General features: G+C 39.7%; 2 protein-coding genes and 1 long non-coding RNA gene across 19 annotated transcripts in view; 1 reads left to right on the forward strand and 2 right to left on the reverse strand.

The window, feature by feature from the left end:
• Positions 1 to 14,141: 14,141 nt before the first annotated feature.
• Positions 14,142 to 17,810, forward strand: LOC138855402 (uncharacterized). Its single transcript, XR_011394635.1, has 2 exons — positions 14,142 to 15,180; positions 16,873 to 17,810. It is a non-coding gene; the product is annotated as an uncharacterized lncRNA (long non-coding RNA).
• A 12,182-nt stretch (positions 17,811 to 29,992) lies between these two features.
• Positions 29,993 to 107,156, reverse strand: LOC128703500 (ankyrin repeat domain-containing protein 11). 11 transcript variants are annotated; one of them, XM_070104545.1, is made up of 16 exons: positions 107,010 to 107,156; positions 106,053 to 106,139; positions 104,478 to 104,747; positions 103,015 to 103,200; positions 95,680 to 95,822; positions 94,073 to 94,250; positions 91,386 to 91,536; positions 88,162 to 88,406; positions 77,826 to 78,223; positions 74,842 to 74,965; positions 73,596 to 73,795; positions 68,674 to 68,886; positions 57,152 to 57,283; positions 43,241 to 43,357; positions 33,564 to 33,704; positions 29,993 to 31,016 (listed from the first exon to the last, which is right to left on the reverse strand). In XM_070104545.1, the coding sequence occupies exons 2-16, from the start codon at positions 106,120 to 106,122 to the stop codon at positions 30,987 to 30,989; spliced, it is 2,598 nt and encodes an 865-aa protein (XP_069960646.1). In that variant the 5' UTR covers positions 106,123 to 106,139; positions 107,010 to 107,156; the 3' UTR covers positions 29,993 to 30,986. The 11 variants fall into 11 exon arrangements, with proteins under 11 accessions (XP_069960646.1, XP_069960643.1, XP_069960650.1 ...); XM_070104542.1 differs by having other exon boundaries at positions 29,993 to 33,704; positions 104,478 to 104,744; XM_070104549.1 differs by having other exon boundaries at positions 29,993 to 33,704; positions 74,842 to 74,953; positions 77,838 to 78,223.
• Positions 107,157 to 113,325: 6,169 nt separating this feature from the next.
• Positions 113,326 to 144,179, reverse strand: part of Septin1 (Septin 1) — an 88,095-nt gene continuing 57,241 nt past the window's right edge. For all 7 annotated transcript variants that reach the window (XM_053798055.2, XM_053798054.2, XM_053798056.2 and 4 more), the window contains 6 exons: positions 141,180 to 141,314; positions 135,550 to 135,667; positions 129,891 to 129,977; positions 127,410 to 127,570; positions 121,280 to 121,444; positions 113,326 to 119,667 (listed from right to left, as the gene is read on the reverse strand). In XM_053798055.2, coding sequence (XP_053654030.1) covers positions 119,538 to 119,667; positions 121,280 to 121,444; positions 127,410 to 127,570; positions 129,891 to 129,977; positions 135,550 to 135,667; positions 141,180 to 141,314 — 796 coding nt within the window. In that variant the 3' untranslated portion in view covers positions 113,326 to 119,537. The remainder of the gene's footprint in view (positions 119,668 to 121,279; positions 121,445 to 127,409; positions 127,571 to 129,890; positions 129,978 to 135,549; positions 135,668 to 141,179; positions 141,315 to 144,179) is intronic.

The following is a 144,179-nucleotide window of genomic DNA, read 5'->3' on the forward strand; positions in this document are numbered from 1 at the left end:
CACCTCAGGTACCATTTGCTTTTCTGGGGTTGCTTCTCTTCTCTGTTTCTTAATGCCACTAGGACCACCTTGAGAGTCACTGGAGTCCTGTCTCACAAAATAACTGTGGAGAGAGCTCTGTTTCTGGCATCTCTTTAACACTTCCCTAAAATGGCCCAAGACTTTGTCACTGTACATGTTACCAACCTGGCTTGCAACAACCTTGTTAGGGTGATGTTTCTCCATAAAGCTTTCCATCTTACCCCACATAGTAAAAATCTCTTTAATTTCTGAAGAAGGCACCTTCTTCCATCTCTCTTCCTCCTCCTCTGCAGCGAGATTCTGAGCTGCGATGTGTTGCTCTTCCTGCTGAAGCTCTTGCAGCTCCTCAGTGGTGAGCTCTTCATTGTGGTCTTCCACCAATTCTTCCACATCCTCCAAACTCACATCCAACCCCATGGAACTCCCCAGTGCCACAATTGATTTTACAACAGACATAGGCTCATTAGGGTCAGTCCCAAATCCTTCAAAATCCCTCTTGTCAACACAATCTGGCCACAATTTTCTCCAGGCAGAGTTCAAAGTCCTGGTAGTCACTCCCTCCCAAGCCATACCTGTAAGGGTTATGCAGTGGAGGATGCTGAAGTATTCTCTCCAAAATTCCCTTAGGGTCAAGTGAGTGTCTGTGGTCACAGTCAAGCACCTGTGAAACATTGCTTTTGTGTAGAGTTTTTTTAAAGTTTGCAATAACCTGCTGGTCCATGGGTTGGAGGAGAGGAGTGGTATTCAGGGGCAAGAACTTTACTGTGATGAACCCAAACTCCTCGAAAATTAGGTCATCCAAGTTTGGAGGATGAGCAGGTGCATTGTCCATTACTAGCAGGCACTTGAGATCCAATTTCTTTTCCAAGAGATACTCCTTCACACAAGGGCCAAACACTTCATTGAACCACTCGACGAAAATTTCCCTTGTGACCCATGCCTTACTATTAGATTTCCAAAACACACACAATTTACTCTTCATAACATCGTTTTTCCTGAACACTCTGGGATTTTCAGAATGGTACACTAGTAATGGCTTCACTTTGAAATCCCCACTAGCATTAGCACAGAACATTAGCGTCAGCCTGTCTTTCATAGGCTTGTGTCCTGGCATTGCCTTTTCCTCTTGTGTAATGAAGGTCCTCTTTGGCATTTTCTTCCAAAAGAGGCCTGTTTCGTCACAATTGAACACTTGTTCAGGTTTCAGTCCTTCAGCCTCTATGTACTCCTGGAATTCATGCACATATTTTTCAGCCGCCTTGTGGTCCGAACTGGCAGCCTCACCATTCCTTACCACACTGTATGCCAGTACGGTTCTTAAATCTCTCAAACCAGCCTTTGCTGGCCTTAAATTCACTCACTTCACCACTGTTTGCAGGCAATTTCTTTACCAAATCTTCATGCAACTGCCTAGCCTTTTCACAATTAATCAGTCATAACAGTATCTCCTGCTAATTGTTTCTCATTTATCCACACCAATAACAACTTCTCAACCTCTTCCAGTACTGGTGATCTCATTTTTGTCAGCATAGTTACTCCCTTTGCAACAACAGCATCCTTTATTTCCTTTTTCTTGGCCGCTATGGAACATAAGGTTGTGTAGGGTTTCTTATACATCCTGGACAGTTCGGCCACACTTGTACAACTTTCATATTGTTCAATGGTGGTTTTCTTAAATTCAATCGTATTTCTCACCTTCTTTACCACAGGCTTGGCACTAGGAGCTTTCTTTGGAGCCATGGTAGCTTATTTAGTACTTATTATTTATTTTTATTATCACACTGGCCGATTCCCACCAAGGCAGGGTGGCCCGAAAAAGAAAAACTTTCACCATCATTCACTCCATCACTGTCTTGCCAGAAGGGTACTTTACACTACAGTTTTTAAACTGCAACATTAACACCCCTCCTTCAGAGTGCAGGCACTGTACTTCCCATCTCCAGGACTCAAGTCCGGCCTGCCGGTTTCCCTGAACCCCTTCATAAATGTTACTTTGCTCACACTCCAACAGCACGTCAAGTATTAAAAACCATTTGTCTCCATTCACTCCTATCAAACACACTCACGCATGCCTGCTGGAAGTCCAAGCCCCTCGCACACAAAACCTCCTTTACCCCCTCCCTCCAACCTTTCCTAGGCCGACCCCTACCCTGCCTTCCTTCCACTACAGACTGATACACTCTTGAAGTCACTCTGTTTCGCTCCATTCTCTCTACATGTCCGAACCACCTCAACAACCCTTCCTCAGCCCTCTGGACAACAGTTTTGGTAATCCCGCACCTCCTCCTAACTTCCAAACTACGAATTTTCTGCATTATATTCACACCACACATTGCCCTCAGACATGACATCTCCACTGCCTCCAGCCTTCTCCTCGCTGCAACATTCATCACCCATGCTTCACACCCATATAAGAGTGTTGGTAAAACTATACTCTCATGCATTCCCCTCTTTGCCTCCAAGGACAAAGTTCTTTGTCTCCACAGGCTCCTAAGTGTACCACTCACCCTTTTCCCCTCATCAACTCTATGATTAACCTCATCTTTCATAGACCCATCCGCTGACACGTCCACTCCCAGATATCTGAATACATTCACCTCCTCCATACTCTCTCCAATCTAATATCCAATCTTTCATCATCTAATATTTTTGTTATCCTCATAACCTTACTCTTTCCTGTATTCACTTTTAATTTTCTTCTTTTGCACACCCTACCAAATTCATCCACCAATCTCTGCAACTTCTCTTCAGAATCTCCCAAGAGCACAGTGTCATCAGCAAAGAGCAACTGTGACAACTCCCACTTTATGTATGATTCTTTATCTTTTAACTCCACGCCTTTTGCCAAGACCCTCGCATTTACTTCTCTTACAACCCCATCTATAAATATATTAAACAACCACGGTGACATCACACATCCTTGTCTAAGGCCTACTTTTACTGGGAAATAATTTCCCTCTTTCCTACATACTCTAACTTGAGCCTCACTATCCTCATAAAAACTCTTCACTGCTTTCAGTAACCTACCTCCTACACCATACACTTGCAACATCTGCCACATTGCCCCCCTATCCACCCTGTCATATGCCTTTTACAAATCCATAAATGCCACAATGACCTCTTTAGCCTTATCTAAATACTGTTCACTTATGTTTCACTGTAAACACCTGGTCCACACACCCCCTACCTTTCCTAAAGCCTCCTTGTTCATCTGCTATATCTTAATTCTTTCAATAATAACTCTACCATACACTTTACCAGGTATACTCAACAGACTTATCCCCCTATAATTTTTGCACTCTCTTTTGTCCCCTTTGCCTTTATACAAAGGAACTATGCATGCTTTCTGCCAATCCCTAGGTACCTTACCCTCTTCCATACATTTATTAAATAATTGCACCAACCACTCCAAAACTATATCCCCACCTGCTTTTAACATTTCTATCTTTATCCCATCAATCCCGGCTGCCTTACCCCCTTTCATTTTACCTACTGCCTCACGAACTTCCCCCACACTCACAACTGGCTCTTCCTCACTCCTACAAGATGTTATTCCTCCTTGCCCTATACACGAAATCACAGCTTCCCTATCTTCATCAACATTTAACAATTCCTCAAAATATTCCCTCCATCTTCCCAATACCTCTAACTCTCCATTTAATAACTCTCCTCTTCTATTTTTAACTGACAAATCCATTTGTTCTCTAGGCTTCCTTAACTTGTTAATCTCACTCCAAAACTTTTTCTTATTTTCAACAAAATTTGTTGATAACATCTCACCCACTCTCTCATTTGCTCTCTTTTTACATTGCTTCACCACTCTCTTAACCTCTCTTTTTCTCCATATACTCTTCCCTCCTTGCATCACTTCTACTTTGTAAAAACTTCTCATATGCTAACGTTTTCTCCCTTACTGCTCTCTTTACATCATCATTCCACCAATCGCTCCTCTTCCCTCCCGCACCCACTTTCCTGTAACCACAAACTTCTGCTGAACACTCTAACACTACATTTTTAAACCTACCCCATACCTCTTCGACCCCATTGCCTATGCTCTCATTCGCCCATCTATCCTCCAATAGCTGTTTATATCTTACCCTAACTGCCTCCTCTTTTAGTTTATAAACCTTCACCTCTCTCTTCCCTGATGCTTCTATTCTCCTTGTATCCCATCTACCTTTTACTCTCAGTGTAGCTACAACTAGAAAGTGATCTGATATATCTGTGGCCCCTCTATAAACATGTACATCCTGAAGTCTACTCAACAGTCTTTTATCTACCAATACATAATCCAACAAACTACTGTCATTTTGCCCTACATCATATCTTGTATACTTATTTATCCTCTTTTTCTTAAAATATGTATTACCTATAACTAAACCCCTTTCTATACAAAGTTCAATCAAAGGGCTCCCATTATCATTTACACCTGGCACCCCAAACTTACCTACCACACCCTCTCTAAAAGTTTCTCCTACTTTAGCATTCAGATCCCCTACCACAATTACTCTCTCACTTGGTTCAAAGGCTCCTATACATTCACTTAACATCTCCCAAAATCTCTCTCTCCTCTACATTCCTCTCTTCTCCAGGTGCATACACGCTTATTATGACCCACTTTTCGCATCCAACCTTTACTTTAATCCACATAATTCTTGAATTTACACATTCATATTCTCTTTTCTCCTTCCATAACTGATCCTTCAACATTACTGCTACCCCTTCCTTTGCTCTAACTTTCTCAGATACTCCAGATTTAATCCCATTTATTTCCCCCCACTGAAACTTCTCTACCCCCTTCAGCTTTGTTTCGCTTAGGGCCAGGACATCCAACTTCTTTTCATTCATAACATCAGCAATCATCTGTTTCTTGTCATCCGCACTACATCCACGCACATTTAAGCATCCCAGTTTTATAAAGTTTTTCTTCTTCTCTTTTTTAGTAAATGTCTACAGGAGAAGGGGTTATTAGCCCATTTCTCCCGGCATTTTAGTCGCCTCATACAACACGCATGGCTTACGGAGGAAAGATTCTTTTCCACTTCCCCATGGACAATAGAAGAAATAAGGAAGAACAAGAGCTATTTAGAAAAAGGAGAAAAACCTAGATGTATGTATATACATAAGCATGTGCGTGTCTGTGAAGTGTGACCAAAGTGTAAGTAGGAGTAGCAAGATATCCCTGTTATCTAGCATGTTTATGAGACAGAAAAAGAAACCAGCAATCCTACCATCATGCAAAACAGTTACAGGTTTCTGTTTCACAGTCATCTGGCAGGACGGTAGTACTTCCCTGGGTGGTTGCTGTCTACCAACCTACTACTTGCAAGCACTAAAATAAATGGAATATTATGAAATATTTCGCTGGAGCATGTGAGGGGACTTTCGCTCACTGGTGAACAATGCCAGACTGGCTGCCGCCCCGGCTCACGCCGTGGGTACGCGTCCCAGACGAACTACGACTCGCGAGTCAACCTATGAAAAGCAAGTCCATGTTTATACGAAAATACCCCTACGATTGGCGAATTTTACGATTGCCGGGAACTACGAAAAGCGGGGGACCACTGTATATATAAAATATGAAATAACTTTAAAACACTTGAAATATTGGAAAGTTTCGAAACATAATGGAGAGACGCAGTGCTCACGGAGAATGTAAACAAACTGGGCAGTGCACACCGTATTAGAAAGACAGGGAGCCGTATAGAGAGTTTTGGTCATCATTTGAAATTGCTTTATTAGCGGAATGCGATAAAGCGGGGCCCTACTGTAATTGTTTTACACGATGGTAGGATTGCTGGTGTCTTGTTTCTGTCTCATAAACATGCAAGTTTTCAGGTATGTCTTCCTACTTTTACTTACACTTAGGTCACACATGCATGTACAAGCATATACAGTGGAACCTTGTTTTTGAGCCGTAATCCATTCCAGAAGGTCGGCCTAAATTCAAAGCATTATTTCCCATAAGAATTAATGTAAATACAATTAATCCATTCCAGGCACCCAAAAATCTTCACAAAAAACAGATTTTTTAAAGATTAATTATAGTTTTACCTACACAAAACAACGAGTACTAAATAAAATAAATTAGGAGCATTTAAATCACTATTACATACCTTTACTGAAGACTCTTGTTGGCTTATGGAAGACAGGGAGGGTGGATTATTGTTTGGAAGGGAATCCCTCTCCATAAGGACTTTAGGTAACAAGTCCCTCTCGGGGGTTACTTCCCTTCTTTGTCTTTTAATGCCACTAGGATCAGCTTGAGAGTCACTGGACCCCTGTCGCACAAAATAACTGTCCAGACTGCTCTGTTTTTGGCGTCCCTTTAAGATTTCCCTAAAATGGGACAAGGTTTTGTCACTGAACATGTTGCAGATATGGCTTGTTTCAACTTGGTCAGGGTGATATTTCTCCACAAAAGTTTGCACCTCATTCCACTTTGCACAAATGTCCTTAATCACTGAAAAAGGCACATTCTTCCCTCTCTCTTCCTCCTCCTCCTCCTCCTCCTCCTCCTCCTCTGAAGCAAGTTCCTCAGCTGTGGTCTGTTGCTGTTCCAGTTGAAGGTGTTGCAGCTCTTCCCTGTGGTCCTCCATCAACTCTTCCACATCCTCGCCAGTCACATCCAACCCCATGGACTTTCCCAATGCCACAATAGATTCCACAGCAGGGTCAGGGTCAGCCTTAAACTCTTCAAAATCCTTCTCGAGGACACAGTCTGGCCATAATTGTCTCCAAGAAGAGTTCAAAGTCTTGGAAGTCACTCCCTGCCAAGCTTTACACAATAGAGGATATTGAAGTGATTTCTCCAGAACTCTCTTAGGGTCAATTCAGTGTCCGAGGTCACTTCAAAGCACTTTTGAAACACTGCTTTTGTGTAGAGTTTTTTGAAGTTAAAAATGACCTGCTGGTCCATGGGCTGGATGAGAGGAGTGGTGTTTGGAGGCAAGAACATCACTGATATAAAACGGAAATCCATAGACAATAGGTCTACCAAGTTTGGAGAATGAACAGGAGCATTATCCATTACCATTAAGCAATTGAATGGCAGTTTATTTTCCAGGAGGTTTTTTTTTCACACTCGGGCCAAACACTTCATGGACCCAGTTAATGAAAGTCACCTCGTGACCCATGCATTATGATTATCTTTTCACATCACACACAATTTATTCTTGACGACATTGTTTTTCTTGAACACTCTGGGATTTTCAGAGTGATACACAAGTAAAGGGTTTACTTTGAAATCCCCACTAGCATTAGCACAGAACAAAAGAGTTGGTCTGTCTTTCATAGGCTTGTGTCCTGGCAGTGCCTTTTCCTCTGTGATATAGGTCCTCTTTGGCATTTTCTTCCAAAAGAGGCTTGTTTTGTCACAAGTGAACACTTGTTGGGGTTGGCATTCTTGAGCATTTACATTCCCCTTGAATTCCTGCACAAATTTTTCAAAAGCATGTTTGTCAGAATTTGCAGCCTCCCCATACCTTACAACACTGTGTATGCCACAATGCTTCTTAAATTTCTCAAACCAGCCTCTGCTGGTCTTAAGTTCACTATCATCATCACTAGTACCAGGCATTTTCGTTACGAGATCCACATGCAACTGCCTTGCCTTTTCACAAATGATAATCTCTGAAACACTATCTCCTGCTAACTGTTTTTCTCTGATCCACAGCAACTTCTCCACATCTTGGTTTGTTTGTGATCTCTTTTTTGTTAACAGGTTTACCCCTTTTGCCACATCAGCTTCCTTGATTTGTTCTTTCTTTGCCAGGATAGAAGTGTTTGTTGATTTGTTTGTGCCATACATCCTGGCAAGTTCCAGCACCCGTACACCACTCTCATATTTTTCTATTACTTCCTTCTTAAATTCCATTGTGTTTCTGACTTTTTTTGCCAAAGGAACTGTCTTGGGCCCCATGGTGACTTATTTCACAATGTGCAGAATATATGCTCACTTGCCAACAGACAAAGGAAGACTGACTCACCAAAGCCCAGCGTCCCAGCAGGAGAGGTGGGCTAATGCATCTAATATGGCCAGTATACGAGGCAACAGCCAAACTATGGAGCAAAATTTCCGCCAAAAATATGGCCTAAATACGAATCGGCCAAAAAACGAGGTTCCACTGTATAGGTCTCACTCAACATTCGCGAGGGTTAGGGGATCAAGAGCCTCGCAAATGTTGAAAAATCGCAAATGTTTGGTGCCCCAATATATTGTAGGGAAATATAATACAATACTGCTTCCTTAACTTGTTGAACCATGAACAATCATAAAATACATGAAAACGTTGTAAATTGTACTAAATACATACATGTTATGGTTTAATAACAAGTATGTTATTAAATACCACTGCCTCCACCCGGCCTACACCAATGCCTCCACCACTTCCTCAACCACTGCGAGTCCCTACTACCCTCCCTCCGACCCACACAACTGGCAGCCAGCCCTCCCACCAGTGTGGTTAGTGTTTTGTTTGTTCATTATTTGCTATTAAACTACAGTATAAATAATGTAAACCTGACTGTATAAATAATGTAAACATGACTGCATATTGGAATGGCTATTCAGACAGGTATCGGACGGTGACATCATGTGTTTACTCTTGAGCACAGCAAAGAATCAAACATTTCTGCTACTGCTAATAATAACAATAGTAATAATAATAATATTAATAAAAATAATAATAAATACGATAGAAATGAAGAAGGAAATTGCACAAAAATACGAGGGAGTGGTTGAGGCATCATCAGTGTGGCTTTGTTTATGCTGGAGTGAGCATTAGTCTCCGTGCTCTTCCAAACATTTCACAATAATTCATTGTGTTTGGTGCTTGTAGATTGAGTGCGACTGGAGTGGTAGAGGCAGTGGTAGAGGCAGTGGGTGAGGCAGCAGTTGAGGCAATGGTAGAGGGAGCAGTTGAGGCAGTGGTATTTAATAACATATATATTATAAATAATAATAGTACATATTATTAATAACATGTATTATTATTATTATTATTATTATTAATAACATATATGTTATTAAATACCACTGCCTCAACCGCTGCCTCACCCACTGCCTCACCCACTGCCTCACCCACTGCCTCACCCACTGCCTCACCCACTGCCTCTACCACTGCCTCTACCACTGCCTCTACCACTCCAGTTGCACTCAATCTACAAGCACCAAACACAGTTAATTATTGTGAAATGTTTGGAAGAGCACAGCGACTAATGCTCACTTCAGCTTAAAGAAAGCCACACTGACTGACGATGCCTCAACCACTCCCTCATATTTTTGTACAATTTCCTTCTTCAAATCTATCATATTTATTATTATTATTATTATTATTATTATTATTATTATTATTATTATTATTATTATTATTATTATTATTACTATTGTTATTATTAGTAGCAGAAATGTTTGATTCTTTGCTGTGCTCAAGAGTAAACACATGATGTCACCATCCAATACCTGTCTGAATAGCCATTCCAATATGCAGTCATGAATGGGTTTACATTATTTATGCTGTAGTTTAATAGCAAATAATGAACAAATAAAACACTCGCCACAATGGTGGGAGGGCTGGCTGCCAGTTGTGGGGTTGGAGGGAGGGTAGTAGGGACTCGCAGGTGGCGGGAAACTTAAATATGATTTGGCGGCTGGGAATTTGGAGGCTGGGAATTTGGCGGTTGGGAATTTGCGAAAGTGTGAAGCCCGCGAAAGTTAAAAACGCAAATGTTGAGGGAGACCTGTAGTATATACACACCCCTCTGGGTTTCTTCTATTTTCTTACTAGTTCTTCTTGTTTATTTCCTATTATCTCGATAGGGCATCAGTGTTTACTCCAAAATCATTTTCAGATCACTGCTTCCACATATCTCAAGATCTTTTTTAAGTGACAATTCAAGCATTTTACCAATATCCAGGATTTCCCGAAGTAGCTCCTACAGTGTTAAGTTGTTTAACTTCAAGTTCTTTTTAATCATACTATTTTTTTATTGGCTTCTTTCCTATGAATTTGGTTCCTTACATTGTTCCTTCTTTGTCAACCTCTTGCAGCATTTCATTTGCATCTTCAAACCCCTCATATCTTGGTTCTTGCCAGATCCACAGTTTCATCACCCTAACTAGCTCCTTCCTTACTTAGAGGAAAAAGAGATAAATTATTCACCACTGAAGGTCATAATTAACCCTACCCTTCATTTACACAAGAACATCTGCAATTATGCAATTACTTTGGCACGGCAGTCTCGAAACCACTATCCATTACTCTGATGAGTTTTTACATAACCAGGCACATGTATTTGTGCTGAAATGTCTTTCTCACTTCTCCATTATCAAGAGTGAGTGAGAACCTTGAATACAAGATTATCTTTCTGGCCAGGTATATCTTGACTGCAGGAATAAAATAATGCCTTAATCAACAAACAGGGTTTGTCTTGATGTTTTACAGCACTGTAAATTACCATTATCTTGTGATTGTACTGTTGCATTTGTTCAGAGAAGCAAAGTAATGTTTACTTCCTTTGCAACAAGCTGCACTTTTTACTTGCTTGTTAATGTAGGTTCTTGATGGCATGCACCTTCAAGGTTGTCCTATCTTGTCACCATTAAACACTCAGTTTAGACTGTAACTGTTCTCAGAAATAATTTCCTTTGAATATGCAAGGAAATTTTGCATGGCAGTGTGATCAGCTGCTGTACTCTTGACTCCACACCTTGTGTTATGATATTGATTGTCCTTCCTAATGTTTTCAAATAGTCACACAAACATACCATTGTAAACACACTCCTTAAGCAATGTTCTGCAGTATTGTACATGAGGGTTTTGTGTCTTACTTTCTGAACATTAAGTAGGGACACTTTCCTTGTTTTCTCTCTAATTGTATGTATGGTGAATTATCTCAGACAAAACATACAAGCATTATGCATCACATATACATATTTAAACCTAGGTAGTAGGTTGGTAGACAGCAACCACCCAGGGAGGTACTACCGTCCTGCCAAGTGAGTGTAAAACAGAAGCCTGTAATTGTTTTACATGATGGTAGGATTGCTAGTGTCCTTTTTTCTGTCTCATAAAATTGCACGATTTCAGGTACGTCTTGCTACTTCTACTTACTTAGGTCACACTATACATACATGTACAAGCATATATATATACACACCCCTCTGGGTTTTCTGCTATTTTCTTTCTAGTTCTTGTTCTTGTTTATTTCCTCTTATCTCCATGGGAAAGTGGAACAGAATTCTTCCTCCGTAAGCCATGTGTGCCGTAAGTGGCGACTGAAATGCCGGGAGCAAGGGGCTAGTAACCCCTTCTCCTGTATATATTACTAAATTTTAAAGGAGAAACTTTGGTTTTTCCTTTTGGGCCACCCCACCTCGGTGGGATACGGCTGGTACGTTGAATGAAAAAAAATTGCATATTTAGAATTTCCATCTTGGAGCTGATTATTATATTCTGCTTGATACCTCTAGCATCACTAATATTCCTTTTGGGTGCCATGTTGAATATCCAGAATAGAGATGATGTGAGAAAAAAGTTCCAAAATATTTTGATAACACTGAGAAGGGAAGGAAATCAACTATGCAAACTTAAGTGATTTTTACTTATAACTTGAGTATTCCATGCCTGCAAAGTTTCTTCAAATGGTAATCAAGAAAAGAATTCAGTTAATCAGTTGAATTTACACAGAAGTCATACTACAAGTTTGAGTCCATATTATCTCATTTTTTAATCTATTTCAGTGTTAACTCTGTAGCTGACATCTTCATCAAGCTCTAAAAATCTTACCTTAAATTTGGAAACTACATGAACCTCCTGTACTACACCTCTTGTTTGTGCTCTAATAATCTTTCCTGTAAATTCTAACCCATGTTACATTCAGTTTTAAGCCTAGAGGTCTCCCTCACTAGTATAGAATTTAATTCAGAATAGGCTCATTGGATTTGCCACACTCAAATTGCTTTCTTTTATATGAATATAAACCCACAGACCAAATCGCTCCTCTTCCCTCCTGCACCCACAGGAAAGTGGGTGCAGGAGGGAAGAGGAGCGATTGGTGGAATGATGATGTAAAGAGAGTAGTAAGGGAGAAAAAGTTAGCATATGAGAAGTTTTTACAAAGTAGAAGTGATGCAAGGAGGGAAGAGTATATGGAGAAAAAGAGAGAGGTTAAGAGAGTGGTGAAGCAATGTAAAAAGAGAGCAAATGAGAGAGTGGGTGAGCTGTTATCAACAAATTTTGTTGAAAATAAGAAAAAGTTTTGGAGTGAGATTAACAAGTTAAGGAAGCCTAGACAACAAATGGATTTGTCAGTTAAAAATAGGAGAGGAGAGTTATTAAATGGAGAGTTAGAGGTATTGGGAAGATGGAGGGAATATTTTGAGGAATTGTTAAATGTTGATGAAGATAGGGAAGCTGTGATTTCGTGTATAGGGCAAGGAGGAATAACATCTTGTAGGAGTGAGGAAGAGCCAGTTGTGAGTGTGGGGGAAGTTCGTGAGGCAGTAGGTAAAATGAAAGGGGGTAAGGCAGCCGGGATTGATGGGATAAAGATAGAAATGTTAAAAGCAGGTGGGGATATAGTTTTGGAGTGGTTGGTGCAATTATTTAATAAATGTATGGAAGAGGGTAAGGTACCTAGGGATTGGCAGAGAGCATGCATAGTTCCTTTGTATAAAGGCAAAGGGGATAAAAGAGAGTGCAAAAATTATAGGGGGATAAGTCTGTTGAGTGTACCTGGTAAAGTGTATGGTAGAGTTATAATTGAAAGAATTAAGAGTAAGACGGAGAATAGGATAGCAGATGAACAAGGAGGCTTTAGGAAAGGTAGGGGGTGTGTGGACCAGGTGTTTACAGTGAAACATATAAGTGAACAGTATTTAGATAAGGCTAAAGAGGTCTTTGTGGCATTTATGGATTTGGAAAAGGCGTATGACAGGGTGGATAGGGGGGCAGTGTGGCAGATGTTGCAAGTGTATGGTGTAGGAGGTAGGTTACTGAAAGCAGTGAAGAGTTTTTACGAGGATAGTGAGGCTCAAGTTAGAGTATGTAGGAAAGAGGGAAATTTTTTCCCAGTAAAAGTAGGCCTTAGACAAGGATGTGTGATGTCACCGTGGTTGTTTAATATATTTATAGATGGGGTTGTAAGAGAAGTAAATGCGAGGGTCTTGGCAAGAGGCGTGGAGTTAAAAGATAAAGAATCACACACAGGGTGGGAGTTGTCACAGCTGCTCTTTGCTGATGACACTGTGCTCTTGGGAGATTCTGAAGAGAAGCTGCAGAGATTGGTGGATGAATTTGGTAGGGTGTGCAAAAGAAGAAAATTAAAGGTGAATACAGGAAAGAGTAAGGTTATGAGGATAACAAAAAGATTAGGTGATGAAAGATTGAATATCAGATTGGAGGGAGAGAGTATGGAGGAGGTGAACGTATTCAGATATTTGGGAGTGGACGTGTCAGCGGATGGGTCTATGAAAGATGAGGTGAATCATAGAATTGATGAGGGAAAAAGAGTGAGTGGTGCACTTAGGAGTCTGTGGAGACAGAGAACTTTGTCCTTGGAGGCAAAGAGGGGAATGTATGAGAGTATAGTTTTACCAACGCTCTTATATGGGTGTGAAGCATGGGTAATGAATGTTGCAGCGAGGAGAAGGCTGGAGGCAGTGGAGATGTCATGTCTGAGGGCAATGTGTGGTGTGAATATAATGCAGAGAATTCGTAGTTTGGAAGTTAGGAGAAGGTGCGGGATTACCAAAACTGTTGTCCAGAGGGCTGAGGAAGGGTTGTTGAGGTGGTTCGGACATGTAGAGAGAATGGAGCGAAACAGAATAACTTCAAGAGTGTATCAGTCTGTAGTGGAAGGAAGGCGGGGTAGGGGTCGGCCTAGGAAGGGTTGGAGGGAGGGGGTAAAGGAGGTTTTGTGTGCGAGGGGCTTGGACTTCCAGCAGGCATGCGTGAGCGTGTTTGATAGGAGTGAATGGAGACAAATGGTTTTTAATACTTGACGTGCTGTTGGAGTGTGAGCAAAGTAACATTTATGAAGGGATTCAGGGAAACCGGCAGGCCGGACTTGAGTCCTGGAGATGGGAAGTACAGTGCCTGCACTCTGAAGGAGGGGTGTTAATGTTGCAGTTTAAAAACTGTAGTGTAAAGCACCCTTCTGGCAAGACAGTGATGGAGTGAATGATGGTGAAAGTTTTTCTTTTTCGGGCCACCCTGCCTTGGTGGGAATCGGCCAGTGTGATAATAAAAAAAAAAAAAAACCCACAGACTGCTTTTTGAAGAGGTATCCCTCAGATGATACCTCACCACCACAATGATGCACACTGAACACCAACCATCCGATGGTACCTCACCACCACAATGATGCACACTGAACACCAACCATCCGATGGTACCTCACCACCACAATGATACACACTGAACACCAGCCTTCCGATGGTACCTCACCACCACAATGATGCACACTGAACACCAACCTTCCAATGGTACCTCACCACCACAATGATGCACACTGAACACCAACCTTCCGATGGTACCTCACCACCACAATGATGCACACTGAACACCAACCATCCGATGGTACCTCACCACCACAATGATGCACACTGAACACCAACCGTCCGATGGTACCTCACCACCACAATGATGCACAGTGAGGAACAACTAGTTTGGGGGGAACCAAGTCCCAAAGTTTGGGAGGAGAAGGCTAGGGAAACCCTGCCAGACCTTTTCCCGGATGGTTCCACCATGAGAAGTATGGCTCATGATCATGCTGCCAATAGTATTCATGATATTTCTCATGAGGACGGTGAGGGGTTAAGTCTGGAAACTCTGTTCTCTGATGCTAAACTGCAGTCAACTGAAGAAAAGGATGTTCCAGCCAGAGCTGAGCATGATTGGAGCATGGATCAGTTAAGTAGATTGAGAGAGGCTGCACCTACTAGGGTGCAATTAATTTCTGCACAGGAAAATGATGTCACTTTTAAGGTGATCAGAGCCTCAGCTGTGGCTGAGGAAGAGATTTTTCAATTAAATGTTTTCATTTCAGAGAGGAAACTCTTACAAAGAAGTCGCTTCTGTTTGCAGTACCAATGGAAGGAGAACAAGGGTTTTGTCACCAGATGGTGATGTCCAGGCATTTCTTCTGGCCTCTGCTGTGAGAGACTGACGGAGAGTATATTAAGATCTATCATGTCTGTCAAATTATAGGGAAACCTAGTCAAAGTATTAACCTTTTGACTGTCGCAGGCCCCTTTCTAAAACTGTCATTCTATGTCGATAAATTTTTGGAAAAAAATTATTTTCTCTTATGAAATGATAGAGAATCTTTTCCCGATGGTAATGACACCAAAAGTACGAAATTTGGTCGAAACTCACGGAATGACAGTCCCGCAAAGCTAGCGGTCTTGGCAACATATACGCATCGGCGGTTTCGCCGACTTTGAGCCCTGTTTTTGGCCAATTCCACTGTTCCAGTTGACCAAACTCATAGCTATTTCTTTAGAACTCCAGTTTTTCTATCAGCTGAGTACAAGAAACTGCCCATTTACTGATTTGAACTACCCAATAAAGTAGTCAGAAATTGGCAATTTGGCCAATTTCATGCAAATTAAAAAAGATGCCAATTTCAAAATAGGGTCCAGAATAAACAATGTAGACATTCTTGGCACTAAAATAACATATCCTCTGTTCATTAGTCATGTCTCTAGGCCCCTCTTATATTACTATTGCTTTCTGTTTTGATTTTTTATTCATACAAAAAAATACAAAATTTACTGTTATGCAGACTACTGCATTATTGTAAAAATGGTATAAATAATATCAGTGCACTAGTGAAAGAATATTAGACTCCCCAGTTGAAGTGTATTGGACGTGTGGTGTGATTTGCTTACTCCTGAACATTGGTAAAAATTGAACATTTCCGCTAATTTGAGCTCAATTTCAAGGTCACTTTCATCATGAAAGTAATTAAAATCATCTCTATTTCTGTAATATGGTTTCCATTTTATCACAGGAGACCATGAAAACGAGAATACAACGATAAATACTATACGAAAATACACCTCAAAGTCGGCGTTTTAATCCAAAAAAATGGTCATTTTTTTTTTCTCATTACGCACTGCGTGCTGCAAGATTTTTTTTATGTGGCACACACTGACCACACAGACCCATTCTCTTACATGTGGGCCTACCAGCTTTCTCCTGCTTGATTTGAAGCCGCTGGAATTTACGCGTATAAATACGTCAGAAACAGTGGCGCATAAGACGTATATATACAACTGAAACAGTCAAAGGGTTAAACCTGTTCCCCTTCAGCTTATTTCAGCACCAAGTGAACCCTTCAGCAAGCTGGTAGTGGATGTAGTTGGTCCAGTTCCAAGGACCAGAATGGGAAATGATTATTTACTCACAATTACATATTTGCTCCACTACCAAGTACCTGGAAGCAGTCCCTCTACATAAGATAACAGTTCATGTAGTCTTAAGAGCTTTGATGAAGTTCTTTTTTTCATGTTGGTTTTCCTCAAGAGATATAAACAGACCCCGGGCCTAATTTTACCTCAGAGTTGTTTAGAAATGTCTCCTATGGGTTTAGCGCTTCCCCCTTAATTATAATAATAACAATGTTTAGAAATGTTTTAAAGGGATTAAAAGTAGAGCTTAACTTTTCAACTGCCTGTCACCCTCAATCTTAGGGGAAAATAGAGAAATTCCATCAAACCCTGAAGAAAATGCCACAATGAGAGGATCCCTCTTTTTGTATTTGCTGAGTGGGGAAGCACTCTAGAATCTTTGAGCTGTTGGCTTGGGGGGATGATGATGCTCCCTTCTAGGAGCTTTTTCTCAGTTTCAGACACTGGCTCATATGAAGTGGATGGTACCAGTGAACGTGCCCATCAGCCAGACCAGGATGATGATGTGGGACCGTAATGTGGACCATAGTACTCTGGAAGCTGGGGAGAAGGTGCTGGCATTGGAGCCAATTCATGTGAAAATCTGTATGGCAAGTTGCTGTGACCTGAACATGGTGTGGGGAAAGTTCTCAGGTGTAAGCTATAAAACCCACACATGCGAACAGGAAAAGAATGAGTGTAGAGAGACGAATATTTTAGTGGAATGTAAAGGGGTGCAAAACAGTAATCTTATGTAATAGCAAAGGTGTATTTAACTCTTTGACCGTCCCAAGCCCATTTCTGAAACTGTCATTCTGTCAAAAAATATTTAAAAAATAAAAAAAAAAATTCTTAACAAAATGTTAGGATTATTTTGCTGCATAGCCCTTGTGGCTTAGCGCTTCTTTTTTATTATAATAATAATGATAGGATTATTTTGCCGAGTGTTTTAAGCCTAAAAAAAATTTTTGCGATCAGTACTTGCCGAGATATAGAGGCATAAAGTTGGCAGAAAATGAGCCACATATGGCAACAGCGGTAAATGCTGCTCACCTGGTATACAATATTGTATACTGTAACTGACAGTAGTGTCACCCTCTATTTTCTTTAATTCTTTGATTATATAATGTACAAGTACAAAGAAAGATTTAAAGAAAAAAAGAATCATTATATTGAATGTTATCGATAATATCTAGTGAAAATAGGGGGTGCTGCAGTTCAGCAGGAACCCCGCACAAGCTGCCACTGAATTTAAGCTCGACATCTCTGGGTGGACATCTTTTCAGCATAAATGTTACAAACCTCGACTTTTATTCACTATTCCTGTATAGCCCTTGTGGCTTAGTGCTTCTTTTTGATTATAATAATAATAATAATTATTCACTATGCACAACACACGCACATCTTTACTTTCCTTGGCCCAGGTTAGTGCTTAGTTTAACAATGTTATTATTACAGGAGGTCCCTGTTTTCATAGCTGTTATGCTCCTGAACCCTGCTGATAAGTGATAGTTGTTGGCGAGTGGAAAAGTTTTTTTTTCAATATCGAAAGTTTCTAAAATGCCCGATAACATGCTTACACTATAATAAGTGCTCAGTACAGCTAGGCATAAAAAAATCACATACAAAAGTAAAATAAATATAATACTTAAAACATGACGCCAGTACTCTTCCCTGACACGTCTGTTGTGCAAAGAAGCGGAAAAAGCACCAAAGAATAACTAAATTGAAAACTGCTGAAAAAGTGAGAACAGTAAAAAGGGATCAGAAAAGACAGGGCTTTCCTATATTACTTTCCTTTGTGTTTTGTAATACAGTGGACCCCCGAGTTTCGTGATTAATCCGTTCCAGAGAGCCTGCCGAAAGTTGAAATTCACGAAACTCAAAACCATTTTCCCCATAAGAAATAATGGAAATAAAATTAATCTTTCCAGACACCCAAAAATATTAAAATAAAATATTTTTTTTTCAAATTAAATAAAGATTTATATACTGAAATCAATGAGAAATCAAGTACATGCATATAAAAAATAACATTACACTTACCTTTACTGAAGACTTCTGGGTGGATGGAAGATGGGAGGAGGGGATAGGAGGAAGGTGTATACTATTGTTTGGAAGGAGAATCTCCTTCCATTAGGACTTTAGGTAGCAAGTCCTTATCTGGGGTTACTTCCCTTCTTTTAATGCCACTGGGAACAACTTGAGAGTCACTGGACCCCTGTCGCACAAAATATCTGTCCAGAGAGGTCTTTTTCTGGCTTTTCTTTAAGATTTCCCTGAAGTGGGACACAATACTGTCATTGTACATGTTGCAGATATGGCTTGTTTCAGCTTGGTCAGGGTGATACTTTTCAACAAAACTTTGCAACTCATTCCACATTCCACACATGTCCTTAACCCTTTGAGGGTTTTCGTCGTACTAGTACGTTTTACGCGTAGGGGTTTTTGATGTACTAGTACGCATAAATTCTAGCGGCCTCAAATCTCGCGCGAAAAGGCTGGTAGGCCTAGGTGTGAGAGAATGGGTCTGCGTGGTCGGTGTGCGCGGTAGAAAAAAAATCTGGGACCCAGTGGTGCATTGTGGGAATGCCCTCTTAGTAAACAATGTCCACCATGCCTCGCGGTAAGAAGCTCCTCACTCCTCGGCGAATTGGGACACTTTTGTTCCCCAGTGACAGTTCTAATAGTGATGGAAGTGCCAGTGAAGATGAGTTTCGTGGTTTTAGTGAGGTTTTGACCGAAACTAATGACCATAATATCGGTAATAGTGAAGAAAACCCAGACGACCCTCAGCCTTCCACCTCTGGTGCTGGGCCCTCGTGTTCACGTTCAGTTGTTCCAGAACCCAAGAGGAAACTTCTATTTTCCCAAATCCCAGACTCAGATGAGAGCATGGGTGATGATAGTGATAGTGAATATGAACTACAAGCTCTTCAAACTAGTTCCAGTAGTGATAGTGAAGTGCAATATTCCCCAGTGAAGCGTCAGTATATACGACGATATATGCGCTCTGGAAGTGTGCCATATGCTATTCCAAGGGGAAGGAGTGTATCTCGGAGTACATCCCGTGGCTGTACAACAGGAACAGACAGTGAAAATGACGAAGATACTGTTGCAATTGGGATGGAAAATGTGCGTGGTGGTAGTGGTGCCGGCGGTGAGGCACCAGCAGTGGGCCATGCTGCCACCCACGCTGCCACCCACACCGCTGCCTCAGCTGATCTAGAACAAAGGCCACCATCCCCCACTCCCCCACCACACCAGCCTCCACAACCACAACCTCCACAACCACAACCACCTGTCATTGTCCAGTACCCACCAGCAGACCGCACCTGGGATTGGCAGGAAGCTGTCAATTTTGTTCCAAATCCCCACCAGTTTGATGGCAGCCAAAGTGGAATACGGCCATCTTGTGCACTTGGGAACAATGCCACTGAACTGGAATGTTTCGAGTTATTCTTTGACGAACCACTGATGAAAAGTATTGTCATGGAAAGCAACACATACTACGAGTACACCATGGCAAACACATTACTTTCACCAAAATCACGTCTACACCAGTGGAAGGAGGCAACTGTGGCTGAGATGTATCTTTTCTTTGCCACAATAATGCTTATGCCACATGTGTATAAGCACAAAGTGAAATCATACTGGTCAACAGACCCCCTGATTGCAACACCAGGTTTCAGTGATATAATGCCAGTGAATCGATTTGTGCTAATGTTACGTATGCTTCACTTCTCAGATAAAACCAGGCCTGACAGAACTGACAGGTTATATAAGATTAGGAATGTGTTTGTGTATCTGAAACAGAAATTCAGTACGCATTTTTATCCCTTCAGGAAGCTTGTAATTGACGAGTCTTTGATTCTGTTCAAAGGAAGACTCTCTTTCAAGCAGTACATACCAAGCAAGAGGAAACGCTTTGGTATAAAGTTGTTTGTGCTTTGTGATTGTTACAGTGGTCTGGTATTGGATATTATTGTGTACACTGGAAGTTATACATTGCAAAATACCAGGAAGTTATTGGGCATCTCAGGTGATGTGGTTCGAACAATGATAGAACCATACCTTGGTAAGGGGCATATATTATATACAGATAACTGGTACACAAGCCCCTCACTCAGTGATTTTTTGCGAGTGAACATGACAGATGTGTGTGGCACAGTGCGTGCAAATCGAAAACATATGCCTAGGTTTGACGCTGGCACTCGTAGAGGTGAGGTGCAGGCGTTTGCTGCCAATGACATCATGGCATTTCGGTGGCATGACAAACGAGATGTCACACTGTTGTCATCAATTCACCCTAATGAAATGGCAAACAGTGGCAGGCAGCATAGAGAGAGAAATGAACCCATTCTAAAACCTGCAGCTGTGATTGATTACACCTTCAACATGCGTTCAGTGGACAAATGTGACATGCAGATTGGGTTTGCTGATTGTGTTCGCAAGAGTTATAAGTGGTACATCAAACTGTTTTTCCATCTTCTGGACATTTCCATGCTCAATGCTTATAATATGTATAAGATGAGCACCAGAAACAAACCACAGTACGGCGAATTCTGTTTGTCTGTCATCAGACAAATAGTATTCAAGTACCAAGGAACAGCATCTGCAATTGACCGCCCACCAAATTATCAACAACTACCTGCTCGTCTGAAGCATGGTGATCACTTCCTGGTAAAACTGCCTGCTACTGCTTTGAAGAAAAAGGCTCAGAAGAGGTGTTACGTCTGTGCACATACAAGTAAACGCCCACGACAACGCAGAGACACTCGTTTTATGTGTGAGGAGTGCAAAACTCCACTGTGCATGACACCATGTTTCAAAGAGTTCCACAGGCTGCAGAACTTCTAGAAACATTCCCTGTGACTGTATATGTGTATATAAAATATAGAAAAATAGTAATAAACAACATTTCATATCGTTTGTTTGTGTAAATATTTTCTGTAAACAAAATAATGACAACAGTGTTTACGCCCTTATTGTGTAGTATTGAAAAAGAAATAACTTACAAAATACTGATCATGTTGGCCTCAGAGGCCATAAAAGTTACTCAGAAAAAGAAAAATTGAAAAATAATTGAAAATAGTACATAAAAAAGTAAATAGAAAAATACCGGGTGACGGCAGTCGGCAATGTTACCATATGTTGTTCAATTTTGGCAAACTTCACACCTCCATATCTCGGTAAGTATTGACGTTAAAATTTTTTTGTTTAGCCTATAATGTTTAGAAAAAAATACTCTATTTTTTCATAAAAAATAATTTTTTTTTTTTTTTTGAAATTTGGCCGACCCTGAGAACGAGTTTCGGAGAGGGCCTGTCGACCCTCAAAGGGTTAATCACTGAAAAAGGAACCTCCTTCACTCTCTTTTCCTCCTCCTCTGAAGCAAGTTCCTCGGCTGTGGCCTGATGCTGTTCCAGTTGAAGCTCTTGCAGTTTGTCAGTGGTTATCTCTTCCCTGTGGTCCTCCACCAACTCTTCCACATCCCTGTCACTCACCTCCAACCCCACGGACTTGCCCAATGCCACAACACCTTCCACAACAGGCAGAGGGTCGGCAGGGACAGGGTCTGCCTCAAACCCTTCAAAATCCCTCTGGATCGTGTTCCTCACTTTATTTACCAAAGGGCTTACACTAGCTTTCCTTGGTCCATGATGACTTATTTAGCAGTTGCAAGCACAAAAAAACAATGGATTATTATGAAATGTATTGTATGAACCCACGGGGTGATGGTCACGTGTTGGTAAACAATGGTACACTGAGCGTGAATGGCGTGGGAGACTGGCTTGGTGTGCGTGGTGACGGGCGGACGGGTACCGGACGGTCGTCGAAACACAAGTCTAATCACGAAACTCGAGGCCAAATTTTGCCAAAAAAAACTCACCGAAGGTCGAATTTCACGAAAGTCGAAGCTGCCGAAACTCGAGGGTCCACTGTAGTTCTTAATCCTGTAATATTTCCTTTCCTACCTAGGAAGCCTGGTCTGTGACTGAGCCCAGGGGGAGATAATCCCCACAACCACCATATAATTTCCAACTTTATTTTATTCAGCTTTAGTGAATGATTAATGAGGCTTCCCGGCATTTTTGACATTGAAAGTCATCACAGGGCACAACTTTAGATGTTATATTGATGGTAGAATTACCGACAGTATACAGTGGACCCCCGCATACCGTTGGCATCACATAACGTTTAATCCGCATACCGATACATTTTATCGCTAAAATTTTGCCTCGCATACCGCTTAAAAACCCGCTCACCGCTGTTCGTCCGAGACGCGTCCAATGTGCGCCCTCAGCCAGCCTCACATGTGCCGCCCATGCCATTGTTTACCAGCCAGCCTCCGCGGTAACATCCAAGCATACAATCGGAACATTTCGTATTATTACATTGTTTTTGGTGATTTTCTCTGGAAAATAAGTGACCATGGGCCCCAAGAAAGCTTCTAGTGCCAACCCTACAGCAATAAGGGTGAGAATTCCAATAGAGATGAAGAAAGAGATCATTGATAAGTATGAAAGTGGAGTGCGTATCGCCGACCTGGCCAGGTTGTACAAGAAACCCCAATCAACCATCGCTACTATTGTGGGCACCAGAAAGGCAATCAAGGAAGCTGTTCTTGCCAAAGGTTTAACTGTGTTTTCGAAACAAAGATCGCAAGTGATGGAAGATGTTGAGAGACTCTTATTGGTGTGGATAAATGAAAAACAGCTAGCAGGAGACTGCGTCTCTCAAGCGATCATAAGCGAAAAGGCTAGGAAGTTGCATGAGGATTTAATTAAAAAAATGCCTGCAACTAGTGCTGATGTGAGTGAATTTAAGGCCAGCAAAGGTTGGTTTGAGAGATTTAAGAAGCGTAGTGGCATACATAGTGTGATAAGGCATGGTGAGGCTGCCAGTTCGGACCACAAAGCGGCTGAAAAATATGTGCATAAATTCAAGGAGTACATAGAGGCTGAAGGACTGAAACCTGAACAAGTGTTTAATAGTGATGAAACAGGCCTGTTTTGGAAGAAAATGCCAAGCAGGACCTACATTACTCAGGAGGAAAAGGCACTCCCAGGACATAAGCCTATGAAAGACAGGCTTACTTTGTTGATGTGTTCCAATGCTACTGGTGATTGCAAAGTTAAGCCTTTATTAGTGTATCACTCTGAAACTCCCAGAGCGTTCAGGCAAAAGAATGTCCTCAAGGAGAATTTGTGTGTGCTGTGGAGGGCAAACAGTAAGGCATGGGTCACTAGGGACTTTTTCTATGACTGGTTACACCATGCATTTGCCCCCAATGTGAAAGATTACCTAACTGAAAAGAAATTAGAACTTAAGTGCTTCCTGGTGTTAGACAATGCCCCTGGTCATCCTACAGACGTGGCAGAGCGACTTTATGGGGACATGAAATTCATTAAGGTAAAGTTTTTGCCTCCTAATACCACTCCTCTCCTGCAGCCCATGGACCAGCAGGTTATTGCAAACTTCAAAAAACTGTACACAAAAGCTCTGTTTGAAAGGTGCTTTGTAGTGACCTCAGAAACTCAACTGACTCTAAGAGAGTTTTGGAGAGAGCACTTTAATATCCTCAATTGTGTAAACCTTATAGGTAAGGCTTGGGAGGGAGTGACTAAGAAGACCTTGAACTCTGCTTGGAAGAAACTGTGGCCAGAATGTGTAGACAAAAGGGATTTTGAAGGGTTTGAGGCTAACCCTGAGAGGATTATGCCAGTTGAGGAATCCATTGTGGCATTGGGAAAGTCCTTGGGGTTGGAGGTTAGTGGGGAGGATGTGGAAGAGTTGGTGGAGGAGGACAATGAAGAACTAACCACTGATGAGCTGATAGATCAACTTCAACAGCAAGAGGCCAGACCTGAGGAAACTGGTTCAGAGGAGGGGAGAGAGAAATTGAAGAAGTTGCCTACTACAAAGATTAAGGAAATCTGTGCAAAGTGGCTTGAAGTGCAAACCTTCATGGATGAAAATCACCCTCACACAGCTATTGCAAGCCGTGCTGGTGATTATTACACTGACAATGTTGTGAAACACTTTAGGGAAGTCATAAAGGAACGAGAGGTACAGGCCACTATGGACAGATATGTTGTGCGAAAGAAGTCCAGTGACTCTGAAGCTGGTCCTAGTGGCATTAAAAGAAGAAGGGAAGTAACCCCAGAAAAGGACTCGACACCTCAAGTCTTAATGGAAGGGGATTCCCCTTCTAAACACTAACACTTTCTCTCTCCTCCTCCCATCCCATCAATCATCACCAGATCTTCAATAAAAGTAAGTGTCATGTAATTGTGCATGCCTTTTTCAGTTTGTGTGTATTAAAATTAACATTTCATGTGGTAAAAAAAATTTTTTTTCATACTTTTGGGTGTCTTGCACGGATTAATTTGATTTCCATTATTTCTTATGGGGAAAATTCATTCACATACCGATCATTTCGCATAACAATGAGCCCTCTTGCACGGATTAAAATCGCTATGCGGGGGTCCACTGTATTAAATAAATGGACACAAGTGCAACTAATGTGACATTTTACTGTAGCAACATTTTGCTCTCCAGGAGCTTTGTCAAACCCATTACAAACAATACATGGACACAGTATATATAAGTAGAGTGTAAGGTGCAAAGCATAATATAATCATTGTAGGTGGTGGTAGTAGTTGTAGTACTATTACTACCACTACTGCTATTACCTACAATGATTGTATTATGCTTTGCATCTCACACTATACCTATACTTTCTGTGTCCTTGTTTGTAATGTCTTAAAGCTCCTGCAGAGTGAAATGTTGCTACAATAAAAATGTTGCATTAGTTGCACTTGTGTCCTTATATCAAACACAACCTTAGATTCTGAAAATGCCTGGAACCTTGATTAATTGCAGTCGCTGCAACTGGACAAAAGCACTGGAAAACACTGACACATCTGATACTCAACCAAGACCTGTCTACTGCATGATGTAATTGTCAGTCAACTTCAAAGGTTACCTGATGCTGTCTCCTACATCACTGGTCAGGTCATCACCTTACACTCTTGCCAGTATGTGTTGTTCTCAAACCTGTGTTTATTAGAGAGGATCATAGTCCCAGAACAAATATTTTCTAGATATTCACATTTGCTCGTGTCTCTCCCCTCAAGGAAAGTTCCTTGATGCTGGTGAGGGGCTCTTGATCTAGGGAATTGGATCTGTTCTCCAGTTCCCTGAATTAAACCTGAATACCTTCCACATCCCCCCAGGAGCTGTATAATCCTACGGGTTTAGCGCTTCCCCCTTGATTATAATATTGCTCATGTCTCTTTCTCAACCACTTTCCTGCATCTACTTAAGTTGATGCAAGGAATTACTTTTTTCTCTCTCGGACCCCTTAGGGAAGGTTCCTTGATGTTGGTGAGGGGCTCTTGATTTAGGGAATTGGATCTGTGCTCCAGTTCCCCAAATTAAGCCTGAATGCCCTCCACATCCCCCCCCAGGCACTGTATAATCCTACGGGTTTAGCACTTCCTCTTTATAATAAATTTTCTCTTGGATCCTCGCAAGGTTCCTTGATTATTATTATAATCAAGGGGGAGGCGCTAAACCCAGAGGATTATACAGCGCAACCCCTCAAGGAAGGTCCCTTGATGTTGGTGAGGGGCTCTTGATTTAGGGAATTGGATCTTTGCTCCAGTTCCCCGAATTAAGCCTGAATGCCTTCCACATCCCCCCCCAGGCGCTGTATAATCCTCCGGGTTTAGCGCTTCCCCCTTCATTATAATAATGATAATATACAGCGCCTGAGGGGGGATGTGGAAGGCATTCAGGCTTAATTCGGGGAACTGGAGCACAAATCCAATTCCCTAAATCAAGAGCCCCTCACCAACATCAAGGAACCTTCCTTGAGGGGAAGGTTCCTTGATACTGGTGAGGAGCTCTTGATTTAGGGAATTGGATCTGTGCTCCAGTTCCCTGAATTGAGCCTGAATACCTTCAATCCTCCACCCCTGTGTGTGCTGTATAATTCTACAGGTTTAGTCCCCTCAAGGAAGGTTCCTTGATGTTGGTGAGGGGCTCTTGATTTAGGGAATTGGATCTGTGCTCGTTCCCCGAATTAAGCCTGAATGCCTTCTACAGCCCCCCCCAGGCGCTGTATAATCCTCCGGGTTTAGCGCTTCCCCCTTGATTATAATAATAATAATACAGGTTTAGTGCTCCCCCTTGATTGTAATAATCCTCTCTTCGATTGAATTGGCCTGCCTCTCATTGACCCTTATGGGTTTAGCTCTTAGTTATGATTGCTGTATAGCCCTTGTGGCTTAGCACTTCTTTTTGATAATAATTATTGCCTCCCATTTCCCAGGAACACTATGACTTCTGTAGGTTCTGTGCTTCACCCTCGGTAACAGAACGAGTTAGCATCACTTGCTGCAATAGGTATCAAAGTAAAAGTTAATGAAAATGGCACCAGGCTGCCATCTACTGTAGGGAGAATTAGTTAATTTTTTGCACAATAGATGGCACTAAGAATTGAAAATGGCACTTGTAATTATTTACTAAATTTAGTTCAGTTTTTGCATAATAGATGGCACTTTAAGTTAATGAAAATGGGAAGATAAAGGGTAGACTAAACTAAATATTTTTTTAGTTCATTTTTTGCTCAGATGGCAAAAAAAAAAAATTGAAAATGGGAAGATTAATTAGGGGAGACTGAATAAAATATTTTTAGTTCATAATTCTCACACTAGATGGCATCCAAGTGCCATTTTCATTAGTAATTTTCAGTACCATCTATTGTGCAAAAAATGAACTAAAAGTTTAGTTCATAATTCTCTCAATAGGTGGCAGCCAAGTGCCATCTCCATTAGTAATTTTCAGCGCCATCTATTGTGCAAAAAATAAACTAAAAATATTTTGTTTAGTCTCCGCTAGTTTATCTTCCCATTTTTTAATTTTTTTTTCGCCATCTATTGAGCAAAAAGTGAACTAAAAAAAAAATTAGTTTAGTCTACCATTTATCTTCCCATTTTCATTAACTTAGTGCCATCTATTATACAAAAACTGAACTAGATTTAGTAAATAATTACAACAATAGATGGCAGCCAAGTGCCATTTTCATTAGTAATTTTCAGTACCATCTATTGTGCAAAAAATGAACTAAAAGTTTAGTTCATAATTCTCTCAATAGATGGCAGCCAAGTGCCATCTCCATTAGTAATTTTCAGCGCCATCTATTGTGCAAAAAATAAACTAAAAATATTTTGTTTAGTCTCCGCTAGTTTATCTTCCCATTTTTTTATTTTTTTTTCGCCATCTATTGAGCAAAAAGTGAACTAAAAAAAAATTTAGTTTAGTCTACCATTTATCTTCCCATTTTCATTAACTTACAGTGCCATCTATTATACAAAAACTGAACTAGATTTAGTAAATAATTACAACAATAGATGGCATCCAAGTGCCATTTTCATTACTAATTTTCAGTACCATCTATTGTGCAAAAAATGAACTAAAAGTTTAGTTCATAATTCTCTCAATAGATGGCAGCCAAGTGCCATCTCCATTAGTAATTTTCAGCGCCATCTATTGTGCAAAAAATAAACTAAAAATATTTTGTTTAGTCTCCGCTAGTTTATCTTCCCATTTTTTTTATTTTTTTTCGCCATCTATTGAGCAAAAAGTGAACTAAAAAAAAAATTTAGTTTAGTCTACCATTTATCTTCCCATTTTCATTAACCTACAGTGCCATCTATTATACAAAAACTGAACTAGATTTAGTAAATAATTACAACAATAGATGGCAGCCAAGTACCATTTTCATTAGTAATATTTAGGGCCATCTATTGTGCAAAAAATTAACTAATTCAGTTTATTCTTCCTCCAATAGATGGCAACCTAGTGCCATTTTCATTAACTTTGTGCCATCAAAGCTGGGTCATACAGCGCTGTCTCCCTGTATAGGTGGCACCCCAAATGCAGTGTAGTGACTAACTCCAAGCACTATCATTTTCCTTATAGAAGATGGCACCAAAGTGCAATGTTTTAGGTGCCATCTGTAGTTGTAGACACACAGACTAACTTTAAGACAACAATAATCTTGTATCAAAATTTATTGTGATGGATCATATCTGGTATACCTGGAGTGTTCAGGGGGTCAATGCCCCTGCAGCCCGGTTTATGACCAGGCCTCATGGTGGATCAGGGCCTGATCATCCAGGCTGTTACTGCTAGCTGCACATAATACAACAAACCACAGTCCGGCTGGTCAGGTACCGACTTTAGGTGCTTGTTTAGTGCCTGCTTGAAGACAGCCAGGGATCTATTGCTAATCTCCCTGACGTACACTGGGAAGCAGTTGAACAGTCTTGGGCCTCTGACACTTATTGTGTTCTCTCTTATCATGCTAGAGGCACCCCTGCTTTTCATTGGGGGTATGTTGCATCGTCTGCCGAGTCTTTTGCTTTCACAGGAAGTGATTTTCACATGCAAGTTTGGTGCTAGGCCTGGTCACAGACCAGGCCGTGGGGGCGTTGATCCCCGGAATTCTCTCCAGGTATCTCCAAGTAAACTAGCCCCTCTAGGATTTTCCAGGTGTATATAATCATGTATCTCTCCCTCCTTGTTATTTTTCAGTTAGTCATTTATCAGTTATTAGTTATTTATCAGTTATTTTTAATGTTATTTTTTAGTTAGGTTAAGTTATGATGAGGTTATGTTGCTTAGCCCAGGAAACCTCTCCAGGCCCATGGTAACTTCCCCAGGCCCCAGGTAACCTCCCCAGGCCTCGGATAACTTTCCCAGGCCCTCTGAAACCTCCCAAGGCCACTGGTAACCTCCCCAGGCTCTGGGTAACATCCCCAGGGCCCTGGTAACCTCCACAGGCCCCGTATAACCTCCAAAGGCCCCGTATAACTTCCCCGGGCCCCATATAACCTTCCCAGGTCTCGTATAAACTCCCCCGGACCGAAACATCATAAGCTCCTCTCTTCTATGTGTGGGTTATTTGTGTACAGTTATATAGTTTATCATACATAGCAGCATGTGTGGAGAACCTAGGATAACCCAAAAAAGTCAGAGTGACTTACCTCCATTGGGGTTCCTGTACCATATGGTATAGTATCATAAGGTACATTGCCCCATGGTACATTGTATGATATGGCACCATTGTAAAATATGGTACACTGTACCATATGGTTCAAAACCACAAAATTCCTCTTCAGATCCACTTCCTTCAGTGTTATTTATGGTACCATTGTACCATATGGTACAGTGTTAGAACTATTTCATGGGAAGAGAGTCCCAGTTCACCGGGGAGCGAGAGCTTCCTTGCCGCCAGGCATGATGAACAAAGCATACTGAGATGGCGTTCCCACAATGCAATACAGGTGCCCCAATTTTTTGTTTACTGTGCACACTGGACAGTAAACTGTGCACTTGGACCCTGGCTTCAAAGACGTAGATCTACAGGACGGACCTTGAAAGGGTTAAGGTCACCCACCAGTAGAAAAATTTTACTAAGAAAGATTAAAATTGGTATCCAGTGAGTTTCTTTACATTTGGTGTTCTAGTAATTACTGCCACAGCAAAAGAAAAAACATGATAAATTATATTTTTAATTGGGTGACTTAGAATGAATTTACCGTGTTAAAAATGTTCAACACATGGTCTGTGGTGTGTATATGCAAGTATGCACACGAGTATGCACGTGCACGCATGCTCATGCACACACACATGCATGCACATGCACACACACGTGCAAAAAAAACCGTATGGGAATAGAAATCTTTAGAACTTTCACACACTCGTGCATTGTCAGCTTACCTTCTACCTTGCCCCAGAGAATTTCCCCTCCTATCTGTTGCTGTCTTGCAACACTACATAGCTCCTGACAATGCACAAGAATGGGAAAGTTAATCTAGAACTAAAGATTTCCAGTCTCACGCGGCTTGTTCTACATTAAGATCGCCTGTTTGTAATTATACTGCATACACACACATATACATATATCAGGTTTCCTTTACTTTGTTATGATGCTTTAGCATAGACTAATATAAATTGAGCAAGTAACAGTCTTATAAGATACTTATTGTTACTGACAAGTTTCTTTACTGAACTAATCAGGATTAACTTCACAATAAACATTACCACAACATTCATCAAGCTTTCACTTCATATATCACACAATATACAGTCTATTCCAATTAAAACACAATTAAAAATTCAAATATAACGTATTACAACATAATTTTCCAGATAATTTATATCATATACATTTAGCAAGTAGATTACATGCCTACTGTACCAGGTCTACTGGCAGTGCCAATGCATTAAGCTTCAACTACACACCTAGTGCACAGTCGCATTCAAACACAAGATGATCTAGAAATTTTGGCTCACTTTAAACATACTGTACATTTGAAACAATTTTCAAGTAAAGAACTGCACTGAAACACGTTTTTTATTTGCAGAGGTAATACAAACCCCAACTTGGGCTGTACCAATAACCTTGAGTATGTCCTAGATACAATGAAAGTCAATTTTATATCACAGAAATTACAGACCTTTTTCAGTCCTAAATATTTAACAAACATCTTTAACCTACGATGTCAAGGAAGAGCGAAGACTGAAAAGAAAAACACAGATTGTTATCAGTCTACAGTAAAATAAAATAAAACGGACCCCATTAAGCGGATGTCAGATAAAAATGTGACCCTACAAAGGCTCAACATGTATGTTTAATGAGATGTCCAATTAAAGTAAGGATGCAATGAACCACATCTGCAATTTTAAACCACTATCAAGTTCAGTCCTATGCTCAAAATGGACCAACTCCTCTTAATCACGAGTTTGTATGGTCTAGGCTTTGTCCAGGACCTGTCTATTATCATTGGGGTGGTAGAGACAAGCATTTTGTGTCCAACTGGAAATTATGTTGAGACAAATAATTGTTTACAAGAAGTGCAGACAGGGCAGGTAGGGCAAGGAAGAGCAAGCATGTAAGCAAGCAGGCAGGTTCACAGACAGCTAGCCTGATAGCTAGCTAACTGGCTTGACTTGATAAAGAGTAGTAGACTTCACATTTACATTCTCTGTCATATGTCTACCAGGTCTGGAAGATGTATAGTGAGTGACTATCACCTGCATCTAGTACATGTATGCTATGCTGCCTCCCTCCCCCTCACTTAGCTGGCAGACTCAATATTTCCAGTGAAAGTGAGAGAGGGGACCAAAGGCTGCTTGCATTAGTTTTGTCTTCGTATGTCTGGTTTGAGTCAGCAATACTGCAGAATAAATCTGTTTTACTTTATGCTTGTCCATATACGGGAGACATAGTGGACAATGTCCGCTTAACTTAGTAATTAAAACGAAACTTTGGGTAAATCGGATATCACCCTCCCCTATCATTCCGTTTTATCGGACTTTTACTGTATAACTTCACAACACAAAGTTCATATAATAACAAGGCAACTTAAGTAAAATTTGAACTAGAACTGGGCTTCTTAAATTCTGTTTTTTTTTTTTTACCACCACTGAACAAGGATTTTAATATACTCTATATGTACGCATGTATTTTTTTTTTTTTTTAACCACCAAGGCAGAGTGACCCAAAAATAAAGAATACCCCCAAAAAGAAAATACTTTCATCATCATTCAATACTTACACCTCACTCATACATGATCAGTGTCTTTGCAGAGGCACTCGGATACGGCAGTTTAGAAGTCCCTCCAAACTGTCAATATCCCAGACCACTCCTTTAAAGTGCAGGCATTGTACTTCCCATTTCCAGGACTCAAGTCCGGCTAAATCTATAATAGCTGGTTTCCTTGAATCCCTTCACTAATATTACGCTGCTCACACTCCAACAGCTTGTCAAGTCCCAAAAACCATTTGTCTCCATTTATTCCTATCTAACATGCTCACAACCGCTTGCTGGAAGTCCAAGCTCCTCGCCCACAAAACCTCCTTTACCGCCTCCCACCAACCTTCTCAAGGACGACCCCTACCCCTCCTTCCTTCCAATACAGATTTATATGCTCTCCAAGTCATTCTACTTTGATCCATTCTCTCTAAATGATCAAATCACCTAAACAACTCCTCTTCAGCTCTCTAACTAATACTTTTAGTAATCTACGCCTCCTCCTAATTTCCACACTATGAATTCTCTGCATAATATTTACACCACACATTGCCTAGAGACAGAACATCTCCACTGCCTCCAGCCACCTCCTCGCTGCAGCATTTACAACCTAAGCTTCACACCCATATAAGAGTGTTGGTACCACTATACTTTCATACATTCCCTTCTTCGTCTCCATAGATAACGTTTTTTGTCTCCACAGATACCTCAACGCATCACTCACTTTTTTTCCTCAATTCTATGATTAACCTCATCTTCCATAAACCCATCCACTGACAAATCAACTCCAAAATATCTGAAAACATTCACTTCTTCCATACTCCCTCTCTCCAATGTGATATCCAATTTATCTTTATCTAAATCATTTGATATCCTCATCACCTTACTCTTATCTATGTTCACTTTCAACTTTCTACCTTTACACACCCTCCCAAACTCGTCCACTATCCTTTGCAACTTTAGAATCTCCCATAAGCACAGTATCATCAGCAAAAAGTAACTGTGTCAACTCCTATTTTGTACTTGATTCCCCAGGGTAATATTTCGTGAAGGGACTCAGGGAAACCAGTTTGCTGGACTTAGAGTCCTGGATGTGGAAAGTATAATGCCTGCACTTTGGAGGAGGGGTTTGGGATATTGGCTGTTTGGAGTGACATCTAAACTGATATATCTGGGCACCTCTGCAAAGACAGTGATTATTTGTGAATGATGGTGCAAGTGTTGAATGATGATGAAAGTGTTTCTTTTTTGGGTCACCCTGGCTTGGTGAGACGGTCGACGTGTTGAAAAAAAAAAAATACATACATGCATATACAAAACCTTCTTACAAATATCACAGCCAGAGATTATCTTGACTCTTACAAACCTCTCCTTGAAGGTTGCATCTTGCCTATGCTTGAGCATGACTACTAGGTTATCATTAATCATAAATGCATAAGAATGCATCATAAAGACATACAATGCTGACCAAATAACTTTGACAAGTCAATTTTTCATTCTGGAAGAAGATCAAAATCATCAGAAACATGTACCATGGGCACATGCAGATCGTCTATGTGTGGTCGGGAATTTGCATCACAGTCTCCCAGTTCCTTTAGTTTCCATTCCCAATCCATTCGCTGGACTGCATGAAGCGACTCAGCTTCATTGTGGTGACGTAGAACCATAAATTCCTGAAAAAGACATCAAATATGTTTAAGTACAAATGACAACTATCTGAGAACGCTATAATATAAGCACTGACTCCAAAATGTATGCCACTTTGTTCCCATATCTCTTGTTACTTGAGAACATAAAATTTTGCATGGAAACTCAATTTTCTCTATCCACATGGGCACAAAGTGCTCAAAAGTTATAAATCCAGGAGACAAAACAAATCTGCAATCCTGCAAGAGAGCATAACGTTTAACAGGTTTCCATTTCACAATATCATGACAAGGTAATAGGCCTATGAATGGTTGTCTAAATATGTGAGAGAGTTTGTGTTCTGAGATGACGTCTCTGTTTTATTTACTGTACACATGATGGAGGACACAGGTACTAGCAAACCTACTTGTCTGATTAATTGTATACAGTGAACCCTCAGGTAATGACTTTAATCCATTCCAGAGAGCTAGCACTTAGCCAAATTAATTTTCCCCATAAGAAATAATGGAAATCCAATTAATCCGTTCCAGACACCCAAAAGTATTAAACAAAATCATTTTTTTTTACATGAAATATACATTTCCCTACACAGAAAAAATGATACATGCACAATAAACAATACTGAAATAACACTTACCTTTATTGTGGACTTGTTGACGAGTGATGAGACGGGAGGAGGGAGAGGATGAAGGTGTTCTAGTGTTTGGAAGGGGAATCCCCTTCCATAAAGACTTTAGGTAATAAGGCCTTTTCTGAGATTACCTCCCTTCTTGTTTTTTTAATGCCACTGAGAACAACTTCAGAGTCACTGGATCCCTGTCGCACAAAATGTTTGTCCAGAGAGCTGTTTCTCGCGTCCCTTTAAGATTTCCCTAAAACTCAACACAAGAGTCTCATTGTACATGTTGCCAATATGGCTTGCAATAGCTGTGTCAGGATAATATTCATCCATAAATGCTTGCAACTTTGTCCACATTGTACACATTTCCTTAATCTTTGATGAAGGCAACTTCCTCCGTCTCTCTTCCTCCTCCTCTGAAGCACATTCCTGAGCTGTGATCTGTTGCTGTCGCACCTGAAGCTCTTGCAACTCTGCAGTGGTTAGCTCTTCATTGTCGTCCTCCACCAACGCTTCCAAAGCCTCGCCACTAACCTCCAACCCCATGGGCTTCCCCAATGCCACAATAGATTCTACAACTGGCATAGTCTCCTGAGGGTTAGCCCCAAATCCTTCAAAATCCCTCTCTTGTACACACTGTGGCCACAATTTTCTCTAAGCAGAGTTCAAAGTCCTACAAGTCACTACCTCCCAAGCCTTACCTATAAGGTTCATGCAACTGAGGATACTGAAGTGATCTTTCCAGAACTCTCTTAGTGTCAAGTCAGTGTCTGAGGTCACTTCAAAGCACTTTTGAAGCACTGCTTTGGTGTACAGTTTTTTGAAGTTTGAAATGACCTGCTGGTCCATGGGCTGGAGGAGAGGAGTGGTATTAAGAGACAAAAATTTCACTTTGATAAAGCTCAACTCCCTCGCAATTTGCTGTTGTAAGTGGTGAGGATGAGCAGGAGCATTGTCCATTACCAGGAGGCACTTGAGTGACAATTTATTTTCCAGGAGGTACTTTTTCACAGTGGGGCCAAACATGTCATAGAACCAGTCCAGGAAAATGTCCCTAGTGACCCATGCCTTACTGTTTGCTCTCCACATCACACACAATTTAGTCTTGACGACATTGTTTTTCTTGAACACTCTGGGAGTTTCAGAGTGATACACGAGTAAAGGCTTCACTTTGCAATCCCCACTAGCATTACTGCAAAACATTAGAGTTAGCCTGTCTGTCATAGGCTTGTGTCTTGGGAGTGCCTTTTCCTCCTGAGTAATGTAGGTCCTGTTTGGCATTTTCTTCCAAGACAGGCCTGTTTCGTCACAAATGAACACTTGTTGGGGTTTTAATTTTTCAGTGTCTATGTATTCCTTAAAGTCCTGTATATATTTTTCAGTCGCTTTTTTGTTATAACTGGCAGCCTCACCATGCCTTATCACACTGTGTATGCCACTACGATTCTTAAATCTCTCAAACCAGCCTTTGCTGGCCTTAAATTCATCAATACCAGCACTGTTTGGAGGCATTTTCTTAATGAGATCCACATGCAACTGCCTTGCCTTTTCACATATTGACTGAGAAACACCATCTCCTGATAATTGTTTCTCGTTTATCCACACCAACAACAGTCTCTCCACATCTTCGAGTATTTGTGATCTCTGTTTTGTAAGCATACTTGCACCTTTTGCAACAACAGCTTCCTTGATTGCCTTTTTGTTGGCCAAGATAGTAGTGATGGTTGAATGGGGTTTGTTATATAACCTTTCCAACTCCAAGATACGCACCACACTCTCGTACTTTGCAATTATCTCTTTCTTTAATTCGATACTACACCTCGCCCTTTTTACCACAGGGTTGGCACTAGAAGCTTTCTTGGGGCCCTTGGTGGCTTATTTAGCAGTTACAAGCACTAAAACAATGGAATAATACAAAATATATCGCATGTACTCGTGGAATCGTCCTCACTGACTTTGTAAACAATGGCACACTGGCTGCACACGGAGTGATGGAGTGGCCGGGCCCGCTCAGGCCACGCAGATACGTTCAGGACAAAAGCCCTTAGCCGAGTTATTTGGAGCTAGCCGAGCCAATATTTTTACACCAAAGCGAGCCGTTAGCCGATTTTGGCACTAACTGTTGAAGCCTTTACCTGAGGGTCCACTGTACTTACTTAGATGTGTTTAAAGGGGTTAAGTCATAGTTTGTGTATTATAGCTAATAGTACTGTTCAAATGCTTTTATCACTATGCATATCTATTGTGATATTTATATTTTTTTATTAATTATTTATTAACACATTGGCCATTTCCCACCCAAGGCAGGATGGCCCAAAAAAGAAAAACTTTCATCATCATTCACTCATCTCTGTCTTGCCAGATGCACACTCACACTAGTTATAAAACTGCAACATTAACACCCCTCCATCAGAGTGCAGGCACCAGGACTCTAGTCCAGCCTGCCGGCTATCCTGAATCCCTTCATAAATGTTACCCTGCTCACACTCCAACAGCACGTCAAGTCCTAAAAACAATTTGTCTCCATTCGCTCCTAACATGCTCAAACATGCTCGCTGGAAGTTCAAGCCCCTCACACACAAAATCTCCTTTACCCCCTCCCTGCCTTCCCTCCACTACAGATTTATACAATCTTGAAGTCATTCTATTTCGTTCCATTCTCTCTACATGTCCAAACCACCTTAATAACCCCCCCCTCCTCAGCCCTCTAGATAATGGTTTTGGTAATTCTGCATCACCACCTAACCTCCAAACTATGAATTTCTGCATTATATTCACACCACACATTGCCCTCAGACATGACATCTGCATTGCCTCCAGCCTTCTTGTTGCAACATTCACTACCCATGCTTCACACCCATATGACGGTGTTGGTATAACTATACTCTCGTACATTTTCCTCTTTGCTTCCGTGGATAAAGTTCTTTGTCTCCACAGTGCCACTCATTGTTTTCCCAGCGTCAATTCTATGATTCACCTCATCTTTCATAGACCCATCTGCTGACACGTCCACTCCCAAATATCTGAACACATTCACTTCCTCCATACTCTCTCGCCCCAATCTGATATCCAATCTTTTGTTACCTAATTTTTTTGTTATCACCACCTTACTCTTTCCTATATTCACTTTTAATTTCCTTCTTTTACACACCCTACCAAACTCATCCACCAACCTCTGCAACTTCTCTTCAAAATCTCCCAAAAGCACAGTGTCATCAGCAAAGAGCAACTTGACAACTCCCACTTTGTGTTAGTCTCTATCTTTTGACCCCACACCTCTTGCCAACACCTGTGCATTCACCTCTCTTACAACTCCATCTACAAATATATTGAACAACCATGGTGGCATCACACATCCCTGTCTAAGCCCTACTTTACTGGGAAATAATCTCCCTCTCTCCTACATACTCGAACCTGAGCCTCACTATCCTCGTAAAAATTCTTCATTGCTTTCAATAACCTACCTCCTATTCCATATACTTGCAACATCTGCCACATTGCCCCCCCTATCCACCCTATTATAAGCCTTTGCCAAATCCATAAATGCCACAAAAACCTCTTTACCCTTATGAAAATACTGTTCACCCATATGTTTCACTGTAAACACTTGGTCTACACCCCCCTACCCTTCCCAAAGCCTTCTTGTTCATCTGCTATCCTACTCTCCATCTTACTCTTAATTCTTTCAATAATAACTCTACCATACACTTTACCCGGTATACTCAACAGACTTATTCCTCTATAATTTTTACACTCTCTTTATTGGAGCTGCCTCGCATAGGCCAGTAGGCCTGTTGCAGTGTTCCTTTTTTCTTATGTTTCTTATGTTTAGTCTCCTTTGCCTTTATACAAAGGAACTATGTATGCTCTCTGCCAATCTCTAGGTACCTTACCCTTTTCCATACATTTATTAAACAAAATCACTAACCACTCCAAAACTATATCCCCACCCCCTTTAACATTTCTATCTTTATCCCAGCTGCTTTACCCCCTTTCATTGTACCCACTGCTTCACACACTTCCCCCCACATTCACAACTGGTTCTTCCTTGTTCCTACAAGATGTTATTCCTTCTTGCCCTATACACGAAATCATAGCTTCCCTATCTTCATCATCATTTAACCCTTTCAGGGTTTCGGATGTACTAGTACGGCTTACGCACCAGGGTTTTTGACGTACTAGTATGCCTAAATTCTAGCGCCCTCAAATCTAGTGAGAGAAAGCTGGTAGGTCTACATATGAAAGAATGTGTCTATGTGGTCAGTGTGCGCAGTATAAAAAAAATCCTGCAGCACACAGTGCGTAATGAGAAAAAAAACTTTGTTTTTGGATTAAAACAGCGACTTTGCACTGTATTTTCGTATGGTATTTATTGTTGTATTCCAGTTTTCCTGGTCTCATTTTATAGAATGGAAGACATATTACAGAAATTGAGATGATTTTGACTGGTTTTACAATGAAAAGTACCTTGAAATTGAGCTCAAAGTAGCAGAAATGTTCGATTTTTACCAAAGTTCAAAAGTAAACAAATCATGCTATGCGTCCAATACACGTCAACTGGTGAGTCTAATATTCTTTTACAAGTGCGCTGATATTATTTATACCATTTCTACACTAATGCAGTAGTCTGTATAACAGAAAATCTTCTATTTTGTGTGAGAATAAAAATTCAAAGTGGAAAACAAAAGAATGTAAGAGGGGCGTGGGGACGTGACTAATGAACACAGGAAATGCTATTTTAGTACCAGGAATGTCTTTCTTGTTTATTCTGGACCCTATTCGGAAATTGGCATCTTTTGAAATTTGTGTGAAATTGGCAAAATTGCTAAATTCTGACCACTTTATTGGATAGTTGAAATCGGTAAATGGGTGGTTTCTTGTACTCATTCGATAGAAAAAATGGAGTTTAGCGAAATAGTTATGATTTCTGTCGACTAGTACACTGGAATTGGCCGAAAATAGGGCTCGAAGTGGGCAAAATTGCTGATGCATAAACATCGTCAAAACTGCTAACTTCGCAAGAGCATAATTCCGTAATTTTTCCATCAAATTTCATACTTTTGGTGTCTTTATGATCGGGAAAAGATTCTCCATCTTTTCATAAGAAAAAATAATTTTATTTTTTTAAATTTGGCGACCCTGAGAACAAGTCTCGGAGAGGGCCTGGCAACCCTGAAAGGGTTAACAGATCCTCAAAATATTCCCTCCATCTTCCCAATACCTCTAATGACCTTTAATAACTCTCCTCTCCTATTTTTAACTATCAAATCCATTCATTCCCTAGGTTTTCTCAACTTATTAATCTCTCTAAAATGTTTGTTGAACAAAATTTGTAGATAACATCTCACCCACTCTCTTATTTGTTCTCTTTTTACATTGCTTCACCTCTCTTTTTCTCTCCATATACTCCTCCATATAATCCTTGAATTTATATATTTATATTCCCTGTTTTCTTTCCATAAGTGATCCTTCAATATTATTGCTACCCCTTCCTTAGCTCTAACTCTCTCAGATACTTTTGACTTAATCCCATTTATCTCTTCCCACTGAAACTCCCCTACCCCCTACAGTTTTGTTTTACTTAGACCTAGGCCATCCAACATCTTTTCATTCATAACATTAGCAATCATTTCTTTCTTATCATCTGCACTACATCCACGCACATTCAAACATCCCAGTTTTATAAAATTTTCTTTTTCTCGTTTTTAGTAGTTTATACAGAAGGCATTACTAGCCCATTGCTATTATATGCATAATTTCCTTCCATGGGGAACTGGAGAAGAATGCTTCCTCTATAAGCCATGTGTGTCGTAAGAGGTGACTAAAATGTCAGGAGCATAAGGCTTGTAACCCTTTATCCTGCATAAATTACCAAATTAAAAAAAAAAACTATTTTTCAGGTCACCCTGCCTTGGTGGGATACAGCCGGTTTGTTGAGGGATGGAGGGGGGAATAGTGTGTTAAAAAATAGTTCCTTTGTATAAAGGGAAGGGGGACAAATGAGTATAAAAATTATAGGGAAATAAGCCTGTTAAGTATACCAGGTAAGGTGTATGGTAGTAATCACTGAAAGGCTTAAGGGTAAGACAGAGAGCAGGAAAACTCACAGAACATAAGGAAGCTTTAGGAAGGGTAGGGGATGTGTAGACCAAGTGTTTACACTGATGCATATTCTTTCTTTCTTTCAACACACCGGCCGTATCCCACCGAGGCAGGGTGGCCCAAAAGAAAAAACCAAAGTTTCTCCTTTCAAATTTAGTAATATATACAGGAGAAGGGGTTACTAGCCCCTTGCTCCCGGCATTTTAGTCGCCTCTTACAACACGCATGGCTTACGGAGGAAGAATTCTGTTCCACTTCCCCATGGAGATAAGAGGAAATAAACAAGAACAAGAACTAGAAAGAAAATCGAAGAAAACCCAGAGGGGTATGTATATATACGCTTGTACATGTATGTGTAGTGTGACCTGAGTGTAAGTAGAAGTAGCAAGACGTACCTGAAATTTTGCATGTTCATGAGACAGAAAAAAGGACACCAGCAATCCTACCATCATGTAAAACAATTACAGGCTTTCGTGTTACACTCACTTGGCAGGACGGTAGTACCTCCCTGGGGGGTTGCTGTCTACCAACCTACTACCTAGACTGATGCATATACGTGAACAATATTTAAAAGTAAGAAAGTTTTTGTTGCATTCATGGATTTAGAAAATGCATAAGACAGGGTGGATATGGAAGCAATGCAGCAGATGCTGCAAGTGTATAGAATAGATGGCAGATTATTGAAGCAATAGTGTGTGAGCAGGGTAATATTTTGTGAACTGATTCAGAGAAACCGGTTAGCCAGACTTAAGAGTCCTGGAGGTGGGAAGTACAGTGCCTGCACTCTAAAGGAGGGATTTGGGATATCTACTGTTTAGAATGACGTCTCATTGCCTCTGGCATTACAGCGAGTGTGAATGACGGTGAAAAAAATTTTTCAGTCACCCTGCCTCAGTGGAAGACTACCAGTATATTAACCCCAATCTGAAAATTCCCCACAGGGTCAAAGAATTTTAAAAAAAGAAAAAAAAATATGAAATGCTAGAGAATCACATTTCCGCACTGGCGATTTTGACCACTTTGAGTCCTATTTTCAGCCAATTACATTATTCCATTAGACCACATTTTTAGCTATTTTGTAGTCTGTGTTCCATGTTATCTATTGATCACAAGAAACTGCCCAATCAACTATTTCAACTACCCAATAAAGTGATCAGAAATTGGTAATCTGGCCAGTTTCACACAAAGTTCAAAATATTCCATTTCAAAATAGGATCCAGAATAAACAATGCAGGCATTGTTTATTCTGTTTATCAGTTACGTTTCCAGGCTTTACAGATGAATTCCATCTTGATTTTTTATTCACACAATTTTTATTTACAACAAAAAACAAGATTTATTGTTATGCAATATTGTAATAATTGTATAAATAATATCAGCACATTCATGAATGCACAACAGACCCACAAGTTGACGTGTATTGGATGCGTGATGTGATTTGTTTACACGAACACTGGCAAAAAATTAACATTTCCACTACTTTCAGCTCAATTTCAAGTAATTTTCAGTACTAAAACCAATCAAAATCATCTCTATTTCTGTATAATATCTTTCATTTGATGAAATGGGACCAAGCAACCATGAATACAACCTAAAAACCACATAAACATACACCGCAAATTCGCTGTTTTAATCCAGAAACATGGTTGCTTTTTTTTCTCATTTTGCACTGCATGCTACAGGATTTGTTTTACATGGTGCACACTTACCACACAGATGCATTCTCTCACATCTAGGCTCAAATTTACCGCTCACAGCTTATCTGAATGAGCTGAGCTCATGAAGTAATACTATGGCACAGACCCTGGTTTCAAAGCCATAGAACTACTGCACAGACCCTCAAAGGGTTAATAAAAAAAAGTGAGCCTCAAGTTAGGGTATGTAGGAAAGAGACTGTTTTCCAGTAAAGGTAGGCCTTAGACACAGATGTGTTGTTAAACATATTTATAGATGGGGTTTTTAAAAGAAGTCTGCTGAGATGTTGGGACGAGGTGTGAGATTAAAATATGTTGAATCTAATACAAAGTGGGAGTTGTCACTGTTGTTTTTTTGCCAGTGACACTGTGCTTTGGGAGGTTTGAAGAGAAGTTGCAAAGGTTGGTGCACGAAACTGGGAGGGAACGTCAGAGGAAATTAAAAGTGAACACAGGAAAGACCAAAGTGATAAGGGTAATAAACAATTTAGGTAATAGAAGACTGGATATCAGATTGGAAGGAGGGAGTATGGAGGAAGTGCATAAATGTATTCCGATATTTCGGAGTGAACCTGTCGGCAAATGGGTCCATATAAAAACAAGGTGAACCATTGGACTGATGATTGAAAAATGGTGGGTGGTACACTGAAACATCTGAATATAGAGACAAGGAAAGTTATCCATGGAAACAAAAAGATAAATGTATGAGAATATAGTGGTACCAACACTCATATGTGAGCAAGGTAACATTTATGAAGGGATATAGGGAAACCAGTTAGCCAGACAGAAGTCCTGGAGGTGGAAAGTACAATGCCTGCACTCTGAAAGAAGGGTGGGGATACTGGCAATTTGAAGGGACATCTGAACTATAGTATCAGCGCATCTCTGGCAAGACAGTGATAGAGTGATGGTGAAATTATGTCTTCCCTTTCAGGTCACCCTACCTCAGTGGGCGTTAAAAAATATCTTATAGAATTGTATAAAATACAGTACAGGTACATGTACTTAAAACAATTAAAAACAGAAGACTGCTGCCAGAATCTGAATGTTGTATTTTCCACTGCTGAATGACTTTTGGGGTACTTTATATGGCTTATTTATTCTCATTCTTTCTGCAGTTGCACCTTATTAAAATGAAAATTCATACCTTGATTTTATCCCACTTATCATCCACATCTTGCAGCCAAGAAAGGAACAGCCTGCCATTGTATCGGGAACGTGCATTTCCATCTTTCTCTTGTTCAGGCGAGATTATATTATAAACCTGCAGAAAATAGGTGAAAACAGGTGACTTATTTGTAAAGATGGGCTATAAAACAACAGAGCAAATAATAGTAATATAAATATAATAGTAAATATAATAGTAATATAAATAGTAACATATAGTAGTAGGTTAGTAGACAGCAATCATGCAGGGAGGTACTACCATACTGCCAAGTGAGTGTACAACGGAAGCCTGTATTTGTTTTACATGATGCTAGGATTGCTGGTGTCTTTTTTCTGTTTCATGAAAATGCAAGATTTCAGGTACGTCTTGCTACTTCTACTTACACTTAGGTCACACTACACATGCATATACATGTATAAGCATATATATATATATACCCCTCTGGGTTTTCTTCTATTTTCTTTCTAGTTCTTATTCTTGTTTATTTCCTCTTATCTCCATGGGGAAGTGGAACAGAATTCTTCCTCCGTAAGCCATGCATGTTGTAAGAGGCGACTAAAATGCCGAGAGCAAGGGGGTTAGTAACCCTTTCTCCTGAATAAATTACTAAATTTAAAAAGAAAAACTTTCATTTTTCTTTTTGGGCCACCCTGCCTTGGTGGGATACGGCCGGTTTGTTGAAAGCAGAAGAAAGAAAAGTTCTTGTTCTTATTACGTTTCCTTTTATATCCATGGGGAAGTGGAGTAAGAATCTTTCCTCTGTAAACCATGCATGTTATAAAAGTCAACTAAAATCCTGGAAGCAATGGGCTAGTAACCCCTTTTCCGTATAGCTTACTAAAAAGAAAAAGAAGAAAACCATCAAAGTGGAATGTTTGAATATATGTGGATGAAGTGCAAATGATAAGAATAAGATGAGTATGGATGTTATGAATGAAAAGAAGCTGGATGTCCTGGCTCTAAAGGAAACAAAGCTGAAGGGGGTAGGAGAGTTTCAGTGGGAACAAATAAATGGGATTAAGTCAGGGGTTTCTAACAGAATTAGAGTTATGGAAGGAGTAACAATAATGTTGAAGAATAACTTATGGCAGGAAAAGGAGGAATATAAACACATAAATTCAAGGATTATGTGGAATAAAATAAGGGTTGGATGTGAAAAGTGGATTATAATAAGTGTTTATGCACCTGGAGAAGATAGAAGTGTATAGAAGAGATATTTTGGAAAATATTGAGTGAGTGCGTGGGGAGTTTTGAACCAAGTGAGAGAGTACTTGTGGTTGGGGATCTCAATGCTAAAGTGAGTAAAAATGTTGTAGAGGGAGTAGCAGGAAAATTTGGGGTGCCAGAGGTAAATGAAAATGGGAATCCTTTAATTGAACTGTGTGTAGAAAGAGGTCTGGTAATAAGTAATACATATTTTATGAAAAAGAGGATAAATAAGTATACAAGATATGATATAGCACGTAATGAAAGTAGTTTGTTAGATTATGTCTTGGTAGATAAAAAGATGATGGGTAGGTATTGGGTAGATGGCCAGAATATTTTGAGGAACTTTTAAATGTCAATATGATGAAAAGGAGCCAGTAATTTCATGCACTGGCCAGAGAAGTATAAAATCTTTTAGGAGTGAAGGAGAGCAGGACGTGAGTGTGGGGGAGATGCACGAGGCATTACAAAGACTGAAAGGGGGTAAAGCAGCTCGAACTGACGGGATTGTGACAGAAATGTTAAAAGCAAGGGGAGATATAGTATTGGAGTGGTTGATATTTTTCTTTAACCCCTTGACTGTCGCAACTCCCAATCCTGAGGTGTCTCCTGGTGTCGCAAAATTTAAAAAAAAAAAATATTTATTTTTATGAAATCATAGAGAATCTTTTCCCGATTGTAATGACACCAAAAAAACGAAATTTGATGGAAAACTGACGGAATTATGCTCTCGTGAAGTTAGCAACCTCGGCGATATTTACAAATTGGCGATTTCGCCCACTTTGAGCCCTATTTTCGGCTAATTCCATTGTTTCAGTCGACCAAACTCATAGCTATTTCTTTAGAACTCCATTTCTATCGATTGAGTACAAGAAACTGCCCATTTACTGATTTCAACTACCCAATAATGTGGTCAGAAATTTGCAATTTGGCCAATTTCATAAAAATTAAAAAATATGACAATTTCAAAATAAGGTCCAGAATGAACAATGCAGACATTCCTGGCTCTAAAATAACATTTTCTTTGTTCATCAGTCATGTCTCCAGGCCCCTCTGATATTACTCTTGCTTTCTATTTTGAATTTTTATTCAAACAAAAAATATAAGACTTACTATTATGCAGACTACTGCAATACTGTAATAATTGTATAAATAACATCAACCCATTCATGATTGCATATTAGAATGGCTAGTTGGACATTTATTGGACAATGACATCATTTGTTTACTTTTGAACATTGGCAAAAATCAAACATTTCCCCTACTTTGAGCTCCATTTTCAGGTTCTTTTTATAGTAAAATCAATCAAAGTCACCTCTATTTCTATAAGGTGTTTTCCATTCTATCAAATGAGACCAAGAAAACGAGAATACAACCATAAATACTATACGAAAATAGACCACAAAATCGGCATTTTAATTAAAAAAAAAAACGGTCGGAGTTTTTTTTTCTCATTATGCACTGCGTGCTCCAGGATTTTTTTTTATGTGGTGCACACTGACCACACAGACCCATTCTCTCACATGTGGGCCTACCAGGTTTCTCCTGCTTGATTTGAAGCCGCTAGAATTTATGAGTATATATATGTCAAACACGGTACCTCGTAAGATGTATATATACGGCCGCGACAGTCAAAGGGTTAATAAAAGGGCTCTGGTGGCCTGGTGGTTAACGCTCTCGCTTCACACGGTGAGGGCCTGGGTTCGATTCCCAGCCAGAGTAGAAACATTGGACGTGTTTCTTTCCACCTGTTGTCTATGTTCCCCATCAGTAAAATGGGTACCTGGGTGTTAGTCGACTGGTGTGGGTCGCATCCTGGGACACTGACCTAAGGAGGCCTGGTCACAGACCGGGCCGCGGGGGCGTTGACCCCCGGAACTCTCTCCAGATAAACTCCAGAAACTCCAGATAAAAGTATAAAAGAGGGGAAGGTACCTAGGTATTGGCAGTGTATGTGTATAATTCCTTTATATAAAGGAATTTATATTTTTCAGCCGCTTTGTGGTCCGAACTGACAGCCTCACCATGCCTTGCCACACTGTGTATGCCACTACGGTTCTTAACCCTTTGACTGTTTCAGGCCGCTCTCTGAAACTCATTCTATGTCGCTCAATTTTTGAAAAAAAAAAAAAATATTTTTTCTTATGAAATGATAGAGAATCTTTTCCCGATGGTAATGACACCAAAAGTTTGAAATTTGGTCAAAAACTCATGGAATTAAGCTCCCGCGAAGTTAGCGGTCTCGGCGACATAAGCGTATCGGCGATTTCGCCGACTTTGAGCCCTATTTTCAGCCAATTCCATTGTTCCAGTTGACCAAACTCATAGCTATTTCTTTAGAACTCCATTTTATCTATCAGCTGAGTACAAGAAACCTCCCATTTACTAATTTGGACTACCCAATATGGTGGTCAGAAATTGGCAATTTGGCCAATTTCACGCAAACTAAAAAAGATGCCAATTTCAAAATAGGGTCCAGAATAAACAAGGTAGACATTTGTGGCACTAAAATAACATATGCTCTGTTCATTAGTCACATCTCTAGGCCCCTCTTATATTATTATTGCTTTCTATTTTTATTTTTTATTCATACAAAAAAATACAAAACTTACTGTTATGCAGACTACTGCATTATTGTAAAAATGGTATAAATAATATCAGTGCACTAGTGAAAGAATACAAGACTCCCCAGTTGACGTGTATTGGACGTGTGGTGTGATTTATTTACTCCTGAACATTGGTAAAAATCGAACATTTCCGCTACTTTGAGCTCAGTTTCAAGGTCGTTTTCATCGTCAAAGTAATGAAAATCATCTCTATTTCTGTAATATGTTTTCCATTTTATCACATAAGACCATGAAAACGCGAATACAACGATAAATACTATACGAAAATAAACCTCAAAGTCGGCGTTTTATTCCAAAAAAACGATCAGTTTTTTTTTTCTCATTACGCAATGTGTGCTGCAGGATTTTTTTTATGTGGTGCACACTGACCACACAGACCCAGTCTCTCACATGTGGGCCTACCAGCTTTCTCCCGCTTGATTTGAAGCCGCTAGAATTATTGAGTATATATACGTCAGAAACATTGGCTCGTAAGACGTATTTATATGTCGAAAACAGTCAAAGGGTTAAATCTCTCAAACCAACCTTTGCTGGCCTTAAATTCACTCACATCACCACTATTTGCAGGCAATTTCTTTACCAGATCGTCGTGCAACTGCCTAGCCTTTTCACAAATAATCGACGTCATAATACTATCTCCTGCTAATTGTTTCTTGTTTATCCACACCAATAATAACTTCTCAACCTCTTCGAGTACTGGTGATCTCATTTTTGTCAGCATATTTACCCCGTTTCCAACAACAGCATCCTTGATTTCCTTTTTCTTGGCCATGATGGAACATATGGTTTTGTAGGGTTTGTTGTACATCCTGGCCAGTTCGGCCGCACTTGTGACACTTTCATATTGTTCAATGATGTTTTTCTTAAATTCAATCGTATTTCTCACCTTCTTTACCAAAGGCTTGGCACTAGAAGCTTTCTTTGGAGCCATGGTAGCTTATTTAGTACTTGCAACCACTAAAATGAGTGGAATATTATGAAATATTTCGTAGGAGCACGTGAGGGGACCTTCGCTCACTGGTAAACAATGCCACACTGGCTTGGTAGGGAGGCCGCCCCAGCTCACACCGTGCGTACGCATCCCGGACGACCTACTATTCGCCAGTCAATCTATGATTAGCGAGCCCATGTTTATACAAAAATATCGCTATGATTTCCGAAATCTACAACTCTCGAGAACTACGATTATCGAGGGACCACTGTATATACATATTGTAGGTAGTAGGTTGGTAGTACCACCGAGGTAGGTACTACCGTCCTGCCATTGTAATTGTTTTACATGATGGTAGGACTGCTGGTGTCCATTTTTCTGTCTCATAAACATGCAAGGTTTCAGGTACGTCTTGCTACTTCTACTTACACTTAGGTCACACTACACATACATGTACAAGCATATATATACACACCCCTCTGGGTTTTCTTCTATTTTCTTACTAGTTCTTGTTCTTGTTTATTTCCTCTTATCTCCATGGGGAAGTGGAACAGAATTCTTCCTCTGTAAGCTATGCATGTTGTAAGAGGAAACTAAAATGCCAGGAGCAAGGGGCTAGTAACCCCGTCTCCTGTATATATTACTGAATGTGAGAGGAGAAGCTTTTGTTTTTCCTTCTGGGCCACCCCGCCTCGGTGGGATACGGCCGGTGTGTTGAAAGAAAGAAGATATACACCTACCATCCGACTTAGGACAGAGTTCGGTTCCGAGAAACCGGTCGTAAGTCGAAATTGTCGTAAGTCGAACTTTACTACTGAATATCAACATAACATTTTTGTAATGACTTTATTTTATTGTTTTATTTTGGTATTTCATGTTTTACTTTACTTTTTATGCTATTAGTACTGTATTTTATACTGTAAGGTTTAGGATAAACACTGTGTACAACACAAACACTTGTTTATTTCCCAGAAATTTGACATAAAAAACATGGTCGTAAGTCGAGTCGTCGTAAGTCGGATGGTAGGTGTATATATTATACAGGTCTCCCTCAACATTCACTAGGGTTAGGGGATCAAGAGCCTCGTGAATGTTGAAAAATCGCGAATGTTTGGTGCCCCAATATATTGTAGGGAAACATAATACAATACTGCTTCCTTAACTTGTCGAACCTTGAACAATCATAAAATACATGAAAACGTCGTAAATTGTACTAAATACATACGTTATACCTTAATAACATGTATGTTATTAAATACCACTGCCTCCACCACTGCGAGTCCCTACTACCTTCCCTCTGACCCCCCACAACTGGCAGCCAGCCCTCCCACCACTGTGTGGTGAGTGTTTTGTTTGTTCATTATTTGCTATTAAACTACAGTATAAATAATGTCAACCTATTTATGACTACATATTGGAATGGCTATTCGGACAGGTATTGGAAGGTGACATCATGTGTTTACTCTTGAACACAGCAAAGAATCAAACATTTGTGCTACTGCTACTAATAATAATAATAATAATAATAATAATAATAATAATAATAATAATAATAATAATAATAATAATAATAATAATAATAATATAATAATAATAATAATAATAATAATAATAATAATAATAATAATAATAATAATAATAATAATAATAAATACGATAGAATTGAAGAAGGAAATTGTACAAAAACACAAGGGTTGAAGCAGTGGTGGAGGAAGTGGTTGATGCATCGTCAGTGTGGCTTTGTTTATGCTGGAGTGAGTATTAGTCTCCGTGCTCTTCCAAACATTTCACAATAATTCATTGTATTTGGTGCTTGTAGATTGAGTGTGACTGGAGTGGTTGAGGCAGTGGTAGAGGCAGTGATAGAGGCAGTGATAGAGGCAGTGATAGATGCAGTGATAGAGGCAGTGGGTGAGGCAGTGGGTGAGGCAGTGGGTGAGGCAGTGGGTGAGGCAGTGGTAGAGGCAGTGATAGAGGCAGTGATAGAGGCAGTGGGTGAGGCAGTGATAGAGGCAGTGGGTGAGGCAGTGGTATTTACTAACATATATGTTATAAATAATAATAGTACATGTTAATATTAATAACATTTATAATAATAATAATAATAATAATAAATGTTATTCATAATGTGCTATTATTATTTATAACATATACATGTATGTTAGTAAATATCACTGCCTCTTTCACTGCCTCACCCACTGCCTCTATCACTGCATCTATCACTGCCTCTATCACTGCCTCTATCACTGCCTCTACCACTGCCTATACCACTGCCTCAACCACTCCAGTCACACTCAATCTACAAGCACCAAATACAATGAATTATTGTGAAATGTTTGGGAGAGCACGGAGACTAATACTCACTCCAGCATAAACAAAGCCACACTGACGATGCATCAACCACTTCCTCCACCACTGCTTCAACCCTTGTGTTTTTGTACAATTTCCTTCTTCAATTCTATCGTATTATTATTATTATTATTATTATTATTATTATTATATTATTATTATTATATTATTATTATATTATTATTATTATTATTATTATTATTATTATATTAATATTATTATTATTATTATTAGCAGTAGCAGAAATGTTTGATTCTTTACTGTGTTCAAGAGTAAACACATGATGTTACCTTCCAATACCTGTCTGGATAGCCATTCTAATATGCAGTCATGGATGGGTTTACATTATTTATACTGTAGTTTAATAGCAAATAATAAACAAATAAAACACTCACCACACAGTGGTGGGAGGGCTGGCTGCCAGTTGCAGGGGTCAGAGGGAGGGTAGCAAGGACTCGTGGCGGTAAACTTAAATATGATTTGGCGGCTGGGAATTTGGCGGTTGGGAATTCGCGAATGTGTGAAGCCCGCGAAAGTTGAAAACGGGAATGTTGAGGGAGACCTGTATTATGTATATCTTTTTTTTCCAACAAGTCGGCTGTCTCCCACGGAGGCAGGGTGACCCAAAAAAGAAAATCCCCAAAAAATACTTTCATCATCATTCAACACTTTCATCTCACTCACACAATCACTGTTTTTGCAGAGGTGCTCAGAATACAACAGTTTACAAGCATATATGTATAAAGATACACTACATATCTCTCCAAACTGCCAATATCCCAAACCCCTCCTTTAAAGTGCAGGCATTGTACTTCCAGTTTCCAGGACTCAAGTCCGGCTTAATAAAAATAACTGGTTTCCCTGAATCCCTTCACTAAATATTACCCTGCTCACACTCCAACAGCTCATCAGATCCCAAACACCATTCGTTTCCATTCACTCCTATCTAACACGCTCATGCATGCTTGCTGGAAGTCCAAGCCCCTCACCCACAAAACTTCCTTTACCTTCTCCCCCAACCTTTTTGAGGACGACCCCTACCCCACCTTTCTTTCCCTACAGATTTATACGCTTTCCATGTCATTCTACTTTGATCCATTCTCTCTAAATGACCAAACCACCTCAACAACCCCTCTTCAGCCCTCTGACTAATACTTTTAACTCCACACCTTCTCCTAATTTCGACACTCCCAATTTTCTGCATAATATTCGCACCACACATTGCCCTTAGATAGGACATCTCCACTGCCTCCAACCACCTCCTCGCTGCAGCATTCACAACCCAAGCTTCACACCCATATAAGTGTTGGTACTACTATACTTTCATACATTCCCTTCTTTGCCTCCATAGATAAAGTATTTTGTCTCCACATATACCTCAACGCACCACTCACCTTTTTTCCTTCATCAATTCTATGAATAACCTCATCCTTCATAAATCCATCCGCTGACACGTCAACTCCCAAATACGTATCTGAAAACATTCGCTTCTTCCATACTCCTCCTCCTCAATTTGATATCCAATTTTTCTTTATCTAAGTCATTTGATACCCTCATCACCTTACTCTTTTCTATGTTCACTTTCAACTTTCTACCTTGACACACACTCCCAAACTCATCCACTAACCTTCGTAATTTTTCTTTAGAATCTCCCATAAGTACAGTATCAGCAGCAAAAAGTAACTGTGTCAATTCCCATTTTGTATTTGATTCCCCATAATTTAATACCACCCCTCTCCTGAACACCCTAGCATTTATTTCTTTTACAATTCCATCTATATATCTATATATATATTTATATGGGAGCAAGGGCCTAGTAACACCTTCTCCTGTATAAATTACTAAATTTGAAAAGAGAAACTTTCATTTTTCTTTTTGGGCCACCCTGCCTCGGTGGGATACGGCCGGTTTGTTGAAAAAAAAAAATATATTTGCATGGGAGCAAGGGCCTAGTAACCCCTTCTCCCGTATAAATTACTAAATTTAAAAAGAGAAACTTTCATTTTTCTTTTTGGGCCACCCTGGAGTTTACCTGGAGAGAGTTCAGGGGGTCAACGCCCCCGCAGCCCGGTCTGTGACCAGGCCTCCTGGTGGATCAGAGCCTGATCAACCAGGCTGTTACTGCTGGCTGCACACAAACCAACGTACGAGCCACAGCCCGGCTGGTCAGGAACCGACTTTAGGTGCTTGTCCAGTGCCAGCTTGAAGACTGCCAGGGGTCTGTTGGTAATCCCCCTTATGTATGCTGGGAGGCAGTTGAACAGTCTCGGGCCCCTGACACTTATAGTATGGTCTCTTAACATGCTAGTGACACCTCTGCTTTTCATTGGGGGGATGTTGCATCGTCTGCCAAGTCTTTTGCTTTTGTAGTGAGTGATTTTCGTGTGAAAGTTCGGTACTAGTCCCTCTAGGATTTTCCAGGTGTATATAATCATGTATCTCTCCCGCCTGCGTTCCAGGGAATACAGGTTCAGGAACCTCAAGCGCTCCCAGTAATTGAGGTGTTTTATCTCCGTTATGCGTGCTGTGAAGGTTCTCTGTACATTTTCTAGGTCAGCAATTTCACCTGCCTTGAAAGGTGCTGTTAGTGTGCAGCAATATTCCAGCCTAGATAGAACAAGTGACCTGAAGAGTGGGATACGGCCAATTTGTTGAAAAAAAAAATATATATATATATATACACATATATACACACACAGTGTTTTTGGCTCTGCTTTTAAATGGGAATTTGTTGAAAAGTGTGAAATTAGAAAAACTGCCAATATAATGGATAATTGGGAAAGCATACTAAGAAAATAGCAAGGAATTGGGTCAGTTTGAGTACTGCAATTGACCAAAAACATGCCTCAAAATATGCAAAATTGCAGTTGTGTAAAGTGATCCCAACCTCCAACTTCATACCTGCATAAATCAACAAGTTTTACATCAAATTTTGCATTTTTGGTGTCACTATAAAAGGATTCTCTACGATTTTAGAACGTATTTTTTTCATTTTAAATGGTGACTGTTACGGAGTACTATAGAAAAATATTTATATAAAATAATGCTCCATATATAATGTCATTTTCCTTGTAGTATACTGAAAGCGGGCGTGTGTTATTCCCTGAAAGCAAACACGTTTTATTCCTGTCAGTCAGGCAGTGGCCAGGACAGGAGCAGATGAGAGGTGTGTTTAGTTCAGTACAAGTTGGGTGGTGACGGGAGAAAAGTTGTCATGTTTGGGCAGTAGTTTAAGTAGGTAATTTTGAAAAGTTTTTTTAGCATATACCATAGGTGCTTGTATTTTAGTGCTCTCATGTTTATTTGTAAAGTCCTAGTATACAGGGGCCTGTGTTTTGGAGAGTATTTAACATTTTCACTGTAGGCTATGTAGCCTGCAGCAAGGGGGGGGGAAGGGTATCATGGAGCCTCCTTGCTCATAAATGTTCATTTATTTTAATTCATAAGTAGCAGTGTGCTAGCGAGTTAATGTGAAATGGAGTGTGGTGGTTTTTTGTAGTAGTTATAAGTTGTATTTAAGTTACTACTATTAATATAGACATATTTTTATATAGGTGAGTTTTTGTCCTTCCTTCCATATACTATATTAATTATTTGCACTCATGCTTCATTATTTAAACCCTTAAACTGTACAAACGTAAACCTACGTCCACATGCGTAGCGCTCAGTATGTAAATCTACTATCAATTTTACATTATGTAAAAAAAAAGAACGTACACGATCTGAGCGATCTACGTAGACGTAGATCTTCGTATACAGTGGACCCTCGACTAACGAGGGCATCGTGTAACGTTAAATCTGACTAGCGATACATTTTAACACAAAAATTTTGCCTCGACTAGCGCTAAAAAACTTGACCAACGTGCTTCGTTCCATTCCGTTTGAGACGCGTCCACTTGTGGCCTGAGCGCGCCTCACTTGTCCCTTGGGTGCCAGTATTTACAAGCAGCCAGCTACCGCGGTCCCATCCAAACATACAATCGGAACATTTCATATTATCACAGGGTTTTTAGTGATTTCACCTGCAAAATAAGTCACCATGGGCCCCAAGAAAGCTTCTAGTGCCAACCCTGTGGTAAAAAGGGCGAGAAATACTATCGTACCACAGTCAGCTGCTGCTGCACCACGGTCACCTGTTGCTGGACCAGTCAGCTGTTGCTGGGTCAGTCAGCTGCTGCCGCACCACGGTCAGCTGTTGCTGGACCAGTCAGCTGTTGCTGGATCAGTCAGCTGTTGTTGCACCATAGTAAGCTGTTGCTGGACCAGTCAGCTGTTGCTGGATCAGTCAGCTGTTGCTGGACCAGTCAGCTGTTGCTGCACCACAGTCAGCTGTTGTTGGACCAGTCACCTGTTGCTGTACCATGGTCAGCTGTTGCTGCACCACGGTCAGCTGTTGCTGGACCAGTCAGCTGTTGCTGCACCACGGTCAGCTGTTGCTGGACCAGTCAGCTGTTGCTGGATCAATCAGCTGTTGCTGCACCACAGTCAGCTGTTGCTGTTGCTGCACCACCATCAGCTGTATTACTCGAAGATGTGGAGTGTGTGTTGTTGGTGTGGCTTACCGAGAAACGATTAACCCCAAAGGGGTAGCCACCCAGGATAACCCAAGAAAGTCAGTGCATCATCGAGGATTGTCTAACTTATTTCCATTGGGGTCCTTAATCTTGTCCCCCAGGATGCAACCAACAACAGTTGACTAACACCCAGGTGAACAGGAAAAAATGCCTGGAACTAGTGCTCATATTGGTGAATTTAAGGCCAGCAAAGGTTGGTTTGAGAGATTTAAGAATTGTAGTGGCATACACAGTGTGATAATGCATGGTGAAGCGGAAAAATTCCAATCCCAACAAGTGTTCACTTGTGACGAAACAGGCCTGTTCTGGAAGGAAATGCTAAACAGGACCTACATTACTCAGGAGGAAAAGGCACTCCCAGGACATAAGCCATTAGGACTTGACACCTCAAGTCCTAATGGAAGGGGATTCCCCTTCTAAACACTAACACCATCCACACTCTCCCCTCCTCCCATCCCATCAATCATCACCAGATCTTCAATAAAGGTAAGTATCATGTAATTGTACATGTCTTCTTCAGTTTGTGTGTATTAAAATTAATATTTCATGTGGTAAAAATTTTTTTTTTCATGCTTTGGGGTGTCTTGCACGGATTAATTTGATTTCCATTATTTCTTATGGGGAAAATTAACTTGACTAATGATAATTTTGACTAACGATGAGCTCTCAGGAACGGATTAATAGCATTAGTCAAGGGTCCACTGTATATACGTTCTCTCCCCCAGTGCCCCGAATATTTTGAAAAATAAAAAAATCTTTTTTTTTTTTCATTGAAAGAGAAAAATTTTCTAAGAGTTATAGGATTAAAATAAAAAATTAGGGTCAGTACTTACTGAGATATGAGGCTGCAAAGTTGGCACTTAATGCTTACCTGACTGTAACATCAAGTCCTGCCGCTTGAGGAAGTGTTGCTGATAAACCACTTTTTCTCATTTCTATATTATAGTATTTTATATAATTTTTATGTTATGATAATTACAATTTATTATAGTTCTTGGCATTTCATAACCAATCTTTGTTCCGACACTAATATTAGGTACTGAAATTGTACTCAAATTGTCACAGACACATGCCTTGGTCATTTACTATTGTCTAGGAATATATACAAAGTATTTATAGGTCCCAGCAATGTTTTGGATACACGGGAGTATAGAAGAAGGAAGGAGGAGGAAGAAGGAAGGAAGGAGGAAGGAGGAGGAGGAAGGAGGAAGGAGGAGAAGGAAGAAGGAAGAAGTTCCCTTGAAGCAATGTGACAAGCATCCAGGAGGGCAATGATGAGATATGGAATGACATTTGATGGGTGCCAGCAAGGGTACAGAGATAAGATGAGATAAGCTATGACATTTGATGGGCGCCAGCGAGAGTGCAGAGATAAGGGATGACATTAGATTAGCTCATATCTCTGTCTCTGATTATCTGTCTCTCTGTCTTGTCTCTTTCCATCTCTGCTTGTCTCTCTCTGTCTCAGAGAGAGCCACTGTGAACCAACAGGTATTCTTTTGCATTATATCTACAAGCACTGTATAGCACTTCGGATTTTTTTTAGGTTATTCTAGGTAATTTACATTATGTATAATTGTATGTGTGAACCTGTGAGACAGATAAAAAGAGACAGAGACAGTTAGACAGAGATAGAGATAGACAGACCCTAAACTTGGGGTTAACATCACTTTCCTCTTAAAAGGGAAGTGTTAATATGACATTACATCAGTGAATCCTTGGTGTTTGCTGCACTGTTTGCTCAAGCTGGCTCTCAATTTAACTGGCGCTCCCACAAAATACAAAGTGGTCCCAGATTTTTTTAATATGGTGCACACTGAGTGCTAAGACCCATTCTATGCTGACCAGGGATCTCAGGCCAATCGTGCCAAATTTGGAGGCAGAAAAATTAAAACATAAATATACGTTTGGGGCGCTGGCGGTAAGAACGTATATATACGTTTGGACTGTTTAGGGGTTAAGGGTTAATATGAGTGCATGCTGGTCCAAGGTTTGCTGTCTTTTTTTCAAAGTAATTTTATAACCCCTAGACAGCAGTGTGAACAGCCTTCAGGAGCCAGGAACATTTTATTTAAGTTACGACATCAAAGTCGTAACAGTGACACAGATGGGGCTTTGACTTGGAGGGACGTCAACAGTGAGAGTGTTAAGAGTTTACAAAATACATAAGAAAATTTCTTGATTAAAGTATAGTGTCACTGACCTCTTCATCCTTCAAAAATGTACAAACAGAAAAAGGCAGCGCTTGATTTGCAAGTGCCCTGGCAGCCCTGCCATGTACACGTAGAATTTCCTGTTCAACACTCAACACCAGTTTCTCTTTCTCTATAAGATGCTGCAAGTAAATGTTATCAATGAACAAATATTACTTAAATAAGAACATGGTTCTCTAACACACTTTTTATACTAATAAAGAAAATTTGACCTTAGGGCAATTTCCTGAAAAATAATACAGGAGTGTTAGAAATACTGGGGATCAAAAGTACTTAAGGGCATCTATAACATTCATCTACCAGTAAGAACAAGTATATACATCAATATAAATTTGTTAAAAATCCTTAAACCTATGATTAGCTCTGAAATACTGTTCTACACTAAATCTGTTATTTGGAAATTTTGCAAAATCAATTTAAATTTTTTATTTCAGAATAATCTCTGAAATTTTTTTTCTCAACAAGAGAAAATTGAGCTTTATTAAAAAAAAGATTATTGAAAGAATGAATTTGATCCCCTCAGTGATGTATGGTTACTGTGGGACATACCTTCAGTTTGTTCAGTTATAAGCAGTAGTGCTTAATGTGTTGTTCCTTGTAAGGTGGAAAGTCACCACATTACGGAAAAAAAAAGGTAGAGGGGAAAGAAAGGAGTGCAATAAGGTGTAAGATGGAATGCAGTGGAGGCAAGAAAAGTGGATGAGGAAGAAGAGGTAGTATCCTTGAAAGATAAGCAAGATTCTATTGATGTATACTGCTCAATTTTTTTTTACTTTTACCATTTCCCTGAGCATCCAATCATCCATGGTATTTTGTATTCAGTCTTCCTTTCCTATATAGATTCACAACTTCACTTTTATTACAGCTTAACTCAAGTAACTATTAATTCATTGCAGAAATCTGTTTTCGTATTCATACAACCGTATATACTGCGTGTGCTCATTATTTTTATACATATTATTTAGAAACAATTGCATCAGACATTTTCCCCCAAAGCTTAGGTGACCCAAAGAAAACACATTTACAATCACTCTTTCTCTAGCTCTCAGTAAACTTATTCCCTTATAAATTTTACAATCTCTTTTGTCCCCCTTCCATAAAGGAACTACACACATACTCTGCCAATCCCTAGATACCTCCCCCTCTTTCACACATTTAGTGAACAAAAATACCAACCACTCCAACACTATCTTCCCCTGTGTTTAACATTTCTGTCGTGATCCCATCAGTTCCAGCTGCTTTACCCCTTTCATTCTACGTAATGCCACATGCACCTCCCCCCACTCTCACAAGTGGCTGTTCTTCACTCCTAAAAGATATTATACCTCCCTGGCCGGTGCATGAAATTTCTGCCTCCCCCTCATCATCAACATTTAAAAGTTCCTCAAAATATTCCTGCCATCTTCCCAATACCTCCAACTCCCCTAACTTCCCTAGGCTTTCTTAACCTGTTTAGCTCACTTAAATTTTTTTTCTTATTCTGAGCAAAATTTGTTGACAGTGCCTCACCTACTCTATCATTTGCTCTCCCTTTGCACTCTCTTCACCTTTCTTTTACTCTCCATATACTCTGCCCTTCTTATATTACTTCTGCTTTGTAAAAACCTCTCATATAAGACCTTTTTCTCTTGTATCGCACCCTTTACTTCATCATTCCACCAATCACTTCTCTTTCCTCCTACACCCACAAACTGCTGCCCCACATTCTAACATTGCATTTTTAAAACTATCCCACCCCTCTTCAACCCCCACACTACCTACACTCGCACTAGCCCACTTTTCTGGCAATAACTGCTTACATCTCATCCTAATTTCCTCCTCCCTTAGTTTATAAACTTTCACCTATCTCTTACCTGCAGTTGCCATTTGCCTTTTGCCCTATCTATCTCTTACTCTAATTGTAGCTACAACTAAATAATGATCTAATACATCTGTTGTCCCTCTATAAACATGCACATTCTGGAGCCTACCCATCAACCTTTTATCCACCAATACATAATCTAACAAACCACTTTCATTATGTGCTATATCAAGTATACTTATTTATCATCTTTTTCATAAAATAGGTATTACCTATTACCAAACCTCTTTCTACACACATTTCAATTAAAGCCACCACCCCCCCATTTTAATTTACCCCTGCCACCTGAAATTTACCTACTACTCCCTCCACAACATTTTTACCCACTTTAGCATTTTGGTCCCCATCCACAAGTACTCTCTCACCTGGTTCAAAACTCCCCATGCACTCATTCAACATTTCCCAAAATCTCTCTCTCTCTCTCCTCTACATTTCTCTCTTCTCCAGGTGCATAAACACTTACTATAACCCACTTTTCACATACAACCTTTATTTTACTCCACATAATCCTTGAATTCATATATTTATATTCCCTCTTCTCCTCCCACAACTTACCCTTCAACCTTATTGCTACTTCTTCCTTAGCTCCAACTCTATTAGAAACCCGTGACCTAATCCCATTTACTTCTCCCCACTAAAACTCTCCTACCCTGTTCAGCTTTGTTTCACTTAAAGCCAGGACATCCAGCTTCTTTTCATTCATAACATCCGCAATCATCTCTTTCTTATCATTCGCACCACATCCACACACACACTCAAACATCTCACTTTGACAGTTGTCTTATTTTTAGTAAGCTTTACGGGAAAAGGGGTTACTAGCTCATTGCTCCCAGCATTATTACAACACAACTGGCTTAGTAGGTAGTAGGTTGGTAGACAGCAACCACCCAGGCAGGTACTACCGTCCTGCCAAGTGAGTGTAAAACGAAAGCCTGTAATTGTTTTACATGATGGTAGGATTGCTGGTGTCTTTTGTCTGTCTCATAAATATGCAAGATTACAGGTATGTCTTGCTACTTCTACTTTCACTTAAGTCACACTACACATACATGTACACGTTTATTTATACACACTCATCTGAGTTTTCTTTGATTTTATCTTAATAGTTCTTGGTCTTATTACTTTTTCTTTTATATCCATGGGGAAGTGGAATAAGAATTTTTCCTCCATAAGCCATGCGTGTTGTAAAAGTCAACTAAAATGAGGGGAACAATGGGCTAGTAACCCCTTTTCCTGTAAAGATTACTAAAAAGAATAAGAAGAAGAAAATTGTCAAAGTGGGAAGTCTGAATGTGCGTGGATGTTGTGCAAATGATAAGAGATGATTGTGGATGCTATGAATGAGAAGCTGGATGTCCTGGCTTTAAGTGAAACAAAGCTGAAGGGGGTGGGAGAGTTTCAGTGGAGAGGAATAAATGGGATTAGGTCAGGGGTTTCAAATAGAGTTAGAGCTAAAGAAGGAGTAGCAATAATGTTGAAGGATAAGCTATGGCAGGAAAAGAGGGACTATAAATGTATTAATTCAAGGATTATGTGGAGTAAAATAAAGGTTGGATGTGAAAAGTGGGTTATAGTAAGCGAACATGCACCTGGAGAAGAGAGAGGTGTAGAAGAGAGAGAGAGATTTTGGGAAATGTTCAGTGAATGCGTGGGGAGTTTTGAACCAACGTGAGAGTACTTGTGGTTGGGGATTTCAATGCTAAAGTGGGTAAAAATGTTATGGCGGGAGTAGTAGGTAAATTTGGGGTGCCAGGGGTAAATGTAAATGGGGAGCCTTTAATTCAGCTATGTGTAGAAAGAAATTTGGTAATAAGTAATACATATTTTATGAAAAAGAGGATAAATAAATATACAAGGTATGATGTAGCACGTAATGAAAGTAGTTTGTTAGATTATATATTGGTGGATAAAAGGTTGATGGGTAGGCTCCAGGATGTACATGTTTATAGAGGGGCAACTGATATTGGCAGTTTGGAGGGATATGTTGTGTATCTTTATACGTATATGCTTCTAAACTGTTGTATTCTGAGCACCTCTGCAAAAACAGTGATAATGTGTGTGTGTGGTGAAAGTGTTGAATGATGATGAAAGCATTTTCTTTTTGGGGATTTTCTTTCTTTTTTGGGTCACCCTGCCTCGGTGGGAGACAGCCGACTTGTTGAAAAAAAAAAAACTGATATATCAAATCATTATTTAGTTGTAGCTACAGTTAGAGTATGAGGTAGATGGGACAAGCGGAAGGTGGCAACAACAAGTAAGAGGGAGGTGAAAGTGTATAAAATAAGGGAGAAGGCAGTTCGGGTGAGATATTAGCGACTATTGGCAGAAAGGTGGGCTAGTGCAAAGATGAGTAGTGGGGGGGTTGAAGAGGGTTGGAATAGTTTTAAAAATGCAGTATTAGAATGTGAGGCAGAAGTCTGTGGTTATAGGAGGGTGGGGGCAGGAGGAAAGAGGAGTGATTGGTGGAATGAAGTAAACAGTGTGATAAAAGAGAAAAAGTTAGCTCATAAGAGGTTTTTACAAAGCAGAAGTGTTATAAGAAGAGCAGAGTATATGGAGAGTAAAAGAAAGGTGAAGAGAGTGTTGAGAGAGTGCAAAAGGAGAGCAGATGATAGAGTGGGAGAGGCACTGTCAAGAAATTTTAATGAAAATTAGAAAAAATTTTTGAGTTAAACAAGTTAAGAAAGCCTAGGGAACGTATGGATTTGTCAGTTAAAAACAGAGTAGGAGAGTTAGTAGATGGGGAGATGGAGGTACAGGTAGATGGCGAGAATATTTTGAGGAACTTTTAAATGTTGAGGAAGGGAGGTGGTAATGTCATGCACTGGCCAGGGAGGTATACCAACTTTTAGGAGTGAAGAAGAGCAGAATGTAAGTGTGGGGGAGGTACGCGAGGCATTAAGTAGAATGAAAGGAGGTAAAGCAGCCGGACCTGATGGGATCATGACAGAAATGTTAAAAGCAGGGGGGGATATAGTGTTGGAGTGGTTGGTACTTTTGTTTAATAAATGTATGAAAGAGGGGAAGGTACCTAGGGATTGGCAGAGAGCATGTAAAAATTATAGAGGAATAAGTTTACTGAGTATACCAGGAAAAGTGTATGGTAGGGTTATAATTGAAAGAATTAGAGGTAAGACAGAATGTAGGACTGCAGATGAGCAAGGAGGTTTTAGAGTGGGTAGGGGATGTGTAGATCAAGTGTTTACATTGAAGCATATATGTGAACAGTATTTAGATAAAGGTAGGGAAGTTTTTATTGCATTTATGGATTTAGAACAGGCATATGATAGAGTGGATAGGGGAGCAATGTGGCAGATGTTGCAAGTATATGGAATAGGTGGTAAGTTATTAAATGATGTAAAGAGTTTTTATAAGGATAGTGAGGCTCAGGTTAGGGTGTGTAGAAGAGAGGGAGACTACTTCCCAGTAAAAGTAGGTCTTAGACAGGGATGTGTAATGTCACCATGATTGTTTAATATATTTATAAATGGGGTTGTAAAAGAAGTAAATGCTAGGGTGTTCGGGAGAGGGGTGGGATTAAATTATGGGGAATCAAATACAAAATGGGAATTGACACAGTTACTTTTTTGCTAATGATACTGTGCTTATGGGAGATTCTAAAGAAAAATTGCAAAGGTTAGTGGATGAGTTTGGGAGTGTGTAAAGGTAGAAAGTTGAAAGTGAACATAGAAAAGAGTAAGGTGATGAGGGTTTCAAATGATTTAGATAAAGAAAAATTGGATATCAAATTGGGCAGGAGGAGTATGGAAGAAGTGAATGTTTTCAGATACTTGGGAGTTGACGTGTCGGCAGGTGGATTTATGAAGGATGAGGTTTATCATAGAATTTATGAGGGAAAAAAGGTGAGTGGTGCGTTGAGGTGCGTGGAGTCAAAAATCGTTATCTATGGAAGCAAAGAAGGGAATGTAGGAAAGTATAGTAGTACCAACACTATTATATGGGTGTGAAGCTTGGCTTGTGAATGCAGCAGCGAGGAGACAGTTGGAGGCAGTGGAGATGTCCTGCCTAAGGGCAATGTGTGGTGTAAATATTATGCAGAAAATTGGGTGTGTGGAAATTAGGAGAAGGTGTTTAGTTAATAAAAGTATTAGTCAGAGGGCTGAAGAGGGGTTGTTGAGGTGGTTTGGTCATTTAGAGAGAATGGATCAAAGTAGAATGACATGGAGAGCATTTAAATCTGTAGGAGAAGGAAGACGGGGTAGGGGCCATCCTCGAAAAGGTTGGAAGGAAGGGGTAAGGGAGGTTTTATGGGCGAGGGGTTTGGACTTCCAGCAGGCGTGCATGAGCGTGTTCGATAGGAGTGAATGGAGACGAATGGTACTTGGGACCTGACGATCTGTTGGAGTGTGAGCAGGGTAATATTTAGTGAAGGGATTCAGGGAAACCGGTTATTTTTATATAGCCGGACTCGAGTCCTGGAAATGGGGAGTACAATGCCTGCACTCTAAAGGAGGGGTTTTGGGATATTAGCAGTTTGGAGGGATATGTTGTGTATCTTTATACATATATGCTTCTAAACTGTTGTGTTCTGAGCACCTCTGCAAAAACAGTGATTATGTGTGAGTGAGGTTAAAGTGTTGAATGATGATGAAAGTATTTTCTTTTTGGGGATTTTCTTTCTTTTTGAGTCACCCTGCCTCAGTGGGAGACGGCCGACTTGTTAAAAAAAAAAAAAAACTGGCTTACAGAGGAAAGATTCTTATTCCACTTCCCCATGGATATGAAAGGAAAAGTAATAAGAACAAGAACAAGACCTATTAAGATAAAATCAAAGAAAACTCAGATGAGTGTGTATACATAAACATGTACATGCATGTGTGACCTGAGTGTATCAAAATATACCTGTTATCTTGTGTGTTTATCAGACAGAAAAAAAGAAACCAGCCCTCCTACCATCATGTAAAAGAATTACAGGTTTCTGTCTCACACACATTTGATAGGACAGTAGTACCTCCCTGGGTGGCTGCTGTCTACCAACCTAGAAGGATGTGAAAAGGAAGAAAGTTGAAAGTGAACACAGATCAGAGTAATGTGATGAGGGGTATCAAACGATTTAGATAAAAAAAAAATGGATATCACATTGGAGCAAGAGAGTATGGAAGAAGTGAATGTGTTCAGATATTTGGGAGTTGACTTGTCAGCAGATGGGTTTATGAAGATGAGGTTGACCACAGAATTGACGAAGTAAAAAAGGTGAGTGGTGCATTGAGGTTTCTGGAGACAAAAAACATTATCAATGGAGGCACCAGCACTCTTATATAGGTGTGAAGCATTAGTTGTAAATGCTGCAACAAGGAGGAGGCTGGAGGTAGTGGAGATGTCATGTCAATGTGTGGTGTAAATATTTTTTTTTTTATTATCACACTGGCCGATTCCCACCAAGGCAGGGTGGCCCAAAAAAGAAAAACTTTCACCATCATTCACTCCATCACTGTCTTGCCAGAAGGGTGCTTTACACTACAGTTTTTAAACTGCAACATTAACACCCCTCCTTCAGAGTGCAGGCACTGTACTTCCCATCTCCAGGACTCAAGTCCGGCCTGCCGGTTTCCCTGAACCCCTTCATAAATGTTACTTTGCTCACACTCCAACAGCACGTCAAGTATTAAAAACCATTTGTCTCCATTCACTCCTATCAAACACGCTCACGCATGCCTGCTGGAAGTCCAAGCCCCTCGCACACAAAACCTCCTTTACCCCCTCCCTCCAACCTTTCCTAGGCCGACCCCTACCCCGCCTTCCTTCCACTACAGACTGATACACTCTTGAAGTCACTCTGTTTCGCTCCATTCTCTCTACATGTCTGAACCACCTCAACAACCCTTCCTCAGCCCTCTGGACAACAGTTTTGGTAATCCCGCACTTCCTCCTAACTTCCAAACTACGAATTCTCTGCATTATATTCACACCACACATTGCCCTCAGACATGACATCTCCACTGCCTCCAGCCTTCTCCTCGCTGCAACATTCATCACCCATGCTTCACACCCATATAAGAGCGTTGGTAAAACTATACTCTCATACATTCCCCTCTTTGCCTCCAAGGACAAAGTTCTTTGTCTCCACAGACTTCTAAGTGCACCACTTACCCTTTTCCCCTCATCAATTCTATGATTCACCTCATCTTTCATAGACCCATCCGCTGACACATCTGAATACATTCACCTCCTCCATACTCTCTCCCTCCAATCTGATATCCAATCTTTCATCACCTAATCTTTTTGTTATCCTCATAACCTTACTCTTTCCTGTATTCACTTTTAATTTTCTTCTTTTGCACACCCTACCAAATTCATCCACCAATCTCTGCAACTTCTCTTCAGAATCTCCCAAGAGCACAGTGTCATCAGCAAAGAGCAACTGTGACAACTCCCACTTTAAGTGTGATTCTTTATCTTTTAACTCCACACCTCTTGCCAAGACCCTCGCATTTGCTTCTCTTACAACCCCATCTATAAATATATTAAACGACCACGGTGACATCACACATCCTTGTCTAAGGCCTACTTTTACTGGGAAATAATTTCCCTCTCTCCTACATACTCTAACTTGAGCCTCACTATCCTCGTAAAAACTCTTCACTGCTTTCAGTAACCTACCTCCTACACCATACACCTGCAACATCTGCCACATTGCCCCCCTATCCACCCTGTCATACGCCTTTTCCAAATCCATAAATGCCACAAAGACCTCTTTAGCCTTATCTAAATACTGTTTACTTATATGTTTCACTGTAAACACCTGGTCCACACACCCCTTACCTTTCCTAAAGCCTCCTTGTTCATCTGCTATCCTATTCTCCGTCTTACTCTTAATTCTTTCAATAATAACTCTACCATACACTTTACCAGGTATACTCAACAGACTTATCCCCCTATAATTTTTGCACTCTCTTTTGTCCCCTTTGCCTTTATACAAAGGAACTATGCATGCTCTCTGCCAATCCCTAGGTACCTTACCCTCTTCTATACATTTATTAAATAATTGCACCAACCACTCCAAAACTATATCCCCACCTGCTTTTAACATTTCTATCTTTATCCCATCAATCCCGGCTGCCTTACCCCCTTTCATTTTACCTACTGCCTCACGAACTTCCCCCACACTCATAACTGGCTCCTCACTCCTACAAGATGTTATTCCTCCTTGCCCTATACACGAAATCACAGCTTCCCTATCTTCATCAACATTTAACAATTCCTCAAAATATTCCCTCCATCTTCCCAATACCTCTAACTCTCCATTTAATAACTCTCCTCTCCTATTTTTAACTGACAAATCCATTTCTCTAGGCTTCCTTAACTTGTTAATCTCACTCCAAAACTTGTTGATAACAAAATTTGTTGATAACATCTCACCCACTCTCTCATTTGCTCTCTTTTTACATTGCTTCACCACTCTCTTAACCTCTCTTTTTCTCCATATACTCTTCCCTCCTTGCATCACTTCTACTTTGTAAAAACTTCTCATATGCTAACTTTTTCTCCTTTACTACTCTCTTTACATTATCATTCCACCAATTGCTCCTCTTCCCTCCTGCACCCACTTTCCTGTAACCACAAACTTCTGCTGAACACTCTAACACTACATTTTAAAACCTACCCCATACCTCTTCGACCCCATTGCCTATGCTCTCATTAGCCCATCTATCCTCCAATAGCTGTTTATATCTTACCCTAACTGCCTCCTCTTTTAGTTTATAAACCTTCACCTCTCTCTTCCCTGATGCTTCTATTCTCCTTGTATCCCATCTACCTTTTACTCTCAGTGTAGCTACAACTAGAAAGTGATCTGATATATCTGTGGCCCCTCTATAAACATGTACATCCTGAAGTCTACTCAACAGTCTTTTATCTACCAATACATAATCCAACAAACTACTGTCATTTCGCCCTACATCATATTTTGTATACTTATTTATCCTCTTTTTCTTAAAATATGTATTACCTATAACTAAACCCCTTTCTATACAAAGTTCAATCAAAGGGCTCCCATTATCATTTACACCTGGCACCCCAAACTTACCTACCACACCCTCTCTAAAAGTTTCTCCTACTTTAGCATTCAGATCCCCTACCACAATGACTCTCTCCCTTGGTTCAAAGGCTCCTATACATTCACTTAACATCTCCCAAAATCTCTCTCTCTCCTCTACATTCCTCTCTTCTCCAGGTGCATACACGCTTATTATGACCCACTTTTCGCATCCAACCTTTACTTTAATCCACATAATTCTTGAATTTACACATTCATTTTCTCTTTTCTCCTTCCATAACTGATCCTTCAACATTACTGCTACCCCTTCCTTTGCTCTAACTTCCTCAGATACTCCAGATTTAATCCCATTTATTTCCCCCACCGAAACTCCCCAACCCCCTTCAGCTTTGTTTCGCTTAGAGCCAGGACATCCAACTTCTTTTCATTCATAACATCAGCAATCATCTGTTTCTTGTCATCCGCACTACATCCACGCACATTCAAGCATCCCAGTTTTATAAAGTTTTTCTTCTTCTCTTTTTTAGTAAATATCTACAGGAGAAGGGGTTACTAGCCCATTGCTCCCGGCATTTTAGTCGCCTCATACGACACGCATGACTTACGGAGGAAAGATTCTTTTCCACTTCCCCATGGACAATAGAAGAAATAAGGAAGAACAAGAGCTATTTAGAAAATGGAGAAAAACCTAGATGTATGTATATACATATGCATGTGCGTGTCTGTGAAGTGTGACCAAAGTGTAAGTAGGAGTAGCAAGATATCCCTGTTATCTAGTGTGTTTATGAGACAGAAAAAGAAACCAGCAATCCTACCATCATGCAAAACAGTTACAGGTTTCTGTTTCACAGTCATCTGGCAGGACGGTAGTACTTTCCTGGGTGGTTGCTGTCTACCAACCTACTATTATGCAGATAATTTGTAGTGTGGAAATTATGAGGTGTGTAGTTACTAAAAGTATTAGTCAGAGGGATGAAGAGGGGTTGTTGGTCATTTAGAGAGAATGGAACAAAGTAGAATGACTTGGAAAGCATACAAATCTGTAGGGGAAGTAAGGAAGGGTAGGAGTCATCTTAGGAAAAGTTGGAGGGAGGGGGTAAAGGAGGTTTTGTGGGCGAGGGGCTTGGACTTCCAGCAAGCGTGCGTGAGCGTGTTAGAGAGGAGTGAATGAATGAAGACAAATGGTTTTTGGGATCTGACAAGCTGTTGGAGTGTGAGCAGGGTAATATTTAGTGAAGGGATTCAGAGAAACCGGTGATTTTTATATAGCCGGACTTGAGTACTGGAAATGGGAAGTACAATGTCTGCACTTTAAAGGAGGAGTTTGGGATATTGGCAGTTTGGAGGAATATGTTATATATCTCTATATATGCCTCTAGACTGTTGTATCTGGACACCTCTGCAAAGACAGTGATTATGTATGAGTGAGGTAAAAGAGTTGAATGTTGATGAAAGTATTTTCTTTTTTGGAATTTTCTTTCTTTTTGGGTCACCCTGCCTCAGTGGGAGACGGCCAACTTGTTGAAAAAAAAAAATACGATTTAATTGTACAGGTCTTTTTCTATCATATGCTAAGTACACTAATATCTGCTAAGTATATTAACAAGGGAACAATTAAAAAACTGTGAATGTACCTGCAGTCTTAGGCGATAACGTTCTTTTTCTTGATCATTAAAAAGATCCTTTAGCAATGCCGAAAGTGATGCCGGAGGAGACATTACTGGCACAGATAGCCTTGAGGTGGCATTCCCAGCCAACACATATGAGCAGCGGTTCATTAAGTAGTCTTTAAACCCTTGTGGAGGTTTGGGCTGAACAGGCCGCAAATTCTCACGCCGTCTCTCAATCTGCTCAGAAATAAGAGCATAATTAAAGTTCATAAGTTAGTTATGTTTCATTTTAAATTTCACTGACTGTTTTATGAAATAGTATACATACAATGAGTCCTGTGAAGTGCTTATCAATGTACACATTACTGTATTTTATTTTCTTACTAATATATGCAACCACACAAATTACATACCCTTGTTATAGACAATTACTGAACTATTATTTGTATTATACTTTATTATATTCATGGGATAGCACTAAACCCATAAGGGTCATATAGCACCTGGAAAATGAAAGGCAATCAGGTAGGATCCAAGGATGGGAAGGGTATCTCCAATTAATTGGATCAAGAACTCATCCCCTGTATTAACCCTTTCAGGGTCCGTCCCGTAGATCTACGGCTTTTCGGTGAGTGTCCAAACCGTAGATCTACGCCAAAATTCTAGTGCCGTCAAATTTAGCGCGAAAGCGCTCATAGGCCTACATGTGAGAGAATGGGTCTGCGCCGTGGGTGTGCGCCGTAAACAAAAAATCTAGGAGCCTGCATAGCATTGTGGGAACGCCGGCTCAGTCACCCTTGTTCACCATGCCTCGTCGCAAGTCAGCTCTCACTCCCCGGAAAATTGGGACTCTCCTCTTCCTGTCTGATAGTTCTGACACTGATGGAAGTGGAAATGAAGACGAATTCTACGGCTTTGATAAGTTAGTGACCGAAAATAATGACCAGGATATCGATAATAGTGCAGAAAACCCCGACGATCCTCGACCTTCTACCTCTGGTGTGGGCACTCGTGACTCACGGTCGGGTGTTCCTAAACGTAAGAGAAAACTAATATTTTCCCGTGGCCTGGCCTCTGACTTCAGTAATGACGATGATTCTGACGTGGATTGTGATTTTATTGCGCTCGACGATCATTCGAGTAGTGATAGTGAGGAAACATATTCACCAGTGAAGCGTCGGTATGTTCGCCGCCGCATGCGCTCGGGTAGTGTACCCTATGCTGTGCCCAGGGGACGGAGTACATCCCGGAGTACATCCCGTGGCCCTACACCCGTTTTAGGTAGTGATAGTGAGGATGATGTGGCTACACTTGGCATGGATGGGCCACAGGCATCAGTGGATGGTGTTAGTGGTGCTGGTGGTGGTAGTGGCACCGCCATGCGTGACTCACTGTGCCACACGGGGACCCACGCTGCTGACTCGTCAGTTCAAGGACAAAGCGGAGCGTCACCCACCAGCCCGCCACAACCACCCGTACAACCAGCCTATGATGTCCAGTATCCACCAGCAAACCGTATCTGGGATTGGCAGCAAAATCCCAATTTTGTTCCCAGCCCTCACCACTTTGATGACTCTCAAAGTGGAATTCTACCTATCTGTCCCCTTGGAACCACGGCCAATGAACTGGAATTCTTTGAATTATTCTTTGACCAGCCATTGATGGAAATTATTGTCAGGGAAAGTAATAAGTATTTTCAGTACACCATGGCAAATACGATCTTATCACCACAGTCAAGACTACACAGGTGGAAAGAGACGACTGTTGCAGAAATGTATTTGCTTTTTGCAACAATAATGCTTATGCCTCACGTCTATAAGCATAATATAAAAGCATACTGGTCCACAGATCGGCTAATTTGTACCCCATCCTTCAGTGAAATAATACCAGTGAACAGGTTTATCTTACTGTTACGTATGTTGCACTTCTCTGACAAAACCAGGCCTGACAGAAGTGACAGGTTATACAAGATTAGAAATGTTTTCATGTATCTCAAACAAAAGTTCAGGATATACTTTTATCCATTCAAGAATCTTGTAATTGACGAGTCTTTGATTTTGTTCAAAGGTAGACTGTCATTCAAGCAGTATATACCGAGCAAGAGGAACCGCTTTGGTATAAAATTGTTTGTACTCTGTGACTGTGACAGTGGCCTGGTGTTGGATATTGTTGTATACACGGGTAGTAAAACATTGAAAGATACCAAGATGTTATTGGGTATCTCAGGTGACGTAGTGAGAAACATGATGGCACCTTATCTTGGTAAGGGCCATACATTATATACCGATAACTGGTACACAAGCCCATTACTCAGTGATTTCATGCAAGTGAACAAGACAGATGTGTGTGGCACAGTGCGTTCTAATCGTAAACATATGCCCAGGCTCAACGCAGGTGTTCGTGGTAATGACGTGCAGGTGTTTACTGCCAATGACATCATGGCATTACGGTGGCATGACAAACGAGATGTCACATTGTTGACAACCATTCACCGTAATGAAATGCAAGACAGTGGCAAAGTTGATCGAGTGACTAATGAACGTATTCGAAAACCAGTGTCAGTGATTGATTATACACAAAACATGCGCTTGGTTGACAAGTGTGACATGCAGATTGGTTTTGTTGACTGTGTTCGTAAGAGTTACAAGTGGTACATGAAACTTTTCTTCCATCTCATGGACATTTCAATGCTGAATGCATATAATATGTACCAAATAAAGACTGGTAACAGACCACCGTATGGTGAATTTTGTTTGTCTGTTGTCCGACAACTCATAATGAAGTACCAGGTAACAACACCTGCAATACAACATGGTCCTCGAATTCATCACAATATACCCAAGCGTTTGAGGAGAGAAGGTGATCATTTCATAATACAGCTTCCTTCAACTCAAAAGAAATTTGCTCAGAAGAGATGCATTGTCTGTGCACAAACAAAACGAAGGCAACAAAGACGCAAAGACACTCGGTTTATGTGTGAGGAATGTAAGGTGCCTCTGTGCATGGTGCCTTGTTTCAAGGAGTTCCACAAGCTCCAGCAGTTCTAAAACCATGTCCAGTGATTGTAAATATGTAAATATATGATAGAACATTAGTCTTATACAATATTTGTGCATGTTTATTGTAATAAACAACAGTGGTAAACAATAATATGATAATAACTTCAGTGCGGTTATTGTGTTCAATACAGTGAGTATATATATATATATCAATTATATACAGTATTGGTCTCTCAGGCCCCAAATGTTAGTAGGAATAGAAAAAAATTGGAAAAGAAAAGAAAACACAACTAAAACAACAAAATAATATAATACGCATATGTGGAATTCGTCGATGTTGCCGCCACCACATCATTTTCTATAAACTTCTTGGCACTGTATCTCGGTAAGTAATGATCAGATTCTAATTTTTTTTTTGTTTTATTACCTTCACAAAAATATGCTCTTTAATTCTGTAAGAAAAAATAATTTTTTTTTTTTTTTTTTCAAAATTTCTTGGACACTGGTGCGTGACTTCAGATTTTGGCCTTGGACCCTGAAAGGGTTAAGCAATTACTAAAACAGAAGAAAAAGACAAAAATTTTGAAAGAACTAAAACCCTCCAAGAAAACCAATAAGGATTCAGGAATGGAAGAATGTCTTATAAACCTTAACTCTTTCACTGTCCGTCATGTAGAACTATGTTATTGAAGCCAAGAACCATCACACGGATCTATGTCATGAGCTCGGCTCACTCACATAAGCTGTGAGCAGTAAGTTCTGGACTAGATATGAGAGAATGTATCTGTGTGGAGTGTGTGCACAGAACATACCAAAAAAACATGCCCCATGCAAAGACTGACGTGAAAAACAATTCTGATTGTGAATTTGGTTTAACCCTTTCACTGTCCACACTTCCAAAATTAATACTGATTTCAGTGTCCATTTTCATTTTTAAATCATTTTTTCATCTGAAATGGAAGAGAATCTTTCTCTTAAGGTAATGACATCAAAATTATGAAATTTGATGGAAAACTTGTGGAATTACACTGGCACAAAATTAGCCATCTTGGCAAAATTTACGAACCAGTGATTTTGCTCACTCTGAGTCATATTTTAGGACAATTCCATTGTTCCAGCTGATCAAATTCTTAGCTATTTTGCTAGTATGCCTTCCATTCTATGGCTTGAGCAAAAGAAACACCTATTCAACTATTTCAACTACCCAGTAAGTGATCAAAATTGTGCAATTTGACCAATTTCACACAACAAAAAAAAAAAATTAAAGTCCATAATAAACAATGCAGACACTCTTGGCATTAAAACATTTGCTCTGTTCATTAGTCATGTCCCCAGCCCTCTCCTACATTACACTTGCTTTCCATATTGAATTCTTATTCATACAAAAAAAATAGACAATTTACTCTATTTCTCAGATAATATATAACCAGGAAAGAATATTCATGGTTTACAGTCTCAATAATTGAATCAGACCAAATAAAAACCCATAAAACAGACTGGGGGTTATAGGAGAACTTAACCCATCTTCTGGAATATTGAGAAAAAATTTAATATTTCTGCGACTTCAAATTCAGCGTCAAGCTACTTCCAGGCCTGAATCCAATCAATTCTATATGTTACCATATCTTTCCTGGTTCTTCTATCCTCTGATGTCATTAAATTCAATTCCTATACAAGTTTTATAGCATCCTATAATAATTTATGCCATAATTTCATACCTGTCTCATCACAAAAACTTTGTTGTAAAAATCATTCTTACAACATATCTACTATATAATAAAAGTTCTCCAGTTTAGAAAAAAAAAATATTCATGTATTGCATATATACATGTCAACAACTGCTAGCAGATCTATAAGGTAGGTGTGTGCTTTTGTGTTGATATATATAAATGAAAAGAGCATGAATGTCTTACGGTAAATAAAATGATGGATTATGGTTACACCTACCTGTTTCCTAATACTGAGAAATGTTTCATAGCAATTACTCATTGGCTGATCAACAAGTGAAACAACAGGAGACTCCACTTCTGGCTCCTTCATCTTAATTTTTCTTTTTCGTGGATGAACTGCATCATCCATGTTAGTTGTAGGACGAGCTGATTCCTCTACTTTCACTGATGGTTCAGGTTTAACTGTAGACGTTGATGCTGAAAGAAGTTTGATTTTTATTATTTTTTATACTGTTGTGGAATTGGTTAGTACACACTTACTTTCAGGCAGATTTTGATAGATTTTGTTCAATACATCTGCACATTTTTTTTTTTTAACACACTGGCTATTTCCCACCGAGGCAGGGTGACTCAAAAAGACAGAAAAATCCAAAAAGAAAAAAACTTTCATCATTCAACGCTTTCACCATCACTCATACATAATCACTCTCTTTGCAGAGGCGCTCAGATACGACAGTTTAAACGTCCCTCCAAACGGCCAATATCCTAAACCCTCCATTAAAGTGCAGGCATTGTACTTCCCATTTCCAGGACTTAAGCCCGGCTAATCGGTTTCCCTGAATCCCTCCACAAAATATTACCCTGCTCACATTCCAACAGCTCATCAGGTCCCAGAAACTACTTGTCTCCATCCACTCCTAACATGTTCATGCACGGTTGCTGGAAGTCTAAGACCCTTGTCCACAAAACCTCCTTTACCCCATCCCTCCAACCTTTTCAAGGATGACCCCTACCCCGCCTTCCTTACCCTACAGATTTATATGCAAATTTAAGGAATGATTAAGGAAATGGCATTGGACACCTTGTATGAAAATTAACTTCATAACATGAGAATAAGTTAGTAATAAGCAAAATATCAGAAACCTACACTGAATATAAATCATGCATGTACTAAAACTTAACTCTTTCTTCTAAGTTACCAACACATAAATATATATTAGACTGGACATATAACAAAGACTGCCAACAAAGATGGCAAGACAACTGCCACACAATTAAACCTTCACTGTAAATAAAATTTTGTCCCAAATCAAATAATGATTATGGTGTATCTCATCATTAACAGTACTAAATAATCATGCAACTTATCTCACTAATTATGCAAACTAAAATTACTTCTCATTACCCAAGTATACCTTGAGAGGGTTTTGAGGATCAACATCCCTGCAGCCCAGTCTATAACCAGGCCAATATAAACAACTGTCTAGCATTTTAATAAGGACAATAAAACACCCTTATATTACCTGTTGTTGATTCTTCCGTAGAGCTGGAATTTCCTCCCCGCTGAGATCTAGTAATTCTAGTCCCACTGCCCTTCTCACTGCCAGAGCTGCTGCCACAGTTGTTTGAGCTCCCCTGATCATCCATCTAATAAAATGAGCAAAACAGTACATAACAGCAATTATGAGGTTATAATCTTTATCTACAGTTGACCCTCAGATAACACAGTACGTGTAGTTACATTTCTCAAAATAGTATGCAATAAAAAATGCATGTAAACTGAACAGCAGAACATATGGGAAAAGACCCCCAAAAAAGCCAACCAAATTTTTTATAGGTCTCAAAATTGTAAAAAACAATGATATTGGAGGGAGGGAGTATGGAAGAAGTGAATGTTTTCAGATATTTGGGAGATGACTTGTCGGTGAATGGGTTTATGAAGGATGAGGTTAACCATTGAATTGATGAAGGAAAAAAGGCGAGTGGTGCCTTGAGGTATCTGTGGAGATAAAAAAAAAAAAAGTATCCATGGAGGCAAAGAAAGGAATGTATGAGAGTATAGTGGTACCAACACTCTTACACGAGTGTGAAGCATGGGTTGTAAATGCTGCAGCGAAAAGGCGGCTGGAAGAAATGGAGATGCCCTGTCTAAGGGCAATGTGTGGTGTAAATATTATGCAGAGAATTAGTAGTGTGGAAATTATGAGGTGTAGAGTTACTAAAAGTATTAATTAGAGGGCTGAAGAGAGGTTGTTGAGGTGGTTTCATCATTTAGAGAGGATGGAACAAAGTAGAATGACATAGAGAGCATATAAATTTGTAGAAGGAAGGCAGGGTAGGGGTTGTCCCCCAAAAAAAATTGGAGGGAGGAGTTAAAGGAGGTTTTGTGGGCGAGAGGCTTGGACTTCCAGCAAGCGTGTGAGCATGTTAGATAATAGTGAATGGAGACAAATGGTTTTTGGGACCTGACAAGCTGCTAAGAGTGTGAGCAAGGTAATATTTTGCAAAGGGATTCAGGGAAATGGTAAGCAGAATGCCTGCACTTCTAAGGAGGGGTCTGGGATACTGGCAGTTCAAAGGGACATTAAACTGTCGTATCTGAGGACCTCTGCAAAGACAGTGATTATGTGTGAGTGATGGTCAAAGTGTTGAATAATGATGAAAATTTTTTTCTTTTTTGGGTTTTTCTTTCTTTTTGGGTCACCCTGCTGGTGGGAAACGGCCAACATGTTAAAAAATATATATATAATTGTAGGTCAATGTGGTGATGCACTTCAGTCAAAGATCCTGCAACCACATCTTTGCTAGCAGACATAAGTGCCTTATGGTTTGGTTGTTCTACTCATTGCAACTGCATGGGGTTATAAAGGAGGGATTAGAGTGGTTGGGGTATAAACAGGAGGAGTTAAAGCAGTTGGGGTGAGCAGGTTCAGTGTACAGGTGGGGAGACTGGGGGACTGATGTCATGTGGAGACCAAATGGTGGAAGGGTGGGGGAAGGAGCTGGAGATTGGTGCTGGGAGGTAGAGAATGCTGGGTAATGAAGGGGTGAGGGGCTGAAGGCAAGAAGCAACAGGGCAATGTGATGATGACTGTGTAGGTGGAAGTGTCGATGACCCAGTATGAGTGGTGGTGTGTACGAAGAGTGGCTGGGGTGGGTGAGAGCAAGGTTGGTGTGGGCAATAATCAAGGTGGTTGGTGGCTACATGGCTAGGTGTGAATGAAGTGTTAGTGTGTGGGTCATGAAAACATGAGTAAGGTGTGGGTAAAGTGCTGTGGGAGTGGGACTTTGTGGGTTAGAAGCTGAGGGTGTGGTGTGATTGAAAGCATGAGTAAGGTGTAGAAGTGGGGTTGTGTGGGCTTGAAGCTATAGGGAAATACTGTGGGTGAAAGGTGTAGTTGTCGGTAGTCTGGTGTGGGTGGTCAGGTAAGGTGTGGGCATGAGGTTGTGAGGAATGTGGCTGTAAAAAAATAGTGTAGGTGAAGACGAGTGGTTGTAGAGGTAACTGAATGAGCAGATTGTGTCTGTGTGGGAAGGGAGGGGGGAAATGGATGGTATGGGTGAAGGCATGTGGCTGTGGGGAAATTATAGAGGGTAGGTTGTATGGGTGAAGGCATGTGCCTGTGGGGAAATTATAGAGGGTAGGTTGTATGGGTAGGGGTTGTAGGAGGTATGGGTGAAGTTGCTTAGTATGCAGTGAGGGCATGTGGCCACAAGGGTAAAGGGGTAAGGTTGAATTGAGCAGTTGGTGTGGGCAAGTACGTGACTGAGGTATGGTACTAGATATGTATGAACGTAGCATGAGGTATGGTATTACACACACATAAAAGAAGCCCTGAGCCTTGCTGTGTAGCCTCACTGCCAGGCCCCCACCTTCACCCATTTCCCACAGTTCCCCTTCACCCATATTCCCTCTCCACACTCCCCTTCCCACGTTTGTACCCACCTCATCCCCATTCTCCCTCACCTGCATGGGACGTACGAGTGAAAGGAATGTTGGACAACAGTGACAGCATTCACCCACAGGCCACTTTCATCCCTTCGCTCAGGCCTTCACTCACCCTTCTTCACCCAGTATCCTGTCCTCACTCAATAGCTCTCACACTCCCACCCACTAGACATAAGACAGTGGACTTGCAATGAGGCTCACTGTGAGATGGAGAAGAAAGAATGTGGTGCATGCCACAACTTCCCTTACATGCACGCCACCATGTAAACTGATTTTTTACAGCATTCATCAAAAATATGCCGCAAATTTGCAACTGGTCTTTTGGTGGAAACATGTTAACAGAGCACGTGTTATCCAACTGTCAACTGTAAATACAATACAAATATTTAACTGAGAGTTCCTTGAATGAACTTTAAACAAAATATTTTTTTTCAATAATCAGGCAGACCAAGTAGAACAAAATCTGAGTCATCATTCTCATTATATATTTCACTTAAAATTAATAACATAAATATATATAACTTAAGTCTAGAAGACACAAACAATTTTGCCACATACATCACAATTCACCTTAGTAGTTGAAACGACCTCTTTTCCCTCTGCTGCAGCCTCCTTCTCTTCTCCGGAACTAGTATTGACTACATAAGGCAATTGTCTATTGCTAGAGCATTTGCCATTTCTAGTATTAGGTTCTTGCTCTGTACCGCCTCCAAGAACAATCTTCAGGGGAGGAACCTTAGGGCCAGATTCACTCTTAACATCATCTTCAGTATCACTGCTTTCTTCACCATTTTTAGTGCTTGATGGTTTGGGGCTATTTGCCGCAGATCCTGTAGGACTTTTTCGTTCCCCAGTTACTATTGAGCTTGTTGTAGAAGTCTGCTTGGTTCCTCCTGTACCAGTACTAGTCCCTGTACTTCCACGACCACCAGATTTAACAATCTTATCTGTAGTTCCTGGTTACAATATACAAGTGTGAACATCTATTGCCTATCAAATTACAAGTTTTTTAAATTCAAATGCCATCTACTTCCAAAGCAGGGTAACCCAGAGAAGACATGTTCACCAACATTCACTCAATTGCTGTCAAATTATGCACTCTAAAGGAGGGATTTGGGATATTTGCTGTTTAGAGAGACAACTACACTGTCATATCTGCGTGCCTCTATCAATGACGTGTAAGTTTCTCTTTTTTTTTTTGGGTCACCCTGCCTCAGTGGGAGACAGCCATTGATCTGTATAATAAACACAGATCAATGATACATATGAACCCACATGGATGGGTCTTTTGAACTGTGATGTCTGCAAATTTCTGACAAGACAACTATTAAAATCAATAGTAAATATGTTACCTTTTTGGCAGGCCCCACTTATACAGCAGATTAAGTTCCAAAAGGCCCCACTTATACAGCAGATTAGGTTCCAAAAGGCCCCACTTATACAACGGTTCCAAAAGGCCCTACTTATACAGCAGATTAGGTTCCAAAAGGCCCCACTTATACAGCAGATTAGGTTCCAAAAGGCCCCACTTATACAGCAGATTAGGTTACAAAAGGCCCCACTTATACAGCAGATTAGGTTACAAAAGGCCCCACTTATACAGCAGATTAGGTTCCAAAAGGCTCCACTTATACAGCAGATTAGATTACAAAAGGCCCCACTTATACAGCAGATTAGGTTACAAAAGGCCCCACTTATACAGCAGATTAGGTTACAAAAGGCCCCACTTATACAGCAGATTAGGTTACAAAAGGCCCCACTTATACAGCAGATTAGGTTACAAACGGCCCCACTTATACAGCAGATTAAGTTACAAACTAATGCTGTAGAGCAAAACAACCTTTTTTTTTTACTTTCAAATGAATATAAAAGCCTGATAACATGTTAACACTATCATATGTTAAGTGAGAAATAGACCTAGGCCTAAAACATGCATATACAATATGTTAAGTGAGCAATAGAGCTAGGCCTAAAACATGCATATACAATACACACATCACTTACCTTAAAATATTTTCATCTTAGCTTATTGTCAATGGTGAATATATTTATTGTAGGAAGTCTGAATAAATGAGGCACTGAGAAGTGGAGCCTGCCTGTACTCTACATTTTGGTTTACCACTCCTAAGCGACTCATCCACAGTGATAGGTCAAAACATATAATACTCTTACTTTTTGCTTTAATATAAACTTCCACATGGGTTAATTTGTGTACTAACTCTTATGTATATTAACCCTTTGATTGTTTAGCCGTATAAATACGTCTTACACGCCACTGTTTCTGACGTATATATACTCATAAATTCTAACGGCTTCACATCAAGCAGGAGAAACCTGGTAGGCCCACATGTGAGAGAATGGGTCTGTGTGGTCAGTGTGCACCACATAAAAAAAATCCTGCAGCACACAGTGCATAATGAGAAAAAAAACTGACCGTTTTCTTGAATTAAAACGCCGACTTTGAGGTGTATTACAGAAATAGAGATGATTTTCATTACTTTCACGATGAAAACGACCTTGAAACTTAGCTCAAAGTAGCAGAAATGTTCGATTTTTACCAATGTTCAGGAGTAAGCAAATCACACCACACGTCTAATACACGTCAACTGGGGAGTCTAATATTCTTTCACTAGTGCACTGATATTATTTATACCATTTCTAAAATAATCCAGTAGTCTGCATACCAGTAAATTTTATATTTTTTTGTATGAATAAAAAATCAAAATAGAAAGCAATAGTATTATAAGAGGGGCCTAGAGATGTGACTAATGAACAGACAATATGTTATTTTAGTGCCAAGAATGTCTACCTTGTTTATTCTGGACCCTATTTTGAAATAGGCATCTTTTTTGATTTGCATGAAATTGGCCAAATTGCCAATTTCTGACCACTTTATTGGGTAGTTCAAATCGGTAAATGGGCGGTTTCTTGTACTCAACTGATAAATAAAATGGAGTTCTAAAGAAATAGCTATGAGTTTGGTCACCTGGAACAACGGAATTGGCTAAAAACAGGGCTCAAAGTCGGCGAAATCGCCAATACGTATATGTCACCGAGACCGCTAACTTCGCGGGAGCGTAATTCCCTGAGTTTTCGACCAAGTTTCAAACTTTTGGTGTCATTACCATCGGGAAAAGATTCTCTATCATTTCATAAGAATTTTTTTTTTTTTTTTTTCAAAAATTTTGCGACATAGAATGACAGTTTCAGAAAGGGGCCTGCGACAGTCAAAGGGTTAACGCCTCAATTCAACCCCAAACTATACTTAACAAAACCTATTAGTAATGTCTACACAACCATCTACTACATACTAGAAATCAATAATATATCAAATTTTGTCATATTTTTAATATTGGCTGCTACTAGTTTGAGCCTTAGAATATTTGAAGGTATTTGCTCTTTTATGAACACTTGAGACTAATTAGAAAATGCAAAAATTAAAAATACCTCACAGAGGAATAGTGAACAAAAACATCACCCTCAGTGTCTTCAGTCTATCTTAAAGAATATGCTCCATAAACAGGATTCCAAATCCAATTAGTAACAGTAAACTTAACTAATTCTATACCTGTTTACTGTAAACCCTTGATATAATGAACTATTAGGGGGATTCTTAGAGTGCTATATTGCAATGTTAAAAATAGTAAATAGTGCACTATATACCTAATTTAGCCCTGTACACACAATTTACAATAAACATTGAAAATAAAGGAGTTAAAAGTAAAATTTAACTAGTGGGTTTTGCCCATAATTTCAGAAGTCAATTATATCAAAGTTCGTTGAACCAAGGGTTTACTGTATGTAGCAAGCCTAATTCCATGTACAGTCCATGGTTAAACCTGATGCAATGCCTTAACTAACAGCTATCAAATGAGACATCAAAAATGATTACAAGCTCAATATAATTTTTGAGACTAAATATATACATAATATATAGTCAACACCATTCAAGGTATCTCTGCAATTTGGTTACTTTCACCTTAAATAATTCTACCAAGTCTTATTAATCATGTGGTGAAGTCTACCTATCCAGTCTAGCTAGGACTGAGGGTCTACAACACTGTCTGTGACAAGTATCTACCTATCTCTGCTTCTGGAATCTACCAACCTTGTTCAGTTTGCCATTCTGAACTGCCCACACAGTACCAGCTTGTTCTTGTAAATAATAAAGCTGTGTTAAACACTACTGTGTACCCTCGTGTATCAACAGCTGAAATGGACTCCAAAAGATGTGCACACAGACCAGGGATGTGAAGATATATATAATTTGGGAAGGAAAGAGAGGAAATAGTAAGGAAATTGCAGTGGTGAGAGAAGAGATGGGAGAGCAAGGAATGGGCAATGGCAAGAAGGCGGAAAAGGAAAAGGAATGGGCAGCAGTGAGAGGTTTAATAAATGAAAAAGGAATAGGTAGTGGTGAGATGGTAAAAAGAGAAAAGAATGGATAGTGGTGAGAGAGAGCAAGAGGTAATGGGCAGTGATAACAGAGGGAAAGTATCTTCTCCCAATAAGTCATATAATTTCCCATGATGCTTGATAAGGTACATAATTAAAGTACATACTAGCAAGTGATAAAAATAAGTGTTTATGTGGTTAAACCTAACATCACACAGTCATGCTAAATTCTATTTTTTTAAAAGGAATTTCAGTATTTAATGCCAACAGGAGAGAGGGAGATTACTTCCAGTAAAAGTAGGCCTTAAACAAGGATGTGTAATGTCACCATGGCTAACATATTTATAGACTGGGTTGTAAAAGAAGTAGGTGCTAGGATGTTGGGGAGAAGGGTAGGATTACATTATGGGGAATCAAATACAAAATGGGAGTTGACACAGTTACGTTTTGTTGATGATACTGTGCTTCTGGGAGATTCTAAAGAAAAGTTGCAAAGGTTAGTGGACAAGTTTGGGAGGGTGTGTAAAGAAAGAAAACTAAAAGTAAACATAGTTAAGTGCAAGGTGATGAGGGTCTCAAATGATTTAGGTAAAGAAAAATTGGATATCACATGGGAGGGAGGCAGTATGGAAAGTTTTTTTTTTTTTCAACAAACTAGCCATATCCCACCAAGGCAGGGTGACCAAAAAAGAAAAACTAAAGTTTCTCTTTTTAAAATTAGTAATGTATACAGAAGGGGTTACTAGCCCCTTCCTCCCGGCATTTTAGTTGCCTCTTATGACATGCATGGCTTACAAAGGAAGAATTCTGTTCCACTTCCCCATGGAGATAAAAGGAAATAAACAAGAACAAGAAATAGTAAGAAAATAAAAGAAAACCCAGATGGGTGTGTATATATATGCTTGTACATGCATGTGTAGTGTGATCTAAGTAGAAGTAGAAGTAGCAAGACGTACCTAAATACATATCTTGCATGTTTGAGACAGAAAAAAAGACACCAGCAATCCTACCATCATGTAAAACAATTACAGGTTTCTATTTTACACTCACTGGGCAGGACAGTAGTACCTCCCTGGGCGGTTACTGTCTACCAACCTACTACCTAGGTGAAAAAGTGAATCTTTTTTTTTTTAACACATCGGCCAATTTCTACCAAGGCAGGGTGGCCCGAAAAAGAAAAACTCTCATCATTCACTCCATCACTGTCTTGCCAGAGGGGTGCTTTACCCTACAGTCATAAAACTGCAACATTAACACCCCTCCTTCAGAGTGCAGACACTGTACTTCCCATCTCCAGGACTCAAGTCCGGCCTGCCGGAGTGAAAAGTGAATGTGTTCACATATTTGGGAGCAGACTTGTCAGCAGATGGGCTTATGAAGGACAAGGTTAATAACTGATGAAGGAAAAAAGATGAGTGGTGCATTGAGGTATTTATGGAGATAAAAAAAAAGTTATCCAAGGAGGCAAAGAAGGGAATGTATAGTGGTACCAACATTATATGGGTGTGAAGCATGGGTTGTAAAAGCTGTAGCAAGGAGGAGGCTGGAGGCAGTGGAGATGTCATGTCTAAGGGCAATGTGTGATGTAACTATTATGCAGAGAATCCATAGTGTGAAAATTAGGTGGTGTGGAGGGCTGAAAGAGGGGTTGTTGAGGTTATTTAGAGAGGATGGAGCAAAATAGGATGACTAGAAGTGGAGGGAAGGAAGGGTAGGGGTAATAGAGAGAGGGGGTAACAGAGGTCAGGTGTGCAAGGGGCTTGGACATACAGCTGGCATTTGTGTGTGTGTCAGATAAGAGTGAAAGGAGATGAATGGTTTTTTGGACCTGATGAGCAGGACTTGAGTCCTGGAGGTGGGAAGTACAGTGCCTGCACTTTAAGGGAGGGGTTTGGGATATTGGCTGTTTGGAGTGACATCTAAACTATCGTTCAAACCCCATAGAACAGGTGGGGTTTGAACCTGTGGCAAGCGAGTCTTAAAACTCCAAGCCATTGCATAAGCCACTCAACCAGTTGGCTCTAATAAGATTCATCCAACTAAGTACATTTGTATGAACTATAGGGAGGTATAGAAATATACAGTGGGAACTCGGTAGTCAAACAGCTCCTTACTCAAACAATTTGGTACGTATCTGAACCCTCTGTTTGGTAAAAATATTGCTCAGTAGTCGGCCATTTGCTCGCCGCTCAACCAAACAAATACGACCTGCCAAAACCTCGCTGTAAACTATTTCGTATTTCTTCACATTTTTTGGTGTTTTTTATATTATTTGTATAAATAAATCACTATGGGGCCAAGAAAATTGGCCGGGAAAAATTCATTCGGTACTCAAACAGATCGGTACTCCAACAGCTTTCTTGAATGAATTAATTTCGGGTACTGAGGATCCACTGTACCTAGTTAGACGAATCTTATTTTCAGCCAGCAGGCCGAGTAGCTTACAAAATGGCTTGCAGTTTTAGGACTCGCCAGCAGGCCGAGTAGCTTACAAAATGGCCTGCAGTTTTAGGACTCGCCAGCAGGCCGAGTAGCTTACAAAATGGCCTGCAGTTTTAGGACTCGCCAGCAGGCCGAGTAGCTTACAAAATGGCCTGCAGTTTTAGGACTCGCTTGCCATTTATTAGATCCCCACCAGTTGCATGGTTTTTTTTAATCGTGTTATTACAATTTCGAGCCATTATTTCGCCTTGTATCTTTATCTAAAACATGATTTTTTTTTTTCATCAAACCAGCCATATCCCACCGAGGCGGGGTGGCCCAAAAAGAAAAACAAAAGTTTCTCTTTTTAAATTTAGTAATTTACACAGGAGAAGGGGTTACTAGCCCCTTGCTCCCGGCATTTTAGTTGCCTCTTACAACACGCATGGCTTACAGAGGAAGAATTCTGTTCCACTTCCCCATGGAGATAGCAGGAAATAAACAAGAACAAGAACTAGAAAGAAAATAGCAGGAAACCCAGAGAGGTGTGTATATATATATATGCTTGTACATGTATGTGTAGTGTGACCTAAGTGTAAGTAGAAGTAGCAAGACGTACCTGAAATCTTGCATGTTTATGAGACAGAAAAAAGACACAAGCAATCCTACAGACTTTCGTTTTACACTCACTTGGCAGGACGATAGTATCTCCCTGGGCGGTTGCTGTTTACCAACCTACTACCTATAACATGATTTATATGTTGTATAAAAGGATAAGAACAGCAGATATAGGTGAGCACCAATTTTTTTTTCATTGATTTGTGATGTAACATTTAGTCCTGGAAATTTTCCAATAGATTTTTAGTCGCTTAGATCAGATGAACCATTAGCTAAGAACACAGACGTATTTGATTCAATTTATCAATATTTAACTGCACAATTTCTTTCATTCCCCTAAGCATACCTGATACTTCAACTGCAGTCCTTCACTTTCATTTACAGTACAGCACGTGCTTCAATTATGACAATAATGTACAGTGGACCCCCGGTTATCGGCTGTAATCCGTTCCTGAAGGTCGGCCGATAACCAAAATGGCCGATAACCGAATTAATATTTCCCATAAGAATTAATGGAAATAAAATTAATTCGTTCCCAACAAAAACATTCACAAAATTTTTTTTTTTTTTTTTACAATTATGTAAGTATTACATACCTTTATTGAAGGCTAATGCTGGCTTCTGGAAGATAGGGAGGAGGAAAGTGGGAGGAGTTAGTGTTTGGAAGGGGAATCCCCCTCCATGAAGACTTTAGGTAGTAATGCCTTCTCTGGGGTTACTTCCCTTCTCTGTCTTATAATGCCACTAGAACCAGCTTGAGAGTCACTGGACCCGTCTCACAAAATAACTGTCCAGAATGCTCTATTTCTGGCGTCTCTAAGATTTCCCTGAAGTGGGACAGGGTTTTGTCACTAAACATGTTACAGATATGGCTTGTTTCAGCTTTGTCTGGGTGGTGTTTCTCTACAAAAGCTTGCACCATGGTCCACATTGCACACGCCTCTTTAATCTCTGAAAAAGGCACCTCCTTCACTCCCACTTCCTCCTCCTCTGAAGCAAGTTCCTCAGCTGCAATCTGTTGCTGTTCAAGTTGAAGCTCTTGCAGCTCTTCAGTGGTAAGCTCTACCCTGTGGTCCTCCTCCAACTCTTCCACATCCTCACCACTCACCTCCAACCCCAGGGACTTCCCCAAAGACACAATAGAGTCCACAGGGTCGGCAGGGTCAGGGCGAGTCTCACACCCTTCAAAATCCCTCTCTTGGACACAATCTGGCCACAGTTTTCTCCAAGCAGAGTTCAAAGTCCTGGAAGTCACTCCCTCCCAAGGCTTATGCAATGGAGGATATTGAAGTGATTCCTCCACAACTCTCTTAGGGTCAACTGAGTGTCCGAGGTCACTTCAAAGCACTTTTGAAACACTGCTTTTGTGTAAGAGTTTTTTGAAGTTAGAAATGACCTGCTGGTCCATGGGCTGGAGAAGGAGTGGTGTTAGGAGGCAAGAAATTCACTTTTATATAACTGAAGTCCCTAAACACTTGGTCTTCCAAGTCTGGAGGATGTGCATGAGCACTGTCCAGTAACAGGAGGTACTTGAATGGCAGTTTCTTTTCCAGGAGGTATTTTTTTCACACTTGGGCCAAACACATCATTAACCCACTCTTTGAAAATTTGCCTTGTGACCCATGCCTTATGATTAGCTTTCCACATCACACACAATCTATTCTTCATGACAGTGTTTTCTTAAACACTCTGAGATTTTCTGAGTGATACACAAGTAAAGGATTCACTTTGAAATCCCCACTAACATTACCACACAACAAAAGAGCAAGCCTGTCTTTCATAGGCTTGTGCCCTGGCAGTGCCTTTTCCTCCTGGGTAATGTAGGTCCTCTTTGGCATTTTCTTCCAAAACAGGCCTGTTTCACCACAACTGAAAACTTGTTGGGGTTTGAATTCTTCAGCCTTTACATAGTTCTGGAATTTGTGAACATGCTGTACATTTGTCAGAACTTGCAGCCTCACCATGCCTTACAACACTGTGTATGCCACTACGCTTCTTAAATCTATTAAACCATCCTTTGCTGACCCTAAATTCACAAACTGCAGCACTTGTTCCAGGCATTTTCTTTGCAAGATCCTCATGCAACTGCTTTGCCTTCTCACAAATAGTAGACTCCACTACACTGTCTCCCACTAATTCTTTTTCCTTAATCCACAATAATAATAACTTTTCCATCTCTTCCATTATTGGTGTCCTTTGTTTAGTTAGAAAAGTTACTCCTTTTGCAGCATTAGCATCTTTGATTTGTTCTTCTTTGCCAGGATGGATGTAATTGTTGATTTATTCTTGCTGTACATCCTGGCAAGTTCCATCACCTTCATACCACTCTCAAACTTTTCAATCACTTCATGCTTAAATTCCATGGTGTTTCTCACTTTCTTTACCACAGGAACTTTACGAGGAACTTTCTTTGGAGCCATGGTTACTTATTTCACAGTTGCACTGCAAGAAAATCCACTAAAAACAATGGTAAACAAGTAAAATGTTTGGATGTATGAGCAGAAGCCTCTTCAGCCACCGAGAGACAAAGCCAAACTGATGCGCAAGCTGCCCCAGCCGGCTGATGGACGCATCCAAAACCGCCGATAACCGAGCAAACGGCCGATAACTGGGTGCCGAAAAACCCGCCGATAACCGAGTTGGCCGATAACCAAATCAGCCGATAACCGGGGATCCACTGTATTACTTAAAATTTTTCCCAAGTTGATTATTAGGAACTCAGAACTTTGTGTTCCAGAGCCATAAAACTATTCTATATGTAATTTCATTTAACTATTTGCAAAGAATATTTAACAAATATTTTACTGTTTCTTTTCCTTACTAGTGTACAATATGGTGTGAAACAATTGAGAAAATTAAACTTAAAAAGTCAAGCCATAATTCACCTGGCCAGGTGTTTTTCTTTTCACCCAGTGAAAGATACTTAAGCTGAAGACCAATCATAAAGTTTTATTCAAAATATACTCATTGGATTTCCCATGCCTAATTCTATTTTCTTTCTAGTCATTCTTTCTTATAAATGTCAATGTATATAAGTTCACAGTGATGCTTAAAAAAAAAAATGCTTGAAGGCACATGAACTCTGTGGTGCAGCAATGTTTACTAACAGTTGCACCACCATTATCTGTTCCTGTGTCCTCTGTCCGTCGTGGTTATAAGTGTTCCCGTGTATTGGAAAAGCAAGTGCATGTTTGCAAGTCATTAGCTAATTCCAAAGTGCATATGTTAAAAGTGGAACATCACAAGTCGAAACATCATAAGTCATTGACATTCTGTATTACATTCATTTATACATCATATTTACCACATTATTCATGGATTTCCACGCATGCACGCACGCACGCATGCACACACACGCATGCACACACACGCATGCACACACACGCATGCACACACACACGAAGCAAAGTGATATCCTCTAGCAGGGTGTAACCAATTAAGATTTTCCCACAAAACATACCAGTAGGTCGGCCACCTCCTCTTCCTACTCCCTTGGTAGCTTCTTTGACATCTTCTTTTCTCCTCTTCTTTCTTGCCTCCTCATCATCTTCAGGTTCTGCTTCTCTGCCCCTTTTATCTCCCTTGTCTTCTATAGTAGCTACTTCTGCTCTTGTCCCTGCTCCTTTATCATCATCTTCCTCAACTCTGCCATCGTCTTTGCTACACTTAAATTCATAAACATCTTCACTGCTTTCCATTATGTTTCTGAAAATCATTTACATCATATAGGCTCTACGTATAATAAGGCATTTTATAATGTAGAAAATACTTACAAGGTACTGTATTATACTCAGAAAATTTTTTAATCCTGAATCATTTATGGGAAAGCAACACCATGAGAAGAGTATTAAGTAATTATTCAAAGATTAAACCAATTATTTGCTTTATTCTTTTAAACTCTGACCCAAATATGTTAAACATAGCAGATGATTCACCTAGCAAATATGTAATACAGTAATTTGGACAACATCAAACAAATTTTTAACACAAATTATCTACAATGTACATACCACAGTACTACAAATTCAACAATTCAAAAACTTATTGGCTCTAAATTTCTGTTTGAATAAATTCAAATAATCAAAATTGCTGATAGCTCTGAAGTTTTGAAATGTTGTTGCTATTTGCTTTTTGATCGGCTGCACCCAGAGTCTGAACAGGTGACTGTCATTTAAAGCTGGCTGGACCGTATTTTACTTTCAAAATTACTTCCAAGGGCAGTGCAGTGCCTGGCAAGAAAAGCCCAAGGGACTGTACCAGAGGCCATCTTGCTCTCTCCATTCTAGGGCATAAGTTACCATAGATTGTTTGATCTCACATCAGTCATCTGCACCAAAGTAGGGTAACCAGAAAATGTTAAGTAAAAGGACACAAATGCAATTAATGCGACATTTTATTGTGGCAACATTTCGCTCTCCAGGAGCTTTGTCAAGCCATTACAAAAAATACATGGACACAGAGGGTATATATAGGCTTGGAGTGAGGTGTAGTACAAGTAGAGGTAGTAGTGTGGTGGAAAAGTCAGCTGTCTCATGTAACAGCTGACTTCCAGCAGGCGTGCATGAGTGTGTTCGATAGGAGTGAATGGAGACGAATGGTATTTGGGACCTGACGATCTGTTGGAGTGTGAGCATGGTAATATTTAGTGAAGGGATTCAGTAAAAGTAGGCCTTAGACAGGGATGTGTGATGTCACCGTGGTTGTTTAATATATTTATAGATGGGGTTGTAAGAGAAGTAAATGCGAGGGTCTTGGCAAGAGGCGTGGAGTTAAAAGATAAAGAATCACACACAAAGTGGGAGTTGTCACAGCTGCTCTTTGCTGATGACACTGTGCTCTTGGGAGATTCTGAAGAGAAGTTGCAGAGATTGGTGGATGAATTTGGTAGGGTGTGCAAAAGAAGAAAATTAAAGGTGAATACAGGAAAGAGTAAGGTTATGAGGATAACAAAAAGATTAGGTGATGAAAGATTGAATATCAGATTGGAGGGAGAGAGTATGGAGGAGGTGAACGTATTCAGATATTTGGGAGTGGACGTGTCAGTGGATGGGTCTATGAAAGATGAGGTGAATCATAGAATTGATGAGGGAAAAAGAGTGAGTGGTGCACTTAGGAGTCTGTGGAGACAAAGAACTTTGTCCTTGGAGGCAAAGAGGGGAATGTATGAGAGTATAGTTTTACCAACGCTCTTATATGGGTGTGAAGCGTGGGTGATGAATGTTGCAGCGAGGAGAAGGCTGGAGGCAGTGGAGATGTCATGTCTGAGGGCAATGTGTGGTGTGAATATAATGCAGAGAATTCGTAGTGTGGAAGTTAGGAGAAGGTGTGGGATTACCAAAACTGTTGTCCAGAGGGCTGAGGAAGGGTTGTTGAGGTGGTTCGGACATGTAGAGAGAATGGAGCGAAACAGAATGACTTCAAGAGTGTATCAGTCTGTAGTGGAAGGAAGGCGGGGTAGGGGTCGGCCTAGGAAAGGTTGGAGGGAGGGGGTAAAGGAGGTTTTGTGTGCGAGGGGCTTGGACTTCCAGCAGGCATGCGTGAGCGTGTTTGATAGGAATGAATGGAGACAAATGGTTTTTAATACTTGACGTGCTGTTGGAGTGTGAGCAAAGTAACATTTATGAAGGGATTCAGGGAAACCGACAGGCCGGACTTGAGTCCTGGAGATGGGAAGTACAGTGCCTGCACTCTGAAGGAGGGGTGTTAATGTTGCAGTTTAAAAACTGTAGTGTAAAGCACCCTTCTGGCAAGACAGTGATGGAGTGAATGATGGTGAAAGTTTTTCTTTTTCGGGCCACCCTGCCTTGGTGGGAATCGGCCAGTGTGATAAAAAAAAAAAAAATTCAGGGAAACCAGTTATTTTTATTTAGCCGGACTCGAGTCCTGGAAATGGGAAGTACAATGCCTGCACTCTAAAGGAGGGGTTTGGGATATTAGCAGTTTGGAGGGATATGTTGTGTATCTTTATATGTATATGCTTCTAAACTGTTGTGTTCTGAGCACCTCTGCAAAAACAGTGATTATGTGTGAGTGAGGTGAGTGTGTTGAATGATGATGAAAGTATTTTCTTTTTGGGGATTTTCTTTCTTTTTGGGTCACCCTGCATCGATGGGAGACAGCCGACTTGTTAAAAAAAAGCCTTTAAAGAACCTTTACCTAGATTTTTGAAGGTCATCCTTATGTTAGCCAGCTTAGCACATGTCAATGATGACATGCTTATATGTAATTCAGGAAAGATCTTTAGTCTTTAACTCTTACAACCCAGTCTGAGGCCAGGTTTGCTTGTTAACTGCCTGTTCAACTACACTGTTGCTTTTAGTGGCCTGCTTACCCACATGGCCATCAGAGCTTGGCTGATCTGGTGCTTGAAGGCAGTGGTCTAGTTTTTCTTGAAAACATCAAGCTTTGTTTCAGGCACATTTCTGATATTTTAAAATAGATTACAGTGTTGAGACACCAATGTTGACATTGTTCTCCAATGTGCCTATGGTGTTTCTGTTTCACTGGTAAACACCAGTCATTCAACACCTTAAGTGAATGATGGTGAATGATTTTCCTTCTTTGGGTCACCCTACCTTGATGAGAAAAGGCCAATATTGTTAAATATATAAGAAAAACACCAGAATAGCTCTGTTCTTGTGAATACAAATAAGTAATAGGTAATTACATGTACATTCCACTTACTTGTCGTGTGGTTTGGGCTTCTCTGGTGAGCGTGCAACACTATTAGGTAAACGGAGAGTAACTCTTGGTGACCCGGGTCCGCCTCCAGGCTTTTCCTCTGAAGATTTGTTGGCAGGAGGAGTCCGCCTAGACATACTTGTGCAACTGCCACCTGATTGGGAAACAATAAACATTAACTTCAACAAAAGAGGAGGGTGGGGGGGGGAAAAAGAAAAAGGGGAAGAGATGGAGGAAAACAGGGAGACAGAGCAGGAGGAGTGAGAAATAAGCACTTTTTGATATATTGTTGAAAAATAGTAAAGATGCAACAAGCAATTATACACAAGAGTTCCTCTTTCAACAAACCGGCCGCATCCCACCGAGGCAGGGTGGCCCAAAAAGAAAAACAAAAGCCTCTCTTTTTAAATTTAGTAATTTATACATGAGAAGGGGTTACTAGCCCCTTGCTCCCAGCATTTTAGTAGCCTCTTACAACACGCATGGCTTATGGAGGAAGAATTCTGTTCCCCTTCCCCATCGAGATAAGAGGAAATAAACAAGAACTAGAAAGAAAATAGCAGAAAACCCAGAAGGGTGTGTGTATATATATATATGCTTCTATATGTATGTGTAGTGTGACCTAAGTGTAAGTAGAAGTGGCAAGACGTACCTGAAATCTTGCATGTTTATGAGACAGAAAAAAAGGACACCAGCAATCCAACCATCATGTAAAACAATTACAGGCTTTCATTTTACACTCACTTGGCAGGATGGTAGTACCTCCCTGGGCAGTTGCTGTCTACCAACCTACTACCTAGGACATTAGAGTTCTTTCTTTCTTTCAACACACCGGCCGTATCCCACCGAGGCGGGGTGGCCCAAAAGGAAAAACGAAAGTTTCTCCTTTTACATTTAGTAATATATACAGGAGAAGAGGTTACTAGCCCCTTGCTCCCGGCATTTTAGTCGCCTCTTACAACACGCATGGCTTACGGAGGAAGAATTCTGTTCCACTTCCCCATGGAGGTAAGAGGAAATAAACAAGAACAAGAACTAGTTAGAAAAATGGAAGAAAACCCAGAGGGGTGTGTATATACATATATGCTTGTACATGTATGTGTAGTGTGACCTGAGTGTAAGTAGAAGTAGCAAGACGTACCTGAAATCTTGCATGTTTATGAGACAGAAAAAAAGGACACCAGCAATCCAACCATCATGTAAAACAATTACAGGCTTTCATTTTACACTCACTTGGCAGGATGGTAGTACCTCCCTGGGCAGTTGCTGTCTACCAACCTACTACCTAGGACATTAGAGTTCTTTCTTTCTTTCAACACACCGGCCGTATCCCACCGAGGCGGGGTGGCCCAAAAGGAAAAACGAAAGTTTCTCCTTTTACATTTAGTAATATATACAGGAAAAGAGGTTACTAGCCCCTTGCTCCCGGCATTTTAGTCGCCTCTTACAACACGCATGGCTTACGGAGGAAGAATTCTGTTCCACTTCCCCATGGAGGTAAGAGGAAATAAACAAGAACAAGAACTAGTTAGAAAAATGGAAGAAAACCCAGAGGGGTGTGTATATACAGAGTAAGTAGGCAAGATGTACCTGTGTGTATATACATATATGCTTGTACATGTATGTGTAGTGTGACCTGAGTGTAAGTAGAAGTAGCAAGATGTACCTGAAATCTTGCATGTTTATGAGACAGAAAAAAAGGACACCAGCAATCCAACCATCATGTAAAACAATTACAGGCTTTCATTTTACACTCACTTGGCAGGATGGTAGTACCTCCCTGGGCAGTTGCTGTCTACCAACCTACTACCTAGGACATTAGAGTTATACTTCAATATTATGTGTTAATGTTTTGGGTTTCACTTCTATCCTTTTTCCCTTCCAGACTCAGACCAGGCATCCTAAACTGTTCCCATAGGCATTAATGTTTCAGGTGATCAACATTCCTGCAGTTTGGTCTCAGACTAAGAATCCTAAATTGGAAAGGAAAAAGTAATGAAAAATATTAACAACAACACAGTCAATTAAATAAGAGAAGTGTATAGTGAATGTAAGGAGAAATTTTAAGGTTTACTTGCTATCTTACATCTTCATAAGACAAAAAGAGAAGACCAGCAATCCTGACCAAGTACAAAACATTTAACAGGCTTTCATTTCACTCAAATGACAGGACAGTGGTACCTGTCATAATAGTGAAACATAAGTCTAGTAAAATGCCTTTTAAATAAAGGCTTACTGTTTATATCTTTGATTTACTGTGTTGGCTTACTGCCTACCTTTCATTAAAGAAAAAGTAGTCTGGTAAGTGTTTTGCACTCTGCCAGAATTTTTAGTCTCGACATACAAGGAATATTAGAGTAACATAACATACGGTCATAATTCTCGTGACATCTGTGACACTAGTACACCAGGAAATACTGTATGAGAAATGATAAACAATTTTTGCATCTACAGTAGCATGTGAGAATGTAAATAAAAGAAAACCTTTTCTCAAAAATGCTTATGATAGGGAACAACGATGAAATTTGGATAAAAGTACTACTTATCATAACTTAAAAATTTTTAAAAGTTATACTATAGAGATGGTGACAAATTACAAATTGCCAAATAAGAGAGGCAAGGCCATCCCTTAACAGATAATTTCTGAAACACCACTTCTACTAAGTCATTAAATGAAATTCTGATCTTACTCTTGAAATGTTGAGGGAGTTCGTCACCGGAAGATGCACACAATTCCTGGATATGTCCACGAGCTGCAGCTTCTATCAATGATGCAATGCCTGGTGAGCGACAAACGTCTCGAGGGCTTTTACCTCGTCTGTTCACAACGTCAACTCCAGCACCACACCTTAACAGCAGCCGCACCAGCTAAGTTAAAAACGATTGTTTGCATAACAGCAAAATAACACTAATTATTCACCTGTACATTATATTATTTTTTAAACACACCGATGGTCTCCCACCAAGGCAGGGTCCTAAAAAGAAAAACAGAAGTCTTTCTTTTAAAAATTAGTACATAATTTATACAGGAGAAGGGGTTACTAACCCCTTGATCCTGGCATTTTTGTCATCTCTTTACGGCACATATGGCTTGCGGAGGAAGAATTATTTTCCACTTCCCCATGAAGATAAGAGAAAATAAAGAACAAGAGCTATTAAGAAAATAGAGGAAAACCCAGATGGGTGTGTGTATACAGCCCCTCCTCACTTACGGACGGAGTTCCATTCCTAAGACCACACTGGTCAACAAATTCATCATTAAGTGAGGAGCATACTAGAATGGTAGCAGGTTTGTATCAACCATCTTTGATAGTTTTAATGTCACCTTTGCACCATTTATAACATTTCTGATATATTTTTTAAATGTTTATACAGTAGTGTACATTATATATATGTACATTACTTAGGTATGCATACTGGTCAGAGAACTCGTCCTAAGTCCAAATCGTCGTTAACGAGTACATCTCTAAGTGAGGAGAGGCTGTATATATGCATGTGCATGCATGTGTAATGTTGCCTAAGCGTAAGTAGAAGTAGCATACACTCACTTGGCAAGACAGTAGTACCTCCCTGGGTGGTTGTTGTCTACCAACCTACTACCACAGGATGGTAGTACCTCCCTGGATAGTTGCTGTCTACCAACCTACTACCACAGGATAGTCGTACCTCACTGGGTGGTTGCTGTCTACCAACCTACTACCACAGGACAGTAGTACCTCCCTGGATGGTTGCTGTCTACCAACCTACTACCACAGGATGGTCGTACCTCACTGGGTGGTTGCTGTCTACCAACCTACTACCACAGGACAGTAGTACCTCCCTAGATGGTTGCTGTCTACCAACCTACTACCACAGGATGGTAGTATCTCCCTGGGTAGTTGCTGTCTACCAACCTACTACCACAGGACGGTAGTACCTCCCTGGGTAGTTGCTGTCTACCAACCTACTACCTAGGACTATATTATTACTTGCAATAAAAATAATTTTCAAAACTAAATATCAGCAGCAGCACAGAGAATCAGCAAACTTGCTTTTGACTTTATATTTTTTCATACAAAATACCCAATTATTATTTAGCAAGGAATTTGGCCAACAAATAAAGTCACAGTAAAATCAGTGCTACTGGGTAAATTATGGTGAATGTTTCCTTCTTTAGGTTACTCTTATCCTATTAAGAAATGGCCCAAGTTGTAAAAAAAATTACAAAAAATAATGCCCTTAAATACTCAAGAAGAGCAATAAAGTGCATGTTAAAAAAAAAGTGAACTCTGGGATATAGCCTTTCCTAGTGCAATACCTTGAAATGATTGTTGATACAGGCATCGTGTAGTGGAGTATCGTTGTCCAAACCTTTGGCATTAACGTCTGCTCCTGCTTCAATTAACAATTTGGACACGTCATAGTATCCTCGATTACATGCTTCATGAAGTGCACTCCAGCCTGATGGAAAATTCATTACTACATTAAACTAAATGAAAAACTAAAATTAAATACTATTTATATAAACCTTTTGCTCCATCACTGTGGGGCAGTGAAAGGCAAACTAAGAACTGTAACAAAATACACAGGAAAGTAAAAAAAAAAAAAAAAACATAATTGGCCCCCAAAATTTTTTAGGGTTTTGAATTCACAGTTTGATTTTTACTGATGAGCAACCTGCAAATGAATATGATTTGTAGTGCCCATTTTTGGAGGCATGGCATACAACCTAAATTTAAAAGTAATCATTAAACAAATGAAAAAACATTCCCATAAGCTACAATACAGAGTTTTACAAGACTGGATGACATTAGTTAGTATACATAGAAAGTTCCTGGTTATGCACAGCACTTCAGACAAGCTAAAATTTAAAACAAATATAACTTTTTTTTTAACATGCTGCCATCTCCCATTGAGGCAGGGTGACCCAAAACAAGAAACACTTTCACCATCATTCACACTATCACTGTCTTGCCAGAGGCTAGCAGATACAACAGTTTAGATGTCGCTCTAAACAGCAAATATCTAGACTCCTCCTCCTGAGTGCAGGCACTGTACTTTCTACCTCCAGGACTTAAGTCCAGCTAACCAGTCCCTGAATTACTTCACAAAATATTACTCCGCTCACACTCCAACAGCTCATCAAGCCCCAAAAACTATTCATCGACACTCACTCCTATCTAATATGCTCACACATGCCTGCTGTATGTCCAAGCCCCTTGCACACAAAACCTTCTTTACCCCTCCCTCCATATTAGATCAAATATACACTGCACATACAGTATATGTATACAAAGACCTCAAAGAGCCCTAATTCCAATGAAGGTAACAATCATACACACACATGAAAGTAGATTAAAAAAGTAGCAACATGGTACTTGATAATAAAAAATCAAACAAGTCCAGCCAAATAATATATACCTTTGATATACCTTTGAAGAATTTCGAGAGTATATCTCCTCTCTGAGCCCGGCCATGGGCCAGGCTCGTCTGGTCAACCAGGCTGTTGCTGCTAGAGGCCCGCTGCCCCACATATCCATCACAGCCTGGTTGATCTGGCACCTGGTGAAGATCCTTGTCTAGTTTCTTCTTGAAGGCTTCAACACTTGTTCCAGCAGTGTTTCTGATATCTTCTGGTAAGAGGTTGAAAAGTCTGGGACTTCGGATGTTGATACAGCGTTCCCTTATTGTCCCCACCGCACCCGTGCTCCTCACTGGGTTTATTTTACACTTCCTCCTATATCTCTCACTCCAGTATGTTGTTATGGCAGTGTGTAGATTTGGGACCAAGCCCTCGAGTACCTTCCAGGTATATATTATCATGTACCTCTCTCTCCTCCGCTCCAATGAGTACATGTTCAAGACTTGCAGGCGTTCCCAGTAGTTTAGGTGCTTTACTGGCTCAGTGTGGGATATGTTCTCAAGTACAGGAGGGGTGTTAATGTTGCAGTTTAAAAACTGTAGTGTAAAGCACCCTTCTGGCAAGACAGTAATGGAGTGAATGATGGTGAAAGTTTTTCTTTTTCGGGCCACCCTGCCTTGGTGGGAATCGGCAAGTGTGATAATAAAAAAAATAGAAAATAAATAAAAAAATAATTTAATAGAGATAATGAATAATTTCAGTAACGAATATTGAAACGGTGGTGGTCACATAGGGAAGCCAATACAAACTGTTGTGGGTATTTACTAAAAAAAGATATGGGGTAAGTGATTCAACTCTAGCATCTATACACACAGTGCCAGCTTTAGCTTAGTTTTAAATCAATTCACGCATGCATGCACGCGTGTGCATGCATGCGTGTGCACACACATGAACGTAAACACATAATTATATACATGTAAATGGTTATTATTGGTAAAATATTTTAAGAATAATGTATTTGATATATTATAGATAACGAGTAGTACAACAGTACAGTGGTCCCTTTGTTTATAATATAGCTGAAGGAGTGCAGTGTAAGCAGTTATTATGTATACCTGCAGACAAGGAAACCAGAGGCTGGATGGACAGCATGACTGTGAACACAATCAGGTAAGACAAATATTATTACTTCAGCACGTCACGTACAACTACATCACTGAGGTCAGCGTTCCTCATGTAGTTCTATGTCATGAGCTCAGATCACTCGGATAAGCAGTAAATTTTAGCCTAGATACGAGAGAATGGATCTGTCTGGAGTGTGTGGACAGTATAAATCCCGCCCCATACACTGCACGATGGATGAAACTACTCTTATGTTTATGGTTTAAATAGCAAATTTGTGATATTTTTTTAGATGATTTTTATAGCTTTATTGGCTGTTTCTTGGTATATTTGATAAGACTGAAAGACTTACTAATGAAATTATGGGCTCTGGTGGCCTGGTGGCTAACACTCTCGCTTCACACGGCGAGGGCCTGGGTTCGATTCCCAGCCAGAGTAGAAACATTGGGCGTGTTTCTTTCCACCTGTTGTCTATGTTACCCATCAGTAAAATGGGTACCTGGGTGTTAGTCGACTGGTGTGGGTCGCATCCTGGGACACTGACCTAATTTGCCCGAGATGTGGAGCATAACAAGGGGCTTTCCATATAGTAGTATGTCATTGTTGTCAGCTAGGACTGTATACCTTGTACATGTACTTGTAGTAAATAAATAAATATAGATAGCCCAAAAAAGTAAAGACAAATCTGATTAAATACCAAAATACTGTAGCACAAAATTTTTATATCAAAATATAATTCTTTATAAAAATATAGCAATTTATTATCAATTTATCTGGACTATTCTTTTAATAAATGTATTTGTGGTAAACAAAAGTAAAGAACAAACTTCAATAGGTTAAAGGTTATCATACACAAAATAACATTTAACTTACCAACTGCTGTTAGACATTGTACTGAAGTTACAACAACCTCAAAACTTATACATCTAAGTAAATAACTTGTAAAAATGGCCACGAGTAGGAAGGTGGAGGTTCATATGGCGAGGTGGACGACATTGTTGGTTATTAAGGTAGGTAGTGAAGCCTAAGTGTGTGGTGCAGTTGTGTGTTATATATAGCGTAAGAAAGAATGTGACAAAGAGGAGGAGGAGATAATAATGAGTAGTAACTTGTTGTAACCTCAAGAGACGCCCAAACCTCACTCAGGTCAACCAACCCACACAAAGAAAACCTCATTCCTTCACACTACCTCATCTTCCCACTCCACTTTACATTAATATTGGTGATTCATGAATGTAGGCGCCATAATACAGTCCCTATATGCACCACTAGTCAATATAAACCACTTACTTGAGTTAAAACAACAAAGAAAACAACGAACTGCGGCTACTCAGAACACACCACATTCAAACACGAACTAAAACATTTATTTTACCACAAACTTAAAAATCAATTATATCTACATTTACCAATCAAAACCAATCAAAAATATTAACATTTTAATATTTATTTGTAATATATAGTAAGGAATAATAATTTTAACGTAACAAAGAATGATGTCTTCCCATTTCTAGCGACTTTATTAACTCTGTTTTCTTTGACGTTTACCAGGATACACTTATCTATTTTACTTACTTCTTATTCATATGCACAATTCATTGAAAATTATATATTATTACGCCCAGAGAAGGCGCCCAGCCCAGTCCAGCTAACCCAGCCCAGTCCAGCCAAACAAGCCCAGTGCAGTCAACCCAGCCCAGTCCAGCGAAACCCAACCCAGCCCAATGGAAATAAGTCACTCTGACTTTTTTGGGTTATCCTAGGTTCTCTACACATATGTTGCTATGTATGATCATCTATGTAACTGTATTTGTGTATACCTGAATAAACTTACCAGCCCAGTCCAGCCAACTCAGCCCAGTCCAGCCAACCCAGTCCAGCCAACCCAGCCCAGTCCAGCCAACCCAGCCCAGTCCAGCCAACCCAGCCCAGTCCAGCCAACAAAGCCCAGTGCAGTCAACCCAGCCCAGTGCAGCCAACCCAGCCCAGTGCAGCCAACCCAGCCCAGTGCAGCCAACCCAGCCCAGTTCAGCCAACCCAGCCCAGTCCAGTCATCCCAACCCAGTCCAGCCAACCCAACCCAGTCCAGTCAACCCAGCCCAATGGAAATAAGTCACTCTGACTTTTTTGGGTTATCCTAGGTTCTCTACACATATGTTGCTATGTATGATCATCTATGTAACTGTATTTGTGTATACCTGAATAAACTTACCAGCCCAGTCCAGCCAACCCAGCCAGTTCAGCCTAGTTCAGTCCAGTCCAGTCCAGCAAGACCAGGCAGTCCACCCCAGTTCAATCCAGTCCAGCCCAGTCCAGCCCAGTCCAGTCCAGTCCAGTCCAGTCCAGCCAGTCCAGTCCAGCCCAGTCCAGCCAGTCCAGTCCAGCCAGTCCAGTCCAGCCAGTCCAGTCCAGCCAGTCCAGTCCAGTAAAGCCCAGCCCAGTCCTGCCAGCCCAAGTCAGTCCAGTCCAGCCAGCCCAGTCCAATCAGTCCAGTCCAACCAGTCCAGTCCAGCCCAACCAAGTCAGTCCAGCCAAGCCCAGCCCTTCTGTATAAATTACTAATTGTATAAAGAAGCATTTCTTCTTCATCAGGTCACCAGCCTCAGTAGGTGACAGCCTATGTGTTGAAAAAACAATTATGTAGTTATCATTTTTGTGCATCAATTAAAAAGAAGACACTGTACTGTACAAATAAAAATATTGTTTTACAGATCCCTAATAAAATTTTTTATTTCAATGGATAATGCCCTTTATTAAGGAGAGTCCTGGAGGTGGGAAGTACAGTGCCTGCACTTTAAAGGACAGGTTTGGGATATTGGCTGCTTGGAGTGACATCTAAACTGTTGTATCTGAGTGCCTCTGAAAAGAGTGATCATGTGTGAATGCTGGTTAAAGTGTTTCCTTCTAGTGTCACCCTGCCTCGGTGGGAGATGGCCGACGCGTCAGAAAAAAATAATGATGATCACATATGCATAGCTGGCAAAATAAAGCTAGGGAGCTCCCCTCTGCTGGATGTGCAACTTTTTGCAAGGGAGGACCTTTCGTGTAGCAGTGGGTGGCGCTTTGTCCTCACCCTGCCCTGTATACCGGGGAGTGCCCCAGGGATCTGTTCTTAGCCCACTCCTTTTCTCTGTCTTATTGTCGGATCTCCCTTCCATCCAGGGAGTGCATATCCTGGTATATGCGGATGATGTGGCCCTTATGTGCAGTGCCCCAGCTTTACTGACAGCACAGGAAACACTTCAGGGTGCCCTGCAATGCATAACATCATGGGCCACCACCTGGGGTTTGGAGGTTAGTGACACTAAGTCCAAACTCTTATGCTTTACTAGACGTCGACTCCCCACTCTTCCATCAGTCTCATTGAACCAAACGCCAATCCCTTTGGTCTCTTCTCATCATTGGTTGGGAGTCACCTTAGATGCACCATTCTTGACATGGAAGAAACACATAGCGGCCCTTCACCTCTCGTGTGCACGTCGCACTGCACTTACGCGCCGGATCTCTGGCACCAAGTAGGGGACAGATCGAGACCTTCTCTATAAGTTCTATATAGCTATGGTTCGCAGCAAGCACACTTATGCGAGTGAAGTGTATGGCTCGGCTTCTTCCTCCTCTCTTCATTGCTTAGACATTCTCCAGAATTCAGCCATCCGTAATATGCTGGGGGCATTTCCCTCCACCCCTATCGCAGCCTTGGAGGCAGAGTCGGTGATAGTCCCTCTCTCGTCGGTGAGGACAGCGAGGAACTGTTTACGACTCTATCATATGGCCTCTCTGCCTTATACTCACCCTTGTCGCCTCTCTTCACAGATGTGGGAGACAGCCTCTGTCCCCCCACGTTTGGCTCAGCCTTCATTTGTAGCCAGAGCCCAGCGTTCCCTGTCCTGCCTTACTCTTCCTGCACTTGTGATGACTCCCTCCCCTCTCCAATCTCCAGCTTCCTCCTGGCTGGACCTGACACGATACATTCACCTGGATTGGCACTACAGGAACAGGGAACCCCCCTCAGTTAGCTGCATTTCTATCTGAAGAGTTTTGCTCTGTTACATACGGCTCTTCATTCTCCGTCTACACGGATGGCTCGGCACGGTCCTCCCCCCCTTCCACATCATCTGCAGCCTTCTTCATTAATCTCTCCCTGTGTCAAACATGGCAGTTGGACCCTGCTCATTCTGTTCTGGCATGGGAGCTCTTCGCCATTCACCAGGCTCTGGCTTTTGTCCTAGATCACATTCCCCCACAACCATTGGTTCTCTTCTCAGATTCCCAATCTTCCCTGGCACTTTTGTGCTCTGCCCATCCACGATCACTGTGCGCCCTCGTTCGTCGGACACAATCTCTCCTCCTGCGCTTCTTGCGGAGCCCAGGTTGGAGCATCTCCCTTCAGTGGGTTCCCGCCCATGTTGGAATCTGGGGTAATGAAGTGGCAGATCGGGCAGCCTCCCTCGCGCACACACTTCCTACTGTTACCCCTCTTGCCCTGGGCCACAGTGATTTCACAAGGGCTGTTTGGAAGGGAATCTGTCATCAGTGGCAAGAGGGCCTTGCACATTCCCTCTCTTCTTCGGCGTTGGGCTCTGTCCAAACTTTTAATGGTCCCTGCCCTTGGGCTCGCCATCCCAACCGCTTGGTGGACGTTGCACTGACTCGCCTTCGAGTCGGGCACTTGCGACTGGCGGCTCATCTATATCGCCTTCGGATGACGGACTCTCTGTACTGCCCATGGTGTCCCTCACAGCCTGAGACGGTGGAACACTTCCTGCTGTGGTGCCCACGTTATCACTCTGCATGGACTACTCTCCGTGCGGCCTTGCACACACTTGGGGTGCATACTTTCACTCTACCTGTCCTCCTCAACAGGAAGGGGTTTCACCCACTGGACCATCAGGAGATATTGGCCTGTACCTGCTCCTTCCTGCTGGCTTCAGGGCATATCAGAGACATATAATACATAGTTATTAGTCAAGACATTCTTCCACTTTGGTTGATTTTCCCTCTCCTAGCACTGGACGGCCGGGCTCGATACGGTGTAGGCTGTCAGTGGCCCTGAAACCCAACAGAAGAAGAAGAAGCTAGGGTTTGAAAAATGAAATTCCACCACAAATATGTGGTAAAAATGAGAAATTTTTGAAAATAGAAAAACATTAGGGAAGAGACTTCACTAACCAGCATAGTCAGTGGCATTGACATCTGCCCCCTGAGATATTAGCTGAGATATACGGTCAGTATCACCCTTGATAGCAGCAACATGTAGAGGAGTTTCCCCACGCTCGTTCCGTTTGTTTACTCCTCGACCGAAGTTTGGAGTGTTTGGGGTACGAGGACTGCTGGAATGGCTCAGCTCTGCCTTGTCTGCAAAACAATAAAGCCTTTACACAAATCTACTTCTATGTTGCTTTATTTTCTGAAAACTAATGCTAGTATTTTTACAACATGTTAGATTTTGTACTGAATGACAATGATAAAAAATTAAGAGATCAGATGGAATGAAAAAAAATCCAGCACATATTTAATAAGTGCAATATTCAATAGAATTTTTATTGCAGTAACTACTGTAATAATTCTTTTTCATTTTGTTTGGGCGAAGCTCAGGTATGTACAAAAGAGCAAAAATTATTTTCCAATAAAAGTAGGCCTTAGACAGGGATATGATGTCACCTTGGTTGTTTAACATATTTATAGATGGGGTTGTAAAAGAAGTTAACTCTAGGGTGCAAAAACAACATCCAGCATTGGACCCCTGCTTAGACGAGATGGGACCTACACGGATGACAGCAAAGAAATGAGCAAGATACTAAGTCCCAATACAACTCGGAGTTCAGTGAGCCATTAACCAGACTCAGGGTCAACAATCTAAATGAATTTTTTACAACAGACTCAAAGTTTGATTAATTAAAAAAATCTCTGATAATATCCTAACACCACAAGACTTCAAAAAGGCAATTAACGACATGCCCATGCACTCTGCCCCAGGCCTGGACAGTGTTGGAAAAGCAATGATCATAGACAAACTGAGTGGATTTAGAAGGATAACTAGATAATGCTCAGTCAAACAAAAATGTCATCTGGGTTTATCATGAATTTGTTTAAACTGTGAATGAAGTTTCAAGATATAATTTTTTAAACCACATTGCCATTTCCCACCAAGGCAGGACGACTCAAAGAAGCTAAGACATTCATCATCACTCATTCAATACCTATTACCAAAAACACACAAGTATCATAATTCAACTACAGGAGGGCCCTGCTTATACAGCAGGCAAGGCTCCAAGCTACTGCTGTAAAGTAAAAATTGCTGTAAAGTGAAACATAGCCTTTTTTCACTTTCAAATGCATATAAAAGCCTGATAACATGTTACACTATCATATATAAAGTGAGCAATAGAGCTTGGCATAAAAAATGCACATACAGTACACACATTACTCATCTTCAAATATTTTTGTCCTTAGCTTATAGTGAGTGGTGAATACGTGTGCATATTTATTGTAGGAAATCTGAATAAATGAAGAATGGGTATAATTGAAAACCGCTGCATTAGAGAAATGCTGTGAAGCAATATGCTATAAAGCAGGGCCCTCCCATAACCATCAAAACCTTAACAAGATATAAATATGTAAATTTAACCAACCTGGAGGAGATGGTGAGGACATTTGCATAAGAAGTGCAATCTGTTGCCTCTCAGACATGGGCATGACTGGCCGGCTGGGAGTACGATGAGTAGTGGATACATCTTCAGCCCAGCCCACCATTGTTTTACCAACTCCCACACTGTTGCACCCTCCAACACTACTGCTACTCTTGGTTATTTTTTTATGGAGACCAATATTGATGCTGTTGGAGGGGTCAGTTAAGCCTTGGGTTTCAGTGAAGCTTTTACCTCTTAATTCACCTTCAGCTGCTGATACAAAAAATGTAATGTTCAATAATTAATTATTATTTAGGAGCTACCTAATTTACTTAGTTAATTATTTTTACATCTTTCAAGTACTACAGTAATCCCTGAATATGACAGCCTTAAAAAAAACAAAATAGACATTTTAGTAGCATGTAACTACATACTATATAGAAAATCCCTTGTTATGCAAAGCATTTCAGGCAGCCTTAAAGCTGAATTATAATTACTGATAGTACATGCGAATAAAAAGACAAAGTGTTTAAAATATTGGAGGTATTTAGTAATTCAATAAAAAAAAGTAAAACTAGTGATTTATTAAGAAGCTAGGTAGAAATATAACAATCTAGTTGAACACTGTCCACCATGACTCAAGTTCATTAAGCTGAGAGTTTATTGTACTACTGTATAATGACACATGTAATTCCCTAAACTGTAAAACACCTTGTATTACTTTTGAAAATAAAATTTGTATTTGCATTTTTATATGCATAAATCAGACACAAAATTAGGAATAACAAATTACATTAGTCTTAAGAGTTAATGCATTCTGAAAATGATACAGTACATAGTTCATTAAATGTTATTAAAAACCGAAAAATTACTAAATTTACTAAAAAACTTATTGAGTGAGGTATATTTAGAAACGACTATCAACACACAACACTAATATATCTGTAGTGAAGAGTTGTATGCTGTCTGAAGTGAACTGCATCAACACACTATGACAATTTATATTATTTATGAACAGTCAGAGTGTAAAGTTTACATATGATATAAAGCTCTGACATTATGATAATAGTTATTTATGATAAGAGTTGGCATATAAAAAGCAGGGGTAAAACTGCTTATTTTTCATCAGAGCAGTGAAGTAAAAATATATAATAGTAAATAATTAAGTTTATTTAGGGACAGGTACACATAAACACAATCATCATACATAGTGTAAATTATGTAGAATAACCCAGTACAAAATTTAAAAGTAACTTATGTCCACTGGGGTCCTTGTAATACATGTATAAAGCTCCTGTTACATGCCAAAGAGAGAGATTTAGAGAGAACAGCATTCAAAATATTTTACTTATGTCAATCTTTTGGAAAGTACCACTGTTCATTTTGAGGGATAGATGATGGCCTATCAAAGTTTTCAAATATTAAGTTTTGAAGTTCTAAACATTTGAAAACTAAAGGTCATGTTAATTCTCTTTATTTGAATGTTGATATATCAAGGTAGTGTCCAGAAATTAGGGTAGTATACTGTTAAAGAAAATAAAACAAACATTTACTACATGATAAAAGACAGGTTATTACCTGGTTCATTCTCCTTCTGTTCTTTGCTAGCACAGAAGAGCTTGCGCCTGGAGCTGACCGGCCTCACCATTGTGGTCACCCATCAGGCTGCAAGAATAAAGCTCCAAGCTTACTTGTATGATGAGTCTTAGTCTATCTCAGCTCTTGTTTGTAATGTTTGATGATCAAGTTTAATGATGAGTGATTATCTCAGTTCTTGTTTGTAATGTTTGATGATCATCCTAAATGATGAGTAATTATCTCAGTTCTTGTTTGTAATGTTTGATGATCATGTTTAATGATGAGTAATTATCTCAGTTCTTGTTTATAATGTATGATGATCATCCTAAATGATGAGTAATTATCTCAGTTCTAGTTTGTAATGTTTGATGATCATCCTAAATGATGAGTAATTATCTCAGTTCTTGTTTGTAATGTTTGATCTCAGTTCAGTATATAACTATGGGCTTTACAATTTACTTTTAATCTACCATTATAAGTTTATTATATCTTAGGAAATAATAATATCTTAGGTAAATTAATAGAGTTCAGAACGACCTTTGATATTTTAAGATCAGTACTTTAATGTCAAGACTTAAACACCAGTAAAGCTTATATTAACAAACCATGAATTAGTTGTGTGTGTGAGTATAAACACAAGCTAAATATACTTGAGTTAGTTAAGAAATATGATGATAAATTTAAGAGTTAACATTGAGAATAATAAAGGTGAGAGTTAGTACTAACTTAACTATCTTATACTCACATATCTACACCTTATACTGCTTATTTATTAGCTTTCAAGGTTATTTTAAGCATAGATCAAGGCGAGGTGAGTGTATAAAGGTGATCACTTGCCTTGAACATGACAAATGAGGTGATAGTGATGATGTAAACATAAGATCACCTTCACCTCAACAAACAAACAAACACACACACACCTACACTACTCTTCTCACTTCTTTCACACTCACTTACATTGTTTCTATCTCACTAACAAAAGTTTTCACAACCGTCACTAATTCACACGTCCACTGGCTCGCTTTTACTCATTTTTCAACTTGACAAAACACTTGAAATTATTGATTCTTGGGACGTTCGTTTTCCCGCGCAATCTGTGTGTTTTGGCAGCTGATGACGTCATGAGTGACGCTCACCCTGCGTCCGTATTGTATTATACAGTAGTCTATCATACACTACTGTATGATGACGTCATGAGTGACGCTCACCCTGCGTCCTTATTGTATATACAGTAGTCTATCATACACTACTGTATGATGACGTCATGAGTGACGCTCAACCTGCGTCCTTACTGTATTATACAGTAGTCTATCATACACTACTGTATGATGACGTCATGAGTGACGCTCAACCTGCGTCCTTACTGTATTATACAGTAGTCTATCATACACTACTGTATGATGACGTCATGAGTGACGCTCAACCTGCGTCCTTATTGTATTATACAGTAGTCTATCATACACTACTGTATGATGACGTCATGAGTGACGCTCACCCTGCGTCCTTATTGTATTATACAGTAGTCTATCATACACTACTGCATGATGACGTCATGAGTGACGCTCACCCTGCGTCCTTACTGTATTATACAGTAGTCTATCATACACTACTGTATGATGACGTCATGAGTGACGCTCAACCTGCGTCCGTATTGTATTATACAGTAGTCTATCATACACTACTGTATGATGACGTCATGAGTGACGCTCACCCTGCGTCCTTATTGTATATACAGTAGTCTATCATACACTACTGTATGATGACGTCATGAGTGACGCTCAACCTGCGTCCTTACTGTATTATACAGTAGTCTATCATACACTACTGTATGATGACGTCATGAGTGACGCTCAACCTGCGTCCTTACTGTATTATACAGTAGTCTATCATACACTACTGTATGATGACGTCATGAGTGACGCTCAACCTGCGTCCTTATTGTATTATACAGTAGTCTATCATACACTACTGTATGATGACGTCATGAGTGACGCTCACCCTGCGTCCTTATTGTATTATACAGTAGTCTATCATACACTACTGCATGATGACGTCATGAGTGACGCTCACCCTGCGTCCTTACTGTATTATACAGTAGTCTATCATACACTACTGTATGATGACGTCATGAGTGACGCTCAACCTGCGTCCTTACTGTATTATACAGTAGTCTTTCATACACTACTGTATGATGACGTCATGAGTGACGCTCAACCTGCGTCCTTATTGTATTATACAGTAGTCTATCATACACTACTGTATGATGACGTCATGAGTGACGCTCAACCTGCGTCCTTATTGTATTATACAGTAGTCTATCATACACTACTGTATGATGACGTCATGAGTGACGCTCACCCTGCGTCCTTATTGTATTATACAGTAGTCTATCATACACTACTGCATGATGACGTCATGAGTGACGCTCAACCTGCGTCCTTATTGTATTATACAGTAGTCTATCATACACTACTGTATGATGACGTCATGAGTGACGGTCAACCTGCGTCCTTATTGTATTATACAGTAGTCTATCATACACTACTGTATGATGACGTCATGAGTGACGCTCAACCTGCGTCCGTATTGTATTATACAGTAGTCTATCATACACTACTGTATGATGACGTCATGAGTGACGCTCAACCTGCGTCCGTATTGTATTATACAGTAGTCTATCATACACTACTGTATGATGACGTCATGAGTGACGCTCAACCTGCGTCCTTATTGTATTATACAGTAGTCTATCATACACTACTGTATGATGACGTCATGAGTGACGCTCAACCTGCGTCCGTATTGTATTATACAGTAGTCTATCATACACTACTGTATGATGACGTCATGAGTGACGCTCAACCTGCGTCCTTATTGTATTATACAGTAGTCTATCATACACTACTGTATGATGACGTCATGAGTGACGCTCAACCTGCGTCCTTATTGTATTATACAGTAGTCTATCATACACTACTGTATGATGACGTCATGAGTGACGCTCGACCTGCATCTTTATTGTATTATACAGTAGTCTATCATACACTACTGTATGATGACGTCATGAGTGACGCTCAACCTGCGTCCTTATTGTATTATACAGTAGTCTATCATACACTACTGTATGATGACATCATGAGTGACGCTCAACCTGCATCCTTATTGTATTATACAGTAGTCTATCATACACTACTGTATGATGACGTCATGAGTGACGCTCAACCTGCGTCCTTATTGCATTATACAGTAGTCTATCATACACTACTGTATGATGACGTCATGAGTGACGCTCACCCTGCGTCCTTATTGTATTGTACAGTAGTCTATCATACACTACTGTATGATGACGTCATGAGTGACGCTCAACCTGCGTCCTTATTGTATTATACAGTAGTCTATCATACACTACTGTATGATAACGTCATGAGTGACGCTCAACCTGCGTCCTTATTGTATTATACAGTAGTCTATCATACACTACTGTATGATGACGTCATGAGTGACGCTCAACCTGCGTCCTTATTGTATTATACAGTAGTCTATCATACACTACTGTATGATGATGTCGTGAGTGACGCTCAACCTGCGTCCTTATTGTATTATACAGTAGTCTATCATACACTACTGTATGATGACGTCATGAGTGACGCTCAACCTGCGTCCTTATTGTATTATACAGTAGTCTATCATACACTACTGTATGATGACGTCATGAGTGACGCTCAACCTGCATCCTTATTGTATTATACAGTAGTCTATCATACACTACTGTATGACGACGTCATGAGTGACGCTCAACCTGCATCCTTATTGTATTATACAGTAGTCTATCATACACTACTGTATGATGACGTCATGAGTGACGCTCAACCTGCGTCCTTATAGTATTATACAGTAGTCTATCATACACTACTGTATGATGACGTCATGAGTGACGCTCAACCTGCGTTCTTATTGTATTATACAGTAGTCTATCATACACTACTGTATGATGACGTCATAAGTGACGCTCAACCTGCGTCCATATTGCATTATACAGTAGTCTATCATACACTACTGTATGATGACGTCATGAGTGACGCTCAACCAGCGTCCTTATTGCATTATACAGTAGTCTATCATACACTACTGTATGATGACGTCATGAGTGACGCTCACCCTGCATCCTTATTGTATTATACAGTAGTCTATCATATTACTGTGTGATGACGTCATGAGTGACGCTCAACCTGCATCCTTATTGTATTTTACAGTAGTCTATTATACACTACTGTATGATACGCTACTGTATTATACTTTATACCATGAGTGACACTCAATCTGCATCATTATTGTATTATACAGTAGTTTATTATACAGTACTGCATTATACACTACTGTATATCATGAGTGCATCTTTATTGTATTATACACTATATGTCATGAGTGATGCTCACCCTGCATCCTTGTATTATACAGTACTGTATTATGCAGTAGTCTATTATACACTGCTGTATTGTACAGTACTGTATGTCATGAGTGACGCTCAGCTTTCATCCTTATTGTATTATACAGTACTGTATTATAGTCTTGTATAACATGAGTGATGTTCAACCTGAGTCCTTATTGTATTATACACTACTTTATGATACAGTAGTGTATGTTGACATCCCCATTGATGCTCAACCTGTGTCTTTATTATGCAGTAGTGTATGTATTGTACACTATCGTATGTGTCGCTCAGCCTCCATTCTTATTGTATTGTACAGTAGTATATTATACACTATAATTCAGTACTGTATGTCATGAGTGATGCTCATTATAATAAAAAAAGAAGCGCTAAATCACAAGGGCTATACAGCGCTGCGGGGCAGGAAGGAAGCGAGGGTATCAGGTGGCAAAAAGGAGATGGATGAGTAATAGGTTACGGAGAACAGCGGGGCAGTGGATGGTGAAAGGGTAGAAGGCAGCAAGAGATTGATGTAGAAAGGGCTGGGGGGAGTGCGAAAGGTATCATCATCAGAGTTTGTGGAGTAAATCAGTCGTTGTCAAGAAGTCAATGAGAGAGTCAGGATTAAAGAAGGGTCCATCAGCAAGAAGGGAAGGTAAAGAGAGAGTAGGAGAGCGGAGACGACGTTGGAGGTAAATTCCGCGTGCTCGTTGATAGAGACGCAGTCTAACAGAATGTGGCTAATCGATACTGGAACTTGACACTGCTCACAGAGAGGAACAGGGTGCCTCTCCATGAGATACCCATGAGTAAGACGAGTGTGGCCAATGCGAAGGCGGGAGAGAGTAGTCTCCCAACCTCGGCACTGATGACAAGGAGACGCCCAGTAACCTACCCACCTTCACACCCATTGTTGCCAACGGGTATGAAGGTGGGTAGCTATTACAGCAAAATAATCTGGAAATGGAACACTTCTATATGTAATTGGTAGGTCATGTACTGCTGACCCTGCAGCAGTGTCTGCCTGTTCATTGCCCTGTACGTCAACATGACCAGGGACCCAACAAAAAACAATGTCTTTATGCTTGGTAGAGATACGGTGTAGCCAAAGTTGGATACGGAGAACTAGGGGGTGAGGTGTATCAAATTTCCGTATAGCCTGTAGAGCACTAAGGGAGTCTGAGACAACCACAAATGATGACACAGGCATAGATGCGATACGAATAAGTGCTGCAAGAATGGCATACAATTCAGCAGTAAAAATGCTAGCTCAACCTGTGCCCTTATTGTATTATACAGTATTATACAGTATTGTATGAGTATGTCATTTGATACTTAGCCTGCATCTTTATTGTATTATACAATACTGTATTATACAGTAGTGTATGAGTACACCATGTTACACTCAGCAAATGGAAATAAGTCACTTTATCTGACTTTTTGGGTTATCCTAAGTTCTCTACACATATGCTGCTATGTATGATAATCTATGTAACTGCATTTGTGTATACCTCAATCAACTTACTTACGTATTATCATTATTGTATTATACAGTACTGTGTTAAACGGTAGTTTATAATGACATCATCAGTGATGTTCAACTTGTGTCCTTTCTGTATTAGCATATTATACACTACTATATTAAACATTGCTGTATTATAACTATTGTATTATACACTAAGTGCTAAACAAAGGTCATTGAGCACTACTGTATTACAGTACTGTATTATACAGTATTATATTATACAATACTGAATTAAACTCTATGATGTCATCAGTGACACTCAATCTGCTTCCTTTCAGTATTATACACTACTGTATGATTAAGTCAACAGTGCAACTCAGCTTGCATCCTTATTATACACTGCTGTATAATACACTAGTGTATAATACAGCAGTGTATAATAAGGATGCAAGCTGAGTTGCACTGTTGACTGCATTTTCACAGCTGAACTGTATGCATTTCTCATCGCAATTTTATGTACTGTGTCCATACCTACCTCAAGATGCGTTAAGTCTCAAGACTCCTTCAGCACTTTGCAATCTATCAAAAAATTAAATTCACCTCATCCCCTATTTCTTCGTATAAAAACGTTGGCTGTGCTGCAGTTCTAGCAAAAACAAAGAAATCGTCATGTTGATGTTCAGGGCATCAAGCAGGCAGACTCTGCTGCACAGTCGGCCATACATGGCCTCCATGTTTCATATAGGGGTATTCCATTCTCAGACTATTTTGCTATAATCTCTAGCCACCTTCACAACTGTTGGCCAGAGTTGATTCATAACAAATTATAGTCAAGATGCATTTAGGTTTCTGGTCTTCTTATCAATGTCATGGTTGGGAGACTATGATCTCCTGTCTTTGCATCAGGCATACTCATCTCATTCAGGGATATTCTATTAGACTGTCCCCTCTACCAGTAGGCACACAGAAATTTACCTCTTGATGTCGTAACAGCTCTAACACCCCTACTTTATCCTCACTCCCAGCTAACAACCCCCACTTTTGACACAGACTCCCTCTGACTTTTTGTCAGCAACAGACTTACTACACCAGCTTTGATTATACTTCCTTTAGCATTCCTCACTGCCCTTACTAACTCTACCTCTTGTTATCCTCTCCACTCTCACTGATCTCTGATCAGTCATATTACACCTTTTAGCACACCCTACCCTGCAGTGCTGTATGACCCTTACAGGTTTAGCACTTGGTTATGATTATAATAATCTACTTACTGCTTCAGCATGAAAGTAAGAAATTATAATATTAACATGAACAGTGTGTCATTACCATCACAGGTCTATGGTATAAATATTCACTGGTACTGCAAAAGAAAAGACGGATCAAGTAGTAGCTTTATTGAATACATTTTAGTTGCTCATTAAAAAGAAAAAAAAATGGCACTAGTTGAAAAAATATTGTAACAAAGTATAGAATACTGAAAAAGTCGTGAAATATATATAAAACTGTAACAAGAATATAGAAATAAAAAAAATTCATAGTTTTAACACAAGCTCAAAATAAGCCCTGGAATGTGGTGCGTTAACATACTCCAATGGACCATATGCAAGTTTACTTAAGATAAACTTTTCTTATACATGCTGCAATAAAATAAATTAACAGCTGCTTATGTCAGCTTAATAATCTTTAGTTGGTCATGACAACCAATTAGCTATGCCTTATGGGGTCTGGATAGCAGACGTGCAATTTTTATTACAATAATCTTCAACAAACAAGAATGGATGTGGTCTTATGTCTGCAGCTAGCTACTTAATTACAGTATGTTGTGCCCGAGGAAAAAATCTAAATTGCACAAAATGAGACTTCCACTGGATGTACATATGCACCTTGCTGGAAAACACTTGATGGCATCGTCAACGACAACAACTAATGTTCATAACAAGCCAATAACAATGAGAATTGTGTGTTTACTCGAGATGCAATACTACCATACTTTGTAACAACTGTCTGCAATGTTATAGGAATATGATTATAATTTATAAATTTAATTAAACAAAAATGCTGGACATGAAAAAGAGTTATTATTACTGTTGCACATTCATGGAAGAAGTGCTAAACCCATAGGGGTAATATAGTGTCTGGGGAAATGGTGGACACTCAGGTTTGACCTGAGGAAAGGAAGGTCAGGTTAGTAATAATAATAATATCAAGTTAAGTGCTAAACTCGAAAGTTATACAGCACTGAAGGGAGAGAAGTGTGAGAAGAGGAATATGTGAGGGGTAAGAGAGAATTAAACCCGTGGAAGGATCATGGAGGTTGTAAGAGTGGACAAAATAATTGACAATGGGCATTGTGCCGATCTTGCAAAGATGGGGCATTTACCTCTGCATATAGGCTCTCAAATAACAAAGATAAAGAGAAGCCCTGAGACAGAGACAATCTGCAATGATGAATAGAATCAAGTTTGCAAAGAGTACTGAGGAGGCAGAATAGAGCTGGTCATTATAGTCCAGTTAAGAAAAGATTTGGCAGAATGAAAACAGAGAAAAATGGGCTAAAGTTTTGAGGTTTAAGTGGCTATGATAAGCAGCTATTAGGGAAGTTATACAAGGCTTCCAGGACATTCAATGATCACACAGAAGAACAAGAAATCTGATTATATCCTATTCAGGGACCAAGAACCTTATCCATGGAGGCAAAAATGGAGAATGACCCAGACTATAATGGTACCAACACTCATTTATATGGTTATGAAGCATAAGTTTTAAATGTTTCAGAGAGGAGCCTGGAAATATTGGAGATGTCGTGTCTGAGGGCAATGTATGGTGTGAATATTATGCAGAGAATTCATAGTTTGGAGACAGGAGGTGCAAGGTTGCTAAAAGTATTATCCAGAGGGCTGAGGTGGTTTGGACATTCAGAGGATGCAACTTAACAAGATGACCTGGAGGATGTATAAATCTGCAGTGTGGAGGGAAGGAGGGGTAAGGGTCATCGTAGGAAAGGCTGAAGGGAGGGGGGTAAAGGAGGTTTGTGTGTAAAGGGGATTAGACATCCAGCAGGCATGTGCAAGTGTGTTAGGAGTGAGTGGAGGCAAGTGGTTTTTATGATGTGCTGCTGGAGTGAGAAAAGCGAGATTTACAAAGGGATTCAGAGAAAATGATTAGCCAGACTCGAGTCCTGGAGGTGCAAAGTACAATGCCTGCACTCTGATGGAAGGGTGGGGATGATGCAGTTGGAGGAGGGTTCATCTGAGCCATAATGTAAGCACGCCACTGGCAAGAGTATGATAGAGCGAGTGATGAGGAAAGAGTTTCTTCTTTTTGGGGGTCACCCCTACCTTGTTGCATAACAGCCAGTGTAAAAAAAGAAAAAAAAATGCTGAGGACATAGCCTTAACCCTTTCAGGGTTTCCGATGTACTAGTAAGGGTTACGCACCAGGGTTATTGATGTACTAGAACACCTAAATTCTAGCGCCTTCAAATCTAGCGAGAGAAAGCTGGTAGGCCTACATATGAAAGAATGGGTCTATGTGGTCAGTGTGCGCAGAATAAAAAAAAAAACCTGCAGCCCACAGTGAGTAATGAGAAAAAAAAAAAAACGTGTTTTTGGATTAAAACAGCGACTTTGCACTGTATTTTCGTACGGTATTTATGGTTGTATTTTAGTTTTCCTGATCTCATTTTATAGAATGGAAGACATATTACATAAATTACGATGATTTTGATTGGTTTCACAATGAAGAGTACCTTAAAATTGAGCTCAAATTAGCAGAAATGTTCGATTTTTACCAAAGTTCAAAAGTAAACAAATCATGCCAAGCGTCCAATACACGTCAACTGGTGAGTCTAATATTCTTTCACAAGTGCTCTGATATTATTTATACCATTTCTACACTAATGCAGTAGTCTGCATAACAGTAAATCTTTTATTATTAGTGAGAATAAAAATTCAAAGTGGAAAGCAAAAGAAATGTAAGAGGGGCCTGGGGACGTGACTAATGAACAGAGAACTTGTTATTTTAGTGCCAAGAATGTCTGTCTTGTTTATTCTGAACCCTATTTGGAAATTGGCATCTTCTGAAACTTGTGTGAAATTGGCAAAATTGCTAATTTCTAATCACTTTATTGGACAGTTGAAATTGGTAAATGGGTGGTTTCTTGTACTCATTCAATAGAAAAAATGGAGTTCTAGTGAAATAAATATGATTTTTGTTGACTAGTCCATAGGAATTGGCCGAAAATAGGGCTCAAAGTTGGCGAAATCGCCGATGAGTAAACATCGTCGAGACTGCTAACTTCGCGAGAGCATAATTCCGTAAGTTTTCAATCAAATCTCATACTTTTGGTGTCATTATGATTGGGAAAAGATTCTCTATCATTTCATAAGAAAAAATAATTTTTTTTTTCCGAAAAATTTTCGACCCTGAGAACGAGTTATGGAGAGGACCTCTCGACCCTGAAAGGGTTAAGGGAGCCCTCAGCCTGGACAAAGCCAGGGGAAAAAAAAAATAATTATTTACCTGGACACAAGTACCCCATGAAAACCAAATTGATGATGAGAGAGAATTATGGGTTTCCAAGTACCAAGTTAACCAAGTGCTCTAACTCACAATTTGCACTAGTAAGAGCAATGGGTCTGTAATGAGAGGCGTTGGACCGAGGTCAGGTTCCATTCCTTCGAACACGAGCCCCTCACCAGCATTAAGGAACTCCCTTAATAAGGGAAATAAATGCTTACAAGACTGATAATGGTAATGTTTGGGTTAACTTGTCTTTTAGAGGTAACAAGTAAAATGTACTAATATTTAAAAACAAATACTATTTTGAAAGGGGTCTACATTGATTGAGAGATTGATGTATTATGAGGGTATCAAATGTGGAAGCATGTAAATATGCCCTCAAAAACTGTAATTCATTTACCAAAGAAATATTAACCACCTCTACTCTATTCTGGGAATATTAAGGCACACTCAGCTTCTGGAGCCATTTAAATATCACTGAAACTATTGTTCTACAGCAAAGTGATACAAATACGCAAGAAAAAATAATCACTGTTCATTAAGTTTATAATAAGGCGAGGTTAACTGATCAGTCTCAAGTTCAATGTCTCGCATTTTTGGCCATAAAGCAAAAAACAAAAAGCACGAGACATTTTGCATAACACACATTTCCCAGCAGCAAGAGTATTCTACATGTATATTTTAGACTTAGACAATTCATTACATACATTCATTAACTGGCCAGGAGCTGATATACCAAAATTCTGATTATCCAACTCAAGCTTACATGCACTATTCACACATTACAGGGAATTAAATATTTCACTGGTCAATTAATTAGTTTTCCCACAGTAATATTTAAAAAAAAGAAAAGAAATATCAGTGTCTTAATTCACATACCCATTCTTAATATCAAATGACTCAGTACTGGCAGTGTTATTCAAATGCTATGGGTAATCCAAACTGCAGGTCGTCAAAACCCAGGTAAACCTGATGAAAGTGTACTCATTTTGATTGATGAACAGCCTTCCTTGTTAGTTTGAGAATTTTGAGAGGCCAGTTAAAATTGGAAGACTACATCGTAACTGATGACTTAACACTAAATGGCCAATAACCTAAAAAATTATAATTAATTTATAATTACTCTTAGACTAAAATCTCTACAGATTAACATAGTTGGTGGGAACTGGATAAACAGACAGAGGTCTCCGTTACATTAGAGGCTGAACTTTAGTAACAATAAGAAACTTTAATGCTACGAAGTAGCAGCATTGATTAGTTCATTTTACTATTATTTTGATGCATTACATCACAGTTTACCCTGAAGATCACATGTTATTTGCATCACTACCATCAGTTTTCACTGACTGCTATGGGAAATATTTCTTACCATGAATGATAGCAGAGAATTGATAATTTGAGTGCCATCACTACGCAATATTCATATTACTGAATGATGAATTTTGATGTTTAGTGTAACTAACACATGCTCTACCTTGTCTATTAATTTGTTCTTTAATCAAGTTTTCACCTTGTAAACATGACTGGTAGCCACAAAATTTTCTATCAGAAATATTTTGCCTTGTGACAGCTGGTAAATACAGCTTTTTATACACATTTTGACTATCTTTATTTTTTACATGTAAAATTAAAAGGAAAACTTGCCCAATCCATAATGCTTGGCCATTAGAGAAAAGGATAACATTGTAATAAGTTGTAAGTGTTGAAGATTTAACATAATTACAGTACATCATCTGCTGACAGGCTCTACATACTAAAAGTGGCTTTTAACCTTTAAACTGTCCAAAGGTAGATCTACATTCACGTGCGTAGCGCTCCATCCTTTATTTTCTCCATTTGAAAGCATGTTAAAAAAGAACGTAGATCTACATTCGGAGCACTACACAATGAACGTAGATCTACGTTTGAACAGTTTAAGGGTTAACAAATGTTTTTCTGTACACAAATGAGAAATATACAGTAGTATTTTTAATAACAAAAAGAAATGCCTGAGTGGTGGGAACATTTAAACAATGAAAAAAGGTAAAAGCAAAAGCTCAAATATAGAAAAGTAACAAGCTGAAAAACAAATTACTAAACAGTACCATGGCTGAAAAAAATTCACAACTAACCCACAATTTGTTAAAGAATCTTTAGATTATTTTTGAGAGTTGATAATGATCCTTAACAGATTAAAATATTGTCTGAAGTTTCCTATTCAAAGAGGATAAGTTGTGAAAATTAGCAAGCTTTAGTGTGGTGTGGCAATAGTGTGCATCACACCACATGCTATACACACTCAGTGTAACAATAACTGGTTTTAAATGAAACTAACAAGACACATTTTGGAAACCATATTGCTAACCAAAGATAATTCCATCATATTTATTAACAATAACTAAAGTAATACTGGCATGTTTATCCAAGATATTATGAATTTACCTTTTTTTGAAATATGAGTATTAAATATCTCTCAGAACTAACTAAAAACTTTAAAAAAAGGAAAAAATTTAGAGAGCAAATGGTGAGAGTATTACTAAAACCAATGACAAGAGAACAACTTTCACTATGCTGCTTTCTCAAGATTAACAGAACATCCACTTAACATTATTCTCATATTCTCATTCACTAAAAGTATATTTTTGGTAAAAGATTTAATGTAAACCATCCCCTGAAATCTATGACACCCATGCGCATGCACATCACTGCTTGAGGGGATAATTGTCATAATTATATCTAATTTATGCAGTATAAGTATTTATACCGATATCTAAAAACATATGCTCATTTATGCACAATGAATTATGTAACAAAAAGGTTCTGAATTGTCTTATGAAAGGTTCAAGAATTAATTTCAATGCCAAAATTCTTATCCTGTGGCTTACTAGTCACTGTTAAATAGCCACATTAAGAAATACATAAGAAATCCCAATTTTCAGCATTCTTGCTACTGATGAGATCCTGATGAAAACCTTCACAAAGTTTATCTTTCACAGACTAAGTACAGTACATGCCATTATTTTCAAAAGCTTTTTATTATGCTAAGTACTTGCATATATTGTCAATATGTCTTTTTTACTCTAACTTTGGATTATTTTTTGTCCTGGAGTTGGGCTTGCATCCTGGCCATCATTTCTTGCATCTTGCGAATCTGTGCCTCCTTTTCTTCCAACTCCATTACCATGCGATCCTTCTCTTGTCCAACAACTGGTGGAGAATTACTGAAAAAAATAAATACATAAATAAATACAGTACATAGTATAGAAATTACTCCTACATAATTTGCTAAAATATAAAGCCACCTCAGTTTTCACAAATAAAAAAAAAATTGAATGAAAAGAGTAATAATAAATCAACAAAATTTAGTATGACAGTACTGTTAAGACAGTGTTCAACTGCTGGAAAACTATTAGTGGGCTACATTAACCCTTAGAGTTACTCGAAGGGGCCTTACCACTCTTTTAATTTTGGGTACTAAACATTGAAGGTTGTTAGAAAATGTTTGCAACTAGAATACAACCATAAATACCATACAAAAATACAGTGCAAAGTCGCTGTTTTAAACCAAAAACACGGTCAAAATTTTTTTTTTCTCATTACGGACTGTGTGCTGCAGGATTTTTTTTATACTGCGCACACTGACCACAAAGACCCATTCTTTCATATGTAGGCCTACCAGCTTTCTCTTGCTAGATTTGAGGGCGCTAGAATTTATGCGTACTAGTACGTCAAAAACCTTGGCGCATAAGCCGTACTAGTACGGCCAAAACCCCGAAAGGGTTAAAGGAATGCACGTGGTCATCAACAGTATTCAGGTAGGTTGTGGCATTTAAATGATGCTCAACTATTATGGAGCCTAATGTATGCCAGAAAATAATTCTCCACACCATTACACCAAGACCACCAGCCTGAACAAGACACTAGGCAGGATGGATGATGAATTTGTGTTGTTTACGCAAAATTATGACCTTACTATCTGCATGTCTCAGCAGAAATTGCAGTTCATCAGACCAGGTGACATTTTTCCAATCTTCAACCCTCCAGTTTTGATAAGCCTGTACCCACTGCAGCCTGTTTCCTATTCTTAGCTGACAGGAGTGGAGCCCAGTGTGGTCTCTGCTGCTGTAGCCCATCCACTTCAAGGTGCATGTTGTGCATTCAGAGATACTCTTCTGCACACCACTGCTTTAATGCATGGTTATTTGAGTTAATGTTATCTTCCTGTCACTTGGAACTAGCCTGGCCATTCTTCTCTGACTTTTCTCATTAACAAGGTATTTTTGCTCACAAAAGTGCCACTCATTGGATGTTTTGCATTTTTCACACCATTCTCTGTAAACTCTAGAGACTGCTGTGCATGAAAATTCTAGATTAGCAGTTTGAGATACTCAAACCCCCCTGTCTAGCACCAACAATCATTCCACAGTCAAAGTCACTTAGATCACATTTCTTCCCCATTCTGATGTTTGATCTGAACAGCTGAACCTCTTGACCATGTCTACATGCTTTAAGGTATTGAGGTGCTGCCATATAACTGGCTGATTGGTATTTGCATGAACGAGGTGACAGATTCACCTAATAAAGTGACCACCGAGTGTATCTAGCAAATAAAATAACCTTCTATTCTCAACTGACTGGTGAAGAAGAGGTTTGCCAAGATTTGAAAAACTTTGCAAAGATCAGCTTTAATATAAGAATCTAACAAACTGTTACCATGTTTGAAAGATAAGTAAAAATATAAAACATGTTTTGCTAGACAGTAACTTGAGTAACAAACTTCAAGCATATTTACTCTGGGATGACACACAAGCTTCAACAGACAACTAAACTTACATCTGCTTTTTAGATGGTAAGGAGTTTGTACTAGAGTGTGAGTTGTTGTTGATTGCAGTAGCAGCAGCAGCCAGAGGAGAGCCACCACCCTTGGCCAGCCTCTCAGATCTGTAGTTCTCATAATGGACATCTTGTGTCACCTCTGTCAGGTCCTGCATGTGTGTCCTAAACAATACATCAATACAAAATTTATTCTTCAACTCTATAATAATATTACCAAATATAAGTATAGACACGTTTGTGTCATAAAAAGACACACTTATGCAATATTAGACAACCTTGTTATGGCAACATATTGGTGACCTGGTTTTTATTAATCCCATACAGACAGGAAAACAGGAAACATAGTAATATGGAGGTCAGTCAGTGTAGGTGAGGTACACACAAAAATATTTAACGACTTCATCTGATGGCTGTCCAATGGCCTAAAATTGTTTTAGCACAAACTCTGAGAGACATTGAAGTTCCCAGTATTCTGCACAACTGTAATGCTAAGACAAATGACCACAAATGTGTGGGCAAGACACAGGGAGCTTCAATATCTCTAGTATTTTTTATTAAATAGACTCAGCTGTCAGGACACAACCATCAGATGAAATCATTAACCATTAGTTTCCACAACTGTCCTCAACACTACTACATATTTTTTTATTTTTCTGTCTGTGATTGCTTAAGCCCCCTGGTGGGCAAAACAGTTCCATAACAAACTTACCTATTAACACAGCGGCCATCTCCCACCAAGGCAGGATGACCCGAGAAAGAAAACCTTTCATCACCATTTACTCCATCACTGTCTTGCCAGAGGCATGCTTACACTATAGTTATAAAACTGCAACATTTAACACCCCTCCTTCAGAGCGCTGGCACTGAACTTCCCATCTCCAGGACTCAGGTCCAGCCTGCCGGTTTTCCTGAATCCCTTCATAAATGTCACTTTGCTTACACTCCAGCAGCACGTCAAGTCCTAAAAACCCTTTGTTTCCATTTTCTCCTATCTAACATGCTCACACATGCTTGCTGGAAGTCCAAGCCCCTCGCACACAAAACCTCCTTTACCCCCTCCCTCCAACCTTTCCTAGACCGACCCCTACCCTGCCTTCCCTCCGCTACACATTTATACACTCTCAAAGTCATTCTATTTCGTTCCATCCTCTCTACATGTCCAAACTATCTCAATAACTCCTCCTCAGCTCTCTGGATAATAGTGTTGGTAATCCCACACCTCCTCCTAATCTCAAAACTACGGATTCTCTGCATTATATTCACACCACACATGACATCTCAGACATGACACCACACATGACATCTCAGACAAGACATCTCCACTGCCTTCAGCCTTCTTGTTGCAACATTCACAACCCATGCCTCACAACCATACAAGAGCACTGCTATAACTATACTCTCATACATTCCTCTCTTTGCTTTCATGGATAAAGTTCTTTGTCTCCACAGACTCCTCAGTGCACCATGCACTTTTTTCCCCCACGTCAATTCTACGATTCACCTCATCCTTCATAGATCCCATCTGCTGACATGTCAAATCCCAATTATCTGAACATATTCACCTCCTCCATACAGTAGGGCCCCACTTACATGGCAGGTTAGGTTCCAGGCTACTGCCGTAAAGCGGAAATCGACGTAAAGTGGAACACCCCTTTTCCACTTATAAATGCATATAAATACATACTAGATAACAAATTTACACTAACATATATTAAGTTAGCAATAGAACTAGGCATTAAAAAACAATAAAAAAGTAAAATACACATATAGTACACTCATTGCTTACCTTAAAATATTTGAAGTCTTAATCTAGGGTGAGATGAGTAGTATGTATGTAGTCAGCCAGGCTATCATACCAGGTCACCCCACCCACATATAATATTCTATAACATTTAACCCTTAAACGGTCCAAACGTATATATACGTTTTTTCAACATCTGAAAGTATGTAAAAAATGTAGATCTTTTTTGTTTTACATTTGAAAACGTGTAAAAAAAACTATTATCTACATTTTTTTTTGTTATATTTGAAAATATGTAAAAAAAAGTAGATCTACTTTTGTAGCTACGAATTTGAACGTTGATCTGTTTGGACCGTTTAAGTGTTAAACATCCCAGAGCAATAAAATACATATACAGTTCACTCATTACTTACCTTAAAATATTTGTAGTCTTAATGTAGGGTCAGAGGTGAGTAAACGAGATAAAACAAATAAAGAGAGAGAGAGAGACAGAGAGAGACAGAGAGAGAGACAGAGAGAGAGACAGAGAGAGAGACAGAGAGAGAGAGACAGAGACAGAGAGACAGAGAGAGAGACAGAGAGACAGAGACAGAGAGAGAGAGACAGAGAGAGAGAGAGAGACAGAGACAGAGAGACAGAGAGAGAGAGAGAGAGAGAGACAGAGAGACAGAGAGACAGAGAGACAGAGAGAGAGAGAGAGAGAGAGAGAGAGAGAGAGAGAGAGAGAGAGAGAGACACAGAGACAGAGACACAGAGAGACAGAGAGAGAGAGACAGAGAGAGAGAGAGAGAGAGACAGAGACAGAGAGACAGAGAGAGAGACAGAGAGAGAGAGAGACAGAGAGACAGAGACAGAGAGACAGAGACAGAGAGACAGAGACAGAGAGACAGAGACAGAGACAGAGAGAAAATCAGGACATGAGGGAGGGCAGCGCAGAGTTATGTAAACAAACCAGGTGAACGCAAGTTTTGTAAACAAACAAAGTGTACACGTCTGGTTTGTGTACAAGTTACATTGTGTACAAGTTGTCTCTACATTGATACGGTAGAATAAATAAATAAAGAACGCTCCCATTCTCATGTAACACCATTTTTAGTAGAAATGACACTCTGAGTGAAGGCAATGGAAGTAAGTCAGACCTTTTTTAGGTTATCCTAGGTTCTCTACACATTTGCTGTTACGTATGATAATCTGTGTAACTGTATTTGTGTATAACTGAATAAATTTACTTTCTTACATACGAAGGGAATAATTTTCTACAGTTACCCCCAGTAACACACTTTCTCTGATGCTGGACTAGAGAAAATGTTATTCTTGCCATCACTCGTACAAGTCTGGCTACCACATCTCGTATTTATGTTTATTTATTCTACTGTGGGGTGTATTTATCATCTTTATATGTTATGTATCGTGTTTATTATATAATTTTGAAAAAAATCTAGATGGATTAATGAAAATGCATATATTAACGTAATATATGACATTTGGTGATTATTATTATTATTATCATTATTAATATTGCACCACTCGTACAAGGCATCTGACTCCTACATCTCGTATTTATGTTTATTTATTCTACTGTGGAGTGTATTTATCATCTTTATATGTTATGTATCATGTTTATTACATATTTTTGAAAAAGTATCATAGATGGATTAATGAAAATATGTATATTAACGTAATATACGACATTTAACCCTTAAATGGTCCAAACGTATATATACGTTTTTTCAACATCTGAAAGTATGTAAAAAATGTAGATCTTTTTTGTTTTACATTTGAAAACGTGTAAAAAAAAAACTTATCTACATTTTTTTCTTTTGTTATATTTGAAAATATGTAAAAAAAAGTAGATCTACTTTTGTAGCTACGAATTTGAACGTCGATCTGTTTGGACCGTTTAAGGGTTAATGAGACTCGATTATTATTATTATTATTATTATTATTATTATTATTATTATCATCAGTACTAATATGGTGTCTCGAGATATAAGACGCTCTTACTGATTTTAATATGTACCTGCATGCCAGCACAGTGTATAAGTTTATTTAGGTACAGGTATACATAAGTATAATTATCAGAGTATATATAAAATATGAAATAACTTTTAAAAACACTTGAAATTTTGGAGTTTCCAGACATAATGGAGAGACTTAGTGCTTACAGATTTCACAGAGAATGTAAACAAACCAGGTGGGGCACGATGACCGTATTAGAAAGTCGTCTGCTATCCTGCTCTCCATTTTTTTTTTTTTCCCAACAAGTCGGCCGTCTCCCACCGAGGCAGGGTGACCCAAAAAAGAAAGAAAATCCCCAAAAAGAAAATACTTTCATCATCATTCAACACTTTCACCACACTCGCACATTATCACTGTTTTTGCAGAGGTGCTCAGAATACAACAGTTTAGAAGCATACACATATAAAGATACACAACATATCCCTCCAAACTGCCAATATCCCAAACCCCTCCTTTAAAGTGCAGGCATTGTACTTCCCATTTCCAGGACTCAAGTCCGACTATATGAAAATAACCGGTTTCCCTGAATCCCTTCACTAAATATTACCCTGCTCACACTCCAACAGATCGTCAGGTCCCAAGTACCATTCGTCTCCATTCACTCCTATCTAACACGCTCACGCACGCTTGCTGGAAGTCCAAGCCCCTTGCCCACAAAACCTCCTTTACCCCCTCTCTCCAACCCTTTCGAGGACGACCCCTACCCCACCTTCCTTCCCCTATAGATTTATATGCTTTCCATGTCATTCTACTTTGATCCATTCTCTCTAAATGACCAAACCACCTCAACAACCCCTCTTCTGCCGTCTGACTAATACTTTTATTAACTCCACACCTTTTCCTAATTTCCACACTCCGAATTTTCTGCATATTTACACCACACATTGCCCTTAAACAGGACATCTCCACTGCCTCCAACAGTCTCCTCGCTGCTGCATTTACCACCCAAGCTTCACACCCATCAATAACAACTCTACCACACACTTCACCAGGTACACTCAACCGAGACTTATTCCCTTAAAATTTTTACACTCTTTCATCCCCTTTGCCTTTATACAAAGGAACTATGCATGCTCTCTGCCAATCCCTAGGTACCTTACCCTTTCTCATACATTTATTAAATAAAAACACTAACCACTCCAAAACTATATCCCCACCTACTTTTAACATTCTTATCTTTATAGGAATGTTAAAAGTAGGTTGTTAATGTTGCAGTTTAAAAACTGTAGTGTAAAGCACCCTTCTGGCAAGACAGTGATGGAGTGAATGATGGTGAAAGTTTTTCTTTTTCGGGCCACCCTGCCTTGGTGGGAATCGGCCAGTGTGATAATAATAAAATAAAAAAAAATCTTTATCCCATCAATCCCAGCCGCTTTACACACTTTCATTCCACTCACTGCCCCACACACTTCCCCCACACTCACAACTGGTTCTTCCTCACTCCTATAAACGTTATTCTTCCTTGACCTATACAAAAATCACAGTTTCCCTATCTTAACAATTCCTGAAAATATTCCCTCCATCTTCCCGATACCTCTAACTCTCCATTTAATAACTCTTCTCTCCTATATTTAACTAACAAATCCAAAACATTTTCTTATTTTCAACAAAATTTGTTGATAACATCTCACCCACTCTCTCATTTGCTCTCTTTTTACACTGCTTCACCACTCTCTTAACCTCTCTTTTTCTCTCCATATACTCCTCCCTCCTTACATCAATACTACTTTGTAAAAACCTCTCATATGCTAACCTTTTCTCTCTTGTTACTCTCTTTACATCATCATTCCACCAATCGTTCTTCTTCCCTCCCGCACCCACTTTCCTGTAACCACAAACTTCTGCTGAACACTATCACTATATTCTTAAACTTACCCCCATACATCTACTCCATTGCCTATACTCTCACTAACCCATTTGTCCTCCAACAGTTGTTTATATCTTTCCCTAACTGTCTCCTACTTTAGTTTATAAACCTTCACTTCTCTCTTACTTGCTGCTTCCATTTTCCTTGTATTCCATCTACTTTTTACTCTCACTGTAGCTACAGCTAAAAAGTGATCTGATGTATCTGTGGCCCATCTGTTAACATGCAAATATATCTAGCAATATTAACGTAGTCTCTCCTCACCCAACAACGGAGTTCTGTTCCTAAGACCACGTCGGTAAACGAATTCATTGCTAAGCAAGGAGCATACTATGATGGTAGTGGGTTTGTGCCAACCATCTTTAATTTTGCATATAAATAAGAGACCAAAAAAAAAAAAAAAAAAAAAGTTTCTTTTCTCTCATGTGGTATATTATCACCTGAAACTTATTCTGAATGCTCATATGGTAACTGAAATAACATCCAGTTTTATTACTCACCCAAGAAGGCATCGAAGTTTAATAAAGTCACAATGGTTGGGGTTTTCCACCTCAATAACACCCCAAGGATACTGTCGTCCTCTTACTTTCTTGCCACCAACATCTAATACTGTGGTGGAGCCCACAACTGCAAAAGGCACTGCCTCCTTCAACTGTCTAACCTAAAATAATAAGACCATAAGAAAAATTATTTTATAGGATGCACCATTTCCCACCAAGGCAGAGTGACCCAAAGAAGTCAAATACATTCACCATCAATCATTCAATAAAACTGCCTTGTAAGAAATGCAGTCTCAAGATTCAAATGACTTGAACTAGATCCACTATTGTTACTGCTGCAATACAATTACTTGACCTATAATTCTATGATTTTATCTCTGCAGGAGTGTCCCTTTAAATGACTGACCATGACAGAGAAACTCCTAAAACAGTTTCATTTGAAAACACCCTTGTAGTATGCCCTGCTGTCAAAGAAGCTGAACCTACAGTAAGCCCTAGAAATTTGCAGGCTTCCCTATTTGTGGGATTCAATTATTCAAAGCTTTTACTGTTTAGCAACCCACGAATAGTTTCCATTATCCAGAGGCACTTTCAAAAGTTCCTGGACTGCCATGAAAAAAATATACAGTAAAGGTTTACTTATTACAGCCTTCCTCAAAGTGCTTTCCTTAGGAGGATATATACTGTTCCCAGTGCCTCTGTCATTTCTCAAAATGCTTCTGGAATTCTTCTTTCATAATGGTATCTAGCACACCTTGGGCAGTTTTTTCTACTGAATCAATAGAATGGAAGGCATACTAGGAAAATAGCTAAGAATTTGGTCAAATTGAGCAATAGAATTGGCTTAAAATAGGACTCAAATTAACAAAATCGGCAATGCATAAAATGCACCCAGATCACTAACTTTGCACCTGCGTAGTTGCTTAAGTTTTCCATCAAATTTTATATTTTTGGTGTTGTTACTTTCAGAAAAAGATTCTCTACCATTTCATATTTTTTTAAATGTAGAAACTGTGAACACTTAATTTTGAGAGTCTGGACAGTAAAAGTGTTAGGACGCGATCAACAGAGATGTTTGCACGTTGGAGTAGGCATAATGCACAGCCATGAAGCCACACTTTCAAAGACAATAATTAATAGAAAGGACGGAGCAAAATAGGATGACTTGGAGTGTGTATAAATCTGTAGTTGCACGGAAGGCAGGTAGGGGGTCACCCTAGGAAAGGATGGAGGGAGGGGGTGAAGAGGTTTTTGTATGTAAGGGGCATGGACATCCTGCAGGCATGTGTGAATGTGTTATATAGGAGTGAGTGGAGGCAGTGCCAGATTTACCTATAGGCTTGGTGGCTGAAGCCTTGGGCCAATTTTCCATCAAATTTCGTATTTTTTGTATTATTACCTTCAGACAAGTATTCTCTACCATTTCATAAGAACAAGTAACAATTTTTTTTTTTTAAATTCTTGGACCCTGTGGACAAGTTTCAGATCAGGGATCTGGACCCTCAAAGGATTTAAAAGTATCACTAAAATGTGTTTTTAGTGTTCTCTAAGGTTTAGCAATAGTTATATTCTTTTGAAAGTTATTTATGCTAGTTTTATAGTGTTTGTTGTCATTTTAAGGCATTTTTAAGGCATTATGTCCAGTTTACATCAAAAACTGGGTTATGTCACGGCTCTTGGAACCAATTAATAATGTAGGGTAGGGGTATGACAATATTTAACAATAACATCTTATGTTCTTCAGAGGAGGAATTGTGAATTGTGGAATTTTAAGCACTCTTCTTCATCATCATCAGCTTCCTTGATTTTTTTTAAAATACTCTTTCATCTTTCTCTAGTCATGAGGATGGGGAATTGGAAGAGGCCTCACAAGTAAAATAGCCTAGGGCCTTTCTTCATCTATATCAGGCACTGAGTGGAGGCAAGTGGTTTTTATGACCTGATGAGCTGTTGGAGTATGAACAAGATAACATCTTGTGAAGGGATTCAAGGAAACTGGTTAGTCGGACTTAAATCCTGAAGGTGGGAAATACAGTGCCTGCACTTGTTGGGGTGGGGATATTTGCTGTTTGGAAGGGCTAGTGAACTGTTTTATCTACATGCCTCTGGCAAGAGAGTGGGCGAGTGATAATGAAAGTGTTTCCTTTTTGGGTCACCCTACCTTGGTGGAAGACGGCTAGTGTGATAAAAAAAAAAAAATTAAAACCAATCCTGACACACAATATAATTAATCACCTTTATATTGAGGATAAAACAATATTTAGAACTATGAAACACAAAATGAGACCAAATTTGATTTTTTTATCATACTTAAAATTTATTAGTATCTGGGAATGCAAGGACATCTAAGAACCAAAGCCCACTGAATATGGATGCTTGATTGTAGTGTAAATATAAAAATTGAGCAAGAATTTGCATGGTGTTGCAGCATAACAAATTGTACAAGACTTAGAATGGTGTTGCAGCATAATATTCTCTCACCTGTTCTTTGTAATCTTCTTCTTCATCTGTATCACAGTCTGGCAGTGGATAAATATGGATCCCATTTTCCTCAATTTCATCCAGAACCTAGAAATTAAATACTAGATTTCAAAACTTCTCCATGGGGAAGTAGAGAAGAATCATTTCCCTGTAATCCATGCGTGTCACAAGAGGCAACTAAAATGCCAGGAAAAAGGAGCTAGTAACCCCTTCTCCTGTATAAATTAATGTAAAAAGAAAAATTTGTTTCTTCCTTTTCGAGTCACCCTGCCTTAGTGGGAGATGGCCAGTGTGTTAAAAAAAATCAAAACTGGCATAAAATCAAAGATAAAAAATAGCTCAACATTTGTCATCTGATAACATGGGGTAGAGTAACTTTCAAAAAAATAAAACAATATCTAAAATGTTGTTCCTGTTACAGTAATCTTAAACAAGAGAGAACTTATTTGTAATGAATAAGAAAACATAAGTAAACATAGGTCTTAGACAGGGATGTGTAATGTCACCATGGTTGTTTAACATACTTATAGATGAAGTTGTAAAAGAAGTAAATGCTAGGGTATTGGGGAGAGGGATGGGATTAAATTATGGGGAATCAAATACAAAATGGGAGTTGACACACATACCTTTTGCTTATGATACTGTGCTTTGGGGAATTCTAAAGAAAAGTTGCAAAGGTTAGTGGACAAGTTTGGGAGGGTGTGTAAAGGTAGAAAGTTAAAAGTGAATATAGATAAGGGTAAGGTGATGAGGGTATCAAACAATTTAGATAAAGAAAAATTGGATATCACATTGGAAGGAAGGAGTATGGAAGAAGTGAATGTTTTCAGACATTTGGGAGTTGACTTGTCAGCAGATGGGTTTATGAAGGATGAGGTAAACCATAGAATTGATTAAGGAAAACAGGCGAGTGGCGAGTTGAGGTATCTGTGGAGACAAAGAAAGTTATCTATGGAGGCAAAGAAGGGAATGTACAAGAGTATAGTGGTATCAACATTCTTATATGGGTGTGAAGCATGGGTTGTAAATACTGCAGCGAGGAGGTGACTGGAGGCAATGGAGATGTCTTGTCTAAGGGCAACGTGTGGTGTAAATATTATGCAGAGAATTCATAGAGTGGAAATTAGGAGGAGGTGTGGAGTTACTAAAAGTATTAGTAAGAGGGCTGAAGAGGGGGCTGTTGAGGTGGTTTGGTCATTTAGAGAGAATGGAACAAATTAGAATAACTTGGAGAGCATATAAATCTATTGGGAAGGAAAGTGGGGTAGGGGTCATCCCTGAAAAGGTTGGAGGGAGGGGGTAAAGGAGGTTTTGTGGGAGAGGGGCTTGGACTTCCAAGCCCCTCACCTGAGGGGCTGTTGGAGTGTGAGCAGGGTAATATTTTGTGAAGGGATTCAAGGAAACCGGTCAGCTGGACTAGAGTCCTGGAAATGGGAGGTACAATGCCTGCACTTCAAAGCAGGGTTTTAGGACATTGGTAGTTTGGAGGGACGTCTAAAACGTTGTATCCGAGTGCTTCTGCAAAGACAGCGATTATGTACGAGTGATGAAGTTTTTTCTTACTTTTTGGGTCATCCTGCATTGGTGGGAAACGGCTGAAGTGTCTCAAAAAATCATTCATTTTTCATAAAGTACTGGTGAAGTTTAAGCTTGGCCATAATAGCAAGAAGCTCAGGAAAGATCATAGTTATAACTGCCCACCATGACTATGGTCAAGCACATTGTAGGTTGGTAGACAGCAACCACCCAGGGAGGTACTACCGTCCTGCCAAGTGAGTGTAAAACGAAGCCTGTGATTGTTTTACATGATGGTAGGATTGCTGATGTCTTTTGTCTGTCTCATAAATATGCAAGATTACAGGCATGTCTTGCTACTTCTACTTACACTTAGGTCACACTACACATACATGTACACATTTATTTATACACACTCATCTGAGTTTTCTTTGATTTTATCTTAATAGTTCTTGGTCTTATTAATTTTCCTTTTATATCCATGGGGAAGTGGAATAAGAATCTTTCCTCCGTAAGCCATGCGTGTTGTAAAAGTCAACTAAAATGCCGGGAACAATGGGCTAGTAACCCCTTTTCCTGTAAAGATTACTAAAAAGAATAAGAAGAAGAAAATTGTCAAAGTGGGAAGTCTGAATGTGCGTGGATGTTGTGCAGATGATAAGAAAGAGATGATTGTGGATGTTATGAATGAGAAGAAGCTGGATGTCCTGGCTTTAAGTGAAACAAAGCTGAAGGGGGTGGGAGAGTTTCAGTGGAGAGGAATAAATGGGATTAGGTCAGGGGTTTTCAAATAGAGTTAGAGCTAAAGAAGGAGTAGCAATAATGTTGAAGGATAAGCTATGGCAGGAAAAGAGGGACTATAAATGTATTAATTCAAGGATTATGTGGAGTAAAATAAAGATTGGATGTGAAAAGTGGGTTATAATAAGCGTGTATGCACCTGGAGAAGAGAGAAGTGTAGAGGAGAGAGAGAGATTTTGGGAAATGTTGAGTGAATGCGTGGGGAGTTTTGAATCAAGTGTGAGAGTAATGGTGGTTGGGGATTTTAATGCTAAAGTGGGTAAAAATGTTATGGAGGGAGTAGTAGGTAAATTTGGGGTGCCAGGGGTAAATGTAAATGGGGAGCCTTTAATTGAGCTATGTGTAGAAAGAAATTTGGTAATAAGTAATACATATTTTATGAAAAAGAGGATAAATAAATATACAAGGTATGATGTAGCACGTAATGAAAGTAGTTTATTAGATTATGTATTGGTGGATAAAAGGTTGATGGGTAGGCTCCAGGATGTACATGTTTATAGAGGGGCAACTGATATATCGGATCATTATTTAGTTGTAGCTACAGTTAGAGTAAGAGGTAGATGGGAAAAGAGGAAGGTGGCAACAACAAGTAAGAGGGAGGTGAAAGTGTATAAACTAAGGGAGGAGGAAGTTCGGGTGAGATATAAGCGACTATTGGCAGAAAGGTGGGCTAGTGCAAAGATGAGTAGTGGGGGGGTTGAAGAGGGTTGGAATAGTTTTAAAAATGCAGTATTAGAATGTGGGGCAGAAGTTTGTGGTTATAGGAGGGTGGGGGCAGGAGGAAAGAGGAGTGATTGGTGGAATGATGAAGTAAAGGGTGTGATAAAAGAGAAAAAGGTAGCTTATGAGAGGTTTTTACAAAGCAGAAGTGTTATAAGAAGAGCAGAGTATATGGAGAGTAAAAGAAAGGTAAAGAGAGTGGTGAGAGAGTGCAAAAGGAGAGCAGATGATAGAGTGGGAGAGGCACTGTCAAGAAATTTTAATGAAAATAAGAAAAAATTTTGGAGTGAGTTAAACAAGTTAAGAAAGCCTAGGGAAAATATGGATTTGTCAGTTAAAAACAGAGTAGGGGAGTTAGTAGATGGGGAGATGGAGGTATTGGGAAGATGGCGAGAATATTTTGAGGAACTTTTAAATGTTAAGGAAGAAACAGAGGCAGTAATTTCATGCACTGGTCAGGGAGGTATACCATCTTTTAGGAGTGAAGAAGAGCAGAATGTAAGTGTGGGGAAGGTACGTGAGGCATTACGTAAAATGAAAGGGGGTAAAGCAGCTGGAACTGATGGGATCATGACAGAAATGTTAAAAGCAGGGGGGGATATAGTGTTGGAGTGGTTGGTACTTTTGTTTAATAAATGTATGAAAGAGGGGAAGGTACCTAGGGATTGGCAGAGAGCATGTATAGTCCCTTTATATAAAGGGAAAGGGGACAAAAGAGACTGTAAAAATTATAGAGGAATAAGCTTACTGAGTATACCAGGAAAAGTGTACGGTAGGGTTATAATTGAAAGAATTAGAGGTAAGACAGAATGTAGGATTGCGGATGAGCAAGGAGGTTTTAGAGTGGGTAGGGGATGTGTAGATCAGGTGTTTACATTGAAGCATATATGTGAACAGTATTTAGATAAAGATAGGGAAGTTTTTATTGCATTTATGGATTTAGAAAAGGCATATGATAGAGTGGATAGAGGAGCAATGTGGCAGATGTTGCAAGTATATGGAATAGGTGGTAAGTTATTAAATGCTGTAAAGAGTTTTTATGAGGATAGTGAGGCTCAGGTTAGGGTGTGTAGAAGAGAGGGAGACTACTTCCCGGTAAAAGTAGGTCTTAGACAGGGATGTGTAATGTCACCATGGTTGTTTAATATATTTATAGATGGGGTTGTAAAGGAAGTAAATGCTAGGGTGTTTGGGAGAGGGGTGGGATTAAATTATGGGGAATCAAATTCAAAATGGGAATTGACACAGTTACTTTTTGCTGATGATACTGTGCTTATGGGAGATTCTAAAGAAAAATTGCAAAGGTTAGTGGATGAGTTTGGGAATGTGTGTAAAGGTAGAAAGTTGAAAGTGAACATAGAAAAGAGTAAGGTGATGAGGGTGTCAAATGATTTAGATAAAGAAAAATTGGATATCAAATTGGGGAGGAGGAGTATGGAAGAAGTGAATGTTTTCAGATACTTGGGAGTTGACGTGTCGGCGGATGGATTTATGAAGGATGAGGTTAATCATAGAATTGATGAGGGAAAAAAGGTGAGTGGTGCGTTGAGGTATATGTGGAGTCAAAAAACGTTATCTATGGAGGCAAAGAAGGGAATGTATGAAAGTATAGTAGTACCAACACTCTTATATGGGTGTGAAGCTTGGGTGGTAAATGCAGCAGCGAGGAGACGGTTGGAGGCAGCGGAGATGTCCTGTTTAAGGGCAATGTGTGGTGTAAATATTATGCAGAAAATTCGGAGTGTGGAAATTAGGAGAAGGTGTGGAGTTAATAAAAGTATTAGTCAGAGGGCAGAAGAGGGGTTGTTGAGGTGGTTTGGTCATTTAGAGAGAATGGATCACAGTAGAATGACATGGAAAGCATATAAATCTATAGGGGAAGGAAGGCGGGGTAGGGGTCGTCCTCGAAAGGGTTGGAGAGAGGGGGTAAAGGAGGTTTTGTGGGTAAGGGGCTTGGACTTCCAGCAAGCGTGCGTGAGCGTGTTAGATAGGAGTGAATGGAGACGAATGGTACTTGGGACCTGACGATCTGTTGGAGTGTGAGCAGGGTAATATTTAGTGAAGGGATTCAGGGAAACCGGTTATTTTCATATAGTCGGACTTGAGTCCTGGAAATGGGAAGTACAATGCCTGCACTTTAAAGGAGGGGTTTGGGATATTGGCAGTTTGGAGGGATATGTTGTGTATCTTTATATGTTTATGCTTCTAGACTGTTGTATTCTGAGCACCTCTGCAAAAACAGTGATAATGTGCGAGTGTGGTGAAAGTGTTGAATGATGATGAAAGTATTTTCTTTTTGGGGATTTTCTTTCTTTTTTGGGTCACCCTGCCTCGGTGGGAGACGGCCGACTTGTTGAAAAAAAAAAAAATTTATAACTAAGTACTTTAAAAATATAATACAGTTCTATTTATAAAACAAACATTCTATTTTATCTTCAGAGTCATTATAAAAGCAGTACTTATTTAACAGGTACTGTACAGCATTAACCACTCACACAAGAAAATTAACTTTGCGATAAGATAAACTACTGTATTCTTAATTAAAGCACTCGCATAAGAAAACCTATCTTTGTAATTGACAAAAGTACCATAAAGTATTCTTGAACTTGCATAACAAACTCACCTTTCGTTTGAGCTTGGCTACCTCTTGCTTGGTAAGTGTGTCAGCCTTGGCAAGGACAGGAACAATATTCACCTTGTTGTGTAACTGTTTCATAAACTGAATATCTAGTGGCTTCAGTCTGACGATAAAATACATTCACTGGTATTATGAAGAGTCACATTTTTATATAATGTATTGCACACATAATTCACTTAGATGAGACAGGAGAAATATAATGTATTGCACTTAGATGAGACAGGAGAAATATAATGTATTGCACTTAGATGAGACAGGAGAAATATAATGTATTGCACTTAGATGAGACAGGAGAAATATAATGTATTGCACTTAGATGAGACAGGAGAAATATAATGTATTGCACACATAATTCACTTAGATGAGACAGGAGAAATATAATGTATTGCACTTAGATGAGACAGGAGAAATATAATGTATTGCACTTAGATGAGACACAGATGAGACAGGAGAAATATAATGTATTGCACTTAGATGAGACAGGAGAAATATAATGTATTGCACTTAGATGAGACAGGAGAAATATAATGTATTGCACACATAATTCACTTAGATGAGACAGGAGAAATATAGCTCTTGATGAAGCAGTAAAATTATCCATGCTGATGATATATAAGAAGTTTTTTTTTTTTTTTCCAACAAGTATATCTCTTAATTAAATAAAAGACATAAATGTTCAGATGACACAGAAGAAATATAACTCATGATGAAACAAAAACTATTTCTATTGATGGAACAGAAATGTTATTCATTATGAAATGTAAGATACATTCCTCTTAATAAAATGGTACCTTTTTATTTTTATATTTTATGGGTGCACATTTTTAGTTTATGGTTACATTAATTTATAAAATTTTGTAAGTATATTAAGTATTATACATGAAAGTTTAGTGGTGCACATGTATGAATGGAGAATCCAGATTACATTTAAATACATACCCAGTAGTTTTTTTTTCCAACAGCCATAGTTCTCAGATCAAGAATTTTATTTAAATATTGCCACAGAAGGAATTTGTTTTCAGGGTATGCCACAATTAATGGGTTAACCCTTAAACTGTGCAAACGTAGATCTATGTTTGCTCATGTAGCGCTCCGAATGTAGATCTACGTTTTTTCATTGTTTCTTATGGAGAAAATGAAGGTCGGAGCACTACGCGCGCAAACATAGATCTACGTTTGGACAGTTTAAGAGTTAAATGACCTTCAGAATTACAAATTCCTTACCCTTTCTTCAGAGTGTAGGCATACAGAGGTCCCTCAATAATCGTCCGGCCTGATAGTCGTCCATTTCGGAAATCGTCGCGCTATTTCGTCTAAACATTGGCTCGCAAATGGTCCGTTAACTCTCTAATCGTCTTTCGTACTGGATGCGTACTCACGGCTCTGAGCGCCCCAGCCTCCCTTCCCAGCCAGTGTGCCATTGTTTACCAGTGAGCGACGGTCCCCTCATGTGTTCATACGAAATATTTCATAATCCATTCATTTTAGTGCTTGCAAGTGCTAAATAAGCTACCATGGCTCCAAAGAAAGCTCCTAGTGCCAAGCCTTTAGTAAAGAAGGTGAGAAATATGATTGAATTTAAGAAAAACATCAATGAACAATATGAAAGTGGCGTACGTGTGGGCGAACTGGCCAGGATGTATAACAAATCCCGTACAACCATATCTTCCATCATAGCCAAGAAAAAGAAAATCACGGATGCTGTTGTTGCAAAGGGGGTAAATATGCTGACAAAAATGAGATCACCAGTACTTGAAGATGTTGAGAAGTTATTAGTGGTGTGGATAAACGAGAAACAATTAGCAGGAGATAGTCTTATGACGTCGATTATTTGTGAAAAGCCTAGGCAGTTGCATGACGATTTGGTAAAGAAATTGCCTGCAACTAGTGGTGACGTGAGTGAATTTAAGGCCAGCAAAGGCTGGTTTGAGAGATTTAAGAAGCGTACTGGCATACACAGTGTGATAAGGCATGATGAGGCTGCCAGTTCGGACCAAAAAGCGGCTGAAAAATATGTGCAGGAATTCAAGGAGTACATAGAGGCTGAAGGACTGAAACCTGAACAAGTGTTCAGTTGTGACGAAACAGGCCTCTTTTGGAAGAAAATGCCAAAGAGGACCTACATTACACAGGAAAAGGCACTGCCAGGACACAAGCCTATGAAAGACAGGCTGACGCTCATGTTCTGTGCTAATGCTAGTGGGGATTTCAAAGTGAAGCCATTACTAGTGTACCATTCTGAAAATCCCAGAGTGTTCAAGAAAAACAATGTTATGAAGAGTAAATTGTGTGTGTTTTGGAGATCTAATAATAAGGCATGGGTCACGAGGGAAATTTTCATTGAGTGGTTCAATGAAGTGTTTGGCCCTAGTGTGAAGAATTACCTCCTGGAAAAGAAATTGGATCTCAAGTGCCTCCTAGTAATGGACAATGCACCTGCTCATCCTCCAAACTTGGATGACCTAATTCTGAAGGAGTTTGGGTTAATCACAGTAAAGTTCTTGCCCCCCAAATACCACTCCTCTCCTCCAGCCCATGGACCAGCAGGTCATTTCAAACATTTCAAACAGTAAAGTTCTTGCCCCCCAAATACCACTCCTCTCCTCCAGCCCATGGACCAGCAGGTCATTTCAAACTTTAAAGCAATGTTTGAAAGGTGCTTTAATGTGACCTCAAACACTCACTTGACCCTAAGAGATTTTTGGAAAGAACACTTCAGTATTCTCGATTGCATAAGCCTTATAGGTAAGGCTTGGGAGGGAGTGGCTACCAGGACTTTGAACTCTGCTTGGAGAAACTTGTGGCCAGATTGTGTCCACAAGAGGGATTTTGAAGGGTATGAGGCAGCCTCTGATGAGCCTATGTCAATTGTGAACTCTATTGTGGCACTGGGGAGTTCTATGGTGTTGGATGTGAGTTTGGAGGATGTGGAAGAGTTGGTGGAGGACCACAACGAAGAGCTAACCACTGAGGAGCTGCAAGAGCTTCAGCAGGAACAGCAACAGATCGCAGCTCAGAATCTTGCTGCAGAGGAGGAGGGAGAGAGATGGAAGAAGGTGCCTTCAGAAATTAAGGAGATTTTTGAAATGTGGGGTAGGATGGAAAGATTTATGGAGAAACATCACCCTGAGAAGGATGTTGCAAGCCATATCAACAACTTGTACAGTGACAAAGTCTTGGCCCATTTTAGAGAAGTTTTAAAGAGACGCCAGAAACAGAGCTCTCTGGACAGTTTTTTGCGAGACGGGACTCCAGTGACTCAAGCTGGTCCTAGTGGCATTAAGAAACAGAGAAGAGAAGTAACCCCAGAAAAGCACTTGGTACCTGAGGTGTTGATGGAAGGGGATTCCCCTTCCAAACAGTAATTCAATCTCCTCCTCCTCCTCCTCCTCCTCCAGTCTTCCATACACTAAGAAGAATCGCCAATAAAGGTAAGTGTTATGCTGTTAATGTTTCATTCATCATGTCCCATTGTATTGTTTATGTACTACATCTACATTTCATGAAAAAAAAATTTTTGTTTTAATACTTCTGGGTGTCAGGAACGGATTAATTGTATTTACATTATTTCTTATGGGGAAAATTGATTCGAAAATAGTCCCATTTCCAGGAACGGGTTAAAGGACGATAATTGAGGGACCACTGTACTTCCTACCTCCAGGACTCAAGTTTAGCTAACCTAAATCCCCTCATAAATGTTACATTATTCACACAAACTCCACATCAAGCATTAAAAACCACTTGTTTCCATTCTCTGATCTAACATGCTCACATAAGCCCACTGTATGCTCAAGCCCTAATAGCACTGAAAACCTTCACCCACCCTCCCACCAATGCTTCCTGGGGCAACCCTCTATCCTTTCTTTCTTCCTTCCACCCGATTTACACCCTCTTCATTATCTTATCCTTCTCCATCTCTAAATGCCCAAACCACATCAACAACCCTTCCTCAGCAATCCCCATATTGCCTTCTAATTTTTATGCTCCAAATTCCCTGTACAGTATAATATTCATAAATGTTTCTCTCAAAAATGACATCTCTGCTGACTCAAGCTTTCTCCACAGTGTAATGTTTAAAGCCTACAAAAGCTCTGATACAACTACACTTCGAGACATTCCCTTTTTTTGCTTCTATAAAGTTGAAGATTGAGACACTTATGCAGCATATGGGAATGTGGAAAAAGACACTTATGTACAGTTCAGGACATTTATTAAAGGAAACGTTTCGCCACACAGTGGCTTCATCAGTCCAATACAAAGAGGAAGGCGTAAGGAGAGGAGGAGTATGAGGTAATCAGTCCCTCAGCCTGGAGTCGATGTGTTCAGTCCATCAATCTTGTAGAATGTACAGCATAGGGCCGTAGACGTTGCTTATATACTCTAGTGAGGTGACTTGAAGCAGGCAGAGGCGGGATCATAGTGGTACCATCCACTAGTCGAAGTAGGTCTTTGTCCAAAGGTTGAACAAGCGTTGAAGAATTCTTTGTAAGAAGATCCCATGATGCTGCAGTGTCTGACAGTTGTGATGAATGGTTTGAAAAACCGACAAGTTGAAGATTGAGACACTTATGCAGCATATGGGAATGTGGAAAAAGACACTTATGTACAGTTCAGGACATTTATTAAAGGAAACGTTTCGCCACACAGTGGCTTCATCAGTCCAATCAGTTCAATCTTCAACTTGTCGGTTTTTCAAACCATTCATCACAACTGTCAGACACTGCAGCATCATGGGATCTTCTTACAAAGAATTCTTCAACGCTTGTTCAACCTTTGGACAAAGACCTACTTCGACTAGTGGATGGTACCACTATGATCCCGCCTCTGCCTGCTTCAAGTCACCTCACTACAGTATATAAGCCATGTCTACGGCCCTATGCTGTACATTCTACAAGATTGATGGACTGAACACATCGACTCCAGGCTGAGGGACTGATTACCTCATACTCCTCCTCTCCTTACGCCTTCCTCTTTGTATTGGACTGATGAAGCCACTGTGTGGCGAAACGTTTCCTTTAATAAATGTCCTGAACTGTACATAAGTGTCTTTTTCCACATTCCCATATGCTGCATAAGTGTCTCAATCTTCAACTTGTCGGTTTTTCAAACCATTCATTCTATAAAGTTCTTTCTTTCCACAGATGCCTCAACACACCAACCTTTTATTACCCCCTACCCCCCTTGTCTTTGGTTTGCCTCATCTTTTGAGGACCTATCTCCCAAGATGTCTACTCCCAAATATCCAAATGCCTTCACTTCCTCCATACTCCCAATCTCTAATCTGATATCTGCTCTTTCATTGCCTAGATATTTTGCTACAATCACCCTGTTCTTTTTTATGTTCACTTTTAATTTTCTTCTTTTTAAATCTCCTCCCAAATTTCCATATATAATATTACACAGTATAATGTTTAACACTGTGCTTATGTTATTCCCATATTTCCCCATAAACTGTGTATAACCAAACCGGAATACTCTTCTACTAACCCATGACAACCTGGAAAGACCTCATAGTATTTTCTAGCCTACTACAGTACACATACCCATGATTAGCAAGGATGAAGTGTACCAAACCCCAGCATATCACTATTAAATAAGTTACAGGGCACACATACCCGTGACCAGCAGGGTTGATGAAGTAGAAGCAACAGTGAACCCGATTATCTACAATGTGCCGACGATTTAGACCGGATTCATCTTGGAGATATCTTTCAAACTGCTCATTGATGTACTGAATAATCGACTGAAAACTGAAAGACAAATATTACTGAAGAGTTAAACGCTTTATTAATGAATGTTTAAGCCCCCATTCATTAAGTGGTTGAAAATTCATGTCTATAAGTATCCAATAAAATGAAACATTTATCGTTTCCTGTTATATTACAAAATGCTGTCAATATAACTGCAGCTTGTTACATAAAGTCACCACTTTCTAGCAATGGTCAATAATTTCTACAAATACTTTTAGGTGTGTGTGATTCTTAAGACAACAGCAAAAGTTTGAGGATAAACAGAATACTGTACTAAAGATCCTTCTTGGAGCATTTAGAACATTAAAGGCTTCTGAAGAACCTATAAAAGTGCTAGGGGTGGGTAATGGGTGTTACGCTCTTCACTCATTATGATGCACCATAATATAATACTATCACACAAACAAAGACATGCTGATAAATGACAGATTAAAAAAGATAAATATATTATTATGCAGGCACAAAAGGCACTCAAGTTCCTATTTCTACCAACTTGATACCTAATATGTATACATCTTGCCAGATACCCTGCTATGAATTATCACAGCATTTTTCCTTAAGTTGAGATAGGACTGATTTAACCAAATACACAGCAGAAGCCAGCTGAGAGCGAGGGGACTAAAGGTAGTCAGAGTGACTTAGTGATCTGCATTATATCCTTCATTGTAAGTGATTAAGAATATCAGTAAGATAGTATAGGGCCCTGGCTTTTGTTACCCTATGTGCCTTTGAAATTTTCATGTCTAGAAGGGTTGCAGAAATTGCTGGTAATGCTTGACTGGAGAACAAGCATTGTCTTGACAGGACTATCTTGTGTCTGATAGCCAGTCGGGTAATATAATGGCAAAGTGTACCAACAGCATTTAAATAACATGCACAATGCAGGTTATGGCATTTTATTGTGGAGACATTTTGTTCACCAGGAACTTTATCAATTCAAATGGAGAACAAGTTGTGAAGTCACCTATGAGTAGCCAACTGAGTGAGATTAGGTAATGAGGAATTAAACACACAGGTATACAATACTGACTAATAAAGGTATACAAGTTAAGTGATTGCAGTATTAGGTCTTGGGAGAATAAGTCAGTAATAATAATGTTGCTAGAATTACCAACAATATATTAGGTAAAAGGACACATATTCAACTAATAAGATACTGTATCCTCCTGTATCAATATTTCTCTCTCCAGTGAAATGCTGATGCAAATAGTTGTACATATGTCCTTTTACCTAACAATAAGTCAGTAGCCTTCTGCAATGTTCCTCCATTCTCGAGTTCTTATATGAACATCTGGTACAGGCAAAGATTTATACCTTAGAATAAGTTGAATAACTGATGATTTTCATCACAGGGGGTTCTGTTGATGGGTGAAGAAAATTATGGGGAGGAGGGCTTTGGGGGAGTTGAAGGAAATTATTGGAGACTGAAACCCCACAAGCTTCCCCTTGGTGCTGCCACTACTACTAATGTGTGTGATCCTACTCTTTAAATAATGGCCTCAAGAAGACGTTTACCTCGGCACAAACACCAGATTGACTGGGGATGTTAGTGTAAAATGTTTTCATATTGGTACAAATATGACTGTGGAATGTAATGATCACTGGCTGATATAATACACAAATCTACAGAAATAGAATGAATTGGGTATTGAATATTTCAGCCTTCAACTGAGGTCCTCTTCAGCAGATGACTGCATCAGTTAGATGCAGAAATACAAAGCTCCCACTTCACCCTGTATTTCATTTTACTATGTCAGTTTTTGTAGTAGTATATACTGAAACACTAATTTATGAATAATGATTATTCATACGTATATGGTTGAAAGTGTATAAACTAAGGGAGGAGGAAGTTCGGGTGAGATATAAGCGACTATTGGCAGAAAGGTGGGCTAGTGCAAAGATGAGTAGTGGGGGGTTGAAGAGGGTTGGAATAGTTTTAAAAATGAAGTATTAGAATGTGGGGCAGAAGCTTGTGGTTATAGGAGGGTGGGGGCAGGAGGAAAGAGGGGTGATTGGTGGAATGATGAAGTAAAGGGTGTGATAAAAGAGAAAAAGTTAGCTTATGAGAGGTTTTTACAAAGCAGAAGTGTTACAAGAAGAGCAGAGTATATGGAGAGTAAAAGAAAGGTGAAGAGAGTGGTGAGAGAGTGCAAAAGGAGAGCAGATGATAGAGTGGGAGAGGCACTGTCAAGAAATTTTAATGAAAATAAGAAAAAAATTTAGAGCGAGTTAAACAAGTTAAGAAAGCCTAGGGAAAGTATGAATTTGTCAATTAAAAACAGAGTTGGGGAGTTAGTAGATGGGGAGAGGGAGGTATTAGGTAGATGGCAAGAATATTTTGAGGAACTTTTAAATGTCGAGGAAGAAAGGGAGGCGGTAATTTCATGCACTGGCCAGGGAGGTATACCATCTTTTAGGAGTGAAGAAGAGCAGAATGTAAGTGTGGTGGAGGTACATGAGGCATTACGTAGAATGAAACGGGGTAAAGCAGCTGGAACTGATAGGATCATGACGGAAATGTTAAAAGCAGGGGGGGGATATAGTGTTGGAGTGGTTGGTACTTTTGTTTAATAAATGTATGAAAGAGGGGAAGGTACCTAGGGATTGGCGGAGAGCATGTATAGTCCCTTTATATAAAGGGAAAGGGGACAAAAGAGATTGTAAAAATTATAGAGGAATGAGTTTACTGAGTATACCAGGAAAAGTATACGGTAGGGTTATAATTGAAAGAATTAGAGGTAAGACAGAATGTAGGATTGCGGATGAGCAGGGAGGCTTCAGAGTGGGTAGGGGATGTGTAGATCAAGTGTTTACGTTGAAGCATATATGTGAACAGTATTTAGATAAAGGTAGGGAAGTTTTTAT

This window comes from Cherax quadricarinatus, chromosome 93, assembly GCF_038502225.1.
Source record: "Cherax quadricarinatus isolate ZL_2023a chromosome 93, ASM3850222v1, whole genome shotgun sequence".
Lineage (NCBI taxonomy): Eukaryota > Metazoa > Arthropoda > Malacostraca > Decapoda > Parastacidae > Cherax > Cherax quadricarinatus.

Bases quoted from the DNA above. Each gene is read 5' to 3' on its own strand.
- LOC128703500 (XM_070104539.1), bottom strand. From the start codon at position 106,122: ATGGTGAGGCCGGTCAGCTCCAGGCGCAAGCTCTTCTGTGCTAGCAAA. The intron at 88,407-91,385 runs GTAAGTGGAATG...AATGATTTTCAG, and splicing joins AAGCCCAAACCACACGACAA to AAACATAATGGAAAGCAGTG. The intron at 33,705-43,240 runs GTATGAATTTTC...TGTCTTTTTCAG, and splicing joins ATAAGTGGGATAAAATCAAG to GAATTTATGGTTCTACGTCA.